The 144,179-nt window shown below is 40.3% G+C and overlaps 1 protein-coding gene across 1 annotated transcript; it reads right to left on the bottom strand.

Annotated features, from left to right (window-relative positions):
- Positions 1 to 41,825: 41,825 nt before the first annotated feature.
- LOC124556476 (leucine-rich repeats and immunoglobulin-like domains protein 3) lies at positions 41,826 to 118,911 on the bottom strand. The gene is made up of 13 exons (XM_047130431.1): positions 118,478 to 118,911; positions 116,174 to 116,245; positions 108,747 to 108,884; positions 104,521 to 104,664; positions 101,851 to 101,994; positions 88,902 to 89,045; positions 80,954 to 81,097; positions 78,427 to 78,821; positions 77,038 to 77,352; positions 61,801 to 62,082; positions 60,042 to 60,317; positions 57,671 to 57,997; positions 41,826 to 42,510 (listed from the first exon to the last, which is right to left on the bottom strand). Exons 1-13 carry the CDS (start codon positions 118,651 to 118,653, stop codon positions 42,233 to 42,235), a joined length of 2,835 nt encoding a protein of 944 aa, XP_046986387.1. The 5' UTR covers positions 118,654 to 118,911; the 3' UTR covers positions 41,826 to 42,232.
- Between the last annotated feature and the right edge of the window lie 25,268 nt (positions 118,912 to 144,179).

Below are 144,179 nucleotides of genomic sequence, written 5' to 3'. Positions count from 1 at the left end.
CTTACGAAAACACGCGTATCACAGCAGCATTTGACCCAGGAATTGCCAGACAAAACCCCACCAGATGAATCATGTTTTTCATGTTAATGTTTTTACTTTTGAAGTAAGCAAATATTTTACACAACGTTGCACTAACACTTTCTTTGTCTCTTTCTTCACTTTTTATGAAGTTCTGTGCACATGAAAATTCATAGAACAGTTGGTCTTCATAAACAGGAAAATGTGGTACAATACTTTTAACAAAAACACAACAGTCCTGAATATCCTTTTTTGTAGCTGCTCCTTTTCAGTATTAACCCAGTCAAATGCCTTAAAAGGTGTGAGAAATGATAAACACCATTCTTTAATATACTCAATGCAAGAGTCATAGAAGATGTCAGCATAAATATAAAATTGTTCTACAGTAATTTCACCCTCTTCTTCCAGCTTTCTTAGAGTCTCATGTACAAAGGGTGTGAGAAATCTTTCAGATTGTCTACATTGTAATTTGCCCAATAATTTGTTTACTCTTGATAAACTTCCACTATTGTGATTTCTTGTTTCGCAATACATTTAATTGTTGTGGAGAAAGGTTTTAGATGGCTAACAAGAAAATGTAGAACAATAGACACAGGGTTATCAAAGAATTGTTTAAGGATAACAGGACACTTATCAAGGGAAATGAAATATGATTTCAAAGCAGGAAATATCCCTACAATTCTTTCCAATGCTGGTAGCAGAGATAGCCACCTTGTCTTGCTGTGCCAAAGTACAGTTTTGTATTCAGTTTCAGTAAACTTAAAGAATGACTTCAGAGATTCAACCCTTACTGTATAAATGTGGAAATGCTGGTAGATTTTGTTTAAATTAATTGGCAGTCGATGGGTAGGCAATCTGAGCCAGTTTGTAAGGAATTGTGCACTACATGTGCTGGACAGCCAACACCTACTATATTAGTCACTGTGTTCTGTGCAAAACATTAACAGTGTGGTGACGAAAGCCAGAGAGCAAGTATCAGTGGTGTAGAGTATCTCTGGACTGAAAGGACGGATTCAGTGGACCGATTTAGAACAGAATCTTCGTTGTTATTCGTAACCTATAGTGCGTTTAAAATTACTTGCGATTATTGACAGTTCGGTACATGTTTGGGGTATGCTGAAAGTCATCACACGCTTCCTAGCGTAAATAATTGCGCAGTTAATAGCAAGTCAAACAACCAGTAGCGTAAAATACTCTAGCCAAGCGGAATCATAAAAAAAACGGGACATTTGAGCGTCCCCAAAAAAGCTTTCGGGACAGCGGGTCATTTGGTAAAAAACGGGACTGTCCCGGAAAAAATGGGACGAATGGACACCCTAGTATACACACAGCTACAGAACATTCCAGTACAATGATTCTTGACATTCGTGGATACTTCTGGAATGTACTCGAACTGAATATAGAAATTAAATGGTACATTTCAGGTGAGTTTTGAACTCACGACCCTCCATTCAACAGTTTAGAATCATAACCACTACATCACGGCACTACTCAGCTTCTGCGACATTGCTCCCTCCTTAAGAGAACAGCGTCTCGGTGTTACGTTCTCCTAGTCTGGGAACGAGTCATCGGTCCTGCGTATTCCGGCTCCTGATGACTGATGCTCACCCTATAAGTGATCTTCTTAGAACTTCTTTTGCCGCTATGCTCTGTCGCCTTTCCGCTTGTTGCCTGTCGCTGGAGCTTCGAATTTGCCCTCGGTGGCAGGATCCTTGTAGGGCTTCATTCGAAGGATGTGGACCAGTCTCTGATCTTTCGTCGTCTTGTGTCAGGGTCGAAATCTTCAACTTCGTAAGTAACATCACACAATTGTCTTACAACCTTACAAGGTCCAAAGTAGCGCCTGAGGAGCTTCTCAGAGAGACCAACCTTCTGAACAGGAGTGAAGATCCAGACGAGGTCACCAGGCTGGTAGGCAACAGGGCGGTGGCTCGCGTCATACCTTTGGCGATCGTGTCATACCTTTGGCGATCGTTTTCTTGAGCCTGCAGCCTGCGGAGTCGAGCTAACTGCCGAGCTTCCTCAGCTCTGGTTAAAACCCGGCCGATGTAGTTGTCGTCCACGTCATCAGGATGTAACGGAAACTCAGTGTCCATCGTCGTCGTCGCCTCACGCCTATGCACCAGGAAAAAATGGCTTAAATACTGTGGTGTCTTGTGTTATGTATGAGGCGGAACTATGGGCCTCATGGAAAGAGGGTGACCCGGCTGAGTCACGCAATTTGACTCTGTCTGATCATGAGGTGTGGCCATTAATTGCACGCATTGATCACGTAGACTGAGGTGAGGATCAGTGAACAATACTTGATGGGATGTATCTGAAACATCTTAGGTGATTAAAAAGTTAGTAGACAGGAATACAATTAAATACTTAGCTTTAATTCAGCATCAGCGGTGAACGTCGATCTTGACTTTGTACAATATTATTTACAAGTGCAGTTATAGACTGAACTGCGAATACTTCTTTACAATTCTGATTGCTTCACACATATAGATCAATTGTCAATTCATAAACTGTATGTGGTGCCTGGCTAGGTTGTAGCTACTGACTTAGCTGAAGCTATGCGAACTAGCGTCTCTGCAAATGAGATCTCTGAAGCTATTAGAGGTGAACCATTTCTATTAAAGTTGGCTGTAGAACTGGCAGTGCGCTAGCTTGTTTCGCAAGACCAGCCGAGTGGCGGCGCTCGGTCTGCTAGCGTCGACAGTGGCGACTCGCGGGTCCGATGTGTACTGACGGACTGCGACCGATTTCAAGCCTACAACCTAGAGAGTGTGGTGCCTTGCGGTGAGCGGTGACACCACATCATGTTCGGCAGTGTTGTAGGCAAATGTCATGAAAGGTAGCACCTCATCCCAGTTGCTCTTCTCAACATTGACGAACGTTGATAGCACGTCGGCCGAGGTCTTATTAAGGCGTTCAGTAAGCCCGTTAGTTTGCGGATGGTAAGCAGTCGACATATGATGAGTAACGTTGCACCGACGGATTATCTCTGTCACAAGATTCGATTGAAAAACTTTCCCTCGATCCGTAATTAACGACCTTGGGGGCACCGTCGTTTAATACAATGTCTTCCACGATGAATTTGGCTACCTCGGATGCTTCGGCTGTTTTCACGGCTTTTGTAATGGCGTAGTATGTCAGATAATCAGTGCAAACAATAATCCATCTATTGCTACTAGCAGACGTTGGAAATCGTCCAAGGAGGTCTATCCCAACACGCTGGAAAGGCGTTTCGGCTGGTGGAATTGGTATGAGTCGGCCAGGTGGATTCTGAGGAATTGCCTTTCTCCTCTGGCATTCTCGACTGTGCGACACACAGTGACGGACACTCCTAAATAAACATGGCCACAAAAATCTTTGCGGATTCTATCGTAGGTCTTAATAAATCCTAAATGTGCGGCCTCAGGTGTGTTATGGAATTTCTGTAGAATATCTAAGCACATGTGTTTAGGAATCATTCGTAGCCACCTCTTTCCAAACGGATCAAAGTTTTTCTTGCAAAGTAACCCATTAACTACCTTAAATTTTCCTTTCACATCCTCTGACCGATTTAAGGCAAACATAAGTTGAGATATCTTGGCGTCGTCGTCCTGCTCAGTAGAGAGATCCTGGAGTTCTGCAAGACAGTCACTATCTTCATCAAAGTGTTGGTCTTGCCCAGGGTTTGTTGAGAGACAGTCGGCATCTTGGTGTTTCCTTCTACTTTTGTACACTATGGTAATGTCATACGCTTGAAGATGTAGTGCCCACCTGGCGAGTCGTCCTGTTGGAGCCTTAAGACCTGTTTGCCAACAAAGTGAATGATGGTCTGTAACAAAGTGAATGATGGTCTGTAACAACTGTAAATGGCCTTCCATACAGATACTGTCGAAATTTGCACATGGCCCAGATCACAGCAAGACATTCTCTGTCTGTAGTTGAGTAGTCTCTCTCGACCTTTGTAAGTGTCCTAGAAGTATAGGCTATAACATCTTTTCCATCCGAAATTTGCACCAGAAGAACACCGATCCCATACCCAATGACGTCTGTGTGCAGTTCTGTAGGTGCTCTCTCATCATACAGACCAAGTACAGGGTCAGTTGTTAGAGCTTTTCGCAACGCATCGAAAGAAACTTGTTGAGCACCACCCCAGATAAATTAAGCATCAGCTTTTCACAACTCTTAGAGTGGCCTGGCTTTGATACAAAAGTCTTTGATAAAACGATGATAATATGAACATAAACCGAGGAAGCTTCTCACATCTCTAATACTCTTAGGAATAGGAAATTCCTTTTCTGGGTCTGGCCGCACACCTTCGTTTGACACAAGGTTTTGATTTCTTTTGCTCCAAAGAGATACTTTCTTGGATCAAGTTTCAGTCCACCTTGTTGGAGACTCTTAAGAACGGCCCTCAGTCTTTCTATATGTTCATCAAATGTCCCTGAGAACACCATAATGTCATCTAAATAACAAAGACACATCGTCCACTACAGGTGACTTAGAAGATTATCCATCATACGTTCAAAAGTTGCTGGTGCATTACACGAACCAAACGGAATTACCTTAAACTCATATAGGCCTTCTACCCCGATTTGCCAGTATCCCGATTACATGCCCATGGTTGAGAAAAACTTAGCTCCCTTCTGACAATCTAGTGTATCTTCAATTCGTGGAAGAGTGTAAACGTCCTTTTTAGTTATTTTATTAAGCTTCCTGTAATCAACACAAAAGCGCCAACTGCCGTCCTTCTTCCTGACGAGGACCACTGATGACCATGGGCTCTGCGAAGACTGAAGGTCATTCTTCATCATTTTCTCTACCTCGTCGCGAATTATTCGACGTTCCGCTCCTGAAACATGGTATGCTGTCTGGCTTATTGGTTGATGGTCTCCAGTGCTTTACCGTCGATTTGTCTAATTTGATCTTTACCTGTGGACTTAAGCATTCAGAGAACTCTTGAAGAATGGCAAGTAGCTTCTTCTGTTGCTCCTTAGTGAAATCTGGCGATAGCCGAGCTAGAAGATCTTGTCTCGTAGTGGTAGCGCTAATTTCGCCCACAGACTCAGCATGGGAGGTTTCTATGACAGCTCAGCTGTTCTTTAATTAACGGATTAACGGCTCAGCGTTTGCTATGCACGTGCATCTTGGAAGAATCTGCAGTTCTCGGTGACAGTTAACTATCCACAATTCACCGAATACGTTCTTAAATGGGACAACAGAGGCTGGAAGGACCAAGTTATTCTCCAGTGGTATGCTTTTCTTACGTTCCACTACAGGATCCATGAGTGTATGCATGGCATGACAATGACAGTTACCTTCCTAGTGTTGACTGCGGGAATGATCACTTCATCCAGCACACATAGTCTCCACACACTCGGATGCACATATTCCTGTCCACAGTACCTCATCTCGTCTAGCATAATCTTTGAGCGACCAAAATCTATAATTGCCTGAGAAGCTTTCAAAAAGTCCCATCTGAGAATGACGTCATGACTACACTCTTGTAAGACGATGAATTCTAAGGACTGTGTGGCCACTTATACCCACACGAATGGTACATCTTCGTGCAGGTTTTACATATTTCCCATTAGCCACCTTCCGCAGAGATGTTTTGTTGTTGACGAATACGATTTTCTGCAACTGGCGACGGTACTTCTCCGAAATGACTGAATATGATGCTCCAGAGTCCACAAGAGCTTGGGCTGGTCTGCCATCCATGAGGATATCGACGTAGTTTCCTATCTTTTTGTAGTGATCGACGGTGGAGGATTTTTCTCTTCAGCGGCCAAACCTCAAAGGAAGGTCGCACACCCTTTGGTTTTCCAGGTTGCGGCGGCTAGGTGATTGGCTGGAGCTTCTAAACGCCGATGGAGACCTTGATCGGCGTGTTGAGGAGCGTCCTCTCCAGTAACGCACCACATGGCCCGGTCGTCCCCAGTGGAAGCAACTGGTTGGTTATCCTGGGTCCTCCAGACATCAGTCTTCCTTGGTGCCCAAATAGGTTCCTCATGCGGCATTGTAGGAACGTATCTCCGCCTGGGTCTCGACTTTTTCACCGTTTTAAAGGGAAATGAAGGACGAGAGATTAGGTTCAATGTGTGTTCCACTTCCTCCGTTATGACCTCTTGAAGCGTCTCGGTTTTTTGCTCGCCGTGCAATCCAAGTGCCTTCTGAACTTCCTCTCTCACTACCTAACGAACACTTGCGAAATCAGTTGCTTCCTCCATCACAGACATGGACACGACGTTTGCAAGCCGTTCAAACTTCTTGCGTGTAATTCTTTTTTGATGCATTGTCTTGATATACTGCCATCCTTTTATGAAGTCGTCTGCTGTCGAAACCTACGTCAGGAGTAGGGCTTCTTGATCCATGTCCTCAGCAACACCCTTCATGAGATGTGCAACCTTATCTTCCTCCTTCATCCTAGGATCCACTATTTTACACAGCTGCAAGACGTCTTGAATGTAGGATGCTGTCGTTTCTCCTGGACGCTGTGCCCTGCATTTTAATTTATCTTCACCCTTGCGCTTCTGTCATTGTGCATCGCCGAAATACTTGCGCAGTTCCGCCTGGAATACTTCCCAGCTTGAGAATTACCCTCCAAGTAGAAAAATACGTCAGCCAAACACACAGTGTCATCCCATTTGTTACATTTGGCTATACGCTCATATACCTTCAGCCACTTGTTTGGATCTTGGCCATCGTCACCAGAGAACCCGGAAGGATATCTCATGTGCTGACGCAGTTGCTGTCATCTTAACGTCCTCCTCTTCTTCCGTCTGCAGTAGATTGCGATCTGTTGAATAGGGCTCGAACTCGGGTTTCTCGCCACGTAAACGGCGGCTCTGTCGTGGCCTGATGGAGCCACTGTGTCGTCGATAATATGCACTATCACAAGTTCAAATACCCAGCGCCTCCACCAGAATGTCACGTAGAGGAAGGTGTAAGTAGACAAATAACGAACACTATCTTCGCTTAACAAAGGTTTATTCAGCACTTGCGCACACACAAGAGCACGGAGCGAACTGCCTCCGGGCAGAACACATACAGTATATATACAGCTATAGAACGTTCCAGTACAATGATTCTTGCCATTTGTGGATACTTCTAGAATGTACTCGAACCGAATATAGAAATTAAAATAGTACAGTCCAGGTGAGTATTGAACCCACGACCTTCCATTCAACAGGTTCTTTTTTCTTTCTCTCTCTCTCTCTCTCTCTGGCCGAACACGCTGAGCTACCGTGCCGGTGGTTTAGAATCATAACCACTATACCATGTTGCTACTCATTTTCTTCTGCGACAAGAAATGGTTCAAATGGCTCTGAGCACTATGGGACTTAACAGCTATGGTCATCAGTCCCCTAGAACTTAGAACTACTTAAACCTAACTAACCTAAGGACATCACACAACACCCAGTCATCACGAGGCAGAGAAAATCCCTGACCCCGCCGGGAATCGAACCCAGGAACCCGGGCGTGGGAAGCGAGAACACTACCGCACGACCCTTCTGCGACATTATGACGTTTAGAGGGATCCTAAAGCACTGTGCTGCATTTTTTAGCCCAGAACTTAGCCACATTAATTTTTCCTTTAGGGATGGTCAGTTTCTTGAATGATTAAAGTCTCTATAGTTAAACCACTTGATACGAAATGGGGTAATGTAAACGATTTTATACTTGCTTCTATGCCACTGGTGCCTCCTAAAGTTATTGGAAAGGATGTACTTTCAAAGGTAGTTGATCATTTCAGTTCACACAATTTCCTGTCAAATGTACTGTTTGGTTTCAGAAGAGGCTTGGTAATTGAAAACGCTGTATTTTATTTCTTGGTGAGGCACTGGACGAATTAAACAAAAAGTTTCAAATGCTAGGTATCTTCAATATAACTAAGGTGTTCGTGTGGAACACAAAATACTACTGCAGAAATATGCTCATTATGGATTAAGAGGAGTGTTTCACAATTGGGTCCTCTCATAACTTAACAACAGGCAGCAAAAGGTCATCCTCCACGAGAATGAGAACGACCATAAGGTAGTGTCTGATTGGGGCATGGTTAAACTGGGGAGGTGCATCAGGGGTCAGTGCTAAGACCATTACTGTTTCCTTCTCCTAACATGACAGGTCATTCTAAAATATTTGTTTGCTGATAACAGGATCTTGGTAGCGAAGGATGTTGATTTCAGCTTAGCAAATTTATCAAATATTGCTGTTAAATTCACTACTGGCCATTAAAATTCCTACACCAAGACGAAATGCAGATGATAAATGGGTATTCATTGGACAAATATATTATACTAGAACTGACATGTCATTACATTTTCACGCAATTTGGGTGCATAGATCCTGAGAAATCAGTACCCAGAAAAACCACCTCTAGCCATAATAACGGCCTTGATACGCATGGGCATTGAGTAAAACATAGCTTGGATGGCGTGTACAGGTACAGATGCCCATGCAGCTTCAACACAATACCACAGTTCATCAAGAGTAGTGACTGGCGTATTGTGACGAGCCAGTTGCTCTGCCACCATTGACCACACGTTTTCAGTTGGTGAGAGATCTGGAGAATGTGCTGGTCAGAGCAGCAGTCGAACATTTTCTGTATCCAGAAAGGCCCGTACAGGGCCTGCAACATGTGGTCGTGCATTATGCTGCTGAAATGTAGGGTTTCCCAGGGATCGAATGAAGGGTAGATCCACGGGTCGTAACACATCTGAAATGTAACGTCCACTGCTCAAAGTGCCGTCAATGCCAACACGAGGTGACAGACATGTAACCAATGGCACCCCATACCATCATGTCGGGTGATATGCCAGTATGGCGATGATGAATACACGCTTCCAATGTGCGTTTACCGCGATGACGCCAAACACGGATGTGACCATTATGATGCTGTAAACAGAACGTGGATTCATCCGAAAAAATGACGTTTTGCCATTCGTGCACCCATGTTCGTCGGTGAGTACACCATCGCAGGCGCTCCTGTCGGTGATGCAGCGTCAAGGGTAACAGCAGCCATGGTCTCAGAGTTGATAGTCCATGCTGCTGCAAACGTCGTCGAACTGTTCGTGCAGATGGTTGTTGTCTTGCAAACGTCCCCATCTGCTGACTCAGGGATATAGACGTGGCTGCACGATCCGTTACAGCCATGCGAATAAGATGCTTGTCATCTCGACTGCTAGTGATACGAGGCCGTTGGGATCCAGCACCGCGTTCCGTATTACCCTCCTGAACCCACCAATTCTATATTCTGCTAACAGTCATTGGATCTCGACCAACGCGAGCACTGAGCAGCAATGTTGCGATACGATAAACCGCAATCGCGATAGGCTACAATCCGACCTTTATCAAAGTCGGAAACGTGATGGTACGCATTTCTCGTCCTTACGCGAGGCATCACAACAACGTTTCACCAGGCAACGCCGGTCATCTGCTGTTTATGAGAAATCGGTTGGAAACTTTGCTCATGTCAGCACGTTGTAGGTGTCGCCATCGGCGCCAACCTTGTGTGAATGCTCTGAAAAAGCTAATCATTTGCATATCACAGCATCTTCTTCCTGTTAGTTAAATTTCGTGTCTGTCGCACGTCATCTTCGTGGTGTAGCAATTTTAATGGCCAGTAGTGTATGTAAGTTCATGGTTTGGAGGAAGCAAATTGATGCTAAATCACAGTTAAGACTCAGTTTTTTCGGTTTCTAATGTACGATTCAACTAAAATTGACCTTTTGATTATCCAGAAGGGTCATATGATTAGCGACTCTGAACAGTTCACATGTTTGTGTTCAGATAGGCAGTGAACTGTTGTGGAAAACACATGTTAAAGATCTTGTTCAAAAACTGAGTAGTGCTATATTTCTATTAAATAGTCTAACACGAAAATTAGTCTACTTAGCTCATTTTTATTTGCTTATGACATATGGCATTATATTCTGGGCTAACTTTTCGCCTTCATAAAGTGTATGTTTGGCTCAGAAGCGTGCAGTTCAAGGAATATGTGGTGTAAGGTCGTGGACCTCTTCTCGATCCCTGTTCAGGAGTCTGGGAATTTTTGCATTGACCTCACAAAATACATTTTCTTTAATGTTATTTCTTACTAACAGTTGAGCTTATTCCCAAGAATTAGCAGCTTTCACTAAATAAATACTAGGCAGAAATCCCATCTTCATTTGGGTCACACATCTTTGACTCTTGCTGGTTGTATTTCATTGGTCCTGTCGGCTACAAAATCAGCTTATTCATAAGACATTGGACAGGTCAGTTTATAAGTATGCAGGTGAAAGTGATTTCTATGTATACTTCTCGTAGATTACGGTACAATAATACACTTAATGCACACAGTATTTATGTAGAAAACTCCATAAATTTAAATATTCTTCATTTGAGTAAAAGCAGCGATGCTGTAAATATGACTTTAAGGATTTTCCAAATTTTTACCTCGGCAATTGCTTTTATGTTTTGGGCCGGCCGTGGTGGCCGAGCGGTTCTAGGCGCTACAATCTGGGACGTGCGACCGCTACGGTCGCAGGTTCGAATCCTGCCTCGGGCACGGATGTGTGTGCTGTCCTTAGGTTAGTTAGGTTAAGTAGTCCTAAGTTCTGGGGGACTGATGACCTCAGAAGTTGAGTCCCATAGTGCTCAGAGCCATTTGAACCATTTTTTTATGTTTTGGGATATTTGTTACGAAGTTTAATTTCCATACGAAAAGCACCATTTTCGCATAGGCATGTGTTGATTTGTGTCATATGTCAGTTTTCGTTTTGTGAAAGTAGGTGGTATATGCATTCATTACTGTTTTCTCACTACAACAGGATTTTAGTGAACAAAGAAGGAAGCATGTCTTCCTAAGAATTTGGTCTCTACTCTGTTACCAACCGGTTCATTTTGAAAGACAAAAGTGGGACTTAGTCTTAGACATAAAAACTGGCTACTGCAGAAACCAAGCCCGTCATTCCCTTAAGGTGCCAATAAAACTGGCGACACCTCACAATTCAAAGTCCAGCCGTCTACACAATTTGGTAATAGAGTATAATGCGGAAGTATCTGGAGAAAGTGCTGTCATCTCGAGTTGTAGTACTGTTTCAGCTCATGGTCTTAGTGACAAATGTCGCGCAATGTAGACAGGAACTCATGAGTTAGTCCACAACTTCCTCTACCTTTTTGGCTGCCTGCTAAAGTTATCAGCCTGCTAGAGACTCAAAGATAACTCACTTCGCTTTCTTACATACTAGTAATAGCAAAATCTTCCAGAAAATCTGAGGACAAAACAGCTTATGACTACATCTGCTACATCTAAGGTTAGCTCGAGTGTCTCCACGCCCTACTCCAGCCACGGGCTACAATCCACACACTGCCAGATATCCTGCGCTGTCAGACCAGGTGTTCGCTGTGCAGAGCTACATCTACATCTACATTTATACTCCGCAAGCCACCCAACGGTGTGTGGCGGAGGGCACTTTACGTGCCACTGTCATTACCTCCCTTTTCTGTTCCAGTTGCGTATGGTTTGCGGGAAGAACGACTGTCCGAAAGCCTCCATGCGCGCTCGAATCTCTCTAATTTTACATTCGTGATCTCCTTGGGAGGTATAAGTAGGGGGAAGCAATATACTCGATACCTCATCCAGAAACGCACCCTCTCGAAACCTGGTGAGCAAGCTACACCGCGATGCAGAGCGCCTCTCTTGCAGAGTCTGCCACTTGAGTTTGCTAAACATCTCCGTAACGCTATCACGGTTACCAAATAACCCTGTGATGAAACGCGCCGCTCTTCTTTGGATCTTCTCTATCTCCTCCGTCAACCCACAGTGATGAGCAATACTCAAGTATAGGTCGAACGAGTGTTTTGTAAGCCACCTCCTTTGTTGATGGACTACATTTTCTAAGGACTCTCCCAATGAATCTCAACCTGGTACCCGCCTTACCAACAATTAATTTTATATGATCATTCCACTTCAAATCGCTCCGCACGCATACTCCCAGATATTTTACAGAAGTAACTGCTACCAGTGTTTGTTCCGCTATCATATAATCATACAATAAAGGATCCTTCTTTCTATGTATTCGCAATACATTACATTTGTCTATATTAAGGGTCAGTTGCCACTCCCTGCACCAAGTGTCTATCCGCTGCAGATCTTCCTGCATTTCGCTACAATTTTCTAATGCTGCAACTTCTCTGTATACTACAGCATCATCCGCGAAAAGCCGCATGGAACTTACGACACTATCTACTAGGTCATTTATATATATTGTGAAAAGCAATGGTCCCATAACACTCCCCTGTGGCACGCCAGAGGTTACTTTAACGTCTGTAGACGTCTCTCCATTGATAACAACATGCTGTGTTCTGTCTGCTAAAAACTCTTCAATCCAGCCACACAGCTGGTCTGATATTCCGTAGGCTCTTACTTTGTTTATCAGGCGACAGTGCGGAACTGTATCGAACGCCTTCCGGAAGTCAAGGAAAATAGCATCTACCTGGGAGCCTGTATCTAATATTTTCTGGGTCTCATGAACAAATACAGCGAGTTGGGTCTCTCACGATCGCTGTTTCCGGAATCCATGTTGATTCCTACAGAGTAGATTCTGGGTTTCCAAAAATGACATGATACTCGAGCAAAAAACATGTTCTAAAATTCTACAACAGATCGACGTCAGAGATAGAAGTCTATAGTTTTGCGCATCTGCTCGACGACCCTTCTTGAAGACTGGGACTACCTGTGCTCTTTTCCAATCATTTGGAACCTTCCGTTCCTCTAGAGACTTGCGGTACACGGCTGTTAGAAGGGGCGCAAGTTCTTTCGCGTACTCTGTGTAGAATCGAACTGGTATCCCGTCAGGTCCAGTGGACTTTCCTCTGTTGAGTGATTTCAGTTGCTTTTATATTCCTTGGACACTTATTTCGATGTCAGCCATTTTTTTGTTCGTGCGAGGATTTAGTGAAGGAACTGCAGTGCGGTCTTCCTCTGTGTAACAGCTTTGGAAAAAAGTGTTTAGTATTTCAACTCTACGTGTATCATCCTCTGTTTCAATGCCATCATCATCCCAGAGTGGCTGGATATGCTGTTTCGAGCCACTTACTGATTTAACGTAAGACCAGAACTTCCTAGGATTTTCTGTCAAGTCGGAACATAGAATTTCACTTTCGAATTCACAGAACGCTTCACGCATAGCCCTCCTTACGCCAACTTCGACATCGTTTAGCTTCTGTTTGTCTGAGAGGTTTTGGCTGCGTTTAAACTTGCAGTGAAGCTCTGTTTGCTTTCGCAGTAGTTTCCTAACTTTGTTGTTAAACCACGGTGGGTTTCTCCCGTCCCTCACAGTTTTACTCGGCACGTACCTGTCTAAAACGCATTTTACGATTGCCTTGAACTTTTTCCATAAACACTCAACATTGTCAGTGTCTGAACAGAAATTTTCGTTTTGATCTGTTAGTTAGTCTGAAATCTGCCCTCTATTACTCTTGCTAAACAGATAAACCTTCCTCCCTTTTTTTATATTCCTATTAACTTCCATATTCAGGGATGCTGCAATGGCGCTATGATCACTGATTCCCTGTTCTGCACTTACAGTGCGAAAAGTTTGGGTCTATTTGTTATCAGTAGGTCCAAGATGTTATCTCCACGAGTCGGTTCTCTGTTTAATTGCTCGAGGTAATTTTCGGATAGTGCACTCAATATAATGTCACTCGACGCTCTGTCCCTACCACCCGTCCTAAACATCTGAGTGTCCCAGTCTATATCTGGTAAACTGAAATCTCCACCTAAGACTATAACATGCTGAGAAAATTTATGTGAAATGTATTCCAAATTTTCTCTCAGTTGTTCTGCCACTAAAGCTGCTGAGTCGGGAGGTCGGTAAAAGGAGCCAATTATTAACCTAGCTCAGTTGTTGAGTGTAACCTCCACCCATAATAATTCACAGGAACTATCCACTTCTACTTCACTACAGGATAAACTACTACTAACAGCGACAAACACGCCACCACCGGTTTCATGCAATCTATCCTTTCTAAACACTGTCTGTGCCTTCGTAAAAATTTCGGCAGAATTTATCTCTGGCTTCAGCCAGCTTTCTGTACCTATAACGATTTCAGCTTCGGTGCTTTCTATCAGCGCCTGCAGTTCCGGTACTTTACCAATGCAGCTTCGACAGTTTACAATTACAATACCGATTGCTGCTTGGTCCCCGCATGTCCTGACTTTGCCCCGCACCCTTTGAGGCTGTTGCCCTTTCTGTACTTCCCGAGGCCATCTAACCTAAAAAACCGCCCAGTCCACGCCACACAACCCCTGCTACCCGTGTAGCCTCTTGCTGCGTGTAGTGGACTCCTGACCTATCCAGCGGAACCCGAAACCCCACCACCCTATGGCGCAAGTCGAGGAATCTGCAGCCCACACGGTCGCAGAACCGTCTCAGCCTCTGATTCAGGCCTTCCACTCGGCTTTGTACCAAAGGTCCGCAGTCAGTCCTGTCGACGATGCTGCAGATGGTGAGCGCTGCTTTCATCCCGCTAGCGAGACTGGCAGTCTTCACCAAATCAGATAGCCGCCGGAAGCCAGAGAGGATTTCCTCCGATCCATAGCGACACACATCATTGGTGCCGACATGAGCCATTACCTGCAGATGGGTGCACCCTGTACCCTTCATGGCATCCGGAAGGACCCTCCCCGGTATGCACACGGAGTGCACATTGGTTTTCTTCCCATCTCTTGCTGCCATATCCCTAAGGGGCCCCACTACGCGCCTGACGTTGGAGCTCCCAACTACCAGTAAGCCCACCCTCTGCGACCGCCCGGATCAACTGTCATTTCCTTATCTGAAGTTATAATATTTATCTCGCAGTTGCATATTGGACCTTGCATATACTTGAAACTTACGAACATTGAAAAAGTCTAACATTTACGACGTTATTGTTCACATTAGGTTTTATAAAAGGGTGAATGCAGCTCGGAACCTTTGTATTGTGTGTGGGGCGACTGCTTTTGCGCAAAAACATGTCAGAAATGTATTTTTATTGTTTGAAAAAAGATTGTTCTGGAATGTGTGTTTTGCTCTTGCAGGAAGTATCGATAACTGACATTTGTGATGAATTGCAAAAATTTAACTGTCTTGTGACGTTTACATTGAAGAAGCAGGGTTCAGAAGTTGGGTGTAGGAGTACTGCATGCTCTCATTCAAAGCAACAAAAAAATCAAAGTGGTACCTATTACTGAATTTTTGCTCAAACATAATGAGTTTACTTACTCTTATTGACCATTTCTATGCAATATTGTTACTTTTTACAAGTTACGATGCCATTAAGTTAACTTTTTTAAAAAGAAACTGACTGAACCCTAACAAGATATATACTCAAGCCAAGGTCAGTGTGAACATAATTCGAATCTGAAGCCTCAAAAAGGGTTTTGTCCCCTACGAACTCCTATTCAGCTCGTACATGTTGCCAGCTACCTGAGACACATCAATTCACAGGAATCAGACACTTCCCTTGATCTATATAGGTCAACCGCAGATGACGATGCCAAAACACCAACGCCTACAGCAAAAACTACGAATATCGGAATCAGACATTTCCCTTGACCAGAGCTGACGATACCAATACCCACATACAAAACTACGAAAATTGGAATCAGTCATTTCCCTTGACCTGTATAGGTCAACCATAACTATTGATACGAAGAAACCACCACCTACAACTACGAAAAACAAAAACAAAACCACAACACCTGACAAACTCAAAAAATTAAAACACATTCAATACACAATAAATACACAAAAAACACAACAAGACGACATCTATAAACACAACCAACTCATAAACTCTGTGTCATAATGACGTCACACACCACAACACCCTTACGTCATGGGTTAAAGCAGATGGGTGGAATCGGACACTTCCATTGACCCCTAATTCCCTACATTTCGGTGCTTATACAGAGTGTTTGGGGAGGAAAGGTCAATATTTTACACAGTGTTAGTATAAGTAATTGTGAACAAAAAATGATAATATGAACATAGGTCCGCAAATGCTTCGTTAGGAAGGTGTGGGTATTGAAAGGAGCTTTAATTCTACAAAATTGATGTGCACAACGTGAACATATACGCAATACAACTAGACCGTAACGTGATCTTCTTGAAAACAATGTTACAGAGAAATACAGTTATGTTATACGCTTTTATATAATTATTTACTTTGCTTTCAGTACATAATGCATTACAACATGCTTGTTACATGGATTCAGTTGAAAAAGACATACTATGTCTTTTACAAACAGCTTTAACATTTATCGTACAGATGTTGTACAGGTCACAGAACAGGTTCGAATATCCCAAAATGTACGTCAATGCGCTTCTGGGCTCTAGCAATAACGTGTTATGTTGCTTGTTCAATTGCTGGTTCCTAATAAATTCAGCAGTGTCCATGATGCAACGAAGCAGTTCATCTCATATATTTGCCTTCACTTTGTGCACCTCTGATTTCATCCAACCCCATAAACAGAAATGGTGATATTGGAGGCAAGTTAATAGCACTGCCAGGGCCGATCCAGTGATTAGGGTAGATGTGGCTGAGATGGTCCCTCACATGTAACATGTGGAGGGGCACCGTCATGTTGAAAGTACATTCCAGTTGACTTGGCTAATGGAATGTCTTCAAATAGTTCCACAAATGGATTTTCCAAAAAATTCAGGTACCTCTCTCCCGTCAATCAATGACTGACAATAAATGGACCTATCAAACGGCTACCAATCATGCCGCACCAAACATTTATGGCAAAATGAACTTGGAAATTGTTATCTACTGAAGCATGTGTATTTTCCCATGACCATCGATGATTTTCGCGTGTGTTGTTTATTCCATGTCATGAAAACTGGGCTTTGTCGGTGAACAGTATGCATGGAAGCAAGTGACTATTCTCGATTACCCAGTGAATTGAAGTCATTGGGCATTGTCGCCAATGTGGAGATTTTGGACACACTGTATTTGAAATGGATACAGGTTTTCCACACGTAATGTTCCCCGTACACATGTCTGTGGGACATTCTTCGTATGCTCGTACTGGGAATTCGCTCAACACTTCAATAATTTCTTCCTGTTCTTGCAAAGTTTGTTGACGTGCATGCTCAGACGAAAAATGTCTACTTGGAAGAGAGCCTGTTGCACGCAAAGTGATAAACACCCTGCGATCAGGTAATCGTGGAGTCGGAAAGCGCCTGTGGTATTCTTCTCTTGCAGCCGTAGCACTACCATCGCAGAGGCCACAAACATACACCATATCTGCGTATTTCTCATTACTGCAAATGTGTGGCATTGTTAGTAGCGTTTGAGCGAACACAGTTAACACCATACACTACACAGCTAACTGATCCGTCGCTGGTACACTACACAATGTGGCTTACACGGCTCAACTGCACAAACAACAGGTGATTGTACTACATACCCTTACATGACCATAATATGTGGTAGGCTGCATAGCGTAAACATGACATTTACCTATGCATCGTTTGCAAGAAAATCACGTTAAAATCCAATTGTATTGCGTATACATCCACCTTGTGCACATCAATTTTGCAGAATTAAAGTTCCTTTCAATACCCATATCTCCCTAACAAAGCATTTGCAGACCTCTGTTCGTATAACATTTTTTGTTCAGAATTACTTATACTATCAGTGTTTGAAATATTGACCTTTCCTCCCCAAACACCCTGTATGCCCACATTGGAGTCATGCTGCACTGCATATAAACTGCAGCAATGTCCTCAAATGTAAACTTTTTGATCGCCCCTGTGCTGTGCAATTCTTTTGTTATTGGATCTCTTATGAGGACTTTACTTTTGAGGAAACTGCTGATGAGGCTGTAAGCAAGTTTCCATAATCAATGCCCTACTATGGAAATGCTTTACAGATCTGAGTGTACCTGATTTTCCCTGTAAACATTTCCATATACAGAGTGGATACATACTGTCACATGACATTTCTTTAGCAATTACAAAAACATTTCGACACAAGTTCTGTTACAGGTGTTTACCATTTGCTCTGCTACCATATATTTTTTTTTTAATTATGGTTTTAGGGCGCCAAACTGCTAGAGTCATTAGTGCCCATTCTGTGCCTTAGTGAAGGGTGGTGGTGGTTGTTGGTATGTTTAAGGGGGACTAAACAGCGAAGGTCATCAGTCCCCCCTTAGTGAAGGGTAAAAAACCGAAAGTTAAAATCAGCAGCAATGGAGTGAAACTCATGGAGGAGGGAAACTAAAAAGGAAGGAAATTTTTAAAAACTACTATTGAAGGAGGGTTGTTTTTTCAAAATAGCTTCAAATGACCGCTGTCATCTCACTAACACTGATAACTCAAGGATGCAATCGGCTGAGCGCGTCATCTGCTAACAGGGACGATATAACAGGCGTGTAGCGGATTAAAATAAGGGCACTGAAGAAAAAGGTGTCTCACTATCCAGGTTTGAGAGCAGTGGTGACAAAGCAGGGGAGGATCACCACTTAAAAGATGTTGATGGCTAAAAAGACACTGCCCAATCTGGAGTCTAGTTAAAATTACTTCCTCCCAACGATGAGGCCAGGAGGAAGAGATCCAAGCACAAGGAAGAGATTTTAGGTCCCATAATTTATTATTGGGAACTACAGACCAATACGTGTGCCGTAAAAGAGCAATATGATGACGTAAAACACTCTGTAGATCGGCAAAGGGAACGATGCAAACAGTGGGCCGGGGAAAAGAGACTGCAGCCTTTGCCACTATATCAGCGGCCTCCTTTCCAGATACCAACATGCCTGGGATCAATAGGAATGCCACAGAGACACCCCCCAAGTGGAGCATGTGGAGGCAGTCCTGAATCTGATGGACCAGAGGGTGGACGGGATAAAGAGCTTGGAGGCTGAGAAGAGATCTAGGCGAATCCGAGCTTATGGCGACAGCTGTATTGGACAGCCTGGAGAACAGCATAAAGCTCTGCAGTAAAAACTGAACACTGGTCGGGAATCCCAAATCTAATAGGGGTGTCGTCAACAATATAGGCACTCCCAGCACCAAAGGTGGTCTTTGAGATGTCAGTGTAAATAAATGTGGCATCCTCCATTTGTGTGCATACAGCAGCAAATGCCCGACAAGCAACTATTGGTGCACTATCCTTGGGAAGCTGACAAAGGTCACGCAGAAGGCAGGTCGGAGGGTGAAGCCAAGATGGCACTGTAACCCCATTTGTCAAGACAGTTTTACGAAAGTGGAAGAAAAGGGGATATAGCAGTTGACAGAAGCGGATTACCAGTGGTAGCAGAGTGGAAGGGTGGCCTGCCTACCCTAAATCCAAGGAGGCGTTGAGAAAAAGGGTATGGGTTGGATGAGCAGGTATGGAAAACAGATGACTAGTGTAATGACTCAGAAGGACAGTGGAGGTCCAGCAATTTCAGCGTAAATGCTCTCCACGGGGCTGGTGTAAAAAGCTCCAGACGCTAAACCCAATCCATGGTGGTGGACAGAGTCTAGACGTCGAAGAGTAGACGATCATGCAGAGGAGTAAACTCTGCTTCCATAGTCCAATTTCGAGTGCACTAAGGCATGATACAGGCGGAGGAGGACCACTCGGTCTGCTCCCCAGGAGGTACCACTCAGGACACGGAAGGTGTTGAGGGATCACAGACAGCAAGCCGAAAGATATGCAACGTGGGAAGACCAGCACAGTTTTCTGTCAAACGTACGTCTCAAGAATTTGGCAAACAGAAGGTCGACAGGGCCTAGATGTAGGGAAGGTGGATAAAACTCCATACGGCGCCAAAAATTTACACAGACCGTCTTACTGGGAGAAAATCGGAAGCCTGTTTTGATGCTCCATGAGTGGAGGTGAACGAGACATCCTTGAAGACGTCATTCAAGAAAGCTGGTCCATTGAGAGCTGTAATAGATAGTAAAATCATCGACAAACAGGGAGCCCGAGAAGGAGGCAATCCATAATTGGGTTTATGGCAATGGCAAACAGTACAACACTTAGCACAGAGTCCTGGGGAACCCTACTTTCTGGGGAGAAAGTGCAGGAGAGAATAGGGTTCACCTGCACCTTAGAGGTGCGCTTAGTCATAAATTGACAGATGAAAAGGGGTGGCCGACCTCGAAAGCCCCAAGAGAACAGTGTGCAGAGGATGCCCGACCTCCAACAAGTATCGTATGCCCTCTCCAAATCAAAAAAATATAGCTGCCGTTTGGCGTTTACTGAGAAAACTGTTCATGATATAAATGAAGAAAGCAACAAGATGGTCAACTGCGGAACGACGCTTTCGGAAACTGCATTGGGCAGGTGTTCGGGGCTCCAGCCACCAGCATAAACGGCAATTTGCCATACGCGCCAAAACCTTTTGTACACTACTCGTGAGAGAGATGGGGTGATAGCTAGAGGAGAGATGTTTGTCCTTTTCAGGTTTCAGAACAGGAATGACGATAGCTTTCCGCCATCTTCTGGGAAAGGTACTGTCAGTCCAAATTCAATTATAAAGGCGAAGGAGGTAACGCAGACTATGGTATGATAAATGCCATCTGGTCCTGGGGCAGAAGAGTGAGAAGAAGAGAGTGTGTGTTGGAGCTCCCGTATAGAAAAAAATTGTATTATAGATTTCGCTATTTTGAGAGGAGAAATCAAGAGGTCACACTTCCGCTGCTTATTTCTTCAGGAGAAAGGCTGGTGGGTAATTTGAAGAGCTCGAAATCTCAGTGAAGTGTTGACCCAATGAATTAGAAATTGTGACTGGGTCCACTAAGGTATCCTGTGCGACAGAGATCAGGGAGAAACTAGACGTACCGGATAACCATCAAATTCAATTCCAAACTACAGATGAGGGAGTGAAGGTTTTAAAGGAGCTGGTAAAGAAGTCCCAGCTTGCCTTCTTGCTATCACGGACTATGTGACGGCATTGTGCTCGTAACTGCTTATAGCGGGTACAGTTGCCCAATGTAGGATGATGGCGAAAAACGTGAAGAGCACGTCTCCACTCATGTATTGCGTCACAGCACGCCTTGTTCCACCAAGGAACTGGGGGGCGCTGAGGCAAAGGGGAGGTATGAGGTATTGAATGTTCCGAAGCTGTAAGAATAAGTTCCGTAAGATGAATGACTTGATCATCAATGCTAGGAAATTGACAGTCATCAAATGTTGGTAGAGAGGAGAAAAGTGTCCAATCGTCTTGGGGAAAACTTCCAGCATATTGGGCGCATAGATGGCAGTTGTGGCTGTAATCGAAGGACACGTGGAAAACGGTCATTCGAGTGTGTATCAGCAAGAGCAAACCATACAATGCGCCGAGCTAGCTGAACAGTACTGACCGAAAGGTCCAAATAAGAGTAGGTTGACGTGGTGGCAGACAAAAGTTGTCCCCCAGTGCTGAGGCAAACAAGATCCACTTGGTGGAAGAGATCAATCAATAGGGAGCCTCTCAGACGAGGAGGCGGAGATCCCCAAAGCGAGTGGTGGGCATTTAATTCCCTAAGCAGGAAATAGGGGGGTGGGAGCTGACCAAGGAGATGAAGGAGATCAGCTCTTGCCACTGGTGTGGACAATGGAATGTATATGGTATAAAGAGAGGTGTATCCAGAAAGGGAAAGACATACAGCAACAGCTTGGAAGGAAATGTTTAAGTGGATCAGGTGATAATGGATAGTATCATGGAGAAGAATCATAAGTCCCCTGAGTGCTGGAGTGCCATCAACGGTGGGGAGATCAAACTGGACTGATTGGAAATGAGGGAAGACAGAGTAATCATGGGGACGTAGCTTTGTTTCCTGAAGACAAAAGACGATCAGGGAGTAGGATTGTAAGAGGATTGACAATTCATCCCGATTGGAGCGAATTCTATGGATATTCCAATGGATAATAGACATAGAGTGGACAGAGTAGGGAAAAATATCACCACAGTTGCCGTCAACTCAACAACTGCTGAGAGGCGGTGGCCGACAGCATGGAACGGCATTTGGCCAAAGGCAGAAGCTCCTGATCCATAGGTTGTTCGGGGGCAGCTCCTGCCGCCAGTGATCAGCCGCCAGCGGTGTGTCTCAGCAACATGGAAAACAGCTGAGGGCGGCTACCGCTGTGTGACTCTGTAGACGAGAAACGCTGTGGCAGAGGAGAGGAACTTTAGTTTCTTATGAGCCTTCTTGGAAGCAGGACATTGAGATGAGGGAGGAGTCGATGGTTATGAGGTCCAGGTATGTAAACAATCTTCAGGAGTAGGCTCTTTTTTGGAAGTCTGGGCGTCCAATTTTTGGGGCCTGTGGTTTGGCAGGAGCCGATGAAGGTTGAGCCTTAGAGTGAGCAGTTGATAGTGCAGAGGTTGGTCAGGCGATCTTTGGGCTGGCCAATCTGACAACTGTGGCACTAAAGGTGAGGTCACAACTCTGCATGGCTATCTCCTTAGTAGGTCGAGGAGAGGTGAGGTCAGTGCTATATTTACCTACTTGGAGCACAGTGGGCTTTCAACTGGTGAATAACTTACGAGCAGCAAAGGTAGAAATATTTTCCTTCACTTGGATTTCCTGAATAATTCGTTCATCTTTAAAAATAGGGCAATCTCTAGAGGAAACAGTGTACACGCCCATACAGTTGATGCAACGAGGGGATGGAGGTGGACAATCACCCTCATGGGCATCCCTGTCACAGGTAACACATTTGGCCATATTGGAACACAGCTGGCTGGTATGATTAAACCACTGACAACAGCAATGCATAGGGTTGAGGATGTAGGGGCGAACTGAAATTATCTCATATCCTGCTTTATTGTTTGATGGAAGTTGAACTCTGTCAAACGTCAAGAAGAGAGTGCGGGTCAGTACCAATTTCTATTCAACCCTTTTCATGACTCGATGTACGGCCGGTACACCCTGATCAGACAGGTAATTTTGAACATCTTCATTGGATAGACCGTCGAGTGATCTTGTATAAACCACCCTGCACGATTAATTTAAAGCACGGTGCACTTCCACCCAGACAGGGAAGGTGGTTAGCAGTGTAGTTCGAAGCAATTTGTGTGTATGGAGGGCACTGTCTGTTTCTAACAACAAGGTGCCATTTCATAACTGGGAACAAGACTTTACAGGCCCTGCAATTGCGTTGACACCTTTCTGAATAGTGAAAGGGTTGACTGTGTAGAAGTCTTGACCTGCATCAGACCTAGAAACAACTAGGAACTTTGGCACTGATGGAAGAATTGTCCGTGGGTGAGTCTCATCTAGCTTTCTCCTTTGGGCAGAAGTTGTAGAAGTAGAAGAAACCATTGCAAAAGTATCCCCCATGATTACCGGCGTCTCCAATGGCATGCTGCTTCCTAGTGGGGTCCTCTCTGAGGGCACTCCTACCTTATGTAATCACTCCTCCCTGTGCCTGACCTTTACCAGGGGGTACATGCATGTCCTAATTGTCTACCAGGGGTGGGGAATTATGCATTACCCTGTCACTGGCTATGCATGGGTCAGCCTTCAGACACACACAGGGAGGAAAGAAAGAAAAAGGGAGGAATAAAGAAAAGGAAAGAAGAGAAGAATTCTCAAATGCTGCAAGGGAGAAGAAGGTAAAGAGAAGAATCAAGGAAAAGAGGACAAAATAAGGACATAGGCTTTCCAGTATAGAGATAAAAGAAAAGAAACCATGTCTTACACTCACAAGCGTCTGTCTCCGGACAAAAGCACAAAACATACTCCCAGAGAGAGGGAGAAAGGGAAGGGAAGGGAAGGGAAGGGGCGGGGGAGGATCAGGGACGGACGGGGGAGTGGGGGGGAGGGATGTGGAAAGGGAAGGTATGCAGCCTGGAATGGAAAGAGAGCTGCACTAGTTCAGGGTCCCGTGCTTGCCACGCACGTATTCACAAAAGAGTTGTGGACCCCCGGGGGACTGCTACCATATGAGGATATAACAGGTATTTGGATGTTTACACGACTGTATTAAGAAAAACTTAAGAAGTTTGAGGAAAAATTTTTGTCTGAACTTTCATTGCCAAATGGACAAATGGGGTATCAAACTGAACAGTGTTAGATGTAGCTTTGGAAAAAAAAAATAATAATAATTTTGACTTCCTTCAAATAAAATACTAAATTTAGGACATCTCAAGAGCACAAGATAATGTAAAAGCAAATAGAGGTGTCAAAAAATTTCTCTCTCTTGCAAGTGTAGCTGCACTTTGTATAAAAAGTTGCAACGGTATCACATTTGATTACTAAAATGGGTTCCTTCAAATCAAGTACTAAATTTAGGACATTTAGAGAACAGTTTTCTAAACAAAACTTGAGAATAAATAAAAAAACTGGAAAAAAAGAAAAATGTCAAATCTTTTGTGAAATAATTTGTCTAAATGTAAGAAATAAAATAGATTAGATAAATTGATGCACCTTTGAATGATGCTTGAAATCTATAGCAAATTAGGTGCCAACTGAGGATGTGCAGCCTCTTTCCCGATATTTCACCATTCTCTATTGAAAAACTATTTGAACTTTTTTATGTCTTTGGGCATTGATGATAGAAATATGTCAAGGCCACACAACAGCATGCTGGACAGTATACATAATCCACCACACAAATATCTTCTAGTACTCTTTAAAATTCTAAGTTAAAAGTTAATCATTGAACTTTAAACTTTCAATCAGCACTTCATTTGCTGTAAATGATTTTGAACTTTATTTTTATTTTTTTATTTATTTTTGCCAGTTACTGATCATTCTGTGATGTACGGGAAAGTGTTGTCAATGAGAGACTGTAGAATACAGATAACTTAAGACAAAATTCCCCCCCCCCCCCCCCCCCATGGACCATGGACCTTGCCGTTGGTGGGGAGGCTTGCGTGCCTCAGCGATACAGATAGCCGTACCGTAGGTGCAGCCACAACGGAGGGGTATCTGTTGAGAGGCCAGACAAACGTGTGGTTCCTGAAGAGGGGCAGCAGCCTTTTCAGTAGTTGCAAGGGCAACAGTCTGGATGATTGACTGATCTGGCCTTGTAACAATAACCAAAATGGCCTTGCTGTGCTGGTACTGCGAACGGCTGAAAGCAAGGGGAAACTACAGCCGTAATTTTTCCCGAGGGCATGCAGCTTTACTGTATGATTACATGATGATGGCGTCCTCTTGGGTAAAATATTTCGGAGGTAAAATAGTCCCCCATTCGGATCTCCGGGCGGGGACTACTCAAGAGGATGTCGTTATCAGGAGAAAGAAAACTGGCGTTCTACGGATCGGAGCGTGGAATGTCAGATCCCTTAATCGGGCAGGTAGGTTAGAAAATTTAAAAAGGGAAATGGATAGGTTGAAGTTAGATATAGTGGGAATTAGTGAAGTTCGGTGGCAGGAGGAACAAGACTTCTGGTCAGGTGACTACAGGGTTATAAACACAAAATCAAATAGGGGTAATGCAGGAGTAGGTTTAATAATGAATAGGAAAATAGGAATGCGGGTAAGCTACTACAAACAGCATAGTGAACGCATTATTGTGGCCAAGATAGATACGAAGCCCACGCCTACTACAGTAGTACAAGTTTATATGCCAACTAGCTCTGCAGATGACGAAGAAATTGAAGAAATGTATGATGAAATAAAAGAAATTAGTCAGATTGTGAAGGGAGACGAAAATTTAATAGTCATGGGTGACTGGAATTCGAGTGTAGGAAATGGGAGAGAAGGAAACATAGTAGGTGAATATGGATTGGGGGACAGAAATGAAAGAGGAAGCCGCCTGGTCGAATTTTGCACAGAGCACAACATAATCATAACTAACACTTGGTTTAAGAATCATGAAAGAAGGTTGTATACATGGAAGAACCCTGGAGATACTAAAAGGTATCAGATAGATTATATAATGGTAAGACAGAGATTTAGGAACCAGGTTTTAAATTGTAAGACATTTCCAGGGGCAGATGTGGACTCTGACCACAATCTATTGGTTATGACCTGTAGATTAAAACTGAAGAAACTGCAAAAAGGTGGGAATTTAAGGAGATGGGACCTGGATAAACTAAAAGAACCAGAGGTTGTACAGAGATTCAGGGAGAGCATAAGGGAGCAATTGACAGGAATGGGGGAAATAAATACAGTAGAAGAAGAATGGGTAGCTTTGAGGGATGAAGTAGTGAAGGCAGCAGAGGATCAAGTAGGTAAAAAGACGAGGGCTAGTAGAAATCCTTGGGTAACAGAAGAAATATTGAATTTAATTGATGAAAGGAGAAAATATAAAAATGCAGTAAGTGAAACAGGCACAAAGGAATACAAACGTCTCAAAAATGAGATCGACAGGAAGTGCAAAATGGCTAAGCAGGGATGGCTAGAGGACAAATGTAAGGATGTAGAGGCCTGTCTCACTAGGGGTAAGATAGGTACCGCCTACAGGAAAATTAAAGAGACCTTTGGAGATAAGAGAACGACTTGTATGAATATCAAGAGCTCAGATGGAAACCCAGTTCTAAGCAAAGAAGGGAAAGCAGAAAGGTGGAAGGAGTATATAGAGGGTCTATACAAGGGCGATGTACTTCAGGACAATATTATGGAAATGGAAGAGCATGTAGATGAAGATGAAATGTGAGATATGATACTGCGTGAAGAGTTTGACAGAGCACTGAAAGACCTGAGTCGAAACAAGGCCCCCGGAGTAGACAATATTCCATTGGAACTACTGACGGCCGTGGGAGAGCCAGTCCTGACAAAACTCTACCATCTGGTGAGCAAGATGTATGAAACAGGCAAAATACCCTCAGACTTCAAGAAGAATATAATAATTCCAATCCCAAAGAAAGCAGGTGTTGACAGATGTGAAAATTACCGAACTATCAGCTTAATAAGTCACAGCTGCAAAATACTAACACGAATTCTTTACAGACGAATGGAAAAACTAGTAGAAGCCAACCTCGGGGAAGATCAGTTTGGATTCCGTAGAAACACTGGAACACGTGAGGCAATACTGACCTTACGACTTATCTTAGAAGAAAGATTAAGGAAAGGCAAACCTACGTTTCTAGCATTTGTAGACTTAGAGAAAGCTTTTGACAATGTTGACTGGAATACTCTCTTTCAAATTCTAAAGGTGGCAGGGGTAAAATACAGGGAGCGAAAGGCTATTTACAATTTGTACAGAAACCAGATGGCAGTTATAAGAGTCGAGGGACATGAAAGGGAAGCAGTGGTTGGGAAGGGAGTAAGACAGGGTTGTAGCCTCTCCCCGATGTTGTTCAATCTGTATATTGAGCAAGCAGTAAAGGAAACAAAAGAAAAATTCGGAGTAGGTATTAAAATTCATGGAGAAGAAATAAAAACTTTGAGGTTCGCCGATGACATTGTAATTCTGTCAGAGACAGCAAAGGACTTGGAAGAGCAGTTGAATGGAATGGACAGTGTCTTGAAAGGAGGATATAAGATGAACATCAACAAAAGCAAAACAAGGATAATGGAATGTAGTCTAATTAAGTCGGGTGATGCTGAGGGAATTAGATTAGGAAATGAGGCACTTAAAGTAGTAAAGGAGTTTTGCTATTTGGGGAGCAAAATAACTGATGATGGTCGAAGTAGAGAGGATATAAAATGTAGGCTGGCAATGGCAAGGAAAGCGTTTCTGAAGAAGAGAAATTTGTTAACATCCAGTATTGATTTAAGTGTCAGGAAGTCATTTCTGAAAGTATTCGTATGGAGTGTAGCCATGTATGGAAGTGAAACATGGACGATAAATAGTTTGGACAAGAAGAGAATAGAAGCTTTCGAAATGTGGTGCTACAGAAGAATGCTGAAGATTAGATGGGTAGATCACATAACTAATGAGGAAGTATTGAATAGGATTGGGGAGAAGAGAAGTTTGTGGCACAACTTGACCAGAAGAAGGGATCGGTTGGTAGGACATGTTCTGAGGCATCAAGGGATCACCAATTTAGTATTGGAGGGCAGCGTGGAGGGTAAAAATCGTAGAGGGAGACCAAGAGATGAATACACTAAGCAGATTCAGAAGGATGTAGGTTGCAGTAGGTACTGGGAGATGAAAAAGCTTGCACAGGATAGAGTAGCATGGAGAGCTGCATCAAACCAGTCTCAGGACTGAAGACCACAACAACAACAACAACAACAAGACAAAATTTTTAGTTGGTGAGACAAGTGTCAGCTCACTCTAAATGTAGAAAAATGTTTGTTAATGCAGATGAGTAGGAAAAACAATTCTGTAATCTTTGAACACAGCTTTAGTAGTGTGCTGCTTGACACAGTTATGTCGATTAAATATTAAGGTGCAATACTGCAAAGTAATATGAAATGGAATGAGCACATAAAGATGGTAGTAAGGAAGGTGAATGGTCAGCTTCAGTTTACCAGGAGAATTCTAGGGAATCATAGCTCACCTATGGAGACTGTACATAGACCATTCGTGCAACTCATTCTCGAGTTCTTCTCGACTGTTTGGGACCCCCTCCAGGTTGAATTAGAGGAAGACATTGACATAACAGAAAGGTGTGCTGCTAGCTTTGTTACTGACAGGTTTGATCAACATGCAAGTATTATGGAGACGCCTCATGAACTCAAACAGGATGCCTGGAGGGAAGACAATGCTCTTTTCAAAAAGTGCTATTGAGAAAATTTAGAGGACTGGCATTTGAAGCTGACTGTAGAATAATTCTGTTGCCACCAATGTATATTTTGTGTAAGGACCATGAAGATAAGAGAAATTGGAAGCGTATCGACTGTTGTTTTTCCTTCGTTCTATTTGTGAGTGGAGCAGGAAAAGATCTGACTAGTAGTATATGAGGTACTCTCTGCTGTGCACCATATGGTGGCTTGCAGAGTATATGTGTAGATGTACAATCCTGCACGTTTTACCTTGGGGTAGAAAATGAGTAAATATAAATAAATGTCATGTGCCTCCCAGCAAAGAGTAAGCTTTTTGATATGATGTCACTTTGGCAACTTGTAAGTCAATTTTACCACTTATTTTATTAAGCAGCTTTCTACCTAACCTCATGATGCTAAGTGGATCCTATTCCAGACATTTCCACCACAGAAAAATCTGAAGAGTGACCAAGAATCAAACCTGAGCCCAATATAGTACCGAGTAAGCCTAACCAATAGATTATGGAGGTGACTACAATATGAACCAATTAAGTATATTTAACTTGTTTAAAATTGCATCTATAAAAATTATATATGGTGTGTTTTTTGCAAAAATCATTTTATTTCTAGTATCATCTCCATTCTCTTAAAATATCTCTCATATTAAACTGATCTGAAAGCACAAAGAAATCCAAAGACCACATGAGAGGTTAAATTACCTTGTAAACAGAAAAACAACTTTAATGTAAAAACTATTAGAAGTAAACATCCTGTTGTAGAGTCACATTGTTAGAACTAATAAATTTATACATTAATTCACAAATTAACAATTCAGGAAAGAGTTAATTCTGAGTAGAATGCATTGAAAGAACAACCGGCTACAAGCAAAGATTATATTACCATTAGGCAGCATGGAAAGTTCATATATAAAAATTCTCAGTCAATTAGTATATTCAATAATAAAATACAACATAGAAAATTCAGTCAAATGACTCAAAAGAAGCAAGGGAGTTTATTGGAAAAACGAATGGGACAAGAAAGTTAATTAACTGAGTTAATTACAGAATGTACGTATAGCCCCCTCGGCTGCATAAAATTGTTGTCGAATTGACCATGGTTTCGACAGCTCTAAGGCTGTCTTTATCAGAATAAAAATTACATAGGGTTACCTAGGAAATATGACGACACCCGCATTCTCATAAGATGGCCTTTTTTCATTCAGCTATTCATAGAGCCACCTCCACACCCCTTTCTTCTGAAAATCTCAATTCTGAAATCAGTTTGATTAAAACTGTGACTGTCAATAATGGCTATGATCCTTCTATAGTAGATAGTATTTTTAGAAGGAAAACCAATAAGAGTGTCACTACCCTAGGCCTTTCTAATAACAAACCTAACGAAAAGAAAAACATTTTTCTCCATACCATATCTGGTTCCAATTTCTTACAGAATACAGCATTTACTTCAAAATAAATATAACTGTGGAGTAGCCTCCTCCACTAATAATTCTTTAAAAAGCAATATCACACATAACTTGAAACCTACACTTTCTCCACTGCATAATTCTGGTGTCTATAAAATTAGTTACAGCAATTGTCCTGCCTATTACATAGGCCAAAAAGGCCACGCTATTGCGACAAGATTCAAAGAACACCTTCTCGGCAAAAAGGCACCAATGTTCACAATTCAACTTTCACTGACCATTCGCTTGATCACAGTGCATAATCCTAAAGGTGTAAAAGACGCCCAGATCTTGCACTCGGAGAAAAAAGGCTTTAGGCTTAACATCTTAGAAGAGTTAGAGATTTTGAAACACCTCTCTCTGAAGGACAGTCTCATTCTGAACGAACAGTTGCAATTACACAATAGAAACTTTTTTTTTAAAGTTATATAGCCGCCAATTAAAAATGGTCTGAATGGCGATACCCTCCTCAATGTAGACTCTTAAACATTGTTTTCCTTTCCAGTTTCACATTTTTATGTACATTTGAACTATATTTCATTTATAAAATAAGACCGTTATGGTATGTTGTAATTTTCATGCACTGATTCCTGTTATTGCCTGTAATGGTAATTGTACATACAGTGCCTCATTTGCTCTTGTCTGTAATTTGATCACTTCTTGCTAGATGGAGTGAATCTGTTTTCGTGTCCAACTCGTGGCTGCCTTGGCCTGTTAGCCGTCTAGTCTGGCAGTAGTGGCAGTTTGGCTTTGTGCAACCTCGTGACTGCCATTGTATTTCAATGGAACATTTTGTTCCAATTGACAAACATGTTACATTTTCCCAGTTTAATTTTTATTCTTGTGATTAATTTGACAAAAATTTTTTTTCTTTGATGTTTTTCAACTATGGTGTGATTACATGTAAGTACATTGCTTGTACAGTATATGGAAGTAATCCTATTAATTTATATTATATTTTTGAGCCATGTCATTATATTTTCTAGGTAATCCTATGTAATTTTTATTCTGATGAAGACAGCCTTAGAGCTGCCGAAACCATGGTCAATTTGACAACAATTTTATGCAGCCAAGGTGGCTATACATACATTCTGTAATTAAGTTAACGCTCGATTGCTGGACTTCAGCCTATAACAATGTTTAAAATTTCAATTAACTGAGTCCCAATCTTAGTTCATCTACATCTACATCTACATCTACATCCATACTCTGCAAGCCACCTGACGGTGTGTGGCGGAGGGTACCCTGAGTACCTCTATCGGTTCTCCCTTCTATTCCAGTCTCATATTGTACGCGGAAAGAAGGACTGTCGGTATGCTTCTGCATGGGCTCTAATCTCTCTGATTTTATCCTCATGGTCTCTTCGCGAGATATACGTAAGAGGGAGCAATATACTGCTTGATTCTTCGATGAAGGTGTGTTCTCGAAACTTTAACAAAAGCCCGTACCGAGCTACTGAGCGTCTCTCCTGCAGAGTCTTCCACTGGAGTTTATCTACCATCTCCATAACGCTTTCGCGATTACTAAATGATCCTGTAACGAAGCGCGCTGCTCTCCATTGGATCTTCTCTATCTGGTACGGATCCCACACTGCTGAGCAGTATTCAAGCAGCGGGCAAACAAGTGTACTGTAACCTACTTCCTTTGTTTTCGGATTGCATTTCCTTAGGGTTCTACCAATGAATCTGTCTGGCATCTGCTTTACCAACAATCAACTTTATATGATCATTCCATTTTAAATCACTCCTAATGCGTACTCCCAGATATTTACGGAATTAACTGCTTCCAGTTGCTGACCTGCTATTTTGTAGCTAAATGATAAGGGATCTATCTTTCTATGTATTCGCTGCACATTACACTTGTCTACATTGAGATTCAATTGCCATTCCCTGCACCATGCGTCAATTCGCTGCATATCCTTCTGCATTTCAGTACAATTGTCCATTGTTACAACCTCTCGATACACCACAGCTTCATCTGCAAAAAGCCTCAGTGAACTTCCGATGTCATCCACCAGGTCATTTATGTATATTGTGAATAGCAACGGTCCTATGACACTCCCCTGCGGCACACCTGAAATCACTCTTACTTCGGAAGACTTCTCTCCATTGAGAATGACATGCTGCGTCCTGTTATCTAGGAACTCCTCAATCCAATCACATAATTGGTCTGATAGTCCATATGCTCTTACTTTGTTCATTAAACGACTGTGGAGACTGTATCGAACGCCTTTCGGAAGTCAAGAAACATGGCATCTACCTGTGAACCCGTGTCTATGGCCCTCTGAGTCTCGTGGACGAATAGCGTGAGCTGGGTTTCACACGACCGTCTCTTTCAAAACCCATGCTGATTCCTACAGAGTAGATTTCTAGTCTCCAGAAAAGTCATTATACTCAAACATAATACGTGTTCCAAAATTCTACAACTGATCGACGTTAGAGATATAGGTCTATAGTTCTGCACATCTGTTCGACGTCCCTTCTTGAAAACGGGGATGACCTGTGACCTTTTCCAATCCTTTGGAACGCTACGCTCTTCTAGAGACCTACGGTACACTGCTGCAAGAAGGGGGGCAAGTTCCTTCGCGTACTCTGTGTAAAATCGAACTGGTATCCCATCAGGTCCAGCGGCCTTTCCTCTTTTGAGCGATTTTAATTGTTTCTCTATCCCTCTGTCGTCTATTTCGATATCTACCATTTTGTCATCTGTGCGACAATCTACAGAAGAAACTACAGTGCAGCCTTCCTCTGTGAAACAGCTTTGGAAAAAGAAATTTAGTATTTCGGCCTTTAGTCTGTCATCCTCTGTTTCAGTACCATTTTTATTACAGTGTGTTTGGACATTTTGTTTTGATCCACCTACCGCTTTGACATAAGACCAAAATTTCTTAGGATTTTCTGCCAAGTCAGTACATAGAACTTTACTTTCGAATTCATTGAACGCCTCTCGCATAGCCCTCCTCACACTACATTTCGCTTCGCGTAATTTTTGTTTGTCTGCAAGGCTTTGGCTATGTTTATGTTTGCTGTGAAGTTCCCTTTGCTTTCGCAGCTGTTTTCTAACTCGGTTGTTGTACCACGGTGGCTCTTTTCCATCTCTTAAGATCTTGCTTGGCACATACACAATTAACGCATATTGTACTATGGTTTTGAACTTTGTCCACTGATCCTCAACACTATCTGTACTCGAGACAAAACTTTTGTGTTGAGCCGTCAGGTACTCTGTAATCTGCTTTTTGTCACTTTTGCTAAACAGAAAAATCTTCCTACCTTTTTAATATTTCTATTTACGGCTGAAATCATCGATGCCGTAACCGCTTTATGATCGCTGATTCCCTGTTCTGCGTTAACTGTTTCAAATAGTTCAGGTCTGTTTGTCACCAGAAGGTCTAATATGTTATCGCCACGAATCGGTTCTCTGTTTAACTGCTCATGGTAGTTTTCAGATAAAGCACTTAAAAAAATTTCACTGGAATCTTTGTCCCTGCCACCCATTATGAACGTTTGAGTCTCCCAGTCTATATCCGGCAAATTAAAATCTCCACCCAGAACTATAACATGGTGGGGAAATCTACTCGAAATATTTTCCAAATTATCCTTCAGGTGCTCAGCCACAACAGCTGCCTATAGAGACATCCTATTACCATGTCTGGGCCTGCTTTAACCGTGACCTTCACCCAAATCATTTCACATTTCGGATCTCCGTCAATTTCCTTCGATACTATTGCACTTCTTATCGCTATAAACACGCCTCCCCCTTCACTGTCCAGCCTGTCTCTGCGGTATACATTCCAATCTGAGTTTAGGATTTCATTACTGTTTACGTCTGGTTTTAGCCAACTTTCTGTCCCTAGTACTATATGGGCGTTGTGACCGTTTATTAATGAGAGCAGTTCTGGGATCTTTCTATAGACGCTCCTGCAGTTTACTATTAGCACATTAATATTGTTATTCCCTGTTGCATTTTGCCTACTCCTACCTTGTCGCATCTCAGGAGGCGTCTTGTCGGGCCTAGGGAGGGAATTCTCTAACCTAAAAAACCCCCATGTGCACTTCTTGTGAAATCCAAGAAGTTATCGGTTCACTAACAAAGTAAAAGCTCATATAGCTTTCACAGACAATGGACTACAGGAACTGTTCTCACGCAACACGTAATAACAAGAATATGTAACACAATCCAGTTTTGAACATTTCTTCAGAGAGATTAAAATGTGCCATGTTTAACTTCTTTACAATAAAGACATGTCTGAAAATAATTCCTTGTTTAATGCTGATATTTACTAAAATTTTTAAGTTGGTAACAGTCATAATACAAATACCCTCGGGTCCTCACTACAGATGGTTCTCTCTTATCCAGGGATCACAGAGATGTTCCCTTCCTGTTTAACTTTCAATATATCACTCTCTGCTCCCCCCATGAAGAAACTAATAGCTAGGACGGCGGTGTTACTTTTACCTTCATGTGTGTATATTGGCAGTACTAATAATTAAACCTCTTGACGGTAAGCGTTGGCTGGCAATTGTGCCTCAATTTACCAAATACAATCCTCTCACTGTTATAAAAAGAAAACCAAAATTCAAAATTTCCTGTAATTAATGCATAAAAACTGATAAAAGAAACAATGCATTCAACCTAACATGATAAAGGTCAACAGATCTGAGTGAATCATATTTGTCATCAAATATTGCTGCACTCAATACACACAGTCTGCAAACCAGTGAGATGATGCCCAGCTATTGGGATCTGGCAGATGAAATAAAAGCCATGTGGAAAATGAAATTTGTGCACATCATCACTGATGTTACCTCCAAGCAGTCTGAAGACCCTACAGTAGCAGGCAGTAGTGCTGAACACACGCAAAATAGTTCACTTAGATCTCAGAGAAGAAAGTTACTGCTTAAACTGCTATTATGAGCAGTTGTCCAAACAAGTGAGGCAATAAATAATATAGTTAATGAATAAGTCTGAATACAGAACTGCTGCTCACTCTGAGGATTACAGAACAAAATAGTTTCAACTCATATTTTGACATATCCAAGACTTTAGAGGTAAATTATAATATTTTGCAAGAAAAGCTGAGTTGTGCGAAATTAATGGTGCAGAAAACAATTGCTCCAAAATGTATATCTGAAAGACTGCACAAAATGAATGGAAGGAAGGAAAATTAGGGTGTAACATCCCTATAATACAAGGTAAGAGATGGAGCGAAAGCTCGGACTGAAAAAGACCGTGGAAGGATATCAGCAGTGTCTTTTCAGTGTTTGACTTAAGTGATATATGGAAACCATAAGAAACCTAAATCTGGATGGCTGGACAGGAATCCGAATAGCCATCCTCTTGTACATGAATCCTGTGTGTTACCACTGTGCATCCTCACTTAATAAATATTGCACAAGGTGAAAGTAATTCAGGTAATGGAGACAGGAAAGGTTTTGAAAGTGAGAAGTAATTTTCTTAGGTTCAAAACTTAGTTATACAACTACCTATAATTTAAAAAAAAACTGTGTAGTACTGCTGTGCCTCAGTGGCTAAGTATCTGACTACACATCCAAAGGTTCCGACGTATATTAAGTCTAGGATGTTTTCAGTTATTTAGTGTTTCTTTCAACTCTGGCAATGATTTGTATACTTAAAAACTACTACGCTGCAACATGGTAAGGAGTCCTTGTCGAACTGTACACTTCCCTACAATGGACAGTGTAAGTCTGTTCAGAAGTCAGAGAAAGAAAAGGTCATATAACTGTCAAGTGCTGTGGTGCTCAAATTGCACAAAGGGCAGATTTAGTCAGTAAACGATCAGTAACTTATCAGAGAGGAAAAATTCTGCAAATTTTTGGGTGTAGATGTGGATGAGGAAATAAACACCAAGAAGCTCTTCTGACATAATGAGCAGTGCGTAATCATATATGAAAATTAAATATATTAAATAGGCCATATCTGATACAGCCCACACTATTATATGTTGTAAATATAATTTATAGATGTGTACAATCACAAAGGAGACAATGAGCAGTGGATAAGCAATAAACTGGAATTTGAACAATATGACACCAATACTTACTTACTTTCTTCTTCAGAAAATGTGCACATGCACATACATAGTAGTACCACATAACTATTTATGGCCATGCTGACTATAAACTGATCTTTTTACAAGATGAACACAATATTTCCATAAATTTCCAAATCTCTCTTGCTGAAATATCTGGTTTTCAAAAACCATGTACACGTAGATACCAAAACAGCTCACAAAATCAACAGGTTTTTCTTCAGTGGTTTGAATAGGAAAGTGAACAACTCGTTGATTTACTGTGATTGGCAATGAAATTTGGGTGCCTACTAAACTCTCAAGATGAAATCATGTAGTGGTCACATTCCTCCTTATTATCAGTGAAAAAATTTAAAATGGTTATTTCGGCACAAAAACTATTGGCCTCTGCCTTTCGGGACCATAAAGGGATTCTCCTCATTGAATTTGTGAAACGGAGGGAAACAATGTTGCAAGGTACTGTGAAACCCTAAGAAACTGTGGATGGTGATACAGAACAAAAGAAGGGGAATGTTGAATGAAAGGAGCATACTTTTTGCACAACAATGAACATCGACACACAGCCAACCCCATAAAGCAAGTTTTGGCTTCATTCGACTGGAACATTATTAACCAACCCACTCACAGGCCTGATTAGGAACCTTCACCTTTCTGAAGCCTTCTGTTGAAGAAGTTTTTCTACAGACAATGAGGTCCACAGTGCTGTCAAACAATGTCCCAAAAAGGTGGCAGGAGACTTTTTGATAAAAGTTATCAGAAAATTCATCCCCCGGCTCACAAAGTCCATTGAGAGCAAATGTGACTACGTCGAAAAACAGTGCTTGGTGTACATCTGCGAATCTGTAAATTTTGATGAAAATATTGTCTTTTTGATCTTTAAACAATTAAAAACTCTTACTATCAGGACACGTCTCGTAAGAATTTCTATTACAGAAAGGCTAAACTGAGACACTTATAAGAAGCTGAATGCATTTCTTATGTCTCCATATGTCGATGCTTGTGCATCTTTGTAATGCTCCCATGACACACAACAAATTTTTCACAAACAGAGCATTTTTCCCCTTCTTTTCTTATGCTTTAATTATTAATGAAAGACTGCAGGTGGATGACCACCCATTGCGGTAAGCGTGCTGCTTCCTCCACAGTTAAGTCACACCCACCCAGAACTCTCGGTATCGTAATCAATCTGGCATCTACTTTTTACCATTACATGATTTTTCACATTTAACCTATGCTGGTGCAAAGCAGTCTTATGATCATTTGTAAAAATAGGAGCCACTCATGTTCCTTTCCTGTCACCTGTGTCAGTAAGCATCCGCTGGCCAAGACAGAGCAATAACAGGGAAGTAATGATTTTGTGACAGTTCACGATATTTTAACCAGAAGCAAATTATGAGTTTCATCTGCGTGTCTTGGTAGTTTACTTTTTCTGTGTGTTAATTTAATATTTAATAAACACAGTTCTAGCATTTTTGTCTGTGTCAGAAAATAAACCAATTTTGTAGTTTAGTTTTTGAATCTCTACATTGCACTTTTTGTCAATGCCTAAAGTAGAGTTTGCCAATGTGTGTCGCTAGTCCTTTGTCTGTCTGTGTGTAGTGTAGTTTTGCAGGGTCTTTAGGATGCGTAGGGACAGTGATTGCTGTGCTCAGATGCAAGCCGAGTTGGTGACACTTCGCTCTCAGCTCCAGGTTGTCAGCTTTGGTTATACACTTGAGGCTACGGTGGATGGGCATCACTGTTGTGGGAATCCAATGGATGTCCAGCACAGTGCACGAGTCAACCTCTCACCAGTGGTTGAGTGGGAAGTCACCTAGGGGCCATGGAAGGTTGCGAAAGAGTTCCCAGGGTTGGAATATTAGGCCTCCGTGGTAGGCCTAGCAAACAGGTTACAGGTACTGTCTGTGCCTGACACTGTCCCTCAGTCAGATGCAGCTGTTTGTCCTATTCCAGAGGAAATTTCTCAGCCTACAAGATCCGGGCAGTCACAGAGGGTGTTATTAGTGGTAGTTGGGAAATCTAATGTTAGGCATGTTATGTGGGGCCCCTTAGGGACATGTGTGTCAAGGGGGGGAAGACCAGTGTGCACTCCATGTGCATACCAGGTGGAGTCATTCCAGATGTGGAATGGGTTCTTCCACATGCCATGAAGAACACAAGGTGCAGCCAACTGCAGGCGGGGACTCACATAAGTACCAATGATGTGTGTTGCTTTGGATCTAAGAGATTCTCTCTGGTTTCGAGCGGCTATCAGAAGTAGTAAAGTTTGCCACTCTTGCTTGTGAGACGAAAGCACAGCTCACCATTTGCAGTATAGTCAAAAGAACAGATTGTGGATCTCAGACTTCTGGTACAGAGCCTAGTGGAGGGTCTGAATCAGAGGCTCAGGCAGCTCTGTAACCATGCAGGCTGCAGATTCTTCGACTTGTGCCATAGGATGGTGGGGATTCAGGTTCTGCTAAATAGGTCAGCAGCCCACTACACACAGAAGGCACTTACACGAGTAGCAGGAGCTGTGTGGCATGGACTGGGTGGTTTTTTAGGTTAGAGTGTCTTGGGGAAAGAGAAGAAAAGGATTTAGTCTCAAAGGATGGCAGTTGAACACAGGAAGGCCGTAGATCTCTGAATCTTTGGTATAACAGTTGTAAATTGTTGTAGGTGTGTTGGGAATGTACCAGAGCTTCAAGTGCTGATAGAAAGCAATGGTGCTCAAATTGTTATTGGCACTGAAAGCTGGAGATAAGTTCAGCTGAAATTTTTGTGAAAGACCTAACAGTGTTCAGAAAGGATAAGCTAAATACAGTTGGCAGTAACATGTTTGTTGCTGTTAGAAGTAGTTTATCTTGTAGCGAAATTGAAGTAAATAGTTCCTGTAAGCTAGTGTGGGTAGAGGCCATTCTTGGAAATCAGAAAAAAATAAACTGGATTCTTTTATTGATCTTCCAATTCAGATGATGTAATTGGTGAAAAGTTCAGAGAAAACTTGAGTCTAATTTCACAGATTTATCTGACTCATACAATTGCCGATAGTGGTGACTTCAATTTACCCTCGATATGTTGGCGAAAATACGTATTAAAATCCGGAGGTACACACAAATGAAATTGTTCTAAATGCATTCCCTGAAAATTATTTCGAGCAAGTTCACGAATCCACCCGAATAGTAAATGGTTGTGAAAACACACTTCATCTCTTAGCAACGAATAATCCTGAGCTACAAACAAGCACCAAAATGGATTGGTGGAAACAGGGTTGTAGCGAGACTGAATATCATAATTCCCAAATGCTCCAAAAATAAATGAAAAATATCTCTACTCAAAAATGCTGATAAAAATTTGCTCAATGCCTTCCTAAGAAATGATATCCACTACTTCTGAATTAACAATGTAGGTGTAGACCAGACGTGGCTTGAATTCAGAAAAATAGTATTGCCACTAATTGAGAGATTTATACCAAATAAATTAACAAATGATGGGGCTCAGCCCCATGATACACAAAACAGGTCAGAACAGTGTAGCAAAAACAATGAAAAAAAGCATGCCAAATTTACACCTACGTACAATCCCAAAGATTGGAAATCTTTCACAGAAGCTTGAAATTTAGCACAGACTTCAATGCGAGATGCTTACAATAGTTTTCACAATGAAACTTTGTCTCGAAACCTGGCAGAAAATCCAAAGAGATTCTTGTCGTAAGTAAAGTTTGCTACCGGCAATGCACAATCAATGCCTTCTCTGCGCAATAGCAATGGAAATGTTATCGGGAAAATGCTGCTAAAGCAGCCTTTCAAAATACCTTCACCAAAGAAGATGAAGTAAATACTACAGAACTCGACTCAAGAACAGCTGCCAACATGAGTAACTTAGAAGTAGATCTCATCAGAGTAGTGAAGCAACTTAAATCACTTAACAAAAGCAAGTCTCCCAGATCAGATTGTATACCAGTTAGGATCCTTTCAGTGTATGCTGATGCAATAGCTCCATACTTGACAATCATACACAACCGCTCGCTTGACAAAAGATCCATTTCTAAAGACTGGAAAGCTGCACAGGTCACATCAATATTCAAGAAAGGCAATAGGAGTAACCCACTAAATTACAGGCCCATATCATCAATATCAATATGCCACAGGATTTTGGAACATATATTGTGTTTGAACATTATGAATTAACTCTAAGAGAATGGTCTATTAACATACAGTCCACACAGATTTAGAAAACATCATTCTTGTGAAACGCAACTAGCTCTTTACTCACACGAAGTGTTCAGTGCTATCGACTGGGGATTTCAATTTGATTCTGTATTTCTAGATTTTCAGAAGGCTTTTGACACTAACTAACAAGCAGCTTGTAATCAAATTGCATGCTTATGGAATATCGTCTCAGATATGTGACCGGATTGGTGATTTCATGTGCATGGAAAGTCATCGAGTCAAACAGAAGTGATTTCCAGTGTTCACAAAGGTAGTATTATAGGTTCTCTGTTGTTCCTTATCTACATATATGATTTACGAGACAATCTGAGCAACCATCTTAGGTTGCTTGCAGATGATGATGTTGTTTATCGTCTAGTAAAATCGTTAGGAGATCAAAACAAATTGCAACATATTTAGAAAAGATAGCTGTATGATGCGAAAATTGGCAACTGACCCTAAATAATGCGACATGCGAGGTCATTCACATGAATGCTAAAAGGAATGCGTTAAACTTTGGATATATGGTAAATCAACCAAATATAAAGGCTGTTCATTCAACTAAATACCTAGAAATTACAAACAACTTAAATTGGAAACAACTTAAACTGGAAAGAACGCAAGAAAACGCTACAAGGAAGGTGAACTGAAGACTGCATTTTATTGGCAGAACATTTAGAAAATGCAACACATTTGTTAGAGAGACTGGCTGTACTACGCTTGTCTGTCCTCTTCTGGAGCACTGCTGCATGGTGTGGTATCCTTACCAGATAGAATTAACAGAGTACATTGTGAAACTTCCTGGCAGATTCTGGATACATTGTGAAAGTTCACAGAAGGGCAGCATGTTTTGTATTATTGAGGAGTAGAGCAGAGAGTGTCATGATACAGGATTTCAGGTGGACATAATTAAAACTAAAGCTTTTCTCATTGCTGTGTGACCTTCTCACCACATTTCAGTCACCTCCTTCAAATGTGAAAATATTTTGTTGATGCCAACCTATGTAGGAAGAAACGATCATCATAATAAAATAAGGGAAATCGGAGCTGGCATGCACTTTTCGAGAATGTAATAATAGAAAATTATTATTATGGTGATTCAATGAACCATTGGCCAGGCACTTAAGTGTGATTTGGAGAGTATCCATGTAGGTTTAGATAACACAGAATTTAAAGGAAAGCTATAAGGTCCAAGAAGTAACAAAATTAGCCACGTTGGCAAGATGAGCCTTAAAAAAACTCCCCAGATCATTAATTTAAACCTTAAAGTAAATATCCTTACAACATTTTAGCAGGTACCTATGACAGGGTAATTCTGCAATATTACAGAAAAGTCAGTGAATCATGTTGCACAAAATTGTTTTGAAAGCACTGAGTTCAACAAAACATACAAAAAATTTTGTTCATGTATAACATGTTCAGAAATATTAGGTGTAACAAAGAATACACTTACACAAAAGAGCACACAAGAGTAATGATTCATCATATCAAAATACAATAAAAATATAATTACCAAATAAACTTAATATGTGAAGTATTTCAGGTGGAGTTACAAAGTTAAGACTGTAACAAAATACATTCTTTTCATTTAATAAACAATTAATACACACAACACAGCTCACGTAATATTTATATTTCTATACATCAAACTTAATTTTTGTAGCATTTATTTAACAAATATTTCACAAGCAATATATTTTATCTGGCATTGTACACTTTATACATAAATTACATTTCAGTGAAATTAGGACATACAGTTACACATTTATCTGCGTATAACTTTGCCTACACAATAGTCTGATTTCAAAACACCAGTCAGTAGAGTTTAAAACAACTCTCTTAAAGAAATAACACAGCATTCACAACAAATGCAATTAACATATTTTGTCATATATCACATTCTTTCATTAAATGAGAAGAACATTCATAACTCACAGTTAAAACAGTTATGTATGCACAGTACAGCAATCACTCACTACTGTTACTGGCTATCACCTCCCACAGTATCCTCGGTATGAGTCTGTATATCGAGGGGTAGGCTACGATAGGAACACGAGTGGGGAACATCGGCAGCAGTAGATTCTCTACCAAAAGGAGCCGACCACCTCTGTGAGGAATTTGCGCTCACTTCCTTTGAATCTTGTGGCCTGTCATGATCAGTACGGTGCAACAAGCTGTGCAGCAGCAATGCACCACTCATTCCTTGTATAGCACAATTTGGCAGCAGAGAATTCGTGACACTTTCGTGCTCACTCACTTCTGGGAATGGAGAAGATATTTTTAAGCAATTAGTAGTCCAGTGTTACAGCAATAATTAATTATCTTACTATAGTATGACTAATAAGATTGAAATCATTGGTTGAAAATTTATTTTATTGAGTTGTATCCACATATGGTTAAAATAAGATTCATTAAATTAGTGGCTAACAATATCACACAAAAATGATTTCTTGCCAGTCAAGCTCAGTCATTGCCTCCATCTGCTATGTTTTAAAAAACATGACTAAAACTGGATCAAGCCTTAATTTTAAGTTACTATGCCAACAACACTCATGAAATCTATCAACAAAATTTAAAACAATACAACATATGGTAAATATGCTGCTGTGCCTATCTTTACATTTATTAACACAATGGTAAAATCTCAAATTTATTTTGAACTACTTTTCTATGTATCAAACAATATGTATTCTCACTTGTCACATTCATTTAGTGTATGTCACTCAATTCTGATGATAGCTAATTGTGCACCATAGCTACTAAACACATTAAATTGGTCTACTTGGCAGTTAAATCTATGACTGTTACAAAATTTTAACATAAAACTAGCCTTTTCCCCATGGCTCCATTCGTATACGCACGCAACGCACATATTGCAATCTTCTTCTGACCCCTGCCCCCCTCCTGGTGTTCGCCTCTTCCTCCTCCTCCTCCTGCTCCTGCTGTCTGTCCACCTCATCCTCCTACCTCGATCTGTTCATCTCCTACTCCCCACTCTCTTTGTCCATCTCCTCCACCCCCTCTCTGGCCATACATTCCTCACCCCTTCCTCTGTCCATCTTCTCCCCCTTCTTCCACTTTCCCCTGCCTCTACACCTTGCACTTGTCTACTGCATCTCTCTCTCCTGCCCCTATCTCTGTCCTCCTCCTCCTCCTCCTCCTCCTCCTCCTCCCCACTACCATCCATCTGCTCACCCCACCCCCTCTGCTCAGCTGTGCCCATATGCCCCCGCAAGGCATGCAGACACTAACAGCACAATATGCCTGTCATGAAGGGCAGCCTACATGTCAGGGAGTAGAAAACCCCATTTTGGCTGCATCTCTACTCCTATGACAGCTAGGACACCCACAGTGCTGATTCTCATACAGCAAGTAGTATGTGCAACAAATTTGGTTGAAACCAATGTAGTGGTTTAGAAGGAAATGCTGGACACTCTCTCTCTCTCTCTCTCTCTCTCTATTTCCTGCAACTTCAATTGTGTATGCATTCGTCACATCTATTGCCCCCTACTTCCTCCACTGTGTGTGTGTGTGTGTGTGTGTGTGTGTGTGTGTGTGTGTGTGTCCATCTCTCCTCCCACCGTTTCTATCCACCCGATTCTGCCACCTCTATCTATCTATCTATCTATCTACTCCTTTCCCTCTCTTTGTCCATCTCTTCTGCCCCTCCCTATGTCCATATCCTCCTCCACACACTCTTATCATCCCCCTTCTCTCTGCTCAGCAGTGCCCATCCTTGTGTGTAGCCCCTACAAGGTGTGCTATTGCTGCATGCACATGCCACTCCTCTTTATCTCTGACCATCACCTCCTACCTGCTTTCTCTGTCCATTGCATTCTCTCCTTTTTTTTCTCTGTCTCTCCTCCCTGTCTGTCTATTTCCTCCTCCCCCTCTACTGTCTACATCATCCTTACCCCCTCTCTCACTCTCCATCACTCCCACCCCCAAGCTCCGCACGTGTAGCTCCTGCAAGGCATGTCGATACAACACTTACAACATGCAGGGCAGCCTACATGACTGTGATTTGTGTACCACCCTGGCCCATGTTGATGGCTACCTCCATGCGGCAGCATTACTCAATCACTGCTGGAGTACTGATTATTCTTTGTATTTTACAGTCCCTGTTATGACATGTTGATAAAATGAATATTGCACTAAACTATTTTGGGACTGCTCTATTGAATAGACATATAACACTCTCCTTTAAAAACTCTTTGTTTGTGATGATAAATAAACTAATGCCTTCTGTTGACACTGTGAGTTGCATGATACACATGACAAGCAGTATTTGTTTGAGCAGTCTCCATCTACACATTGCAAAACTGAAATTGCAAATATCTAAAGGATAACTTTTAGAAGAGACACACTGTACAGAAGGCTGCATATTAGGAGTTTTTAATGCCCTGAATGCAAAATAAACACAACCGTGGGGCCATTTTGGCAATAACAAAATCATGTCAGCTGAGGGAAAAAATACAGGTAGAGGAAAGAGAACAGTCAGAGAATACAATAGGAAACTATTTTGCAAATTTCTGATCTACATATACTACCGCAAAGAGTGCAAAAGCAACTACCAAAGTGTTTTAAGAATTTTAATCACATACTCAAACTTGAGAGCAACATTTCAGCTACTAACTGTAGTCCACAAAATGTACACTATATTCTGAATACAGTATGTACAATGACCAATTTCTGATTAGGGTACTCTATTTGTATTTAGTGTTTTTTTTTATCCTTCCATTTTGCTTAAGTTATGAAGGGAGGAAGATCCAGGGTTTAATGGCCCATTAAAAATTAATCATTGCATTCAGATTGAAAAAGGATGAAGCAAGACACATTGAAGCATTTGCCTGAAGTGATTTAAGGAAATCACAGAAAACCTGAATCTGGACAGAAATACAGATAGATATTTGACCCCTGGTCTCCAGATAGTGAGTTCAGCATCTTAACCACTGGGCTGCTTGTGTTACAACTTTCCATTGACAATTGGTATATGAGAGACAGATCCACACTGAGCGAAGTTACGAAATGTAGTTGGCAAGGATTGATTCGAATGATTTTTGGTGGTATGGGAATTTGCTTGTGGTGAGCAAATTGTTATTAACTGAGAATTATTTATCAACAGTTTATTACAGAATCACTGCATTTATTGTTCCTGATCTTAAAGCCTTAGAAGTAACAAATAAAAGTCAAAGGGCTTTATGAAACCATAATATTGCACTGAGATGTTCTCTGTGATTCTCCACCATTACTGTTGTAGAACACTTGAGAACAGTGACCAGAAAAGAAGTATGATGCCACATTTTGCATTATTTCAAAAGTAACAGTATTTCTACAACTTCATCAGCAATGTACATCTAATGGAGTGGACAATGGAAGAATAATGGAGCAGGGAAAAAATGCTGATTGGAATAGCATGAAATGAAGTGAGCACATTGCTGAACAAGAATGCTGTTTCTGCTATCAATGTCACCGTCATACATTAAAATACAACTCAAGCCAATACAAATGCTACCAAAAAGGTTTTATTTGCCCAGTTGTTCTCTGACAAGGGTGTAGTCAGTCATGAAAATAAAGGTTTCAGAAACCTTAAACATGAAATATGAGACAGTAATTGCTCAATAACTTGGGATCTGATTTTATATTTTTTCCCAGCCAGAAACTTCTTTCACAATACCCTTTTGACCAAACAACATCAATATGTACAACCATCCACGCACTGGAGGTATACGTAAATTTGCATTTTCAGTGCAACGTGTCTTCAATCATGAATGAGACAATGAAGCTTGTATACAAAATCCAGAGTGTCACAACAACATCATTAAAACATTCTAATACTGTGATGAGACACAAAATGTTGAACATTTGTCTGTTAGTGACCAATCACTCAAAACCACCACCAGATTGCTGTCACCTACATATTACGAGTTGTAGTTATCTTGAGGAAAATGCAACAGAACAGCAAACTATTTTCTTAGAGGCAACTGGGAGGTTTATGTCAACCTGGACAGTAAGCAACCATCTCCACATGATCAATTTGACCTCCAGGCATCCATCTCAACCAACAATAAAAAAGCAACACCATGGTGAGGTTGGTTGGTTTAAAAAAGGGGGGGAAGGGATGAAAGGTGCGTGAGGAGGGTGGGCAAATGAACACGTGAAATGGAACCCGAATCAATGACATATGGCATCACTTACAAGTACATGACTGGAGATCATCCGATGATCATTATAGAAGCGTGGAGAGGGAGCAGCTACCGATGGATATCTTAGGCATGCAGTATGCAGCCGCATAGTCTCAGCAGGGAGGTACGTCAGATGCCTCTCAGTGCTATAGAGGCCAATCTGAGGACTGTGCACATTGAGACAGGATCATCTAGCTGATTGTTCAGGCCTACAGTCAGCATTTTGGAGACACGTCTGTCTTTCAAGACAATAATATGCAGGCATGCCATGCTCACCTCCCACTTCACACACACATTCAACAGAAGGTAGGAATCAACCAAATAGAAAAGTTTGTCATATCTGCTGACATAAACCCAACTGAATATCCATCAGGAAAGTTGGGGCTTGCACGCAAAGTTGCAGAAACCCTCCTCAAACTTCAGGAGGGCTACCACCGAAGAGCAGGACAATATGAGGAGCAACTAATTATCGCCTTCTGGACAGCGTGACGAGGAGAATCCAAGCATGTTACAGTGCACAAGGTGGAGCAATACAGTACTGAATGTTATCCAGATGCACAAAGATGTGCAGTTTTGGAGAGAGTACCTTTATGTTAGACATTATTTAGTTCTTATTTCACCAAAGTTATGTTTTTAGTTTAAGAAGTTTTGAATCTAAGCTCACACACTTTGGCAGATATGCAGGTGGTATAAAATTTCTTTTTTACTATAGAAATTCATGTCAAATGTGTTACATTAAATAATGCCACAATGAAAACCAGCTGAAAGCTGACTATACCCCATTCACTGAAACACGAGAGGGCCTGTAAGCACATCAAGGCACATCATCATAGTACTGCCACTGAGGGGTGAACAAGTCATGGTGAGCTTGCTCAGTGTGGCAATGTCCTTTGCAGGTATAAGCTTGTCAGTGTGTGTTGTTATACATCAGTAATTTTAGAATCTGATTGTAAAGTTCATCTTAAAAGACATATCAAAGACCAGTTGTTGATTCTTAGCATATGTACCAGTGTTTGTAATTACACTCAGCATTCACTGTTTCTGTGCCCATTCAATAGCATCACACAGTGTTTCCACTCCCTCCCCCCCCCCCCCCCCCCCCAAATTAGTAGCACATAAAAGTAAACTCATTACGTCATCCTCCACACAGATACAGCAATCGAGATCAACATGTCAGTTTTCAGTCAAACCAAGAAGCTTAAAAAAAAATCATTACATCCTTCAGAGAAACATGTGGTCCTTAATGTGTGTAAAATTGAGCTGTTGTATCCAGAGCAGCCAATGACAGATACTCTTTTGAAAACAACTGCATCTACAAGTATTGGTCACACTCTTTGAAGTCTCCCAAAACCGAAAAATCACGACAAAAGCTTTCCATGTCTTCGACAGAAGTGAGATACAAAGGGAAGAACATGTAATTTTTTTTTTTTTTAATGAATTGCCAATGACTGACAAAATGCTAGCTGCCACAAATGAAGCTCCAGATTTGGGCAATTTTCAGAGAACTAGGCTCTACAGATTATTAAGAGGCATTTACTAGTTGGACGAGACATTGTTGAACACAGGGCATACCCAAAGTAACATTTGGGTAGATAACATCATAAAATCCTCAAAACAAAGTGTTTCCATCCAGAAACAAGGGTCCATCGGGTAAAGTAAACTGACTGATTAGCACACACATTGGGAGCAAAACGGGTATGGTTGAAAGCTGTTTGTCGATTTTTGAATCCAAGAAGAGTGGAGATTTTCATGAGGAGAGGTGTGTCAATACGTTGAAGACGGGGTTTTGAGATGTCCTTCCTCCGCTACAGGAAAACACAGTTATGGTACTAGATGACGCACCATAGCATTCTCATAGAGAAAAAGTTCATAATTTGAATTCTAACACTCAAGATACATAAGAATGGCTAAAATCCTAAAATGTCACTTTTGAAGATAGTGTATAGATGAAAGGACTAATAGGTATCATTAAAGAAACACAACGTTGTGCACAAAAAATACACTGTAGATGAAATGGCTAATAACAGGGAAAACTGTTCTTCAAATTCTTCCCTACCACTGCAATTAAATGCTGCAGAGTTAGTTTGGGCCAGAATCAAACATTAAGGACATAAAAAATGTCAGAGATTAAAGAACTATTATAACAAGCAGTAAGAACACTGACTCCAGAAGAGTGGAACAAGTGTGTCCTTAATGTGATGGAAAAAGCTGGAACTCAAATGTGGAAATTAGTCAGCATTATAGAGGAGAGAGAAGAGCATTTTGTAATAAACTTGAATGACAATATTTCAAGTCTGACCGAATGAACTTAGTGTTTTTCTTCTCTAATATTATTGTAACTGGTACTGTTACCAAAATTGCTTGTATCTGAATCTGCTATGCCACCTGTAGGTGTTTTATGCTTTATTTCATTACATTGCAGCCCAAGTTAATAATACAGGGTATTTCATGAGCGACACATGCTCCGCTGTGACGTCAGCCTGGCGGCCAACTGCACATTGAGCGCGAAGGATTTTTGACCCCACTACACATCATGTGAACACTGAATGCTTTCACTAGAACAGGTAGTGGCTGGTCACACGAAACTGTTTTGGCTTCGTCCCAGCTCTCAATGAACTGACTATAAATGCAGCAGAAATGGAATACCTAAGACAGTATCGAATCCTCTGTCAAGTGACAAATTTATTCAAAGAAAAAAAGAGACAGGTAAATTATCCCTGTGTGTGTGTGTGTGTGTGTGTGTGTGTGTGTGTGTGTGTGTGGTGACTAAAGAAATTATAAATTTAAAACAGTTACAAAAACAGAATAACACATTGACTATAAATTGAAGACATTATCAATACTATTATAGCCCAGAAAGAACCGGAAAGAAAAATTCTGAGAACTGGAAACAGTTATTTAATGGCAACTACCAATATGACCATGGAGCTGCAGCTGTTGAGGAGTAGGGAAATTAGGAAGAAACAAGGACTTGTAGCGACAGGCGGAAAGAGGAAAGTTGGCAGGAGTTGAGATAACAGCAAACATTGTAGAAGACACTTACTTTGTGAACTCTAGAAGAGATATTGAGAGTCTTACGATTGGGGGAAACTATAAAATTACTGTTCAAACATAGGCATTACCTATGGAGGAACTGACTTACTGTTGCATGTTGTTAACTTAATGCTAGACTTGTTTCAAACAACTTACAAGAATAAAGCTGCTCATATTTCAATAGGTAAACACCCAGTCATATTCAAGGCACAAATGCAAAAATAGAGTGCTGTGCAAGGAAATTTAAACCCTCATCAAGCGGGGCCTTGCCGACCAAGAATCATAGTTCAGCGTTAAGTGGAAGTACAATAAACACACCATAAAAAAGACTGGCCTCACCACACAACCAAAGATGACCAATGACAGAAGTTACTGATTGTGAATGTTAATTACCAACAGATGAGCAAGTAGCATTAACTCAGTCGTTTGTAGTTTGGCCAGGGAGAGTGCAGAATTCCTCGCAGAATTTAAGAAAACACCTCCGTTTCTATAAGGCCACTTGCTAATTTAATCTCAACTGATTCATTAACAACACTATCTCAATAGTTTGAAGTGCACACCAGAACCTCTGTGTTGTTATACTACATAGGATGACTGATATCAAGGTAGCGGTCTGTAATAGCAGATTTGCTCTGCCGTTTCAAGTGTGTGAGATGATTATGCTCAGCAAACTGGTCCTCAGCCCTCCTTATGGTCTGACCAAAATATGATATGCCCAAGTTCATAGGATTCAGTAGACACCCACCTCACACAGACCAAGATAATCCTTTACAAAACCTAAAAGGGTCTGGAGGTCAAATAACACACATCACTGTTTTTCTGCAAAATAAGACCAATCCTGTTGGAAATGCTAATTGCATATGGCAAAAAGGCTATAGATTTTAAGTGTCATCTTGCTGTTTTCATCACTTATCCATTTCATGGTTGGTCAATAGCACAATCCGCATCTGATATGTGTTTCGTATAACCATCTGGAGAAAGGTGAATTGGAGTGGGCTAACTCTGCTGCAAAATCTCTGAGTCTGAGATGATGTGGGTCCTGTGAACCAAGGCATGAAGTACCCCTCATGCTGAGCCAGATGGTGGCAACTATCATCCTGAAGGGGGTAGGAGGGGGGGGGGGGAGGAGGAGGAGGAGAAGACAGCGAGAGTGGTCTTCATATAAATATTATGCCCCAAACACCACCAACCTTTCTCCTGATAAACACATAAAGGAAAGGAGGGCCGCCATCCTTTTTCACCTCTATAGGGAGCCAAACAACAAATGTATTGTTCATGTATATTTAAAAAAGCATGGAACTGTTAATGCCACCAACTCCAGAGCATGTTCCTTGATATCTTCTATGAACATATTAGCAATAATAGGTGACAGAGGGCTCCCCATCACAATTGCACCTGCCCTTGGTCACTGAATAAAAAGTAAGAAGAGGTCAACACAATGACAATTACCCATGACAACTCAGGCAGAGGAATGTGAGTGAAGAGAAAGACGACCAAACCAACATAGAAAATTCACCGAGTTCCTAATGTGATGAACACACTGGGCTACTAGTGGTCTCAACAGAGTAGCAATATGCGTTTCACTATGGAGGTGGAAAAGAACTGTTGCTTTCCCTTCCTTGATGTTTTAGTCCCAGGGGAGGTTGCTGATATGTTGGGACATACTTTTTATAGGAATCCAACTCACACTAATTTGTATCTTCAGGTCATTAGTTGTCAGCATCTGGCTCATGTAAAGGGGTACCTCATACTTTGGTACATAGGGCCCATGTCATCCCATACTGACAGTTTGTCAGCTGAGTTAACCCATCTCAAAGTAACTTTTCACCAGAATAGTTGTAGTGAAAGACATTGGATGAGCATTGCACTATCGAGCAACTGTGAACTGGGTGAGTGATGAAAATAGTGAGGTGGCATCTAAATCTATGGTCTCTTTGCCTTATGCAAGTACCATTTCCAACAGAATCTACTCTACATACATACTCTGCAAGTCACCGTATGCTGCGTGGTGGAGGGTACCTTGCACCACAGCTAATCAGTTCCTTTCCTGTTTCACTCAAAAATAGAGCAAGAGAAGAACGACTGTCTATACGCCTCCTTACAAGCTCTAATTTCTCTTATCTTACCTTTTTGGTCCATATGCAAAATGTACGTTGGTAGCAGTAGAACTGTTCTGCAGTCAGTTTCAAATGCCAGTTCTCTCAATTTGCTCAACTGTATTTCTTGAAAAGATCACCTTCCCTCCAGGGATTCCCATTTGAGTTCTCAAAGCACCTCCGCAATCGAACCCATTAGTAACAAATCTAGCAGCACGCCTCTGTATTGCTTTAGGGTCTTCCTTTAATCCGACCTAGTTGGGCTCCCAAACACTCAAACAGTACTCCAGAATGGAGTCACATTAGTGTTCTATATGCCGTCTCCTTTACAAATGACTCACACTTTCCCAAAATTCTCCCAATATATCAAAGTCTGCCACTCGCCTTCCCTACTATAGTGTTTGCACGCTTGTTTCATTTCCTATCACTTTGCAACATTACACCTAGATATTTAATCAATGTGACTGGGTCGAGAAGCACATTACTAATACTGTATTCACACATTACAGGATTGTTTCTCCTACTCATATAGATTAACATATATTTTCCTACATTTAGAGCAAGCTGCCACTCATCACACAAACTAGAAATTTTGTTGTGTCATCATGCATCCTCCTACAGTCACTCAATTATGACATCTTCTGGTACACCACATCATCATCAGCAAACAGCTGCAGACTGCTGCTCACCCTGCCCATCAAATCATTTATGTATATAGAGAATAATAGCATTTATCACATTTCAAAGGGGCAGTCCTGACAATACCCTTGTCTCTGATAAACACTCACTGTCGAGGACAATGTCCTGGGTTCTATTACTTAAAAAGTTTTAAAGCCACTCTCATATCTGGGAATCTATTCCGTATGTTCATACCTTCATTAACAGTCTGCAATGAGGCATCATGTCACATGCTTTTCAGAAACCTAGGAACACGGAATTTGCCAGTTGCCCTATATCCATGGTTCACATGATATCATGTAAGAAAAGGGCAAGCTGAGTTATGCGTGAGTGATGCTTTCTAAATCCGTGATGATTTTTGAACAAAGACTTTTCCACCTCCAGGAAATTTATTATACTTCAACTGAGAATATGTTCAAGAATTCTACAAAACAAATCTATGTTAAGAATATTGGCCTGTAATTTTGTGGGTCCATTCTTTTACCTTTATTATGTACAGGAGTCAGCTGCACTTTTTTTCCCCGTCTCTTGGGACTTTTTGCTGGGTGAGAGATTCATGTTATGCAAGCTAAGTAAGGGGCCAATGCTGTAGAGTACTCTTTGTAAAATTTGATTTGGATTCCATCCTGACCTGGTGACTTATTCGTTATCAGCTCCTTCAGTTGCTTCTCTATGCCAGGGTTTCCATTACAATGTCCTCCATATGGGAATCTGTGCAATGACCAACTGACTAAGTTTCTATGACCCTCCTGTGCGAACGATTTCTTAAATACAAAATTTAAAACTTCATCTTTCCTTATGCTATCTTCTATTACCACACCAGACTGGCCAATGAGTGACTGTATAGAAGCTGTTGGACTGCGAAGTGATTTTAAGTAGGACCAGAACATTCTTGTGTACTCTGCTACATCCTTTACTAAGGTATGACGGTGTAATTGTTGTAGGCTTTGTGCATCCATCTTTTTGAAGATGCATGAATCTCTACTAAGACTTTGGTTGAGACTCTCTACTCGGCTCTAAACCAAAGAACCCCAATCAACTCTGGGAAAAATGCTGTAAATTGTGAGCTCTACTTGCGCCCTGCATGTGAGACCAGCAGTCTTCACTACTTCTGCCAGCTACTCGTATGAACTGAGAATGGCCTCAGTACCCAAGCGACAGGTGTCACTGGTGCTGAAATGAGCCACAACTTGCAGACAACTGCAGATAAGGCCACAGCCACATTTTGCACGAATCCCCCCCCCCCTCCCTCCAATCCCAGCAGACATACTGAGTGTACATTGTCTTTCTTTCTGGCCCTGAACACATGGGGCTCCATTACACACTGAACAATAGAGCTTCTAATAACTAATACTCTTGATACTAATTGGTTATATTCTGCAGAAACATGGTGTTAGGTGCATTTCCTGACTACCACCTAAGATTAGCAATCTTTTAGGGTCTGTAATGGATGATATGAGCCTTGTTTACATAAGGTGGGTGTCTATTGTATTCTGTGTAGGAGTAGCATGTAATACATTGGTCAGACCATCAAGATCATGAAGGACAGTGTATAGAGCATAAACATCACAAACACTAACAACTGCTCAGCAAAACTGATATTACAGAACACTGCCTTGGTATCTGTTATCTATGTGCACATTTTATATGTCTGGAAAAAGAACAAGTTTCATAATGCAAAACAAGCTGACAGTAATACTGAAGAGCTGAGCTAACATAAAAGAGATATATATATATATATATATATATATATATATATATATATATATATATAGAGAGAGAGAGAGAGAGAGAGAGAGAGAGAGAGAGAGAGAGAGAGAGAGAGTGGAGGGGCAGAGAGAGAGAGAGAGAGAGAGAGAGAGAGAGAGAGAGAGAGGGAGAGAGAGAGAGGGAGGGAGAGAGAGAGAGAGAGGGAGGGGGGGAGAGAGAGAGAGAGAGAGAGAGAGAGAGGGAGAGAGAGAGGGAGAGAGAGAGGGAGGGTGGGAGGGAGGGAGGGTGGGAGGGAGGGAAGGAGGGAGGGAGAGTGGGAGGGAGAGAGGGAGGGAGCGAGGGAGGGAGGGTTGGGGAGGGGGGACAGGCAGGGAGGTAGGGGGGGTGGCAGGCAGGCAGGGAGGGAGGGGGGGAGGCAGGCAGGCAGGGAGGGAGGGAGGGAGGGAAGGAAGCAGGCAGGGAGGGAGGGAGGGAGGGAAGGAAGCAGGCAGGGAGGGAGGGAGGGAAGGAAGCAGGCAGGGTGGGAGGGAGGGAGGGAGGTAGCTACGGTATAGAGGTACAAAAGTTGTCTGTGGCCTTCTGAACAAGTCTTAATTTCATTAACTTTGCCACTAATTTCACTAACTTTGCCACTGTGTTATAACAGACCTCAAGATTAAAAAATACACTTCTGAGAGTTGACCAAGTAGCAAAGACTGCTGTTTTACTGCCCCCATGTTTAAGATTGTTGAGAGTGGAATGATACCTTTTGAACCCATAGTAAAACTAACTAAATAGCCCCCAATATTGTAGAACATAGGTTAGATGATAGTGCTAGTACCTTTCACACACAGCAGCTGATGGTAATACTCTAGCTGGTATGGTTCATTCCTTGTCAGAGTAGGTGTGACCAAAACTGCCTCTGTGTACGAACCACAACAATTACCACCCGGGAACATTCTATTAAAAGTATTTCTCACATCTCATTTTTCAGGAGTTGTACTCTGCAAGAAAATGCAGTACCTAGCTCCCACATGAAGAATGGCTAGTTGTTTCCTTTCAGTGTTGGAAATGAAAGTCCCAGAAGCAAAAAGCTAAATCCTTCTATTAAGTGGGAGCAACTGTTTGGATATTTATTATGCAGAGGACAGCTGTGGTGAAGCAGCATAGAACATTCATTCAATGGCCACTCCGCAACTGGCTCTGTTCCTGTCTAAATCATTATTTTAGTGCAGGCTATGTCCTGCGATCATATGAATGTCTTTAAGTTTAAACATTGTCTCCCGCAGACAGAAATGTGGAGATTTATCTTGTGTTATTAGTTTCTGTTTCCCCGTGTGTATTCTAAATCATTTTTGTTGCAGTGCAGTGTAGAACGCACTCTATCATTGAGTTTCAACGCTGTGTGTTTCTCTTTTCACTTCATGCAGACACAGCCTTAGTATCGTTAATGTCAGAGAGAATTAATGTTCTGACACTGAACTACACAGGATCATCATTGTCATTATTATTATCATCATTTTACCACCCCCCTGCTGCCGCCATCATAACCCTTTGTTATCGTTATTCCTTGCAATGGAGCAGCCAGCATAAAGTAAAGACTGGGATACATCAAGCCAGCATAAAATACAGACTGGGAAATGTCGAGCCCTGAATTTACATTTTGTAAAACTGCTATATTTTGTAGATGTATAGTTTTTTAATTGACCAACAAATGGCATTTAGTGCAAAGTTTACGCTAGAACTCATATATGCAGAGTTTTATTCTATCTTTGCAGCTTGCTTTTATGTGGAAATATCTGTCTTTACAACTAGATTTTTCATAAGTGATGCAAATTACTTGGCAAATGTTGGAAGCTATTTTGACTTACTCATTTTCTATGTCTCAAAGTCATGCAATTTCCTATTAACTACATAATCTTTTTCTCTTCTAGAGCCAGTAAAAATTTCTGGCTCTGCACTAGGTGTTTTGTAGGACAATTAATGCATATTTGCTACAAATGAAATGTACGCTGATCATGGCATCTGTGTCGAAATTCTCCTAATTCGTATTTTACAAGTCTTTTTGTATGGTTATACTTAACATTTCCATTGCCTCACAGAATTTCAAGAAAAATGGACATATTTTAGCATGATAAATCAAGATTTTAAAGTATTACCGGACAATCATACAGATGAAGGTTCTTCTTGAAGTAGCTGTTTTCACTAGTTCATCACTGAGCAGCTTCATTATGTCTTGTGCAAACCACTTAATCTCTTACATTTATTGGAGATCTAATATTAAAGAACCATGCACTTGAGAATGATCAGTACAGTCAAAGATTTTCTGTTTGGTTCTTGAATACTAATGTGCATGTCTTAAGTCTAAAGGGTTGAGCCACAGACTATAGGAGGAGCTGTGATGAACTTTCCTATCAAGATACTGCATACTCATTGTGTGCCAGTTTCTATGATCCACAAACACGATATCCAATCTTCACAACTCCACATATCTATCTTCTTTATTCAAACTATCGATTACCATGTATTACCGCAGTATTTGAATGGTCCAATTAGTAAAATATTTGTATATTACCTTTCAGCATTTTGGCCAGTATGCTGTGAACGGGAATATAAGTTGTGTTTGGCCATTAAATGGAATTTACCATTTAAAGGGATAATGTAAATTTTATACTTCAAGTGATAATGGTCTGCTGTTGAACCACTTATTTCTTACATCAAGTGAAGCATTAGTATTACAGGGTGATTCAAAAAGAATACCACAACTTTAGGAATTTAAAACTCTGCAACGACAAAAGGCAGAGCTAAGCACTATCTGTCGGCGAATTAAGGGAGCTATAAAGTTTCATTTAGTTGTACATTTGTTCGCTTGAGGCGCTGTTGACTAGGCGTCAGCGTCAGTTGATGCTAAGATGGCGACCGCTCAAGAGAAAGCTTTTTGTGTTATTGAGTACGGCAGAAGTGAATCGACGACAGTTGTTCAGCGTGCATTTCGAACGAAGTATGGTGTTAAACCTCCTGATAGGTGGTGTATTAAACGTTGGTATAAACAGTTTACAGAGAATGGGTGTTTGCGCAAAGGGAAAAGTTCTGGATGGCCGAGAACGAGTGATGAAAATGTAGCACGCATCCAGCAAGCATTTGTTCGCAGCCCAGGAAAATCGACTCGCAGAGCTAGCAGAGAGCTGCAAATTCCACAATCAACTGTATGGAGAGTCCTACGAAAAAGGTTAGTTATGAAACCTGAACGTCAACTACCCGAGGCGATGGATCGGCCGCCAGGCAGCCCATGACAAGAGCACTTCATCACTGGCCTCCAAGAAGCCCTGATCTTACCCCCTGCGATTTTTTCTTATGGGGGTATGTTAAGGATATGGTGTTTCGGCCACCTCTCCCAGCCACCATTGATGATTTGAAACGAGAAATAACAGCAGCTATCCAAACTGTTACGCCTGATATGCTACAGAGAGTGTGGAACGAGTTGGAGTATCGGGTTGATATTGCTCGTGTGTCTGGAGGGGGCCATATTGAACATCTCTGAACTTGTTTTTGAGTGAAAAAAAACCTTTTTAAATACTCTTTGTGATGATGTATAACAGAAGGTTATATTATGTTTCTTTCATTAAATACACATTTTTAAAGTTGTGGTATTCTTTTTGAATCACCCTGTATATTAAATGTAGTGTAACTGTTAACACCTATATTTATAGTCACGAAATGTACACGTTTACAACTTACCTTCTAGAGCTACAGCGTGCCCATTCTCTAACAGGAAATCATCACTACTGCGCTTTGCAGAATCACCTGTGCCACTATCTTTATCACTTGACTGTTCTGATGTTACATCAATATAGAGATTGGGAACAGAACCTCTGCAGTCCGGATGTGACCGCAAAAGTGTGCTCGGATAAGGACAGGCATCATTTCCGGCTTCCATTAAACCCATTCTTTTACGTGTATGATAGATAATGACAACCCAAATCACCGAAGTCCCAACTGCACAACACACCACAGTTATTATGATGATTCCTGTTATATCACCATCTGTCACACCAACAGCAGATGCTAAAAAGAGATGTATATATCAATTCATTGTACGAAACAATAAAAAATCACATTACCTAAAATTTTCTGGTTCTTGTACCACAAAATACATTATATATCCAAAAAATTACAGCTAATGAGAAACATGTGATGCATTTATTATAAAACACTTTGGCAAAAAACAGTAAAAAAAAGAAGGAAAAGAAGAGGGAGGGCTCTTTCAATTGTTAGTATTTTGGTATCCCACAGGTTCTAGTGGTAAAATTAAATTCTGCAGTATTGTTGTAAAACCCTTCTACCTTTCTGGCCAAAAAAGGTGATTTAAATTATCCGAAGATCAGCTGAGAGATATTTCATTAAACAAATTTAGTAAATATAATTTGAAAGAATAAAACCTTACTATTTATGAATAGCTAATTACATGACCTATTTCAGTAAGAGAAATCAGAAAACAATCAATAGTAATGTGGGTGAGCACTGACAAATGAACAGAACAGAATAAATCAGTAAGGCAAAATATTCTGATTAAACTATTTGAGAACTACTATCATACTTTTACAAAGCACTTACAATACAACAGTTCATTTTTCTAGGCAACATACACTTTTTACTAACATACCACTGGCCATTCAATTCGCAACACTACAAATGCAGCATGCACCAAAAATCAAATTGGCAGGAACTGCATGCTTGGCTACGCAAATGATTAGCATTTAAATGCACAAAGTAGATACAAGTAATGTCATTTACATTCTGTATTTTACATAAGATTACGTGTCAGGTTTCTCACTGAGGAATCACATTAAAATGTTGTTTGTTAGTGAGAAGATCATTTCATGCAATATATCAGAAAGAAATGTCTACTAACATCTGCTGGAATTCAACAATGACAGGATTGTGGCCTATCGAGCCTGTGGTTTATCATTTTGTAATACTGCTATTCACAACAGTCGGGACCCCACAACTATCACGTGAACACGGAATCGAAGAGGTCAGGAGGGACATACTTAATGTCATGGAGGATCAGAATGGCCCCATGCTGATAGCGTCCATGAAGAAAAACAAATAATTTGCTCGGCCATGATGTATCACACAGCTACGTCATATACCTCGAGTCAGAAATGGGCTTCTTTGCAGCAAGATAAATTTCCAGATGAACAGTGCTAAAATGTCTGAAGCACCACAGACTGTCAGTACGGTGACCATTTTCGTGGCTTCTCTCAATGCGGCAGCAGAGAGGTGCCAAAAGGGGTGCACTCAACGACAACAGTAGACAATGGAAGTGTCAGTGTATGGAGGCTATGAGGAGAGCGAACATGGTGATTCTATTCATCATCACGATCATAAAGGCATCTAGTTCTCACCGTCAGTAATCTGGACAATAACCAGTGGCTGCACCCTATTTTGAAGGTCTCCACAATGTTACCTTGCAACAAGAAAATACAAAATCACAAATTGCCCATGCTGTCCCAATCTACCTCGATACAGAGTGTCTTCGACTGGGGCCCTGGCCAACCTGTTTTTGAGATTTCTCAAGTCCCTACAATTGATGAACTCTGGCATAGTGTTGAAGCAGCATGGAATGATGTGCCCATATCTATCATCCAAGCTCTGTTTCACTTGATGCCCAGCCAGTTAGAGCTACTGTTGGTACCAGAGGTGGCAGATCTGTGTACTACAACTCACAAGCTGTGTACCACAAAATCACCTACATGTTTTATTCCTATATACTGTGTATATAATGTAAATAAAATTTCTTTATTTCCTATCCTTCCTTGTGATGTAATTTTAATGACCAGCAGTGAACTTGCAAACACACATGTGAAACTAAAGTGCTGCTGTGATCCATGAATTAACCACACTTAGGATTTCTCCAATTGAAACATAATCATAAACTACAATGGCCAAAATTTGTATTCTGTAACTCTGAACTAACTGGCCATACATAACCTTCATGCAAATGAGCACACGATCTCCATTTAATCTACATCTGATTCAAACCCCACTTGTGTGCACTTTAACATTACTACTTTCATAAGTATTATTGTGAAGTTGCCAAACTTACCTGGAACAACAGTCAGCTTGGAGTAACCCCTTTCGGTTCCCAGAGTATTGGACATCTCGCACTCATAGGTTCCTGCATCAGAAGGTATTGTGTTAACAATCACCAACAGCTGATCTTCAGCAGTAAAAAAATGTCTTTCTGTTGTAATCAAATTTCCTCCATCTTTTTTCCAAACCAGTTTTGGTTTTGGTGAGCCCGATGCCATGCACTCTATAACAATTGGTTCTCCTGCTGTTATTTCCTTGCTCTCCATTGGCTTCACAAATGATGGAGGTTCTAAATTATAAACAAACACAAAAATTAAGTCAAAATCTTACAATAAAATAATATATAATTGTACAATATATTAAAATGTAACATGAATATTGTAAACATGATTTCGAATCATTTGGACTACAGGTACCTGACCACTTAATGTATACGAACAGGTAACAAAACTGGCACCGTAGAGGTTAAATTGTGACTCTCAACAGCGCAGTTTCACCATGCTCGCTCCATTTTTAGGGGATGAATGCGGTTAAAAGGTAAATATTTAAAAAGTTCCTGTGATAAAAGTTCAGTTAAAATCTCACCCACTCTCACTCATTTACACTGATCATCATTTAATCACTCACAATCATCCATAATTTGAAACTACAAACAATGCCTGTCTGTCAAATCTGTTTAAAATGGGTAGAGTAAGTAAGAAATACCTAAAATAGCAGCTCAGGAAAATGTGGCTGGCCAATTACCTACAAAAACACTGGAAGAAACAGCCACAGCTAAAAAAAGACATTTTCCAAAAGCGTAGCTACAAGTTTGATCTTGTTTATGTACCTGTCTACCAATCAAAGCCTCAACTACACTGTTTAAGCTTTTGTGTCTCTGTCTCTTCAGAATCCAGACCTCATTGTATAAATCCTCATCTGAAATGGCACTTTCACCTTACGTAAATGTTCTGCAGAATTATTCCTCGCTTCATTAGCCCATATTTGTACATAATTGAAAGCAAGCTTTTGCAGTGGATTTTTACTGGGCAGTTACAGTTTTTCAGAAAACCACTTAAAGGATTCATCCCATTATATTTATGAGTTCTTCTCAAATGACATCTCACAGCATGAAAAAATGAAGTTCTTCTTTAGGACATTACCATTTATCACATTTTATTTTCTACCAATAAAGCTGTTAGTGAGTTTCCAACCTATTTCAGTACACAGGAAGGAAGGAAGGTAGCTTAGGGTTTAACATCACATTGACAACAAATCATTAGAGACAAAGGACAAGCTTAGATTGGGGATGGCAAGGAGTGAAATCAATTATTTATATTTCAAAGAAACCACTCCACCATTTGCTTTAAGTGGTTTAGGGAAACCATGAAAAATCTAAACCTGGATGGTCAGACAGGGATCTGAACACTGTCATATTGAATGCAAGTTCAGAGTCACTGCATCACCCTGTTCAGTTATTCAGCGTACATCTGATTTTTGCTACCTAAGCAAGTTATTAAGATAATTTTTCCAACTTTCTCCAGTTCTATTTTTTACGACCAATTACACAATTGTCTCTTAGATATTGTTTATCTGTGTGTCGGTCACATGATCAAATGATTTTAAATTGACTGAACAGTTTTCCCTCTCTAGTGCCCCATCCTGTCTGAAAACATGAACCCTTTAGGTAAGAGTAAAATTAATAAATATCTTTTAAGTAATGTAAGTACATTTTTATTATGTGTATTGGAACACCTGTCAAGAATTTGCTAACAAACAAGGTTTGTACTCACCCAAAACACTTAAGGTAGCATTTGCGACAATGAATCCAGCCGTGTTCTTGGCAGTGCAAGTGTATACTCCCATATCAGATGCCTTAACATTAACAATGAAAAAGACATCATCTGTAGGCATTACATGCATGCGGCGTTCTCTTGCTGCTGGAAAGTCATTTCCACCATCTTTCTGCCACACTATTTCTGGAAGAGGCAGGCCAGTGGCTGCACATTCCAAACGGGCTGTACTCCCAGCCTTTGTAGTTACATCAGTGGGAATTTTTGTAAAACTAGGAAAGGCTGTGGAAAAAGAAGAAAGAGTAACTTCTGTCTTTGTGATATAAAGTAACATTGGTGTAAAGTTTCTTCACACACCCCAAAAAGAGAAAATTACCAGTGAATTAATACCAGTATTTCTGGAAAACAATTCAGTTTGTGAACTATGTTATCACAATATTTATTGCAACAAAAAGTCTGGAACAACATCTTCAACTGGTTAGACAAACCACACTGTAAACTCCTTACGCAACAAACCTCATAATTCCCTACACAAATAAAGTCTATCTCTGAGATTAGTTACTGTGTTGGAGAAAAGGTTACTTGCAAATAGTTATGAGAAATGTTAATACAACTCTAATGGAATCCTCAGATCTGATGGAATATACAGGGTGTCCGAGGAGGAATGGTCAATATTCAAAGGTATGACAGGAATAATCATTCAAAGCAAAAAAGCCTAGTCAACATGGATTCTAAAAGGTATACCTTACGAGCTACAAGCTCTTCTTCATCTTTGCTACTTTGAAACATCTCTCCTACTGAACAAGTGCTCATAGCTCTTACGGTATGCAGTTTACCATGTTTACTATACTTTTTTGCTCTGGATGGTAGTTCCTGTCATATCCCTGAATACTGACCCTTCCTCCTGGGACACCCTGTATACAGGAAAGACAGACTGAACTCAAATGATGATGGCAGACTTATTTCCATCAAAACCACTGTCAACTACAAGAAGTTAAACAACAAAAATAAGCATTAAATATATACAAGAAAGTAGCTGATCAATTATATCAAACCAAGTAACAAAACAGCACAACGTAATTGTCAGGACTTTCACTGTCATTTCTCGATGTTTTGTCTATTTTGCAGTCTTGGGCTGATGACTGTTCTATCTATTATCTTTAGTTTTGTCAACAGAAGTGGCTGGTAATCTCAAAGAATCATCCTCCATCAGATGGGGCAAAATGCTTCAAAAATATTTATAGAATACCAAATATACATTTCCTGATCAAGCAAATTGTCAGGAAGCATTTTTTTATTTGTTAACAAATTACAGAGAGATACATGTATTTGTAGAAGTGGCAAAGAAAGAGATCTATGTGACACTGTATTTAAAATGCTTGTTAATTAATTATATAATCCACTAACAAGGACACTGTTCATTTTTTCCTCAAAAACCTTTATCTCACACAACCTAGAATTTGAGGAGTAACAGAAAACTGTTCCCAAGCTTATGCAGTCATTTGTAACCCCTGAAAACAAAATGGCATAAGGTGTTCTGATTGGGGCATTGGAACGTTTTCAGTCATCCCACAGAATGCATAATAACCTCTAAGACTTCATGAATGGGACATCAGTGAAGAGTGTTTCATGGCTTTGGTAGCAGCACTGAACACGTGTCAGAACTCACAGTGTTCACTTGACAATGATTTAACACCACACTAGAGTACTTAGGTCCTTATTCTGAAGTAAAATCATCCAAACAGTACTGACTGGTCTGCTGGTCACACATCTATAAGAGCTGCATAAAGACCTGCTGTTTTCCTCACAACATAAGATGGAGCTACTTGACAGGGAACAACCACTGTAACTCCAGGGAAGAATGTTTGCACTTGGCAGTATAAAGGTTCTGGATGTTATAGCTACAATAATTGAACAAATGCCAAGTTTGCTTCGTACTACAAAATGCGCAGGTGTTTCTAAATAACACTGTGAAGTGTTATTATAAGAATGATTAACTGCAAGAGTTACATTCACAGTCAATGAAATGGGAAAATCCATCTAAATGTCTTGATCTATATCTGTTAAAAATTATGTTGCACTCCACATGACGGCTCACAATTATTGGCAGATCAAGCATACTAGCAAAGTAGTTCTACAGCACTTTCTTCCAATCTGTCATTGCATGTTTACACACAACTCCTGTAAATAGCAGGTGTATAGCTTATGCCAATAATGTCCTATATGAGTTTAGATCGGATGATTTTGATGGCTAGGACCACAGTAGCATGATTTGAGACTTATACCGTCAATTAAATGATGCTTGTGCAAGAAAATGCACTATAATAGTTCACACAGATGTGCGGTCAGTGTGGTGCAGCTTGTAGAGAACTTGTGGACGTTGTAGCAGCACATTCATTCCATAGAGTCAGACAGTATATCCCATGGAAAATTAAGTAAGGTAGTTGCAGCAGATTCATAGTATAGTTTCAAATAGGCTCCCCACTAACTATAGTAGTAGTAGTAGTAGTAGTAGTAGAAGAAGAAGAAGATTCATACCATAGATTTTAAGCTAAGTGTACCACAATGGCCATACACTCATTTGTTAGAGAACAGTATTATTCTTCAACTAATACTGATTTTTGTTGTGGGTACGCCTTGATGTGGTGGAAATTTGATACTGATGTATACGAAATGTTAATCTCCAATCATCCTTGATATAAACTGAAAGTGACCTAACATCCATGCTAGCATCACATTCTTATGCGATTTTTATTTGATTCCTCACATCACTTGTGTTTTATGTTACACAAAAGACTTGTAAAACTTGCAGCAGACTCCTAAATAGCAACAGATGAGGAATCGAATGGTGTGAGCAATACATCCAAGTCTTTACTGATTGGTGGGGCAGTGAGGCTTCTATTTGCAAACTTCCACAGGATTTCTAAATCACTTTCTAAATCACTATCTTTGGCAGTATCAGCGCATCCATTGTCAACATGTATGAAGGTGATATGATGAGATTAATATCTCAAGACTCAAAACAGTGAATATATTTAAAACATCCACGTGTCGTGAACCCGCGCAGCTTATACACTGCAATATGGATCGCCATGGACAGACAAAATCTATAATAATGCATGTTAAACCACTGTTTGATGATTATGTCAAGTACGTGTTGGAACATAGAGTTTAAAAAGAGGCATTAGAAAAGTGTGTAGGTGTGAGTACGTCTGCTAGTATTACTCCTATAAACAGAAATTCTAATCACACTTAAGTCTATTAGTGCTCCAATTGATTTGCATCCAATAGAAGCTAAATTTAAAGGATATAAAAAGAGGAGTTATTTGGATCATGTAGTCTTTGATACATTTATGGAAGTGACTACCATGATGGACAATCTGCTCCCATGGACCAACATCCCATGCAGTTATTCTGTGAAATGACATTTTTTTTTTTTTTTACAAACTGCACTTTCTTCTTATTATTACACAAAGTAAAATGTGCATTTAACAGTTTAAGGCTTCTTATACATGCTCCAAAATCCATGACGGTAACACCACCTGTGGCAGACAGTTGATCCCGTATATACTAGTCTAACATATGCCGTATACCATGTGATAAGATGAATCACAATTGTGTATAACTGGAATTGTATGTATTGAACTGACTGGAATTGAAGTATGTACAGGTGAACTATACAAGATGTATATGGGAGGGAGATTGCTCAGTATCTCACCATATTCGCACTTAGTACAAAATATTCAATGTCCAATCTTCATCCAAAATATTTCAGGGTAGCCTTCACAAAATCCAGCTCCCAACAGCCTAGAACAACTGTAAGTTCAATGATTTTCAGAAATATTTTACTACAGTCACACATATTTCAATGCCCTAAAACCTAGAAGACTTATAGAATTTCTCCAAGTTTGCACTCACATCACATCTACTGACCATTGCTATTATGACCAGCAAAACATCTTCTGCACGAGGTCTCTTGTTGAAGGAATCATACTGACATTCATCAAAAAATGATTTAGAAATCATGTGGAAGTGTGGAAGTTTGCAAACAGAGGTTCCACTATTCAATCAGTGTAATGGTATGAGCAATACATGAAAGGTTTTCATTATCATAATTGTATGATAATGAAAACCTTTCATGTATTGCTCATACCATTAGATTCCTAAACTGTCCCATTTGGAAATCTACTGGAAGCATTACATGCCTTATGTATAACATAAAACACTTACAATTTAAGTGAGGAATCGGTTTAAAATCACTTAAAATTGCAAAGCTGGCCTGGACATTAGACTGCTATTTGTTTAAAGGAAGGAATGGAGTTTACCATTTTGTTTACATCAATAACAAATTTCCATCACAGCAAGGCATAACAACAGTGGAAACCAGTGTTAGTCAAAGAACAATACAGTAGTGTCATCTATTAAAAACCATTTGCTCAATCCAGTAGGGCTGCTGCTGCTGCTGCTGCTACTACTACTACTACTACTGCAGCTAGTGGGCAACCTATTTGAATCACTAGTATAAATCAAATGCTACCATCTCATTGAATTCATCACAGGATCTGCTATTTGAATCTATGGGATGACTGTGCTCCTGCAACAACCACTAGTACTCTTATCAATTGCATCACACTGACCACACACCTGCATGAACTATTGTAGCGAGTTTTCCTGCATAAGCATCCTTTAACTGACTGTAGCATAAGGTGGTTTGAGGAGCACTCTCACAATCATGGCTTAACCATCAGATTCATGTGATATGAATGCTTCATGGATGTTATTGGATGTCAGCTCTACACCAGCAATTTACAGGACTTGTGTGTAAACATGCAATGACAGATTGGAAGCAACCACTGTAAAACTGCATCACTAGCATGCTTGATCTGCCACCACTCTAAGTCATTATCTGGAGTGTGGTGTATGTTGTAACAACAGTAGCTAGAGACAATGAGTTAGATTTTCATTTGAATATATTTTGATTGACTGTGAATGTAACTCTTACAGGTAATCATTCTTACAATGACACTTCACAGTGATATCTAGAAAGAACTGTACATTTTGTAATATGAAGCAAAAACGGCATTGGTTAAAAATTATTGTAGCCATAACATCCAGAACCTTTATACCGCTGTGTGCAAACATTCTTATATGGAGTTACATTGCACTTTCTCTGTCAAGTAGCTCAGTCTATATCATGAGGAAAAGTCACACGTTTATACAGCGTTTAGAGCTGTGTCTCCAGCAGACCAAACAGTACTTCTTGGATGAGTTTACTTTAAAATAAGGACATAAGTACTGTAACATGGTGTCAAAACATTGCCAAGTTAATGTTGTGAGTTCTGGCACTTGTTCAGTGTGACTACCAAAACCATAAAAAACATTTCACTGATGTCCCATTCCTCAAATCTTTGATGATATTATGCATTCTGTTATAATGATTGAGAAGATCACAACTGCCTAATCGGGGCACTTGATGTGTGTTGTTAGCCGAGTTCAAAAATGAATAAATAACTATATTTGGTTTTTGAATGTACAGGCTGAATGGTAGGGGAGCAGGTCTGACACACAAAAATGAGATGATCTTATAAAAATAGTATTAGGAAGAGCTAATGAAAGACATAGACTTCTTGGAGGAAAAAAAAAAAAAATTGCCATGTACCATAATGGAGACGGCACTGAAGATGCCAGTACAATCAAGTGTACAAATTTGTTTGGTATGCTTATGAAGTATGCATGACAACAGAGACCAAACAAAATGAGAGACATTCTTCAAGGATCATAAAAGATACATTCTTCATTGATCATAAAAGATACATGTAATCCAGACGAAACTGTACTGGTAGGGAGCTGGTTAGAAGTACCAATATATTGATTTAGGTAGAAAATTTCATTAATTTTGGTACAGTATTTGTTGACTTTGGAATAAAATTGACACAAAGATTCAATGATTTGCTGTATGGACTATACTGTATATATCCCACCTTTCTAGCAAATAGAAGTATCACTCCCAAGCGATCACTTATGGGCACGACGTTTCACAATTCAGCAGCACTGGACTGAAACTTGAGTCCCTCCAGGCCAATAGGGGATGCACAATTCTATAAATGGGCAGGTGACTGCAGCAGCATTGTGAAGCGGTGATTGGAGCACCTGCGTCATACCTATGGAATGTGTTTATGAATGATGGTGCTCTTTCCTGGACAGCATGTAGTATTCAGCATCCATCAGACAGGTGGCACTGGAGTCTTGCCCATATCACTATTGGTACTTTTATAATTGGTGCATCCGGACACGGAAGAAGAAAATTGGTACTTTTTAATGTTGAGATGCAGAGTGCACAAGAACAACTGACTGCCACTGTTGTAAAATGATGGTCTTTTCCTGTCACATGGATTTGCCACACTTTTGACAGTTGCAAATGAAGTTGTAAACACATATAAATGTGTGGGAAAAAGTACCACCACAGCTGTATATTTAGAAAGACTTTATTGTCTCACACGACTAGCTTCGGCGGCACATTACCACCATCATCAGGCCCCACCACTGCCAAATGATTATTAGATTTTCTTGGTGCATTTATTGTGGCTCAATACAAGTACACATGTGCTAGCTTTCCTCAGGAGTCTCTACTCACAACTGTGTTGTCTCCAATGCTACAGAGACAACACAGTGTTGAGTAGAGACTCCTGAGGAAAGCTAGCCCATGTATAGTGGTAGTAATGAGGAATCCACAATAAATGCACCATGGAAATCTAATACTCTTTTGGCAGTGGTGAGGCCTGAGGATGGTGGTAATGTGCCACCAAAAATAGTCATGAGAGACAATAATGTCATCCTCAAGATAGAGCGTAAGTCCCTCATTGATGCAATAAGACAGACATCCATAAATTATATTTGGCTTTAAAATGTCCCTAAGACACAGCAGGTGTAAGTAAGTTTGAGGTGTTTCGAGAGAGTCTGGGCATGTCTATGAACAAGGCATGTTACTGCCTGTTTTAGTAGTTGCCATCCACCACACACATGAATGTTTTGTGGTGAATTTTACAAACACAGTACCTGATTTTTTTTTTTTTTTTTTTTTTTTTTTTTTGCTCCTGAGCCACTGTACAAGTTCTCACCACACAACAAATATGCTTGATTTTTTTTAAATTTCCCTGCAGAAGGTCTGTGTGGGCTATCAATCATTTTAAACTTAGAACATGTTGGTTCTAAGCTACCAGGACCAGTTGAGTGGCGGGTGAGATGCTGCCAGCACACAGCTCCACTCCTCCGATACCAGTACAGTACAGTGACTTGGCTTGGTGAGGTAGGTGATGGAATGGCGGCCTTATCGTACTCGGTTGGTATGGAAGCCCAGCACGGTGGTGGTAGCACGGTGTTTGTGAACTTTGGAATGTGCATGGAAGGGACTCTTCCTGTATTTTTTGTTTAAAGAGAGACACAATTGTTCCTATCCTATTCCTACTACACAGCACAAGCGAGCAGAAAACTGGGATGGGAGAAACTGTTTACACATAGCAAAAGCAGAATTAAACTTTGATACAGTTTACCATAATATAACACTTAAGATAGGATTTTACACTTAGAAGACATAATATCTGACAACCATGCAGCTTGCACCCGTGTTCCCAGGTCCTCCATCTTGGATTCTAATGTCATAGGGCTGCACAAATATTGCCAAGTCAACCATCTTGGAATTTTTTAATTTCACACAAACAGGATAATGTTCCATCATAGATTTTTTTTTTTTTAAATTTACCACCATTTTACACTTAGGACAATTACCCTACTTCCACATCTACATCAATACTCCACAAGCTGCCTGACAGTGAGTTGTGGAGGGTACTTCTGGTATCACTAACTGATCCCCCCTTCCCTTTTCCATTCGTGAATGGGATATGGGAAGAATGATTATTGGTACACCTCTGTATCAGCTCTAATTTATTGAATTTAAAGTCATTTCACAAGACGTATCTCAGAGGAGGTAATATGCTGTCTGACTCTTCTCGAAAAGCACTCTTTCGAAATTTCAATAGCAAACCTCTCCGTAACACCTCTTTTGCAGTGTATGACAATGGAGTTTATTGAGTGTCTCAGTGCAGCTCTAGCACACCAAGTAAATGATCTTGTGTCAACACACACCATCCTTCATTGGATCTACTCTCTCTCTCTGCTATCAGTCCCACCTGGTATGGGTCCCAAATTGATGAACAATGCTCAATAATCAGTCACACAAACACACTCCAAGCCACTCCTTTCATGGATGAGTTACATTTCCTGAACATTCCTCCTATGAATCTTGGTTTGGCATCTGGTTTTCTCACTATTTGTTTTATGTGGCATTCCACGTAGGTACTCCTACATATTTTTTGGTATGTACTGTTTCCAGCAATTTGGAGGAGGAGGAGGAGGAGGAGGAGGAGGAGGAGGAGGGGATTAGTGTTTAACGTCCCGTCAACAATGAGGTCATTAGAGATGGAGCACAAGCTCGGGTTAGGGAAGGATGAGGAAGGAAATCGGCCGTGCCCTTTTGAAGGAACCATCCCTGCATTTGCCTGAAAGGCTTTAGGGAAATCACGGAAAACCTAAATCAGAATGGTCGGAGATGGGATTGAACTGTCGTCCTCCCAAATGCGAGTCCAGTGTGCTGACCACTGCGCCACTTCACTCGGTCAACAATTTGGCATCAGTAGTGTGGTTGCACAGTAGTGTATTTCTTTTCCTGTGTATGCACAATATATTACATTTAATCTCTATTAATGTTCAGTGTCAATTGAAAGACATCATTCATCAATTCTCTGTAGATCATTTTGTAAATCGATTCTGTCTTCTGGCATTGCTACTTTTTTACATTAGTCTTAAAGAGCTTCTAACACTTTCTACTGTATCATATATATATATATATATATATATATATACACACACACACACACACACACACACACACACACACACACACACACACACACACACTGTAAACAATAACCGTCCAATTACACTTCCGCAGGGTACATCTACATATATATCTACGTGATTACTCTGCTGTTCACAATTAAGTGCCTGGTAGAGGGTTCAATGAACCATCTTCAAGCAGTCTCTACCGTTCCACTCTCTAACAGCGCGCGGGACAAATGAGCACTTAAAACTTTTCTGTGTGAGCCCTGATTTCTCTTATTTTATTGTGATGATCATTTCTCCCTATGTAGATGGGTGCCAGCAGAATGTTTTCGCAATTGGAGGAGAAATCTGGTGATGGAAATTTCATGAGAAGATCCCATCGCAACAAAAAATGCCTTTGTTTTAATGATTGCCACTCCAATTCAAGTATGATGTCTGTGGCACTATCTCCCCTATTTCGCGATAATACAAAATGAGGCGCCCTTCTTTGAACTTTTTCAATATCACCTGTCAGTCCCACCTGATATGGATCCTACATCGCACAGCAATACTCCAGAATAGGGCGGACAAGCATGGTGTAAGCAGTCTCTTTAGTAGATCTGTTGCACCTTCTAAGTGTTCTGCAATGAATCACAATCTTTGGTTTGCTCTACCCACAACATCACCTATGCGAGCGTTCCAATTTAGGGTATTTGTAATTGTAATCCCTAAGTATTTAGTTGAATTTACAGCTTTCAGATTTGTGGGACTTATCGCGTAATCGAAATTCAGCAAATTTCTTTTAGTACTCATGTGAATAACTTCACACTTTTCTTTATTCAGGGTCAATTGCCACTTGCTGCACCACACACATATCTTATCTAATCATTTTGCAATTCATTTTGGTCATCTGATGACTCTACAAGATGGTAAATGACAGCATCATCAGCAAATAATCTAAGAGTGCTACTCAGATTGTCTCCTACGTTGTTAACATAGATCAGGAACAATAGAGGGCCTATAACACTTCCTTGAGGAATGCTGGATATTACTTCTGTTCTACTCGATGACTTTCCGTCTATTACTATGCACTGTAACCTTTCTGACAGGAAATCATGAATCCAGTCGCACAACTGAGGCGATATTCCATAGGCACACAGATTGGTTAGAAGACGCTTGTGAGGAACGGTGTAGAAAGCCTTCTAAAAATACGGAGTCAATTTGACATCCCCTGCCGATAGCACTCATTACTTCGTAAGTATAAAGAGCTAGTTGTGTTCCGCAAGAACACTATTTTCTGAATCCGTGCTGACTATGTGACAGTAAATCATTTTCTTCGAGGCACTTTATAATGTTCGAATACAGTATATGTTCCAAAACCTTACAGGAAATCGACATTAGTTATATGGGCCTTCTCCTATTTCCCTTTTGGGGTATTGGTGTGACTTGAGCAACTTTCCAGTCTTTAGGTACTGAAATTTCTGTGAGCGAGTGGTTGTACATAATTGCCAAATATGGAGCTATTGCATCTGCATACTCTGAAAGGAACCTGACTGGTATACAATCTGTACCAGAAGCCTTGCCTTTATTAAGTGATTTAAGCTGCTTTGCTACACCGAGGATATCTACTTCTATGTTTCTCATCTTCGCAGTTGCTCTTGATTGGAATTCAGGAATATTTATTTCGACTTCTTTGGTGGAGGAGTTTTGGAAAACAGTGTCTAATAACTCTGCTTTGGTGGCACTGTCATCAGTGACTTCACTGTTGCTATCGTGCAGTGAAGGTATTGATTGTGTCTTGCCACTGGTGTGCTTTATATATGACCACAATTTCTTTGGGTTTTCTGCCAGATTCCGAGACAGAGTTTCGTTGTGGAAATTATTAGCATCTCGCGTTGAAGCACGCGCTATATTTCAAACTTCTACAAAACTTTGACAATCTTCGGGATTTTGTGTTCTTTTAACTTTGGCATGCTTTTCTCGTTGCTTCTGCAACAGCGATCTGGCCCATTTTGTATACCATGGGGGATCAATATCATCACTTATTAATTTATGTGGTATATATCTCTCAATTGCCGTTGATACTACCTTTTTGAAATCATTCCACATCTTTTCTATGCTTACGTGATCAGATCAGGAGGAGTGGAGACTGTCTCTTAAAAAGGCATTAAGAGCATTTTTATCAGCTTTTTTAAATATATGTACTTTGCGTTTCTTTTTGATGGTTGTGGGTGTTAAGGTATTCAGCTTAGCAGCAACTGCCTTGTGGTCATCAATCCCTGTATACTCCCTATTTGTCCAGGATTATTTGTTGCCAAGAGGTTACGTATGCTTTTGCAACCATTTACGCTTCGAGTAGGCTCATGAACTAATTGTTCAAAGTAATTTTCTAAGAAAGCATTCAGTACGATTTCGGATGACGTTTTATGCCTGCCACTAGCTTTAAACATATAATTTTTCAGCATATCAAGGGTAGATTGAAGTCGCCACCAACTATAATTGTGTGAGTGGGGTACCTATTTGAAATGAAACTCAAGTTTTCTTTGAACTGTTCAGCAACTATATCTTCTGAGTCTTGGGGGGTGGGGTGGGGGGGGGGGGGGGGGGGGGTTGTCAGTAAAACGATCTAATTAATAGTTTAGTCCAATTGTCAAGTATAACCTCTACCCATACTATTTCGCAGGAACTATCTACTTCAATTTCACTACAAGGCAAGTTACTTCTGACAGCAATAAATACTCCACCACCAACTGTATTTAATTTATCCTTTCTGAACACTGTTAGATCATTTGAAAAAATTTTGGCTGAACTTATTTCCGGCTTTAGCCAGCTTTCTGTACCTATAACCATTTGAGCTTCAGTGATTTATATTAGGGCTTGAAGCTCTGGTTCTTTCCCAACACAGCTACAACAATTTACAACTACAATACCGAACGTTTCTACAACTACCTTACTGTGTTTTACCTGCCCCCTTTTAGACGGACACCCTTTCTGTGGTTTCCTGAGACCCTCTAACCTAAAAAAACTGCCCAGTCCCTTCCACACCCCCCCACACCCCCTACCCGTGTAGCTGCTTCCTGTGTGTAGTGGACTCCTGACCTATTCAGCAGAACCCAGAAACCCACCACCCGATGGCCCAAGTCAAGGAATCTGCAGCCTACACGGTCACAGAACCGTCTGAGCCTCTGATTCACACACTCCACTCGACTCTACATCAAAGGACCACAATCTGTCCTGTCGACAATGCTGCAGATGGTGAGCTCCGCTTTAATCTCGGAAATTACCTTTACAGTTGTTGATTTTGTTCTGTTAAGAGCGACATGTTGATTTCTATCTGCAAGGATGTCGCAAATCAGGTCCGATACTCAGTAAGCTCATATTTTTTTCATTAAATGGTAGTATGAGACGGTGTCAAATGCCTACCTGAAGTCAACAAACATGAGTTGAGCTTTTCAAGATCTTTGTTTGCAGAATCCATGTTCATTTTTATGAAGGAGATTTAATTTCTCCAAAAAAAGTCATAATTCTTGATCATTACATGTGTTCCATAATTCTACAACACACTGATATTAATGATACAGACTTATAATTATGTGCATCTATCCTATGGCCCTTCTCAAAAACCGGGAATGGCCTACGCTTTTTTTCCAGCCACTAGGTACTCTTGATTGCTTCAGCGAACTACGATAACCAGCTGCTAGAAGAGGAGCACATTCTTTCACATAATCTTCGTAGAATCTTATGTGTATCTCATCATGTCCGGATGCCTTTCCACTACTAAGCAGCTGTAATTGCTTTTCTATTCCATAATTGGTTATCCCAATATCTGCTATTTCAACGTTTGTATGATGATTGAAAGGAGGGACAATATTACAATCTTCTGTGGTGAAACAATTTTGAAAGGCCAAATTCAGTATTTAGACTGTCTCTCTGTTACCTTCTGTTTCAGTGCCTGTATATTAAATGACTGACTGAATAGATAATTTTGAACTGCTTACTGGTTTTACGTATGAACAAAATGTCTTAGGGTTTCTAGTCAGATCAGCTGACAAAATTTTACTTTCAAAGTCACTGAATGCTTCTCTCATTGGTTTCCTTATGGTTATTTTTTTTTTTGCCTTGTTCAGTTTTTGTCTGTTTGCTAGGTTTTGACTTCTCTTGAAACTGTGATGAAACTCTTTGTTTATGTATCAGTTTTCTAACATACCTATTAACCCACACTGGGTCCTTCCCATTGCTCAAGACCTTCCTCAAAACATACTTGTCTAAGGCATATTGAACGACACTTTTGAAATTTTTCCATTTGTTCTCCACATGTTCATCCTCAGCATGGAGTATTTGATGTTGACTACTCAGATATTTGGCAATTTTTATTCTCTCAGCCTTGCTAATTTTCCTACTTTTATTAACATTCCTTGTAATAAATGTAGTCATAGTTACTATCACAGCCTTATGATACCTTCTTACAGAGTAACTGATTGGGCAAGTACAGATCTTTTCATTGCTAGGCTTAGAAGTTTCCTTCTCGAGTTGATTCGCTAATTATCTGCCTGAAGTAATTTTCAGACAAAGCATACAGAATAATGTCACACGAATCTGTTTCTGGCATCAATTTTGACAGCATGACTCTCTCAATCTATGCCTGGAAAGTTGGAGTCATCCCCTATTACAACAGCATGATCAGGAAAGTTATTAATTATATTTTGCAAGTTTTCTCTGAAGTGCTCTAATACTACAACCCATGACTCATGCAGTCTATAAAAGCATCTGATTATCGATTTTGGCTGACCTTTGATGCTTAACTTCACCCAGATTAATTCGCTTTCAGAATCCGTGATGACCGCATTAGATATTATTGAATTCTTTAGTGCAATAAATATGCCGCCACTATTGATGACTAACTTATTCTTAACATAAATATTCCAATTTGAAATTAGGATGTTGTTGCTATTCCCTTCCACTTTCAACCAACTTTCGGGGCATTATAATCTCCAATTAGCAGCACCAATTCTAGGACCTTTCCTTGGATACTTCTGCAGTTTACTAATATCATATTAATCTTCCACCACCAAATCAGCTATCCACTGAAAGTAGCCTCCATGTCTCAGACAAGCCCCCTCCCCTCCCCCTGCCAACATACCAAGTGCACACCGGCACCCCCCCTTTCAGAGGAACCATCCCGGCATTTGCCTGGACTGATTTAGAGAAATACGGAAAACCTAAATCAGGATGGAGGAAAATAGGCTGCTGGGCCAGCAGGAGTGGCATCCTGCATTGATTTAGAAGTATTATCAACACTGGGTAGCACTTCCGTGTCTGTTGCTAAGGTGTAAGGAAGCAGCCATGTGGTCTGTTTCCTCTTTTGCCTTCCACTTTGACTTACACAGCAACATCATATGAGTGGACAAAAACCCTGCAACATAATTGGGTTACTTTTGAATTCCCTGCCTTTTATAAGTTTCTGCCATTTTTATACAAAGGGCAATTGGCCAACAGTATTATAGGAGTGGGAGGAGGAGAAATCTGGTAACAATGCATGATGTCTTAATGATGTCATGAGGGGGGGGGGGGGGGGAGGATGAGAGGGAGGGGATCTGGCAGCAATGCAGATTGCACTCTTAACCAGTGTAGCCCTACTACTACTGCCTAAACTCAACATTTTGTGTAGTCCATGGCATGTCTATCTGCAGCTGTTACTCAGGCACATGGTGGAGTTACATAATGTTAAAAGTGGACTATTTATGTGTCAGGTGAACTGAATTATATGTGTACACCAACATAGAATTAAAATCTGGTAACAATGCATGATGTCTTAATGATGTCATGAGGGGGGGGGGGGGGGGGGGGGGAGGATGAGAGGGAGGGGATCTGGCAGCAATGCAGATTGCACTCTTAACCAGTGTAGCCCTACTACTGCTGCCTAAACTCAACATTTTGTGTAGTCCATGGCATGTCTATCTGCAGCTGTTACTCAGGCACATGGTGGAGTTACATAATGTTAAAAGTGGACTATTTCTGTGTCAGGTGAACTTAACTATATGTGTACACCAACATAGAATTAAAATTTTACTGTAAGGGTTAGCAAGATTGTTTGACAGATGGAACAATAGCCTGTGACTTTACAACAATGCACATAGAAAAATTTTGAATTTAATCTGTATCACGTTTTATGCCACCACTTATTACCAAAACTCCGGTAATTAAAATTTATTATACTATTATGAATTGAGGCAGTTACCTCTGGGTTACTATTACCCACACCACTGTTACTTATTAATCTTGACAAATGATGCAATGTACAACAGGAGTCAACAGGAGTCATGCCATTAAACTAAAATAACAAGAAAATTATATAAATACCTAAAACAGTTATCCTGGACTTGTTCGAGTATGTAGATCCAAAATTGTTTGAAACCACACACTGGTATCGGCCAGTTTCACGCAGACTTATATTGAATATCACTAGCTCTGAAGTCTGTTCACAACCTTTATTTCCTAAACTTTTTGCTGTCTGCTTTGTACTTGCGGCATTAAGATTAACATTGTCCTTCTTCCAGTGAAAAGCCATTGGATGTAGAGAAGAAGAAGATGCCTTGCAGTGCAATGTAATGTTATCTCCCTTCAATGCTACAAGGCTCTGTGGACTTTCAATTATATTGGGTTTAGGAAATTCATCTGAAACAAACCGAACATTGAGGTCATGTTTAAATATCTTATTCCAGGTCATAAAATCACTGTGTGTCACAGTTGGAGTACATTCACACAATTAATCATTATGGAACACTTAAAAATATAGAATTAGCACAGTCTATGATTTTACACTAACCAAATAGGACGTTACAGGTGCACTGATGGTCACTTTAGGTCATAACAAACTTGAGTTTATATATATAAAATGTGTGACACACAACAAAGTAAAATTTTGAAAACAAACTGAAAAAGTTTCTCCTTGACAACTCCTTCTATTCCATAAAGGAATTTCTATTATTGTAATGTGTAAGAGGTGGTGGGTAAGAATTACCAACTCACATATGTATTTTTATAAAGATGAAAAGCAAAAAAACCTTATAAATGATCAGCATGTAAAATGCCTTGTTCCACATCATTACAATTTCTGTGTTAACTGATTCATGGAACATGAAACTAACTAACTACTTTCAGAAAATATATATGTACTATCTGCCTTGTCAAGAACTACATATACAGGTCAAATAATTTGCTATTAGACAAATCAATGCAAGCTATTAAACACTTTTTTTGTGCTAACTAATGCCATGTACATCCAAATTTGAGACAGATTTGCCTTGTGCAAAGCCTCTTATTTGAAACTGTTGGGTATTATGACTGCACATAATGAAGTTAAAAGCAATCAGTTAATTGTTAACAGTAGATAATACAATATTCAAACCCCTCAACCCTCCTCAACAAGTAACATTTCGTGTACAAGCAAAACTTCAAGTTTCAAAGTTTATATGTTGAAGATCCACCTCCTCTTATTCCAAATCAGTGATGTTATTTCATAACAACAGTTCGAGATGAGCCAACTGCATATTACCTTTACCAATAACATGTTCTGTAGAGAGACACAGAAATTATTTTCGCATAATAACCAACACTTCATGATGAGTATGTATACTTAGTACTGCCAGTGTATGCTGGCACAGTGCGTAATAATACTTTAAACTTGGTAACCCTGATTTTTGATATCACATAATACAAAATTTGAATGCTGTAATAACTTGTACTTACCACAAGTAAAATCATTTATAGAAACTTGCAAAACTGGTACACCTCTCAGCCTTTCAGGAAATGCACAAACAGCCATCACTGACTTGTTAACGCTAAACTGTTTCAGCCAAATAGCAAACCATTTCATTTTGCAATCACATAACATATCACTCGTATTCATGCGAACTTCTTTCAGATGTTGAAGAGCACTGAAGCTATTTTCTTGAATGGATACAATACTATTGTTTCTGAGATCCAGTCGAGTGATTCGGTCAAGACCTATGAATGCTTTCTTGTTGATAGTCTTTATTTCATTAGAACATAAGCTCAATTCTGTTAACTGTCGTAAGCTACTGTATACACCATCGATATAATCATCTTCAACTGTCCATGCAATTCTGTTACTACTTAGTTCTCTGAAATCAAAAAGAAAATTTTCCAGTTAAAAAAGGATAAGAAGATTTCATTTTTATTTCTTTAGTTAGCAATCAAAATCTGTACACCCATTACGACACGCCACACATTTGAAATAATAAATGTGTCATCTGATCCAATGTGAGAAGCAAGGGAAAAGAAAACTCAAAATAACAATAACAGTGGTGATGACACTATTTGTAAATAACCTCAGTCACTGAGGAAACAAGAATATTGTCCTGACATTTCTATTAAATTTACTAAGCAAAGCAATGTTTGCTGCAGACTACTCTTCCACTACTGATTGTCATCTATGTTACTCATCATAGTGAACACTATCACATCTTGATGAACATTTACACATCCTCATATGAATTACTGACTCTCTCCCTGTCTTGTTCCCATACACAGAACAGCTTTAACAGTGGTTATAACGCTTCACACATCCAAAAACTGAATCTCAGGGGGAGTTGTTGCTATTCTGTTCCCCCATTACACATACCACCACCATGGTATATATTCATGAGTTTACATTCACATTGGAAGTAACACAGCAGATAAGGAGAAAATTACAGAAACTTGTGAAAGAAGTATAAGTACTATGAATGTGTAACAACGAATACATAAGTTTCAATGTGTGTTTCTGTAGTAATTTAAAACCAAGATCTAGATCATAATGTATGCGGCCTATCTAATGCAAATACAAACATTGCACTGTGCTGTTAACAGAAGCACTATGATGACATAAATCCTACGAACATAACGAAAGTTAAAACAATTTTTAATTTCCACACGTAGTTAAGTCATGATTTACAAGTTTTTGGGTTTGCAGATGAGTTAACTGTTATTTTCCTTTCACAACATTTCATCAACTTCCCTACCTGTCTTCAGCAAGTGTCTAGCGAAGAACTGAATACTGTAGTGGCCCAGGGTTGAGGGGCCACTACGGTGTAGAGGTCGAGCTGCGGTGGGAAGCTAGAGATGGCGGTGCTGGCCAGCCATAGCAGTCAGAGACATTGGTCATGCGTTTATGGGCTGTGCTTGTGTGAATTTGTGTATATTTTCTACTTTGGAAGAAGGCCTTTTGATCAAAAGCTTAAATGTGTAATAGTGTTTTTGTTGTGCCTGTCTGCAGCTCAACATCTCCTCTATTTAGTGAGTAGCAATCTATCCTTTTCATAACCTTGTCGTTATTACATTCTAGACTCTTCATTGTTTGATCTGGTCATAGGCTGGTGAGAGATTGGCATGCCTCCACCCACCGACCACTAAGATCAATGGGATAGCAGCATGGAGTTACATGCCCGAATCAATCATCCAAGTTCAGTTTGACTCATTGCCCAGCCATGTTAGAGTCAACACTGCTGCCAGAGACAGCTGTGCTGCATACTAAATTTCACAGCCTGTATCCCCCCAAATCACCTTCCTACTATACTGTGTTCACACGATAAGTAAAATTTCGTTATTTTCCATCGTTCCTGGTGCTGCAGCTTTAATGGCTAGCAGTGGACTTTATTTTCAATGATTCATAATCATTTTTTACAATTTTATTTTTACTACTGGTGTCACAGCAGGAATGATTTCAAGTAAACTGCAATAACAATTTTTGTATACTACAAATTTATATACTGTTTTTGGTATGCTAACTACTTGTCATTACATGTATCTTCATACAATGAAATTATTTTCTCTGCTGTTATACAGTTGCCTGATGATGATCAGATAGACTGAAACAAATAGTAAATAAAAGGTTTGTTTATTAGCAGCTCACGATGTTATATAAAAATGACCTGCTTCAAATGCCTACAAGGTACTTTTTCTGAAAACTTTGGGTAAGGATGCTGAGGGAAAGAGCTCTACAGTCTATGGTTTGATTTTTATCAAAAAGGTCTTTACTCTGATGCTGCAAGGTTTTAACTAGGCAAAACTTCACAGTATCAATGACCACAGACAGACACACAAATAATGAGAAAACCTACAATGAAAATATGTGGTATAAGATGTCTAAGAGAACACAAAACCAAATAAATTAAAGTTTATCACAAAAGGTACAGAAACACAATTTTTTAGTTTCTTCTGGGAATCTTAAGAAATCCATGAAACAAAAATGTTTAAATGTTAATCATATACTTACAGAACTTCGAGTGATATCAGGCCATCAAAAGCGCCATCAGCAATATATTCAATTATATTGCCATTCAAGCGAAGAACTTGTAATCTTGTTAACTGTTCGAACATTCCCTTTGTAACAGCTTGAAGGCGGTTCTGAGAAAGATCCCTTGAAGATGAAAGAGAAAATAATAACAATTAAAACTAATGTCATACAATCCCATAAATATAAAATACTTCACAGTCTTACAAATTAAAATCTTATTTATTACACTCACTGTAATGATAAAGTAGTTGACTCAGAATGAGAACTGACACTGAGTTACCAAAACAATGCAAAATAACAAGAGAGTAAAAAACTTCAGTATGTACATTAACTATGATATGTATATATAAGAAATTTATTATTGCAGATGAAAGAATGAGAACATGTATCTAACACTAACCAGAAGTTGACTTCATTATCAACTTGCGCAGAATTTTATCCACAGACTGCATTGTCTGTTATGAGGACTATTACAGATTTACCTTACATTGGAGTCCATACATATATCACAAATTTAATTTAAATATACTATGGCAAATACTAATCTCTAATAGCTGGTATGACATTACTGACATACATTCTTTGGATATACAACATTTCTTCTACTGGCAGTAACACATACAATTTATTTAATATTTTTATCAGATATTATGAATTCATTATATATTTACTATTTTGATATGAGAGTAATGATTGTTTTTAGTTACAATGGTCTTTGTACAAGCAAAAAAGTTTCTTAACCTATTAAAAATCAGGTGCGAATGCAAGTTTTTCTAAATATTTGTGGATCACTGTGATTGTCTGTCCCCTCGCCCCCCCCCTTCCCTCCCCCCCAGCACGCACACGCACACACAACACATTCTGTCTAATCAAAATCACAAGTTAAGTTACTCATCCAAATACACTTTAACAAAAATGATGCACCACGAAGAAATTATACAAATGGGTTGAAAATCAGTAGATGTGGTGTACATGTACAGACAAACAAATTATTGCAATTTCAGAAAAATTGGATGATTGATTCAAGAGCTGAACCTTCACAAACTGAGAAAGTCAATAGCATGCTCTTCTATTTCTGGCCTTTATGCATGTAATTATTCGGTTTGGCATTGATTGACAGAGTTGGTGGATGTCCTCCTCTGAGATTTTGTGTCAAATTCTGTCCAAATTGTACCTTAGATTGTCAAAATCCAGGTTGGATGGCCATAACCATAATGCTCCAAACATTCTCAACTTGGGAGAGATCCGGCGATCTTGCTAGCCATGGTAGGGTTTCGCAATCACAAAGACATGTGGTGGGTACTCTCGACACATGTGGGTGAGTATTATGTTGGTGAAGTATAAGCCCAGTATGGCTTCTCATGAAAGGCAACAAATCAGGGCGGGGAATATCGTTGATACACTGCTGTGCTATAAGGGTGCCATGGATGACAACCAAAGGAATCCTTGCTGTGAAATGAAATGGCACTCCTTGTTGTTGGGCTGTATGGCAAGCAACAATCAGGCTGGTATCACAGTGCTCCAGGACGCCTCCTGGCATGTCTTCACTGGTCATTGGGGCTCAGTTTAAAGTGGGAGTCATCACTGATGACAATTCTACTACAGCCAATGAGATTCCAAGGCAAATGTGCCTGGCACCACAGCAAACAGGCTTGTTGGAGTACAGAAATCAATTGCAGTCGGCACTAGGGGCACTGTGAGCTCAATCCCATTTCTGTGAGCCACCTATTAATCGTCCATGTGGTCACTGAAACACAGAAGCACCAGTGTTGGATCGATGATAATGATGAATCTGTGGCTCCAAGAATCCCTCTGATTGTTGCTCGGTCCTCTCATTCTGGTGATGGTTGTTGGGATGTTTAAGGGGGACTAAACAGCGAAGGTCATCAGTCCCGGTCCTCTCATTCTGTCTTACCTCTATGTCGAATGCTTCGTTCTTGACGCTGTGCTTGGCCATGGTTCACCCATTCCTACCAACATTGTCGAACAATGGCATCATTCCTATACAAATGATGAGTGATAAACTGATTACTCCAACCAGATTCTTTGAGCCCAACTATGCATCCTCTCTCAAATGCTGACATCTTCATATACTGTTCACACGCCTGCCTATGGGGTATAATTATTGTCCAACTGAGTATACGGAATGAAATTCGCATAGATTTTATGCCCTGCTATTGACACATCCCCTTGTTGACTGTCACTGCCAGCTGCACAGTGAAACTGCGCTGCAGCATCACACACTCATCCACTGGCTGCTAAAGTTTACAGAGCTGCATTTTAGGTCGATACCTGTACGAATATAAATTTGTGAAGAATTTGGACAACTCTCTCATGGTGTGTCTTTTGTTTTACAGTGTACCTTAAGATCCACAAACAAGTTAAAACTATTTATTGTAAACTAATGTCAATTACTCGTACCTAAATTACCTACTACGAGAACATGTATTTTGATGTGGCATCTAATGTTACAGCTGTACTGAAGAGCAATAAAAGTGCCCTTGTCAGAAGGTTCATGTTATTCCATTAGGCAGATTAGACAATGCTGAAATTTAACTAAAATTTCATAGCAAATCATTGGAAGTGGCTGACATAGCTTTGTTCTCTCTCTTTTTTTTCCACATACTGTATATCCGCTGCTCTAGTTCAATTTCATGTATAGAACAGGCATTCACAGAGGTATTCACTATCTGATGCACCAACTAGCATCCACTTCTGCGGCACCAAGTTCCCACATTTTCATCTTGTCATACAGTCATTAATGGTTCCAATTAATTAATAATGATTTACTTTAAAGTTAGTACTGCAGTATCTGCACAGATAAATTGTAAACTGTAAAGTTGTAGGCAGAGTATTTTGACAGAGTAACACACATGATTTACATTCATTACTGACTTTTACAATTTTCCTCACTCCACCAATTAGGGACCTTGTTACGATGGGCTGGCTTGCATGTTACAATGATACAGATAATATTACCATCAAGATTTTGTGGAGAAGCCACACCAGCATATCGTTCCTGAAGAGGGACAATAGCCTTTCCAGTACACACATGGGCAACTGTCTGGGTGACTCATTTTCCTTGTAAGATTAGCTATGATGATTGTCTTTTGTTGGTACTGTGGATGGCTGAAAGCACATAGAAACTACAGCTGTAATGTTTCTACAGGACATGACGTTCTACGGCATGGTTTAATGACAATGGCATCTCCTTGGGCAAAATACTCCAGAGGTAAAAGAGTTCCCCACTCGGATCTCCAGGCGGGGCCTACTGATGGTGACATTGTCATCTATGGGAGGAGGGGAAAAAACCTTAGCTTTTTATGGGCTGAAGCATGGACTGTTAGACCCCTTAATCAGGTAGGTAAATTAAAGAATTTAAAATGAGGAATGGATATATTGAAGTTAGTTATACAGTGGGATTTATTGAAATGCAGTGCCAGGAAGAATAGGATTTTTGGTGTTGTGAGTACAGATGTAGCAACACAAAATCTAATAGGTGTAATGCAGCAGTATGACTAATAATGAATAAGAAGATCAGAGTGCATGTCAATTACTGCGAACGGCATATGGAACCCATTAGCATAGCCATGATACACACAAAGCCAAGGCCTCCCACAGTACATTTACAGGGTGACAATTATTGAATTATATGAAATAAATTTGTCTTAACTTCTGAACGGTTTGTGTTACGACATTCAAACTGCACAGTTGGCTGCGGGGCATCATGGGGATTAGCATGCGTATGCACCTTGTTGTTGTCGGCCATTTGCACATGAAAAATGTCACGGTTCAGTGTGCCTGAGCACATAGCGCTAGTGAAGGCTTACTATGCGAGCAATAACAGCCCAACTGCGGCTCGAAGGAAGTTTGTGACTTAGTTCAAGCTGAAGGCAATTCATCAAAGTATGCTAACAATCAAGAATTTGATTCACAAGTTTGAGAGAACAGATAGCGTTCGTGATGACAGTGTTGGCAATGTTGGTCATCCTAAAAGAGTGAAAACACCAAAAACATCGAGAAGATACGTGCTGTGTTTCAAACCAGCCCCAGGAAATCAATCAGAGGAGCTGCACAACAGGTGGGAATCTACTGGGAGACACTGTGACAAATTGTTGTTGAAGACCTGCACCTATTCCCATACAAAATTCAAACCTATCAGCCGTTAAACCTAAGGGTCACGGGACAACGGTTGTGTGTCGCCAACACTATTGTTCACAGAATTGACGAACAGGACTTTGACGTGAACTGGGTTCGGTTTAGTGACGAATGCCACTTTCATATCGATGGGTTCGTCAATAAGCAAAATTGGCACATTTGGAGGACTCACAATCCGCATTTCGCGATTGAGAAGTCTCTTCGCCCTCAACGAGTGATCGTGTGGTATGCAATGTCCAGTCATGGAATAATTGGTGCGATATTCCTTGATGGCAAAGTGACAACTGAATGGTATGTAAAGGTTTTGGAAGATGATTTCATCCCCATTATCCAAAGTGATCCAGCTTTCGACAAGATGTGGTTCATGCAAGACGGAGCTTGACCCCATCTTAGCAGGAGAGTGTTTGATGTTCTGGAGGAGCACTTTGGGGACAGCATTCCGGCTCTGAGGTACCCCGCGAACACTGTCATGGGTCTCAATTGGCTGCCATATTCTCCGGATCTGAACACATGTGATCCCTTTTTGTGGGGCCATATTAAATTCAAGGTGTACAGCAACAATGCCAAAACCATTGCTGAGCTGAAAACAGCCATTCATGAGGACACTGACAGCATCAATGTTCCGAGAACTTCAGCGGGTCATGCAGAATTTCGCTATATGTCCGTGCCACATCATAGCCAATGTTGACAGGCATATGAAACATGTCATAACCTAAATCCAAATATCTGTAGTAACATTACGTGTTGAATAAAGAGTGTGCACACCATAGTTTGTAACTAATTTATGTTTTTTTCATATAGTTCAACAATTGCCACCCTATACATTTACATCTACATCAATGCTCCACAAGCCTCTGTACAGTGCACAACAGATTATATTCGTGGTCCTTACACGAAACGAACATCAGTGGCAGTAGAATCATTCTACAGTTACCCTCAAATGTAGGTTCCTTAAATTTCCTCAACAGTGTCTTTCCTCCAGGAAGAGTAGTACAAGTGTAAAAGAATACTAGTTCCACAGACAATGAAGAGATTGAAAAAGTAAGATGAGATAAAAGAAATTATTCAGAATTAAGGGAGGTGAAAATTTAATTATGATGGGCAACTGTAATTCAATAGTAGGAGAAGGAAGAAAATGAAAAACAGAATGGGGACAAATGAATGAATGAAAAGTCATATGATAAAATTTTGCACAGAGCATAATTTACTCACTGCTAATACTTGGTTCCAAGAATCACAAAAGAAAGTTGCATACACGGAAAGACAGTTGTACACATACCGTAAGGTTCAGAAAGAATATATAATGGTAAGGAAGAGATTCTGAAACCAAATTTTCAACTGCAAAACATTTCCAGCCACAGAAGTAGACACTGACCATAATTCATTGGTTACGAACTGTATAAATTGCACAAATGCAAGAAATAAAGGAGATGGGACCTCGATAAGTTTAAGAGCCTAGATGCTGTTGGGAGTTTCAAAGGGAGCATTAGGATACTATTGACTGAGAAAGGGAGAAAGGAATACAATAGAAAACAAACAGGTAGCACTGGGATATGAAGTATTGAAGGCAGCAGAGGATCTAGTGGGCCCAGTCAAAATCCTTGGATACACATGAGATACCGAATGTAATTAATGAAAGAACAAAATACAACAATACAGAAATGAAACAGGCAAAACAGAATACAGACAATTAGAAAAGGATATTCACAGAAACCACAAAACAGCAAAGCGGGAGTGACTAGACGAGAAATGGAGAGCTGTACAAGTATGCTCGAGTATGAGAAAGATAGATGCTGCATGTAAGACATTTATAGAAATTTTTGGAGAAAAGTGAATCCTGTGTATGAATACGAAGTGCTCATATGGCAAGCCAGTACTAAGCAAGGGAGAGAAGACTGAAAGGTGCTAGGAATATACAGAAGGATTACACACAGAGCAGAAACTTGAATACAATATTATGGGAAGAGATGAAGATAAAATGGCAGAAGTATGGTATGAGAAGAGTTTGACAGAGCACTGATGGACCTAGATCAAAACAAAGCACCCAGAGTAGACAACATTTCCTCAAAATTGTTAGTGTGATCCTTGGGAGAGCCAGTCACAACAGAACTATTTTACAAGATACAAGTGACAGATGAAATACCACCCGATTTCAAGATGACTGTACAAATCATAATTCCAAAGAAGAAAGGTACTGACAGGTGTGAACGTCAACAAACCATCAGTTTAACAAGTCATTGTTGCAAAACACAGAAACAATTTGTTTACAGAAGAACAGAAAATGTAGAAGCAGAACACGGGGAAGGCCTGTTTGGATTCTGGATAAATGCAGGAACACGTAAGGCAATACTGACCCTGTGACTTACCTCAGAAGATAGGTTAAGGGAAAGCAAACCTACATTTATAACATTTGTAGATTTAGGGAAAGCTTTTGGCAATGTTGATTGGAATACACTCTTTGAAGGTAGCAGTGTTAAAATACAGGAACTGAAATGTTACTCACAACTTGTACTGGAACCAGGCTGCAGTTGTTAGAGTTGAAGGATATGAACAGGAGACAGTATTTGAAGAGTGAGTGAGACAGGATTGTAGCCTAACCATCATATTATTCACTACGTACATTGAGGGCAATATTATAGTAAGGAAAGATGAAGTTGTGTACATCACCACTTGACTACTCTCGTATTATTTGTACCATTACTTCCTATGACAATTCCTGAATTTTTGCCACAGTGAAGCTTTTCTTATTTGTTGTCACATATTAGCTGAACTTTGCAAAAATCATTTCGATGATGTTAATGCATCAGTGATATGGTAGAAACCAAACAACCCAACGACGGTGTTCTTTTGCAACCATGTCAATGAGACACTGTTGAAACTGTGACTTACTTTGTTTCATAAATTTCAAGAGCTCTAACTTAATACAAATCATTCAGAACTTGCAGAGTGCGATGGTTTCGTCATTCAATTGAGTCAGCTTTTTTTGTTAGCATCACTGGAGCTCTATCTTTGATAACTGAATGATATATAACATTATCCATTATACTGACACACAGCCGACAAAGTTTTCTAGCGGCTGCCCCTGAACCATTTATGAAAAAACTTTTTAATTCATTTCCTCATGGTGGTCACTCATTTTCCTCAATTTGTAACACAGGAGACAGTTCAATATGAAACCAGAGGAAGTTCCTGCATACAAGACAGTAATTACTGTCAGCACGGGAACAGCAATGCTTCAATATATGCTGTCACATATCCATTCTTTCCTGACACAATGACCAGCTTTTACTAAAGTTTCATCCCATCATACAATGTCTTAACAATGCCAACTGACAGCTTTGACAACTGTCGACAAAGTAGGTCTTTTTACTGTCGTGTGCTCTTTGCTCTTGCAAGAACAACATAATGACAACAAACATTTTGTTGTAGGTTTTTGATCTAATAAGAGTGAACATAATTGGTAATAGAAGTTAATTATTTCCGTAGTTATAGTGATATGGAACACAAAACGAAAGGTGTGTTGCAAAGCAGATTTATGACAGCACAAACAGTGGATCAATAAATCATTGGAACATACTTATTCACTTATTTATTCAATTTAATATAAAAAAAATTTCCACTAGGCAGATCAGTCTTTAGGCTGAACTGAGAAAACAATATCTTCCTAGTCAATAGCTAGCACAAAATGGATGACTTTTTCCAACACAATGACCTTGGTACACTTAACTAGCATCCCAATTAGAAATTTCTTAATTAAATCTGTACTTACATAACTGTCAACTGTTGACAGAACTGCCATCCATCAGCTTCAATGGCTGAAATTTGATTGTTACTTAGGTTCAAATGATTTAGTAACACCAGGCCATATAACCATCCTTTTCTAATGGCACTTATATTGTTGAAATCAAGATACCTACAAAAAAAGATGACATTCATAGTAAATACATTATTTGTTTGTTAATTTCATGTTCCATACAGATGTATGATTTCTATCACAAAATGTAGAATAAGTCAGTATACATGTTACATGAAAATTACTAAATAGCACAATTACTTACATTTAACACAAATTTGTATATTAATCTTCGATCCGACATGTCATAATATATACACCTTGTGTTCTACACTACATATTATGTTTTTTAATACAGATGTGAGTAATCCCTACCCACGCTCTGTTACAAATTGCAGAAACTGAAATTCTTCTACAGAATAAGAGGAACTGTGAAGGAGAAACTGTTTTAGTGTCTTTTCAAATTTACTTTTGCTGACTGCCAGACATTTTCTATCACTGTGCAAGTGATCAAAAATTTTTGTTGTAGTACTGCGTGTCTCATTATATACTAAACACAATCTTAATGTGGACTAACGAAAATCATTTTCTCTTGTCGTATTTTAATTAAGTACATCACATTGTTCCTTTTGAGCTGCAGTGGATTCTTTATAATAAACTTTATGAAAGAATAAATATATTATGAGGCAGTAGTCATAATGCCTGACTACTTAAACAGATGTCTTCAAATGGCTCTGAGCACTATGGGACTTAACATCTGAGGTCATCAGTCCCCTAGAACTTAGAACTACTTAAACCTAACTAACCGAAGGACATCACACACATCCATGCCCAAGGCAGGATTCGAACCTGCGACCGTAGCGGTCACGCAGTTCCAGACTGAAGCGCCTAGAACCGCTCGGCCACACCAGCCGGCAAACAGATGTCTACAAGATGATCAGTATGAGCATCACATATTACTGTTACAGCAGATTTTTGAGCAATTGTAACATAATGCATATGGTAGTGAGTTATCACTCAGATGGAAAATTTAAGAGTTGGCTCGGCTGAAGGAGCCGGGGCAAAGAACAATGGCTAAGGCTTTCACAGCAGGCTGTGCAGTCACTGGCAAAGCTAGTGCTCAGATACGTCTAATCTGTGGGTTTTCCGAAGAAGCAGGAAGTGGCTGTACGATAGCAAGGCTGGTCTGCTGTGAGTGGTTTTTACAATAGCAACCACATGATGGAAGATAGCTACCTTCAAACATTTTATAATTCAGCAGTAAAGTGATACCCCACTTTCACACTTTTCAAGGGACTTCAAAAACATGATGTAAAATGCAGGAAAATATAAAATGTGGGAAATAGCGTTTTAAGCTGTAAAAGTTACATATAGGATACCCCCCTTGCATTTTCGCACTTTATGTATGATATATGTACATAACAGGCATCAAAAGACTTGTCAGGGACTTTTTACTACCTAATAAAGGTTTATTATCTAATAAAGGTTTATTATCTTATAAAAACCGCTGATGTAACTGGAATTGATAACTGTCTGGGAAGTAGAAACTTTTGACTTAATTTCAAACGTCATAGTCGATGTCTTTCGAAAGCCTGCAGCTGTCACTCATTATTTAAATAATGAAATACTGCACTAGGTACGTATTTTTCATGCTTAGTGATGTGTTTCGAGAATTTTTTCTTGTCGTCAGGTGCAAATATGTACAAGTATTTTGTGTGGTGTTTGAATACATGTTATTCTGCATCTCAAGCACTGCAGTCATCTTTTTGAGGTTATCAGGTTTTGTGTCTCCTCAGTTATGTAGAAAACCACATACACTCAGACTATCACTCACACTGTTTGTGTAACAGCACAAAAAAATGAAACAAAAATACTGCATCTGACAACAAGAATAAATTCTTGAAACACACTTTGCTCAGCATGAAAAAATTTCACAACTGGCACTGTGCTTAAACTAAGAAAATTTGAGCAACGCAAAGTGAATGATGGTTTCAACTAGCGCTACATGGGGGCCAATGACGAAACACGCTAAATATGGTTCGACAAAGGTGTCACAATGATCACAACAATCACGAAACTGCATTTGCACGGTAGAGAGTTTGGAAATGGTTGTGAATGGTCATGATATCTTTATTCGAACGAACCTAGTTACGCCCATCAGCCATCATGCCAAGTAGTGCTTGGCAGTGGCGGGAGGTACAGCATGAACTGTTCCAACTTTTACACATTTACCGGTTCAAATCCGCTGAGCACGCTGGTGTCAAGAAACTTAACTACATAATATTTGTAAACACTACTGGACACCCAACATCATTCCAGCGTCATTTTTTTCTCGACAAATCTTTTTTCATAATGCGTAAATCGCATGAAAATTATAAATATGTTGATGCAAAATCGGGTCCAAATTAACATTATGGTCATAGGAAAACTGACGAGAATGACAAAAAAAATGTCGTAAACGACAGGAAAATGTTAATGCTGGGAACGTAAAAGTGGGGTTATACTGTAGTTTAATGTCTAATTGTAGCGCTAATCCAGTCATATCAACTTATCCACAGCACTGATTTATTAAGACTTAAGTGACTACAGTAATTGAACACATTTACAATAATCACTGAAAACTATTAAGTATAGAACAATTAATACAACTGTGCTAAACAAGATGTTAGATGATAGCTTATCAATGCAGCTATCATTGCAGAAAGCCACAAATTTGTACGTACTTTATTTACTGCAACTTTATGTAGTTTAAAAATATTTAATTATGCAAATGTGTCACATCATATTCTCCACAGACATGCAACACATGAACGCAGTAGAGCATTTCTCATCTCTTTCCACACATAACCGCATTACATTTGTCTAGATTACTAATTTTTTCTGATTTATTTAATTAACAGTTAATTCAGCCACTATTAAAATTGGTAAAATGTTCATAAGATCTGATAGCATCACTAAATTTAGCATGAAAAGACGCATCAATTGAGGAGGCCAAGTTTATTATGTCATACCTTTTAACACACATACTTTGTTACGGATCATAAGCACATATGCACTACATCTACGATTAATTATTTATATATTAACTTTTATATATAGACTATTGTCTTTGGTCTCAATATAACTGAATGAGAAAGAACCATTATTTCAGTAATAAGTCAATTTGTAATATTATTATTCAAATAGTGATTCATTTTATGTATTTTAAGCAAGTTGTGGAATTTCGGTGGAGAAACGCAAGTTCTCACAGACATGACCAAAGAGACGCTCGGGCATTCTGTGTCATGGAAAAAATCTTGGGACCAAGGAAGGATTCAGGAGGGAGTTGAGTTTGGCACAGTGTGTCAAGTCAGCAGAGGATTAGCTAGTCAAGTTTGATGCAGGGCAGACTTTAGGTAATGCATTAAGAATCTAGCAGTGGGTTAAAGTGTTAGTTTTTGGATGGCAGACAGCCATGTGAATACCTTAAAATTCACTCTCACTTAGATAAAATGCCAAATGGGACTTTGATTCCAGGAGTTATAGGGAATCATCATCATACAATGTCCATTATACACTGAAGCACCAAAGAAACTGGGACAGGCATGCATATTCAAATACAGAGGTATGTAAACGCAGAATACAGCGCTGAGGTCGTCAACGCCCATACAAAATAACAAGTGTCTGGCGCAATTGTTAGATCAGTTACTGCTGATACAATGGCAGGTTATCAAGGTTTAAATGAGTTTGAACATGGTGTTATAGTCGGCACACGAGCAATGGGACACAGCATCTCCGAGGTAGTGATGAAGTGGGGATTTTCCCATATGACCATTTCATGAGTGTACCGTGAATATCAGAAATCCAGTAAAACATCCAATCTCTGAAATCGCTGCAGCCAGAAAAAGATCCTGCACGAATGGGACTAACAACGACTGAAGAGGCTCATTCAACGTGACAGAACTGCAACCCTTCCACAAATTGCTGCAGATTTCAACGCTGGGACATCAACATCTTTGGTGTGACGTCATAAGCGAGTGACTGCGTTTGAGATCGCTCTCCAAGTTTTCATATTTTTAGGTTGCAGATACATATTTTAACGGTTTTTGTGATAATATTTACTATATAAGTGACGTATTAGAGGTTTCTTCATTCACCTCTGCCTTTCTTGTGTTGCGACCTGATATTTGTGAGTGTTTTGTATCGAGCAACTTAACCTCTTGCCTGTGTTTACATTCCGCGCTGACCAGTTGCAGCTGTAGCGGTGCATTGAAAGCTAAGTACTAATTAATTGTTTGTGTATAGTGGTTTATTTAGAAACTTTAGTTGTCTTCAACCGGTGTTCTTGGTGTTTTCTGGTGAAATAATTTCAGAAGAACCTTTTGGGAACTGTTTTCAGCTTCGTTACTGTGTCATTAGACATTTGATTCTCTTTCTGTATTAGTCTTTTGTTATATTCACATTTGTTGTTTATTAATACTGTTAATAATAGTAGTTACTTCCCTTGTAGAGTAAGTTTGTGATAATTGTAGTCAGGTTTTTAACATCTTCTTATTGTAGTAGCGGAACTTAGAAAAAGTAAAATTTTACCATGAGTGAGAAGTGTGGGCTTTGCTGTAGGTTCGTGAGTAGTGGATTGCGGTGTGAGACTTGCTCGAAGTATTTTCACTGGGGGGAATGCAGTGGGAAAGCCAGTGGGCATTCTGGTGAGATCCTCTCTTGGAACTGCAGGTTATGTAGCAAGAGTAAGTTGATAGAGGAGCAGGAGCGTAAGATCTGTGCCCTTCAGGTGCAGTTGAAAAACGCACAGGGACAGCTAGATAGGATGAGGAGGGAGAAGGGGGTTGGGGAATGGGAGCTGGCTGTTGGCAAGAGATCTGCTAGGAGAAGAAGATTTTCAGATAGTTTTACTATTGGTGTTTACAATAGATATAACCAAATGTCAGAGTCTAGTGGAGAGGAATCTCTAGTAGCTGTAGATGTAGGAAGTATGCAGCAGACCTCAGTAGTTACTGTGCCTAGAACAGTTGCAAAGTCAAAGAGGAAGAAGAAGGTTCTGCTGTTAGGTAGTTCTCATGGCAGAGGTGTAGGCCAGCAGTTGCAGGAAGTGCTGGGGAGTGAGTACCAGGTCACCAGCATTGTGAAGCCTAATGCAGGGTTGGCTCAGGTGACTGTTAACATAGGGGGGTTATGTAGGGATTTTACTAAAGAGGATCAGGTAGTGATGGTGGGTGGGGCTGGTAATAGTATTGATAGGGATGGGGAGTATAACATAGATGGTGACCTGGAAAAGATAGCCACTCAGACAGGCAACATGATTGTGCATTTCGTGGAACTGTTTCAGCGTCACGATCGGCCTCATCTTAATACAGCCGTCAGGCGTAAAAACATGAGACTTGGGGGTGCGCTGATGACAGAAAGCATGGGTCACATTTCAGTGATGTCGGTGGAGTCTATCAGCGGAACGGGTTTCACTAGACATGGCCTGCACCTCAACAGGTATGGGAAGGGGAGATTGGCAAAGCTTATAGGTGACAGCATAGGTGGGGTTGGTGGGATCACTCATGGGAAAATTCCTGCAGTAGTGGGTGTTAGAGCTGCACCTTTTTTAGATTGAAGTCAGCTGATAGGTATTCCTGCTTAATGGAAATCTCTATAACAAGGGAATCACTTTTGACAAAGCTTAGGTATCCGAGTAATGAGGGAATTAGTATATTTCATCAAAATATACAAGGTATTAGAGATAAAGTTAGTGAACTGCTTATAGATGTTGACTGAAATTATTGGTATATCTGAACACTTCTTAAATAAGGAGATAATTCAGAGGCTTCCTTTACCAGGATACAGGTTGGCTGGCAGCTTTTTGAGGAGCTCTTTGCGGTGTGGGGGAGTAGCCATGTATGTGAAAAACGGCATCCCATTTGAGTCAATTGATGTTTAAAAGTACTCCACTGAAAAGGTGTTTGAATGTTGTGCAGGTGTGGTTAAATTTAACAGAGCTAAACTTCTAACTGTTGTTATTTATAGATCCCCAGACTCCGATTTCACAACATTTTTGCTAAAGCTAGAGGAGGTTCTTGGTTCACTTTATAGGAAATACAAAAAGTTAGTTATTTGTGGTGACTTCAATATTAATTGTATAAGTGATTGTGCAAGGAAGAGGATGCTGGTAGACCTCTTTAATTCATATAATCTTATGCAAACCGTATTCTTTCCAACGAGAGTGCAAGGTAACAGTAGAACAACCATAGGCAACATTTTTGTTCATTCCTCATTACTAGAAGGGCATTCTGTTAGCAAAAAGGTGAATGGCCTTTCAGATCATGATGCACAAATTTTAACTCTACAAGATTTTTGTGTTGCAACACGTGTTATATATAGTCATCAGCTCTTCAGGAAAGCTGATCCAGTTGCTGTAGAGACCTTTGTAAACCTTATAAAGGAACAAGAGTGGCAAGATGTTTATAGCACTGATACAGTAGACGATAAATATAATGCTTTTCTCAAGACTTTTCTCACGCTCTTTGAAAGTTGCTTTCCGTCAGAACGTTTAAAACAGGGTACTAGCAGAAACAGGCAGCCTGGGTGACTGACTATAGGGATAAGAATATCTTGTAGAACAAAGTGGCAATTATATCAAAATGTTAGAAACAGTCAAAATCTAAATGCAGCAGCCCATTACAAACAGTATTGTAAGGTGCTTAAAAATGTAATTAGGAAGGCAAAAAGTATGTGGTATGCAGATAGAATAGCTAAGTCTCAGGATAAAATTAAAACCATATGGTCAGTCGTAAAGGAAGTTGCTGGTCTGCAGAGACAGGTCGAGGATATAGAATCAGTGCGTAGTGGGAATGTCCGTGTTACTGATAAGTTGCATATATGTACAGTATTTAATAATCACTTTCTGAATATAGCAGGTGAACTAAATAGAAACCTAGTCCCAACAGGGAATCATATAGCGCTCTTAGAAAAAAGTGTTCCGAGACTGTTACCTGAAATGCTCCTCCATGATACTGACAAGAGGGAGATTGAGTTAATAATTAAATCACTAAAGACCAAGAACTCTCATGGATATGATGGGGTATCTAGCAGAATACTGAAGTATTGTTCTATGTATGTTAGCCCAGTTCTCAGCCATATCTGTAACTTTTCCTTTAGGAGTGGTCGGTTTCCTGACCGATTAAAGTACTCAGTAGTGAAGCCACTTTATAAAAAGGGAGACATTGATAATGTTGACAATTTTAGACCTATTTCTATGCCATCGGTGTTTGCTAAAGTTATCGAGAAGGTTGTATATACAAGGTTACTGGAGCATTTAAATTCACATAATTTGCTGTCAAATGTTCAGTTTGGTTTTAGAAATGGTTTAACAACTGAAAATGCTATATTCTCTTTTCTCTGTGACGTTTTGGACGGATTAAATAAAAGGTTGCGAACGCTAGGTGTTTTCTTTGATTTAACGAAGGCTTTTGACTGTGTTGACCACAAAATATTACTGCAGAAGTTGGACCATTATGGAGTAAGGAGAGTAGCTTACAATTGGTTCGCCTCTTACTTTAAGAACAGAAAGCAGAGGGTGATTCTCCACAATATTGAGAGTGGTAGTGATGTTCAGTCCCAATGGGGCACTGTTAAGTGGGGCGTTCCCCAAGGGTCGGTGCTGGGGCCACTGCTGTTTCTTATTTATATAAATGATATGCCTTCTATTATTACAGTTGATTTAAAAATATTTCTGTTTGCTGATGACACCAGCTTGATAGTGAAGGATCTTGTGTGTAGTATTGAAACAGTAACAAATAATGTAGTTCATGAAATAAGTTCGTGGCTTGTGGAAAATAATTTGATGCTAAATCACGGTAAGACTCAGTTTTTACAGTTTCTAACTCACAATTCAACAAGAACCAATATTTTGATCAGACAGAATAAGCATATTATAAGCGAGACGGGGCAGTTCAAGTTCCTAGGCGTTCAGATAGATAGTAAGCTGTTGTGGAAAGCCCATGTCCAGGATCTTGTTCAGAAGCTAAATGTTGCTTTATTTACCATTAGAACAGTATCTGAAATAAGTGACACTTCAATACGAAAAGTAGTCTACTTCACATATTTTCATACACTTATTTCGTATGGTATTATTTTTTAGGGTAATTCTTCTGATTCAAAAAGGGTATTTTTGGCTCAAAAACGGGCTGTTCGAGCTATATGTGGTGTAAGTTCGAGAACCTCTTGTCGACCCCTATTCAAAAATCTGGGAATTCTGACATTGCCCTCACAGTATATATTTTCTTTAATGTCATTTGTTGTTAGCAATATTAGCCTATTCCCAAGAGTTAGCAGCTTTCACTCAGTTAATACTAGGCAGAAATCAAATCTGCATGTAGACTGCACTTCCTTGACTCTTAAGCAGAAAAGAGTGCAGTATTCTGCTGCATCCATTTTCAATAAGCTACCACAAGAACTCAAAAATCTTAGCAGTAGCCCAAACTCTTAAGTCTAAACTGAAGAGTTTCCTCATGGCTCACTCCTTCTATTCTGTCGAGGAGCTCCTGGAAGAGCTAAAAAATTAAGCAAATTCCAGTGTTATGTTGTTGATTTTCTTCATTTAAACTTACGACTTGTCACCTGAATATGTTTTTTTATATTTCATTTTATCTGTTTCTAATATCGTGTTATAATTTCATGTATCGACTCGTTCCATGACCATGGAGACTTCTCCTTAATTTGGTCCCACGGAACAATAAATAAATAAATAAACAAGTGTCAGCATGCGAACCAATCAACAACAGATCGATACAGGCTTCAGGCCCACTCGTGTAACCTTGACGACTGCACTTCACAAAGCTTTACGCCTCGCCTCAGTCCATGAACACCGACATTGGACTGTTGATGACTGGAAACATGTTGCCTGGTTGGATGAGTCTCATTTCAAATTGTATAGAGCAGATGGACATGTATGGGTATGGAGACAACCTCATGAATCCACGGACGCTGCATGTCGGCAGGGGACTGTTAAAGCTGGTGGAGGCTCTGCAATGATGTAGGGCATGTGCAGTTAAGAGTGATATGGGACCCCTGATACATCTAGATACGACTCTGACAGGTGACACATACATAAGCATCTTGTCTGATCACCTGCATCCATTCATGCCCATCGTGCATTCTGATGGGCCTGGGAAATTCCAGCAGGACAATGCGACACCCCACAGGTCCAGAATTGATACAGAGTGGCTCCAGGAACACACTTCTGAGTTTAAACACTTTCATGGGCCACCAAACTCCCCACACATGAACATTATTGAGCATATCTGGGCTGCCTCGCAACATGCTGTTCGGAAGAGATCTTCACCTCCTTGTACTCATATGGGTTTATAGACAGCCTACAGGGTTCATGGTGCCAATTCCCTCCAGCACTACTTCAGACATTAGTCGACTCCATGCCACGTCGTGTTGCGACACTTCTGCGTACTCGCAGGGACTTTACACGATATTAATCAGGTGCACCAGTTTCTTTGGCTCTTCAGTGTAGAATTTAATGTAATTTACTTTCTGTTCAAATGGAAGTGAATTTACTTATAATTTCACAAAAATTAATACTGTGATTGATAAAGGTTACTATATACATTGATAAGTTTGGTGATTATGTGTGCCTAGTTAAATATGGGACTATTCTTTTTGGGAACCAGCAAGTTTAACCGTAAATTAATATTGTATTAATTTATTTCTAGCTAACTGGATTGTTGTAAGACCACCATGTCTGCATTTTCTTTCTAATGATTACATGAATAAACTATCAATTTGTCCAACACAAATTTTGTGGTGTTATCTAGCAATTATAAGTTGATAGTTATCCTCTTTTTGTTTATTTTATTATTATTACATATCATTGTAATTTAATCTTTAAATTTTGAACTTGCCAATGATTAGACTATTTGACTGAACAATCAGAAACTATGTAGCTACTTCTTCAGCTATCTTACCTAATGGGCATGAAAGCACACTTGTAACGCTTGACCCTATGACTACATCGAGCAAAAGTTTCAAATAGAGCCATATAGCAATCAACCACGTTTATTGCTAATTCTCATCTCAGGGATTTATTTTATAAGAAAACAATAAATACTGGCAACTTACACAATGAAGACTTTTATCAAAGGTTGAGTTACTTCAGAACATTATTCCATAAGACAATGTTGAATGAAAATATGTCAACTTACTGGTTTGTCTAATCTCACGATTTGCACTGAACTAAGTTGTTTCAGGAGTCCCAAAATATTGTTTTTTTCCCCCAGTTTAATTTGTCATTGATATGACACTTAAAATTTTTGAGTTTCCACCTTAGTATTTTCTTACCATGTGTTTGACATATCACCTTTTGATGTGCAGAACTGAATATAGTGTTCCTATTTAAATTGAGAGTGAGACTATTTGCTGAAAACCACTCAATAATACTTTTAAGAACATTATTTACTGTTTCTTCTGTGGCTTTATGTAGGTATGGATACATTTCAATACTAGTGTTACCTGCAAAAAGAACTAATTCTGCTTGCTGTATACTAAACAGAAGATCATTTACATATAAATGAGAATCAATAGTGGACCTAAGACAGGGCCTTGTGTAACCCCTTCAGTGATTTCTCGGTCAGAAGAAACTCCCCTGCTTAATGTAGTGCCACCACATTGTGAGCCAGGGGCCAGCACTTGCAGTATTGACAACATAGCAGAAAGGTGACAGCAGGCCACTAAGGAAAGGCAAACCTACGTTTCTAGCATTTGTAGACTTAGAGAAAGCTTTTGACAATGTTGACTGGAATACTCTCTTTCAAATTCTAAAGGTGTCAGAGGTAAAATACAGGGAGCGAAAGGCTATTTACAATTTGTACAGAAACCAGATGGCAGTTATAAGAGTCGAGGGACATGAAAGGGAAGCAGTGGTTGGGAAGGGAGTAAGACAGGGTTGTAGCCTCTCCCCGATGTTGTTCAATCTGTATATTGAGCAAGCAGTAAAGGAAACAAAAGAAAAATTCGGAGTAGGTATTAAAATTCATGGAGAAGAAATAAAAACTTTGAGGTTCGCCGATGACATTGTAATTCTGTCAGAGACAGCAAAGGACTTGGAAGAGCAGTTGAATGGAATGGACAGTGTCTTGAAGGGAGGATATAAGATGAACATCAACAAAAGCAAAACAAGGATAATGGAATGTAGTCTAATTAAGTCGGGTGATGCTGAGGGAATTAGATTAGGAAATGAGGCACTTAAAGTAGTAAAGGAGTTTTCCTATTTGGGGAGCAAAATAACTGATGATGGTCGAAGTAGAGAGGATATAAAATGTAGGCTGGCAATGGCAAGGAAAGCGTTTCTGAAGAAGAGAAATTTGTTAACATCCAGTATAGATTTAAGTGTCAGGAAGTCATTTCTGAAAGTATTCGTATGGAGTGTAGCCATGTATGGAAGTAAAACATGGACGATAAATAGTTTGGACAAGAAGAGAATAGAAGCTTTCGAAATGTGGTGCTACAGAAGAATGCTGAAGATTAGATGGGTAGATCACATAACTAATGAGGAAGTATTGAATAGGATTGGGGAGAAGAGAAGTTTGTGGCACAACTTGACCAGAAGAAGGGATCGGTTGGTAGGACATGTTCTGAGGCATCAAGGGATCACCAATTTAGTATTGGAGGGCAGCGTGGAGGGTAAAAATCGTAGAGGGAGACCAAGAGATGAATACACTAAGCAGATTCAGAAGGATGTAGGTTGCAGTAGGTACTGGGAGATGAAAAAGCTTGCACAGGATAGAGTAGCATGGAGAGCTGCATCAAACCAGTCTCAGGACTAAAGACCACAACAACAACAACAACAACAACAACAACATGGCTGCCACCTCCATTTGGTGAATGTGATTGGAAGCGTTGCATCAGCAAAACAAGTGGGCACTGGACCTGTACAAATACTGATCGTTTTCAGCCACAGGCCTGGCAGTATGAACTCTGTGGGGAGGTGGATTTCAGCATCTGCAATGGCACCCTGCCCTGATCTGCAGATTCATGACGGGACAGTGCACGTGCCACTTACTGTGCCTCGAATTAGCATTTTGGACGACCTGCCAGTGGGCCGGCTACTGGCTGCCCATTGCCTCAGCAACTTCAGCTCTATGCTGTCAGCACACACCGAAGGGGCATTGCTACTATGGGACAACACTACAAGTGCTATGCACTGTAGGGAGGCTTGTATAGTACCTATGTAGATGCAGATATAGTTTAAGTGCATTTTGACAACCTCATAGATCATGTGACCTAAAAGTAATTGTGCTAATACCAGTCCTAAACAATTCTGTGCACATATTCAGAAGATTCCCTATATCACAGGCCCAGCAAGTAGTTGTAGTATTCTACAACACAACGTTTCAGTGAATCTCAATCAAATGATGAGAAGTCTTCATGGCACAAAAGTTGGTTAACTGGATGGTACACTATTTCAAAACATTATTATATGGCTGTTCTGATACATCTGAAACACACTGGCCACACATTTATCTAATTTCACTGATGTGGGTGTTTTCTCCTTTTCTTTGGACCCACAGTCTTTGTGAAGATGTCATGACTGTGATGTCATTTGATGTTCAGATGATTTTGGAACTGGCCAACAGTCCTCCCTTCTCCGCTCCCATTTTTACATATATTTTGTGCTATTATCAATAGAACTTGCTTTGAGTTCTTGTAGGTATGATCCTTGAACAAACATAAAATAATTTTTTGCATTGACGCTGAGGCTATAATACTTTGAAAGTGATCTGTAAACTAAACATATCTAGCAGCTACATGGTGGAAGTTCTTTTCTCTATACATTGGGTACTGAAGCTATGGCCTTTCTATTAAATATTAGCTATGGCAGTTCTCAGTGGAGTTGTTAAAAGTGAATATTTCAGATCATAACCACATTTTAAATACTTACAGTGTATGCAAATTTTCCAATTTGAAAAACGCGCCATCCCCCAGCATGCTGATGAAATTTCGTCTGAGTTTTAGCACACTTAATTTATTTGATCCTTCAAACGAAAGTCCTTCAATTTCAGTTATGTTGTTTCTGTTTAATTCCCTGAAATAAAAACAAGAAATCAGAATGTATTTGGTATTGTATGGTATTTGAACTGAAAGTGTCTTTATTGTAGCGCGTTGTTTTATTGAAATTCTTATCATTGACAATGACAATCTACATGTCAGTAAAACAGATTTGTCTAGAGCTATAAGTGAATTTTTAGTTCGTTAACTGCAATAAGAGAATGTTTACAAATCCAAAGTCACAATTATGAGGATGCCAATTTCCCAAAGACACAATATGACAAGAAGCCATATACATAAATTTGAATTTGCAAGTAACAAAAACAGAAGTAGTAGTTTTGGAAGTTTGTCCAAATAAAAGAATTGACACTCAGTTTATTATATCTCTCAGTGAAAAATACTGCATATGTCAAAAATGAACTAGTTCTTGAGTGTGTGTGTGTGTGTGTGTGTGTGTGTGTGTCGAGAGAGAGAGAGAGAGAGAGAGAGAGAGAGAGTATATGCCGGTGGTGGTGGTGGTTGCTATTGAGACTACAACACATTTACTCACACAAAAGCTAGCCTTTGGCTCTGATACTAAAATTTTACGAGAGAGTTGTAGTAAAAGTGATAAAACATTAAAAGACTAATCTTACTGGGGAAAGAGAACCTATAGTTTATAATGAGGAATATGGACCATGTGCCATTCCTGGCTGCTTCAACTGACTGTAGTGGTTCCTTGGCTTACAATTACATTTCATGCAGCATACGTGCACAAAGGTAAAAGCAAACAGGGACTGCACCTGTATGGGTGCTGCAGAAATTAATCATTGACTGTAAACAGTTGGGGTTTCAATGGCCCTGGTCAGAAGACTTCAGGATGCTGCCCTGGGCATGATGGTATTGGGAGCACCTGCAGCTGACTCTAGCATCATCTGAGACCGTGTTATCACTGAGCCTCCTAAAGTGTCAGTTCAAACTCACCTTGGGGCGAATAATAAAGGACTATGGGATCACGAATGCCTCGGCAGAAAGTGGAAGCGGGTACTGGCCACATATATGCCCCCTTATGCCTTCAAAACCGATTTGAGGTTTTGTCCATTGTTACCATAGTTAAGAGAAGATCAAAGTCAGCACAGGATGCTACATCTGCTGGGAGATGTGCTTAATCTCCCTGAACAGTCTAGCCAAGCATAATAGAAGGTGGCTTTGCTGGTTATTGGGAGCTCCTAAATTAGATGGGTGATAAACCTCTCAGGGAAATAGTAAGCAGGAAAACAGGTCAGAAGGTAGAAGGCAAGCGTCTACTTAGTATGTCTGCAAGGGGGTTGGGGAGGGGGGTCTCATTCTACATGTGGAGGGGACTCTGCTGGCACCTACTGAGCATACCGGGTAAAGCCAGATCAAATCATGGCTCATGTCAGCCTGAATGACATCTGCTACCTGGAGCTGTGTCATTTTCAGGTCCTGATGAAGCATGTGGAGTGAAAAGCATCACTCAATGAGTGCTCACTGCCCCCTGGCTTGGAGCCAAGCAGAAGGTCTAATACAGACTCTAAAGCAATTCTGTGTGGTTTCAGTTGCCTGCAACTACATGCGTGCGTGTGAGTTGCGTTTACACGTGCACGCGCGGTCTGTTGTTGATGGAGGCCTTAATGGCCAAAAGCTTTATTTGTGACAGTCTTTTTGTTGTGCCTATGTGCACCTCCGCTATATGGTGAGTAGCAACATTCCTTTTCATAATATTGTTACATTCCATCCTGGATGTTTCAGTGTTTGAATTTTGTGACAATCTTGGATGCAAATTTCTTGGCCACTGCTATCTAGTGGAAAACCACGGGGAGACAACCATCAAAATGTGAGGAAATAAAGTATGCCGTCATATTCACCTTTTAAATTACTCAAATATCATCTGAGCTCTCAATGATTCATGCTATACCCTAGAATCTGAGACATTCCACTACAGTTTTCAATTCTTTAGCTGAATTCCACTCTTTGGCATACAGTGCCACTTAATAAAAAATACTGAAATAGGTGTTCACAAATGTACTATTAAGACTAAATATGTACTCACGTTGAGTTGCATCAATAGGGTTAGAACAGTCTATGAGAAACATAAAGCTTTCCCCAAGATGATGATCCAACCTTTCATTTTCTCTCCTTGCAAACATTTTCTAAAAAAAGTTATTTACTTCTTTCTGTGAATAATGATGAAAGGTGGAATTTTTAGATTCTGAAAGAAACTTGTGTGTATTACTAGGGGGAAAAAAGAAAGAATATCTATAGGAATGTTTGCGAGACACATCTCTCATATTGAAATTATACGAATCAGTATGCTGCCTTGAAAGAAATGTCTAATTGTTAGAATTATCCGAACAAAGTGTTCTACAGCACACATCTATTAATCAGGTTGTTGAAGAAATGATTAACTTAGTCTTAATAAAAGTTAATAGGTTTAGATGATTCACTCTGTACAGCAACAATAAATCAAATTATCCGTAGTTTTCAGTTTGCAGATGAGCAAAAAAACATATAATTTCTACCTCATAATAAACAAATGAAATTTTAATTAAGGTACACTTACAATACTTTTAAGTTGACCAAGTTTTTGAATAGCTCCTTAACTGATCCTGTCAAATGGTTCCTGTTGATCTTCAATTCGTGCAAGGCTGAGAGCTTCTCAAATGTCCCTTCCTCAATATCAGATATTTTGTTGCTACTAAGATTTCTGAAAAGTGAAACATTATCATTGTCTCCTTATGCTCTGGTGTACACACACACACACACACACACACACACACACAAAACCAGAGAAAACTACCAAAAGCATTTTGTTATCCAGGTATTTCACTCACAAGCAATGTTTAGTGAAGTTTGTGCAAAACAGGAAAATAAAAATTTAAGTTAGAAGCAACAAATTATTTTGCAGAGTACAAGAGAGAGATAAGACAGAACAAAAGGAGGAATGTAGGTTCAAAAGTTTTCACTGACTTTTTTTTCTTATTTTTCTATGACAGAAAAATCTTAGTTAAATTAAATATTACATTAATTATTTTCAAAATGAAAATTAACACCTTTCCTCATTAAAGTCCTGATACTCTTGAATACAAATTATGGGTCAACTCAAGCATCTGATACCACTCACCTGCTTCGACCCATGACATAACTGTGTTCTGCTGTGTGATGTCATGGTGGTGCAACATATTTGAAATGTAACAGGTCTGCAAAGGGCATATCGGAGTGTGTGATGGTGCACTCTAGTGGGGATGTCTATATTTCTAAATTGTTTGTGAAATTTGATTTCTTGAGTGCTGTCTGTGATAATATTATTGGAAGTATTTCTGACAGTTTGTTAGTGAGTTATTTTGATATTGGCAGCTATGGGCAATAGATTCGATTTTGGGTTTGGAATTAATAGTGTGGTGTGTTGCTTATACTTGTGGATTTAATAGTATGTTTCATCTTTTGTTAGTTGTGGGTGTGACAATGAAGTTCAGGGGTAGGTTGCTGCATATCACAATGAGGGACAACATGTTGAATATGATAAAATTCTTACTGTTATTTGGTTTAATTACTAATTATGTGAAGTGTTATGTTTCTAGAGGAGGTATGACAATGACCAAAGTTGCTGCACCTCCGACCAGGAACCAGTATATGTATGTTTGAAATTGGTATTAATGCATGTTCCTTTTTAATTTTTTGGGTTGTTTGATAGTTGTTGGTAATTATGTTGGATTGAGTGATCCTCACAGACGAATTGCTCTGAAAGTAACTTGAGCACGATTTATTATATTTGCGATACACTTCTAGCCAACATAGGTGTGGAATGCAATTTTTTTATTGGTATTGGTCTCTCAACGTGAGCTACAGGGGCAGAACTTAGGGTGTCGATACCCCTTTCTGTTAGTTTTCACGATTTTTTTGCTATTTATTGTTTCTGTTGTTGTGATGTTTTGTGCACTGTACTACTAATGTGATTTTGCAGTTGTTTTCCCTCGGTTGTCCCAATAGTTTCAATATTTGTTATTAAAAATTTGGATAATTCTATACTTTGCGATTAAATTGTGGTGCCATGGAAACTTTTAGGAGTATCGGTCACGATTTTGAAATCATATATGTGTTGCAGGTTGGGGCCTGCATGACGGGTGGTATTGTATGCACTGGTTTACCCCAAATTACTTACCAGTTTTCCCATGAATAATATTTAACGTCATTAATTTTTCTGACAGCTAGCTAGATATAAAAAGTCTCATTTGTATTGTAGATGCAACATTTGTACACGAAGTGTAAACCGTTTGGAACGAATCAGGAGTCAAAGTGACACAGTAAAGAGCAACAATGGGGTTGGTACTGTTATACAGGTCTTAATCTATTGTCAAGTTGAGTAAAACTAAGTACTTTAAGCTACTGTGAAGACAGGACATACTGCTGTTGCTTCTTGCAAAGGACAAACCATGAGAATGAATAGAAACATTGAGAAAATGATCAATTCACACCCATCAATTCACACCCACAGACTGTAGTAACAAAAAATTTTCTGAAAACGAAAATCCAATGCAACATCTTATAGCCAATTTTAGTACAGGTATAATATTTTTACTTCCATACAGATGCTTCAAAAGTGTGATCTAAAGGCAAATTCAATTTTTTACTGATGTCTAAAAATCTAATATGTACTTTCAATTTCCCATCTATAAATACTGTTGTCAACACAATAACACCTAGAAGCTACAAAATTTACAAATAAATTTGATGCAGAATGTGTTGTTACTGGCTGGTTGATAAGCAATAACACCATTTGGTAATTAATCAGCTATATGCTTTGCTCAGAAATCTGTCTTAGTATTTGGAGAAATTTCGCTCATCATCACATACTTATTTTTCATAACACTGCAAAGATGAAGGGAAGACAATTTGCTGCAGTGAGATGCCTCTACAAAATAAATAAGAGCAAACATTCCTGAGAAGGCTAAAACATTATGTCTTTCAGGCGTTTGCTGTGAATTAACGACTAAAACTATCTAGTCTGTCATCCAGTCAACAATGTGAGTGACAGTTATCCTACTGCACATATTTATTTCTCCCTTCCATCCTCACAGACGAATTGCTCTGAAAGTAACTTGAGCACGATTTATTATATTTGCGATACACTTCTAGCCAACATAATACAACTGAAATTCTTACAATAAATTAACTTGCCTCTCTAAAAAGTATAATACGCTAAATTCTGTTCTAGCACTAGTTACAAATTTATGTCTTCTTAGTCGTGAGCAGCACTATCTCACTTAAGTATAATTTTTGCATACAGTCTCACTACATTTGACCTGTATCATGAACAGTTATAACACTAATGACTATATCTATTCTCTTACTCAGTGGACAATTTTTTTAGAGTATTTCTGAATATGAAAGCAACAAAATCACACCCTGTGCCCTTTATTTTAAATACAGAGTGTGTGGGAAAGCTTCTCCACTTTTATAAGATGCACGATACACTTGTGTGCTTTAATTTTGGCAAAATAATAAATCCAAGCAAGGACCTCAATAATTTTCCTGAAGGATTTTGCCTCATTTCAAAATTAAATAAATAAATCCAAAAGTGAACATGTGATGTGTCTCAGTTATTTCACCAGATTTATCGGGCTGGTATTCCTGTTAAATACACTGATAGGTACACTATTTCCATTCTAAGGAAAGTATTTTTTCTTCTTCTAAATAATAAGTTTGGGGTTAATACTTTGATGAATCATAACAAAGTAGATGAGGAAATCAGCCACAGCCAGGAAAGGAAAAATTTCACAGTTTACAATCAGTAATGCAGATAAGGATTGTCGGATGTAGATTTGGCTACTGCTCCTGCTACCCACAGCAAATCACAAATAAATTCAACTTGCAACTATTTTCCATAATCTGACTGTTGCCGTAAGATTATTCTAAACACAGATTTGGAAGTGTGTACAAATCTAAATACGCTAATCAAACCTTTTTTACATAATGAATGACAACACACAATTATACAAATATAGTGTAAATAAAATTATTTTAAACAAATAAACTGCATTCTGTGAATGTCACTTGCTCAAATTCGCAGATGAGGTACCATTTGGATATTTTCACTCAGCTGATGATAAAAAATTTCATCATTATCAAAGTATATCCTTTTTGATTTTTTGACAGGTGGAAGAGCCCTACAGAGCAACTTCTTGCCTCTGACTTGAATTCTTCCAACTGGAGCTCTCAAACATTACATGTAAACTGTTCAACATTCACTTTTAGTTTAGTGTGGTTTATCCATTTAATTCATTATCAGGTACTGCTGACAGTCCATTTAATTGCCTCTTGCTGCAGTAAATAAAAAAGCACTTTACCTGTGTTGATGACCCTCTCCCTATTGTCAAAGCCTTAAACAAGACCCACCTGATGTGATAACGCTGTAGCATCACATGATAATCATAAAAAAACAAGTAGTTTTAATCAAGTGGAATGTCTGATGAAGTTAAACTAAGAAAATAATCTCACATAATTTATTCTTGAGACATAACAACGGGGGCAGAGGGGGAGGGGGTAGGGCGGTAACCAGTTCTGCAGTCATACCAATAAAAGAAGATGATATGGTGGTCTGGGTGCATGACAACAAGGCCTTCAGCACCTGTACGAGTGTTGATAAAATACAATTCATTGAATTATAAAACTTCAGCTACAACTAACAATAATGAAAACTCTCGCGCATGCGCCCCCCCCACCCCACACGCACACACATGAGAGATTCTAGAATTTTGACTAAATACAAGCATATATTTCAATACTTACATAATTTCAATTGATGAGTTGTCCGGAAAGCTTTCCAATGTAACTTCTCTTATATTATTATAACTTACATCCAATGACTTAAGGGTAGGAAGATTGTGAAGTGCATTTGCATCAATTTTTCTAATTTGATTGTGAGCCCTGTGAACAGTCACAAATCTGGGTTAAGTACATAACAGCGTAAGGAGCAATTTGCAAGCCACATAACCCTCAATCAAACACTGCATTTGTTGAACAGATAGATGAAAATATACCCCTCAATGTCCGTATGTTAATGACTAATGAAGTTTTTTAACACTCTTGCCTCTGAATAGCAAGAGATCCATCTAAAAACATATATGGCAGCAGAACACACACATAAAAGAAATTTGTAATTGGCAAGCTTTCGGAGCCAATGCCGGCTCCTTCAAGCAGAAGGGTTGAAGGGAGAGGGGTGAAGGAAAAGGGGCAGATTTTTGGGAAAGTCACCCTATGGTAGCTTAAAGGTAACACATACACTTGATAAATCGCAATGAAAATTCACAAGACAGAATTGATGACCAGTTTTTACCTTCATGAGGTGACATTCTGGTACTGCCACTAGACAAATGTAAAAGCACATACACTATCATTGCTTTTAAAACTAGTAGTTCATTCCTCAAGGAAGAAAGAGGGACAGGTCAGGGAAGATTGAAAAGGAAGGGCAGGTCACTTGGACCCCAACTTCATAGGGCTCACAACATATGATGCCTAGCATGGATTAGGAAATGTACTGTCAGCCTTTCCCTCTCCCTTTGCCAAAGAATGAACTATTAGTTGAGAAACCTAGGATATTGTATGTTCATTTATATGTGTCAACTGAAAGTAAATATTGGCCATAAATCCTGTCTCATAGTTTTAAAAACAAAAATCAGAAAGACACTGTAACAAAACAGAGAGAATACTAGTAACTCTTAATGTTACGCTAGTATTACACATCTCTACTGACATTTTTTCCTACTATTTTGAATTTGTTGCCTCTTTTTTTTCAGTACATGTTTCATCTCCAATTGTTTCACTGCACTTTCCCAGCCGGTTATAAGTAGTCCTATAGTTTACTGCACTTTCCCAGCCGGTTATAAGTAGTCCTATAGTTTAATGTTGACTCTTAATCACAGTGCAATTTGGTAGTTTTTTCACACATACAAATTGTTGTAAAATGTGAAAGGAGCAACTGCTTTTAACATTAGTAATTTATTTGCCTAAGTATCATTTTATAATGATGTAGGATTTAGCAACTTAATACAAGGAAAACATAAGTAATATACACAGACATATAAATATACACACGTGTTTAACGGGGTCAGGGCAAAACAGGTGACAAAAAAATCTTAGGACCAACTTAAACCACAAACAGATATGTCCTATGCCTGAAAATTCACGACTCATACATAGTAACAGACAGCAACATGTAGCAGGCCTTACTCCTGAAGCAAAAGTTTTGACCATCTTGCAACATTCATACTTACAGTTTTGTTTTAGTATGAGGGATGATGCTATATTTTCAATTCTTTTATGATACTAACAATGACTAGCCAAGACTCATTATGAACCTATGACATGTTCTGTAACAGTTTACCTAATTCCACAACATGTTTCAGAGGTTTAAGCTATCACAATTACTGTGTCAAATGTGAAGGTGTATGTGATATAACACGAGAGAAAAAGAAGGAGCAAATAATCATTGGAGACAGTGTCAAGGGTTCCCCAAAGGCATGACATGGCACATATATGTCATATCAGTCTACACAACTCCACCTGATGATAGAGGTTTAAAATTATGAAACGTAACATACAAATAAATTGTGACTACTAGTAGTAAACTTGTTGTATCATTTGATATCAATTATAGTCACAGTAAAGCTGAACCAATAATGTTTGTATTATAAGTTCTTTAACATATTTTATCTGTTACTATTCATGAAAACATACCTAAACAGTTTCGGGGTACAGCACACGCTGGCTTTGACAGTAGTGATGGAGTTTACTAGTGGTAAGATAACATAGACTACAGACTTTTAAGGTTTAACATTCAGTCAGCACTGAATGAATTGGATAAATATGTCCACTTGTATTCGACAATCTTTCAGAGTATATTAGGCATAGTCCATATCTATTCAGGCAGGCTACGAAAAAATCTTACCTTCATAGTCTCGGATGTTAAAATGAAGGACTAAGTAAAGGAACATGTATTTTTTTGTTTCATTCAAAAAAAATTCTGCTCCGAGATACAGCCCTCCAAAGATGACACTGCACATACCATTTTCAAGATGCGAATTTTGGAAAAAATTTTCAAATGTTGTATCTTTGGACCAGTTCTAGATATTTTGTTATTTTTTTTTATTTGAAAAATAATTGCTTCATGATTACAAAGAAATCGTCCATTTGGACTTATCTGTCAAAGTCCTTTTACAAGGTGTACAACTTAGTTTCCACCGTTTTTCCCTCCAACATTTGAGGCTTTAATGAAACAAACTGGTTACCCATGTATCATTCAAAGTATTTTCTATCGCTGGCCACTACTTCCTCCCATCTTTTGGGCAGTGTACGAATCCTGCGTCGAAAAAACTGTTCATCTTTTGAAGCGATCCATGAATCGATCCAATTTGTGACTTCTTCACGAGATCTGAAGTGTTGGTCAGCCAGGCCATGGGCCACTGATCTCAACAGGTGATAGTCAGAGGGAGGAATGTCTGGAGAACACGACGGGTGGGCTAGGACTTCCCATTTTAACGTTTCCAAGAACGTTTTGACCTCTTTTGAAACGTGGGGTCAAGGGTTGTCATGCTGCAAAATCACTTTATCGTGCCTCTCGCTGTATTGCAGCCGTTTGTGTTTTAATTCTCTGCGCAAACGCATAAATTGCATTCAATAACAAGCACCTGTGATTGTTTCACTTGGTTTTAACACCTCATAGCACACGATGCTGAGCTGGTCCCACCAAATGCAGAGCATGATCTTGGAGTCGTGAATATTCGGTTTGGCCGTCGACTTGGAAGCATGGCCAAGATATCCCTGATTTTTTGCGTTTAGGGTTATCGAAATGAACCCATTTTTCGTCCCTGGTCACATTGCCATGCAGAAATCCCTTCCACTTTTGCCACAAACACACAAATGCTGTTCAACGTCTCTTGGTTTCAGCCCACACGGAACCCAAGTTCCTTCTTTCTGAATCATGCCCATTGCCTTGGGATGTTTTGAAATGGCTTGCTGTGTCACTCTCACTAATCCTGCCAATTCTTCTTGAATTTGATGCGAGCATTCACTCAGCAATGTCTCCTATTCTGCATCTTCAAAAACATTCTCTCTCCCACCTCTATGAGGCTCGTAAACTGACATTTTCAATCAAGAACAAATTTATGAGGCAGACACAAATCTACTAATGTTTGAATGAGGTTATGTTGACCGAGGTCCAAGCTAGCTGCCTGACATCTGCGATCTGTTTCTTTTGATCGCTACTTACTGCTTTTGCCACCTATGAGCAAATGGCGGAAGCAAAGTTGTACACCTTGTACTATAGTGTTCTGAACTTAATTTTACAATTTAAGAATTTTTTTTTTCAAAAATGCCAATCCATAAAATTTTGATTTTTTTTCTGATGATTAATACCATAGAGTTCTACATTCCCTAAAAAAGAGAGCTTCCACTTTTAGGTTGAACAGGTTTTATAAACAATTGAAATTTTTGCCACATGTAAAAGCTCTTTCATTACCACTTGTCACATAACAGGCTCATAAAAATAAAAACCTAGCCTTATTTAACATAATTTTAGTTTTGAAAGAAAGATTTTTCAAGCATTTTAAATGGGTCCAAAACGTATGTGAAAGCTGCAAAGACTTTCAATTTATACAACTTCTGTGCACTCTGTTTTGTACTGAAATTAGCCAGTCAGTGAACTATAAACGTGTTCCACTGCTTCAGTATCTTCCTTTGATATACTGATGCCTTCCTGCTGTACCAATAGGAACTGGAGCACTTACAATCTTCAAAACATTATGAACAGGAAGTGAGCATTGATGGTGATGTTGCTGTCCTTCATCCAGCAGCTGATCCATGCGGTAGCATAAAGTTCACTACAATTCTGTTTAAATCATAACTGGTGTCTATAATCTCTGCAATCCACCAGACACAGTCATATACACACACCACAAATATCCCCCTTCTCAGGTTGTGAATCTGAATATTATTCTGCTGTTTCTGAGGCGTTGGCCGAACGAATGAAATTTCTTCTTTCTTGCCCTTTAAAGTGAGTGCAATATGAGTTTGCCCATCACTTGAGTCCAAAAATGTGTCTTCTGAATTTCTTTCACAGGAGTAGTTTGTTTGGACCATTCTCCTTTTTTCTGCACACAGAATTCTTCGATTTCCTCTTTGGACAAAAGAATGAGGGCTCTGGATGTGTAAGATTTCACGACTCTTGTAAAAGCCTCAGCATTCTTAATCACAGCTTTATTTGATCTGGATCGATTACATTTTGTAGCATGGTGCTTCAGCAGGCCTCCTACACCATCACAAGGCCCCTTCTCGTAACCAGTAGCACTGTATACCCAAACAGTTGGCAAAAGTGACTCACTCAATTGAAACAGCTGGTAACGATTTTTAAAATGACTAGGAGCATGATCAGAAATAATAATAATCTTCTCTGCCCCTGTTTGCATTTGAATTTTGTGCATTGGTAGCACAGTATGTGCTGAGTTATGTCCCGTGTGATCACTTATAACTGCAACACTTGTGATCTTGGTTTGAAAATATGTCACTCCTGTAAAAATTGAAACCTGGTCAATACTCCAATGATACCCTTGCACTTCTTGTGGGAGAATTACAGACCAGTTTTCAGCAAAATCACAGTGAAGCACTAAATGTAGTTCTTCGGCCTGTACAAACCCTTTCACCTCTGCAATGTGTTGTTGTTGCAATTTCTTCATATGCTGGTGTGTTACTGCTTTCACTGACCATTCACCAAGTTCATCAATGGAACTGTCAAAAGCAACAGTTTTCTTAATTAGTTTATTTTCTTCCCATGTCATATATAAAATTTCTGCAGAGTTATCTGCTACGTCTTCCAGGCCAAGTGTCTGTAAAGACAGTCCTCCCTTTCCAGGGCAGTTACCACATTCTTGACACAAACAAGTCTCTTGCTTTACGACACAGACTACTAATGACTTCACACGCTCAACCACGTTGTCCTATGTCACCCAGTAAGTTCTTCAAAGTTACCACACAAAGTTCAAAATTCGCGCAGTACACACATAAACAGCCATCTCTAGGTGGATGTGGAACCACCCACTTACGTCGTAGTGCATAAAATTTTGATCTTCCAATTTGTGACGTTGTATAGTTGCTCTCATAAACTGCAAAAGTTTCTTTAACACTGCGAGTAATGTACCTCTTCACTTTGACAACTTTTCGACCTTCAACTGTTACAGTTATAGTGTCTCTTTTGTTAGCACTCTGCGAGAACAATCTCAATTATCTTCCAAATAAAATAACTGCACTATTTGAACTCAAGCTGCTTCTACAGGATGACCATAATAGGGATCTGGTCTTCCAAAGACTCCTTTTACAGACGTCACATTTCTTGATTTGTCTACCATGTACTTTGATACTGATGGGACGTGGCATAATAGTTAAAACTTGCACCTTTTCACTGTCGGATGCACAATATTCAATAGCTGAATTGATATTTGTGAAAAATTCCTGGCAAGAGGTCCAAGAGTGCTCTGGTACATTTTCTTCTGAAGACTGAATTCCTACTTTGAAGAGTGTGGTCAGTTTTGCTGTAGTGTAATCAACTATAGCTTTAGTAATTTTTCTGTGCTTTCTTGATGCACAGAGCTTATGATTCAACTTCACTGACCACAGTTTTTTAACACGACTAACACCTACCTCTGTAGTTGACTGATTCAGGGTATTTTATTCTTACTCTATTGATGCAAAATCTACATCATCCGTACCGCAGGAGGCTTCACCTTGCTTAGATACTATCATTGTTGTTATTCTGCCAAAACATTTAGAACATAAAAAGTCATCACTGGAAACATATTCACTTTGAAACACAGTCTTCAAATGAGAACACTTATTACCAACTTAAACAACATCTATTTTTGTTTGTCTTCTATATCACTCTTTTATGAATATGCAAATACCTCACGAAAACACAGAACTCACTGGATGGTCTCAGATTTCTTAGAAGCCTCTTCAGTAAACAAATTAGCACTGAACAACTACAATACAGAAACCTACAATGAACAACCATGACAAAGAAACTGACAAGAAACTACAACAAAGTGTAAGAAATATCTGCACCAATGAAACTGAAAAGAAATAACTGCAACAAAGAAAGTGATAAGAAATAAAAAAATAAAAAGATATTTTCTAAAATAAAACCTGTCCAACTTAAAAGTGGAAACTCTCCTTTACAGAGAATATAGAACTACATGGTACTAAGCAACAGGAAAAACCTAACTTTTCTGGATTGGCATTTTTGAAGAAAAAAAAAATCTGTAAATTACAAAAAAAAATTCAAAACTCAGCAGTAAAAGAACTTTAACAGATTTTTCCAAATGGAGGACACCATTGTAATCACAAAGCAGTTATCTTTCAAATAAAGAAAACTCTAACAAAATATCTAGAACTGTTACAGAGATACAGCATTTTAACATTTTTTTCCAAAATTCACATCTTCAAAATGGTGTACACAGTGTCATCTTTGGAGGCTTTTATCTTGGGGCAGGATTTTTTTTTTTTTTTTTTTTTTTTTTTGAGAGGAAAAAAAATGTGTTTCTTACTTACTCCTGAATTTTAACATATGCTAAATTCATTAACATCTGAGACTGTGAAGGTACCCCCCAGCCTGAAGTGATACGGATTATGCCATTAAATGTACTGTGGACAGTGTGGCATAGTTTAATATGTTCATCCAGCCAAAAAGATCACAATTACTGTACTGTACTAACGGTTTCAGTTGTCATGACAACTGAAAAGAGTAATGTAGTGCAATAACTGTCATTCCGTCAGTTAAATATAGGTAAACCATGTCTAAAAGACTTTCAGTTCAGTAACTCGTATTCTCAATGAGCATCTCTTCAGAAACACTTAAAAACTGCTTGTAATGTAAATAAATATTGGAATTTTTTTCACAATACAAGCTCTCTAAATGTTATTTCATGCTGGACTCAAGGATAAAATGTACACTCTCAATATATTTCCGCATCCCGAAAGCACCCTGGGAATAGTTTATGTGATGTAATGTAATATTCACAACACTTGCTTTTTAGTAAGTTTTGTCACAACGATTTATTCAGCACACTGTTACATTTCACTAAATGCATTATGAGCAACTTGTATCTACCTACTCTTGAGAAAAGCAAAGCTACTTCAAACAATGCACTTGCTAAAATAATTGTACTTACAGGCTCAGAGTTGTGAGATTCAACTGAGCATCCACAGCTGGTATTTCAGTTAAGTAGTTTTTATTCAAATTCCTGCAAAAAATTGATTTTTATTAAAAGCAGCACATACAAAGTTGTTGTTATAAACAGATTCACCACTGGTGCCACTAGTGGCACATTGCTGTCAAAATACTGGTGTTTTATGAGATGATTCCACATTATCGTCCTCCCACTATCCCTGGAGCTGAGTATTGTTAGATATGGTAGCCTACCTTATAAGATCCACTTTGGATTTCAATAATATTGTCATCTCCCCCTTCCTTTAATATTGCTTGTACCAAGCATAACAAACCTGCCAAAGATTTGTGCTTAGTCTTGCAGCTAGTACCCCGTGGGAGGAAGTTTGGCTGAAGTGGTACTTTGTATAGCCTATATGTTTTTCAAGTTGTCATGAATTTGGCCAAGTGTCAGTATTGGTATTATAATTAGGGAGAGCAGGCACCACATCTAGTGTGGTGGTTACACTGAGATTGTTGAATTATCAACATCAATGTGACAGTACTGAAGTTACAATTGTATGATGTGACTTTGTCAGAACCTTGTTGCCAGATCATCACTCATCTGGTTCGCAACATTTACGTAAGCTGCTGACTATAAGACGTAGATGACAGCTGTCAAGCAAATGTAAAGGTTTCAATTAAGTACAGCCATTACCAGCACACACAAAAAAATCTAAGTGCCTGTAAGAAAACAGAAGGACTCATTACAGCAGTAGCAGCTGGTTCAGCAAGTGGCAGATCATATTCTTAGAGACAATATACTACCAGAATGTTATAGCTTTGGTCATGTTCTGATCTGCATTTATCAAATCCCCAACATTAATGAGAAAAGTTACATTGTGACAAATTCTTTTAAATCATTAACCTACAATGGCATACTTGTATTTTTTGTTTGTATCTGGTACCTTGGATTTAGCAATACAATTGTCTCTCCCTTCAACATGTTAACATTCTATTCAAAATTACAAACAGATTCACTGAATCCATATACTTAGGCTATGAAATATGTCACTACTAAAAATTGAACTTCAGAGGCCAGAACTGCCAAAAGGCAAAATAAATCAAAAGGATGCAAAATTAAGTGGTACACAGCTACAACACTAAAAGAAGGGATGATGATCACTATTCTGGGTTAAATCTGACTTTGGTACAGAAAGGGGTGAATTATGCTGCCAGAGATATATTTGGAAATCTGCAAAATATCATTAAAAGTCTGACAGATATTAAAAGAATTTCTGAATGACAACTCCTTCTACTCAATAGATGAATTTTTAGATACGAAGTAGAAAATGTAAAACATAAATAAATAAATAAGTAAAAATTATACTGTGACCTCATGATCATAACCATAATAATGTTACATGGCACATAGTCTATGTGTATCAGATTTTGATAAGTATTTCATGTCCATCATTTTACTGTTATCGGTCAAAGGAAATGGATGGTATCAGTAGGTTCAATACTTACATGGATTTTGTTCAAATCTCACTTTGAGGAACTTTGTGAATACTAACCTACATTCTTGAATAGGTCCCACTGTGCTTGCTGACAATAACACACAGCCTTCACTGATATTTATTATGTTTTACAGGAATGTTCCCCAAATTTCTTGTTCCCAATGCAGACAGATCAGTTGTACAGAAATTTTAATTCACTTATTATGATAACAATGTTACAATTTAAGCATAATGAATAGGAAGTTTTATGCTAATAGGTGTTGTGGCAGAAAAATGTCATCTGATACGTCATACATATAAACATTTTAGTTGAGATGTTCTCACTGCATCCAGTCAAACGTGAAGTTTATAAATTTTAAACTGTTTTTTCCTTTACAAAAATGGGTGTGGTGCAACATAAGCTCAAACAAAAATATTTGGTATTGTAAAGATGCATATAACTGACAATCATTATGTCACTTAAAGGCAAAGGTGTGTAACCTTCCTGACCCCAGAATGATTTAATTATCCACATGAAAGACTGAAATTCGCCACGGAAATATACATGGCTCCAGCCAGATAAGTGAAACATTTACAACTTGAGAACTTCACCCCAATTTTAACATACATCATATTTAAGCATACCGATCATATGCAAGAACGTGACCTCTTCACCACAAAAGAACTAAAAATTTAATTTTTTTCGCATATACAACTTTCCACTTCAACAAGTGACCTGCCATTTGATGGAGTAACTTAGGTACTCTGGATTCATTACAGTTACTCAACATCTATCAGTTAGTGTCATAAGATATTAATATATTACTCACAGTTCTTCTGTCCAGGTTGGCAAATCGGTTGGTATGTGTTGCAACTTTTTCCTACTACAGTCAATAAACCGACCCAAGCAGGAACATGAAGATGAACAAGGATCATTATTAGAAGCTTCCAAGTGTATCACAGTGAACATAATATGGCAAGTAAACAATAGTATTAAGTTTGCCATATTTTACAATACTCATTCCACTGAGGGAACACAATAACAACTCAGGTGTTCGCCACCATTTTCACTCAATTCCTACATTGCAAATATACAATCGCCGAACGAAAAACAATACCACAAAAACAGGTACTTTATCTATGAGTATGTCCATTACGAATCAATACTTTATAGCATAAAGTGAAAGTTAAAGTAAAACCTCCAGATCACGGTATATACATAATCAAACATAACACCACCACATACATCAAGTACCATCACCAATGATATACATCCAATCACAGATGTTATGCATTACAATGAAATGTAAAGCCAGAGAAGTTACAACATAATACTTACTGGACTACAAACGCTGACTCAATTAAGCCTGGTTTCCACATGCAACAAAAGTGACGCCACTTGGCCTTCATTCTCTGAGCTCACCGAACCTGCGTGAGGAAACACCCAAAATCCTGTGGCGGCACTGGAGTAATGCCACTTTTAGCCATGTCACAAAAGTTAAAGTCACTCTAACTCTATGACGACACTTTCCCTCCCCCACCAACGATTATCGTCACAAGAAAAAAAAAAAGCAGCCACCATTTTGATAGCAAGGCTTCCGAAGCTATTGTATCTGGCATTTTTCTGGTATTTATGCCTGCATTTTACGAAATTTTGCAGTTTCAATCACACACAGCGTTAAAGATCTCTATCTAGCTAACTCTCCAAAATGCGTAGTTTTAACTAGGCTTTGTTGTGGTACAGTGGCAGGAAGTGCGACTTTAGTATGTACGTACAATCTTCATGAGCCCATCATGATTAATTTACATATTTTAACACATAATGTTCGGAAAACCTTTATGTAAGTAAGCTAGTATTATATATTTATTAGTGGAAGTTTGCTTGTTGTTGCATAGTCGCTTACTTATTTCTTCAAGTGGTGCGAGTTAATGCAGTGGTTCCAGTATATTCACATTCTGTTATATTAACACTTGCCCAGTGGATCTGAGAAAGGAAATAACAAGGTTTCAGATTGAATGCAAGTTTAATAAAGGAAATAAATTATATTACGGCGTCTTTTAGCGCACTTGTACGAAACGGAACTCCAAAATTCAGTATATTATTAGTATTTCGTCCTTTTTAAGTGATGAGTGGAGCAAGAGTGAAAATATAAGCTTTCAAATGAATCTTCATGGCATTGTAAATAGCGTCCAACACATCGCACAAGAAAACTGAAATTGTAATTTTGAGGACGTGGTATAAATATTACAGAGGTGATGGGTAATCACCAGATGTCAAATGTCAAAATCTCATTTATAGTGTTACTGCAGCAAGTACTGACTCCGAAATGAGAGCACCCGATTTTGTAATAGAGCTCTATACGGAGATCAAAAGTTACTCGAAATTTACTTTTCTTATCTGAAAGTTGCACAAGAATGGATTTTCGTGTATGAACGCTACTTTGTTTATAAGTAGATCTGAGGCCTCTGTGTTACTGCCGCACAAAATCCACTTCCAAATCCAACAGTTATGCTCTCTCTCCTTCTTATTGGATTCTAGGCTCAACTCTAATGTAATTACCTAAATGACAACAAAAATGTCTGTTCAAATAATCTCAGATGATGCCACTTTGAATGTCGTGCAATTAGAATTTCGACAGGAGTGTGTGGAAACAGCAATACATGGCGTCACTGCCATATCAGCTGTTGTGTAACTTGCTGCGGTACCATCTTAGTTGCATGTGGAAACCTGGATTAAGGAGATGGTGGTTCTATTGGAGATGGTACAGGTAGTGGACAGAAATATGAAAACACCAAAAACACAGCACATCATGCCTCATATGATATAGGAATCCGGTTGTCACTGAAAGTAGCTTCCAGTCGTCTTGGATTGAATAAAATGTAAGATAGCAAGAACTATGCCCCTTACATGAAGTCATTAAAGATCACCTAACTCACGTGGAGCGAACAGTAGGGCTGAACAAAAATGACTGACAAGGCACAATGCATCTTGTAGAGGGTATAGTATGGACGTATTGGAATAATTAATGTCAGGTGATGGATTTAAAGTAATTCACACGACATGAAAACTTTGTGGAAACGCGTCGATTTACTGGGGGCTAGTTTACCCCAGGGAAGTACTCAGAATTGACCATGGCCACCAGGGGAGCAGCTAAGGGAAGCGACAATAGGCAACTTAGGGCGGCTCAAGCTCTGAGAAAGCGGTAACGGGGCGCGGCCTCAAGCCACATTAAGATGAGTGACAGTGAGTGGGTGGTTGACCCCGACTCCATGCTGGTGTACTGGGAAACAGACGGAGAACTTGTACGCCTGTTGATAAATGTCCGTCATCCCGTTTTCTGTGAAACATGCGAGAAAGCCGCGCAAAGCTACGGTGGAGCAGTCAACAGAGGTCAAAATATAGGTGTTCGTGACTATAGCAACTTCATGCTGAATTTACGGTCAACAGAGTCTGAAGTAAATCAGGTGAAGAGCGACAGAATGAAATACGGGAACGTAGGACTGAGGAATTTGAAGTACTCTCCTGGGAGTCAGAATTCCGGAAAAATTGGTGTTTGTGCAGACGCTAATCTTGATGGGTGGCCTGGGAGGAGCTAAATAGAAGAAGTTGAGAGGAAGGGAAATTTTGTGGGAATTTGTTCACTTCCCAGAGCAGGCATTGGTCGGCGCTGGGAAGCAACGCGTAATTAACGCGACTTGCGCTGCAATTGGCGTAAGTGATTTTGCTGGAGGGGAAACCGAGGCAAAGAGTGGACTGGGAGAAGTCCCTGTAAAGGTCTTCCATTCCCAGCTTGCCTAGAGTGCAGACGTGGCGTTCTTGACTCAGCTTGCCTGAGAAACAGTGCGCAACTCTGCAGTTTAGGACTTAGCAAAGGGAATGATTGAGCTTGGAGATAGGAAGTTTTGGTTCAGCTATGTACTGAGCAAGATAGCTAGGAGTGGATAGATGAGCGCAGCCTTGCAGCAACATGAGGTCGGCCGACGTCCACACAACGACGACGCGCCTCCACGCTGTATTTGCTGATATTGCGCCCGCTCTGGCCACTGATTAATTTGTTGGATCATGTCAGCAAAGTTTCCATGAGGGTTTCATGGGCCGTGTATTGTAGAATTGTTCTCGCACTTCGCATTACACCTGGGTCAGTCGATAGGAATTACTTTTGAGTATCGCACTTTACTCCATGCAAACGCAATTTATTACCACTGTCTGATAGGAGAGTCTTGTAATGTTATGATTGAAGGTCTTGAGTTAAAATAAATTTGTGCTAATCGACTGCATCTGTTTTCAATCAAGTAGTTGTAATCCCTTGTCACTTTCTTAATAAATTTTATGTTCAACATCTGCATCTGGTGTTCAATAGTGGAATATAACATCAATGTGCACCCCTTTTTAATTAAAAGGGATCAATTCTGAATAAATTAATGTCAACACTGCCACCGCAGTTCAATCAGGAGTCACAGGGCCATATTACTCTTTTGCGTTATCCGATATTGCGGCAGTTTTGCACTCTCTGTTGATCTGTTAGTCAATTAGTTGGGGTGAACACACGCCAAAACCAGCTAAGTGACGGGTGGGGTGTTACATATGGCTGACCCATGCCAGGATATGATACTTCGGGATTTGCTAGGAAGTAGTCTTGAAATAGGAAATTTTTCCACGTGATCCATTGCTTAGCCATTTTAATTGAAAACGGGTAGCATTAGTTACAATAAGTTACATTGTCTTCTTCATGTGTTGTCCTTTCAAATTGACATTTATAGGTGGTTGTTACTTGTATTTGTGATTTGTTGGAGTACTTATGAAGTGCAGTGCCGTAATCAGCTGATGCTGAGCACACAGAACACAATCAGTGATACAAGCCTTTTTTGGGGGAATGCTTCATGAACTGTTTGTCAGGTCACTGTTCACGCCCAGTGTATCAATTTGTGTCCTGATATATGTCTTGCGTTATCTAATTATTGAGAGTTAGGGGTACCTGGGATTTCAGTTTTCGTGTAACATAAAAGTGCAAATGATAACGAGGGGAAAAGCCAAGACAGCGGCAGAATTTAATCAGACTGTTACTCGGGAGAACATGGGTGATAGTAGGGAAAGCTCTAGCGATGAGCGTGATGAACACGAGTTGCAACTTCCTGAAGCTGCATCTCACGACTGGTTTAGTCCGCTGAATAGCAAGGACGTTGATTCAGGCAGTGATACTGAGAGCTCGGGGGACGCAGGGAGTACAGGATTAATCCATAAGTATGGAAGAGCCAGCCTAAGAAGCCAGAGTGTGTTGGAACAAAACGGTGTCCCGCCATTATCAAACGATTCATTCACAAGTGATCCGACGGGGGCGCAGAGACGGTACTTGCCTAGATATTGAAGGGTTCCTCAGAACAGAGGAGCAGAGTCGCATTTTCAACCACAAAAGGACGATGATCAAAATGAGGCTACTCTCAAAAACATTACGGACCTGTTGCAACAGATGCAAACGGTGAACTTAGAGCAGAGCGCCAACCTTAATGCCGAAATTAAAAAGGCGAATTCGGAGCTGAACTATAGGCTCACAGAAGTTCATAGGGAAGTAAAAGAGGAGGTAAAGAATCTTGGCGTCAAAATAGAGAAAGAGATTGCCATCATCAAACGAATGGCAATTGAAGCCAAATTAATTGCGAAAGGCGCAAGGAAAATAGCGAGGGGAACTCAGGACTCCACGCAAAGCACGGCAAAAGTAGGAAAGGTCATATTATCAAGGCTACAAAGCCGGATAAAACGTGTCGAAGAAAAGCAAGAAGAGCAACCGGACATAGGGCCTAACGAGATGTTGAAAGAGGAGGTGGCGATATTAAAAGAAATTTAGAGGACGAGGTAAAACGTCTCATTACAGAGACATCAGGAAAGGAGAAGGGTGTAATTACTGCGTTGACTGAACTGTCACTTGCCGGAACACAGATAACCGCTTCACGGTGTGACAAAGTTGACACTATAGGCAACGGGAGCCACGCTTTGATTCACAGCTCTGAGGCAACGACCGAGGTAAACACGGACAGCGCGCAGCAGTCCAGTGAGCACAATTGCTGTCAGCTGCTTAGATGTACCGAACAAAAAAAAAATGGTTCAAATGGCTCTGAGCACTATGGGACTTAACATCTGTGGTCATCAGTCCCCTAGAACTTAGAACTACTTAAACCTAACTAACCTAAGGACAACACACACATCCATGCCCGAGGCAGGATTCGAACCTGCGACCGTAGCAGTCCCGCGGTTCTGGACTGAGCGCCTTAGTCGCTAGACCACCGCGGCCGGCTGTACCGAACAACTGTGGAACATACAGAGGGGGAGAGATGACGATAGCGTGTCGGAACGAATTAGTCCACGTCCCGAAGTTCATACGAATCGTAAGAACGGGCGAAATGATAACTGGAATGATGACCGGTTTGACTACAAGCATTTTGTATCAGTCCGAAAGTTCCATCACTACAAGGACGAAGGTAGCTGCTTGCATCCAAAAACTTTTATGGGACGATTCGAGTTATCTTTGCCCCCATACTGGCCATTGATGTACCAGCTGGATTTTGTGTGCTCCCATATGGAGGGCGCGACCGCTGAGTACATGAGAAAAGTAGCGAAGACGAGCGTCTCGTTCGAAGAATTCAAGAATGCCTTCTTGGGCAAGTATTGGTCTAAAGAAACCCAAGAAAGGATCAAACAAGAAATTATGATGTCCAGAGATATGGAAGGAGCAGGGTACTGGAGTCCGTTCAAATTTTTTGAAAATATGACAGAAAGGAACCACTACCTAGGCAACCCATGTAGCGGTGCGGAAATCATCAGATTATGCTACATGAAACTTCCCATCTCGTATCAACAATCACTTGCGGTCGTTGTGGTAGCGGTACTGAAGTATTTAAGGGCATTTTGCGCGAACTGGAATTCGCATTTCAAGAGGAACAGGCGCGGGAGAAATGCCGACAGCATGAACAAAATAACAACCGTCGCAATAATGGACCCTAGTGGGATAGTAGGCCAGTACCGAACTACAACGGCCACAATCAAGATAAGAGTAATGACAACTCGAAAAGAAGGTACAAGGAAGAAGAGCGACACTCTCTGGTGCAACATAATAAAATACAAAGGACTTGGGGCGGTAACCAGCAATCTGGAAGGAACAGGAATAATGGTTACCAAAAATAACAACCAGGAAGAGGTCGAAGTCGGCCCTCTGAAGCCTGGTCCATCCCACCGTAATGGGCAGGATTACGAATGACTAGACCAGAGCGCGGACGTAGTAAATATAGGCTTAGAATAAGGATTTTGTTAAAGTGTCTTGTTTGTTTGTGTATATACTGATCTTAGTGGTAGAATGTCTCGTTTATATGTGCCTATATTTTGTGTTTTATTATTAATAATGATATCTCGCTTCTCGATATTGTGAAAGTGAAGCACTAGATTATTTTGTAAAAACACATGACTAAACAATGGAATACAAGTATTTCTGGGCATACCCCTAGAAAAAGATAGCTTAGGAACTCTGTAAATTACAGAAAAGTTCCCGTAATTGTATCTCCGTCATTGGAGAACATATTTAAGGTGGCCAGTCCCGTAGGTCGTTACGAGGATGCACCGACGCATCTCGTATGCCCCTGAATACGTAAGAGGTGGACAGCTATGCGCAGTTGCGTGAATTAGCACACCCAGTGTATGTTAAAATGAACCATATGTAATCATCTACAGAGCGAACAGCAGCATTGATACGCCAGAAATACTTGTTGATACCAAGATAGTGTAACAACTGCGAGTGTGAGCAGTGAGCTATATTTGTGTTGTGCCATTATGACATTGCTAATCCGAAACATGTTCATAGGCCTTATAAAACCATTCGTGACAAAAGGAGAAAACGGGAAGAAAATAGAGGAGAGAAGAAGTGTCGCAATAGAACACGATAAAGGACGCTATCCAAACTTCCAACAAAAATCTTGGTAAGACTGACACATGTCTAAGTTTGTTGTGTTTTATACATGTTCGCAGGCACAATAAGAGGGACATCTGCCACACAGGGAACTCAGAAGAAAAAACAAGATTAGAGATAAAAAGTAGTAAATAGTAAATATGTAGTCGGGTTGGCCAACACTGTGTTAGTCATAGGAATTGGTAGTTAGAAATGGTGATGGGATCCTGTAAAGATAATCTTGATTCCCTATCCCTTGATTGTGTGTGTGTGAATGACTGTGAAGCAAGTTGTCTTGTACATTTTTTATGTTTATGTATAAAAGAAGCTCTGTTACATTTCAATTTTAATTGATCCTGAAGTTGATTTACAAACAAGAAAATCGTTCCTTTTGTAATGAGACAATGTCATTGTCTTAAAAAAATGTATGGTACTGATGGTTAAACATCAGCACTTTCCATGTGCTAAAATTAGTTGTCTTAGTTTGTTAAGGTGGCGTAACTGAGCGAGAGGAAGTTGAAGAAACGACGCCTGGCACACCACACACGAGCTGACAAGGAACGAGGACGACAGCAATGAGGGGAGCACACAGCTGACGATGATGATGGCATGCAGACCATGCCCTGAATCGATGAGGCTGGTGGTCAACTCAGCAGCCAAGGAGAGGTGAGATCCAGCATCTGTGTGTACAACAAAGAGGTCAGTCCTGGTCTCTGTACACAGTGCGGATCGGGGGCAGCAATGAAGAGGTCTAAGAAGGTTTCTGTATTTGTTGCTCGCCACGACAGGTGGAGCGACAGCCCAGCTGACCTTTTGTACCTAATGACACCAACTTTGAGGGCCTGAGCAAAAAATAGGCTCTCGTCTGATCACGATCCCTCCCTCGCCCTAAAGTGTCTATAGAAGGAGCAATGACCTGTGCCAGAGCTGCGAGAGGTCACTGATCATAGATGCACCGATGGGATCTTGGGCCTGTCGGACAAGATGTCAACAATGAGCTCTTAGGTGTGAGCCATCCTGCCTCAAGAAAATGCGGGTGCCTGTGGCGCCATCTCCATAATAGACGTTGCTCTCTTCTCAGCCGTTAGCCATCCCTCAACTTGCTAGTCAGAACTAATGTCACTACCGTTCCTGCAAGAAACTTGTGCCGTGTGTGTGAGTGTGGATTCAAATGAATAACATGCACCTCAATGAACGTACTCATTTGTTCTGTTTATGAATATGTTATAAGAAGGTTATGATTTTATAAATGTGCCTTTTGTTAAAACGTCATACGAGGGTTATTCCAAAAGTAAGGTCCGATTCGCCGTAACTATTGAAATTTGGCGCCAATGACAAAACACGCATGCGCGCCGACTCCCGGCAAGCCTTGCGCGTCAAACGCCGCCATTCGCTTTGTTACTGTTGCTGAGTGTAGTTCACAGTGTCACTTTACAATGTTTAAGACAATTGATCAGCCCGCCGATTGTGAAGTAAGGGCAGTGATACGGTTTTTGTCTGCAAGAAACAATTCAGCGGCGGAAATCCATCGGCAGATTACTGAAGTGTACGGTCCTAACATAATGAGCGACAGTAAAGTGCGCAAGTGGGTGCGAGCTTTTAATGAAGGACGGGATAATGTGCACGATGAACCACGGTGTGGCCGACCATCAGTGATTTCAGACGATTTGGTCAATGCGGTTGACAAAAAAATTCGTGAAGTTCGCCGATTCACTATTACAGACGTAGACATGCATTTTCCGAATGTGAGTAGAACAACTTTGTACAGAATTGTGTCTGAACATTTGAAGTTTCACAAATTGTGTGCCCGTTGGGTTCCCAGGCTGCTTACTGAGCCCCAACGAATGAAAAGAATGGCTTTTGCTCTTGATTTTTTGGAGCGATATCATAAGGAAGGTGACAGTCTTTTAGACAATGTTGTCACAGGGGATGAGACATGGGTTTCTCACATCACTCCAGAGTCTAAACGTCAGTCAATGCAATGGCGTCACACGTCATCGCCAGCCAAGGTCAAGGCAAAGCAGACAATCTCAACACGTAAGGTTATGGCGACTGTGTTCTGGGATAGACGTGGAGTATTGTTAGTCGACTTTATGGAGAGAGGAACAACGATTAATAAAGCCGCCTACTGCGCTACCCTGACTAAACTTCGACGTGCAATCCAGAATAAGCGACGTGGTCTTTTGTCGTCTGGAATCTTGTTGTTGCATGACAATGCCAGACCCCACACTGCAAATGAAACGCAAGCTCTGATCAAGAAATTTGGATGGGAACAGATGGACCATCCTCCTTACAGTCCGGACCTGGCGCCAAGTGATTTCCACCTGTTCCGTTATTTAAAGGAGTTTCTCGGCGGCAAGCGCTTCGACACAGATGATGAAGTGAAAGAAGCAGTTAAGGACTGGTTACCGTCACAGGCGGCCGATTTCTATAACATGGGCATTCAAAAGCTTGTTGAACGATGTGACAAATGTTTAAATAAGTATGGAAGTTATGTAGAAAAATAGATAAAGATGTAAGGAATGTAAATAAAACAATTGTTTTGAAAAAACATTTTAGTTTTGATTTTTTTATTATAACCGGACCTTACTTTTGGAATAACCCTCGTATATTTGTCATGCCAAGTCTCTTTGTGTTAGAATAAGATTTCATACTTATACCTTGCTACAAATACACAAGAGTTGTCGCTCAATACGCAATATTCTTGCCATTTTGGTTGTGTTATATATATATATATATATATATACACTCCTGGAAATGGAAAAAAGAACACATTGACACTGGTGTGTCAGACCCACCATACTTGCTCCGGACACTGCGAGAGGGCTGTACAAGCAATGATCACAAGCACGGCACAGCGGACACACCAGGAACCGCGGTGTTGGCCGTCGAATGGCGCTAGCTGCGCAGCATTTGTGCACCGCCGCCGTCAGTGTCAGCCAGTTTGCCGTGGCATACGGAGCTCCATCCCAGTCTTTAACACTGGTAGCATGCCGCGACAGCGTGGACGTGAACCGTATGTGCAGTTGACGGACTTTGAGCGAGGGCGTATAGTGGGCATGCAGGAGGCCGGGTGGACGTACCGCCGAATTGCTCAACACGTGGGGCGTGAGGTCTCCACAGTACATCGATGTTGTCGCCAGTGGTCGGCGGAAGGTGCATGTGCCCGTCGACCTGGGACCGGACCGCAGCGACGCACGGATGCACGCCAAGACCGTTGGATCCTACGCAGTGCCGTAGGGGACCGCACCGCCACTTCCCAGCAAATTAGGGACACTGTTGCTCCTGGGGTATCGGCGAGGACCATTCGCAACCGTCTCCATGAAGCTGGGCTACGGTCCCGCACACCGTTAGGCCGTCTTCCGCTCACGCCCCAACATCGTGCAGCCCGCCTCCAGTGGTGTCGCGACAGGCGTGAATGGAGGGACAAATGGAGACGTGTCTTCTTCAGCGATGAGAGTCGCTTCTGCCTTGGTGCCAATGATGGTCGTATGCGTGTTTGGCGCCATGCAGGTGAGCGCCACAATCAGGACTGCATACGACCGAGGCACACGGGGCCAACACCCGGCATCATGGTGTGGGGAGCGATCTCCTACACTGGCCGTACACCACTGGTGATCGTCGAGGGGACACTGAATAGTGCACGGTACATCCAAACCGTCATCGAACCCATCGTTCTACCATTCCTAGACCAGCAAGGGAACTTGTTGTTCCAACAGGACAATGCACGTCCGCATGTATCCCGTGCCACCCAACGTGCTCTAGAAGGTGTAAGTCAACTACCCTGGCCAGCAAGATCTCCGGATCTGTCCCCCATTGAGCATGTTTGGGACTGGATGAAGCGTCGTCTCACGCGGTCTGCACGTCCAGCACGAACGCTGGTCCAACTGAGGCGCCAGGTGGAAATGGCATGGCAAGCCGTTCCACAGGACTACATCCAGGATCTCTACGATCGTCTCCATGGGAGAATAGCAGCCTGCATTGCTACGAAAGGTGGATATACACTGTACTAGTGCCGACATTGTGCATGCTCTGTTGCCTGTGTCTATGTGCCTGTGGTTCTGTCAGTGTGATCATGTGATGTATCTGACCCCAGGATTGTGTCAATAAAGTTTCCCCTTCCTGGGACAATGAATTCACGGTGTTCTTATTTCAATTTCCAGGAGTGTATATAAAAGGTACATGTGTGTACACAATCCAGACACTGGAGTGGGCCAGACCTTGTTGAACTGTCAACTAAAGATGACACTTACACCATGCATAATATAAACGTCCAGAGACAGTGAGGCACAAAAAAAACAAACCTTTATTTAGAAAATGTCAAACGGGTTTTCACATATAATTGAATGAGAGCAACCACTATCAACTTCACAAAATGTTACACGAATATTGTTCATGTATGATTTTAGTAATTTAATTCGAGTAGGGATGGATAACTGAGAGTGAATGGACCTTAGCTATAATTGTGGGTCTTGCCATTCAAATGACAAGCACAGAGGTGCTTAAACATGTGTATTTGTCCTTTGCGACGTGTGCCCTTGTAATATAATAGTAGTTTTCTTTTGGGTACTCTGACCAATAATTGTCTCAGGAATTGGCAGAGATTAAAGTAAAATTAGACTAAATAATGAGCACATCTTTAGCAGTAAATCCAGTCATTGAAGGCAGGTACCCTAGGAATGAGTGGGATTGTGCATCAGAGAGGAGGCAGTGGTAATCAATCGCCCGTAACTAACCACGCAAACAGATTATAATAACAGGTATGGGTTGGGTTGTTTTGGGGGAGGAGGTGGTAACACCATAGGAGTCATCACCTGTACTACAAAACTGATTTTAAGAGAGGGGCTATGTAAGATGGCAAGAACTATGCCCCTTACATGAAGTCATTAAAGATCACCTAACTCACGTTGAGCGAACAGTAGGGCTGAACAAAAATGAATGACAAGGCACAATGCATCTTGCAGAGGGTATAGTATGGACGTATTGGAATAATTAATGTCGGGTGGTGGATTGAAAGTAATTCACACGACATGAAAACTTTGTGGAAAAGCGATAATATACTGGAGGCTAGTTTACCCCAGGGAAGTACTCAGAATTGACCATGGCCGCTGGGGGAACGGCTAAGGGAAGCAACAATAGGCAACTTAGGGCGGCTCAAGCTCTGAGAAAGCAGTAATGGGGCGCGGCCTCCAGCCGCCTTAAGATGAGTTACAGTGAATGGGTGGTTGACGCCAACTCCATGCTGGTGTACTGGGAAACAGACGGAGAACTTGTACGCCTGTTGATAAATGTCCGTCATCCCGTTTTCTGTGAAACATGCGAGAAAGCCGCGCAAAGCTACGGTGGAGCAGTCAACAGAGGTCAAAATATAGGTGTTCGTGACTATAGCAACTTCATGCTGAATTCACGGTCAACAGAGTCTGAAGTAAATCAGGTGAAGATCGACAGAATGAAATACGGGAACGTAGGACCGAGGAATTTGAAGTACTCTCCTGGGAGTCAGAATTCCGGAAAAATTGGTGTTTGTGCAGACGCTAACCTTGATGGGTGGCCTGGGAGGAGCTAAATAGAGGAAGTTGAGAGGAAGGGAAATTTTGTGGGAATTTGTTCACTTCCCAGAGCAGGCATTGGTCGGCGCTGGGAAGCAACGCATAATTAACGCGACTTGCGCTGCAATTGGCGTAAGTGAGATTGCTGGAGGGGAAACCGAGGCGAAGAGCGGACTGGGAGAAGTACCCATAGAGGTATTCTGTTCCCAGCTTGCCTAGAGTGTGGACGTGGCGTTCTTGACTCAGCTTGCCTGAAAAAGAGTGAGCATCTCTGCAGTTTAGGACTTAGCAAAGGGAACGATTGAGCTTGGAGATAGGAAGTTTTGGTTCAGCTATGTACTGAGCAAGATAGCTAGGAGTGAATAGATGAGCGCAGCCTTGTAGTACCACGAGGTCGGCCGTTGCCCACACAATGACGACGCTCCTCCACGCTGTATTCACTGACATTGCGCCCGCTCTGGCCACTGATTAATTTGTTGGATCACGTCAGCAAAGTTTCCACTAGGGTTTCATGGGCCATGTATTGTAGAATTCTTCTCGCACGTCGCATTACACCTGGGTCAGTCGATTGGAATTACTTTTGAGTATCGTGCTTTACTCCATGCAAACGCAATTTATTACCACTGCCTGATAGGAGAGTCTTGTAATGTCATAATTGAAGGTATTGAGTTAAAGTAAATTTGTGCTAATCGACTGCATCTGTTTTCAATCAAGTAGTTGTAATCCCTTGTCACTTTCTTAATAAATTTTATGTTCAACATTTGCATCTGGTGTTCAATAGCGGAATATAACATCAATGTGCACCCCTTTTTAATTAAAAGGGATCAATTCTGAATAAATTAATGTCAACACTGCCACCGCAGTTCAATCAGGAGTCACAGGGCCATATTACTCTTTTGCGTTATCCGATATTGCGGCAGTTTTGCACTCTCTGTTGATCTGTTAGTCAATTAGTTGGGGTGAACACACGCCAAAACCAGCTAAGTGATGGATGGGGTGTTACAAAATACAGGGCCTATATGCCTTTCAAAAGAATCTTATGCCATTCTTCCTGCAAAACAATGGCAATGTCAGGTAATGACGACACAGGATGATAAGGACCACGCACAGTTCTCTCAAAAGTAGAACACAAAGGCTCAATAATACTGAGATCTAGTGACCAAGTTGACTACAGTGATGGAACAATTCAACCCTGCGCTCACAACATTGTGCCATGGGATGGACCTGATCAGATAAAATCGCCACACAATCCTTGGCAGTAATGCAAACTTGTAGAGTAACCATGATGCACATGGAATGCCACAATATGGCTGCCAAAATCATCACTGAACCCTCACCATGTTTCACCCTTGGGATTTAGGCTTGGCCAGGATTTGGAAACAGTGTGAAACAAGACTCATCTGACCAAGTGACATTCTTCCAATGCACCATAGTTTAGTGAGCCATGAGGAAACTCTTCAGTTTCGATTTGAAAGCGCGTGGATTACTGCTAAGATTTTTGAATTCCAGTGGTAGCTCATTGAAAATGGATGCAGCAGTATGTTGCACACCTTTTTGCTCAAGAGTTAAGGAAGTCCTATCCAAATGCAGGTTTGATTTCTGCCGAGTATTAACCGAGTGAAAGCTGCTCATTCTTGGGAATAAGCTAATATTGTTGAAAAAAATGACAGTAAGGAATATATATATTGAGGGGCCAATGTCAAAATACCCAGACTCGTGAAAAGGGGTCGACAAGAGGTTCATGAACTTACACCTCATATGCCCAAACTGCCCATTTCTGAGCCAAGAATATCTTTTTAGAATGGGAAGAGTTACCCCAAAATATAATACCATATGATATAAGCGAATGAAAATAAGCAAAGTAGACTAACTTTCATGTCAAACGGTCACTCACTATTGATACCATTAGAATAGTAAAAATGGCACTATTAAGTCTTTGAAAAAGATCCTGAATGTGGGCTTTCCACGACAGCTTAGTATCTATCTGAACACCTAGAAATTTGAACTGTTCAGTTTTACTAATCATATGCCCGTTATGTGAAATTAATATGGCAGGTTTTGTTGAATTGTGTGTTAGAAACTGTAAAGACTGAGTCTTACTGTGATTTAGCGTTAGTTTATTTTCTACAAGCCATGAACTTAGGTCATGTACTGCACTATTTGAAACCAAGCCAATGTTGCATACAACATCCTTTACTACCAAGCTAGTGTCATCAGCAAACAGAAACATTTTAGAGTTACCCGTAATACTAGAGGGCATATCATTTATATAAATAAGGGACAGGAGTGGCCCCAGCACTGATCCCTGGGGCACCCCCCCCCCCCCCTCCGCCCCCCACTTGACACTACCCCACTCATACCTCACATCACAACCGTTATCAACATTGTGAATAATGACTTTTGCTGTCTGTTGCTAAAGTAAAAGGTGAACCAATTGTGAGCTACTCCCCATATTCTGTAATGGTCCAACTTCTGGAGCAATGTTTTGTAATCAACACAATCGAATACCTTAGTTAATTCAAAAAATATGCCAAGCGTTCGAAACCTTTTGTTTAGCCCATCCAGTACCTCACAGAGAAAAGATAATATAGCATTTTCAGTTGTTAAACGACTTCTAAAGCCGAACTGTACATTTGATAGCAAGTCGTGTGATATAAAATGATCAATTATCCTTAAATAAACAGCCTTATCAATAACTTTTGCAAATACTGATGGCATAGCAATAAGTCTAAAATTATCTACATTATTACTTTCTCCCTTTTATAAAGCGGCTTTCCTACTGGGTACTTTAATTCCTCAGCAAACTGACCATTCCTAAAGGAAAAATTACAAATATGGCTAAATACAGGGCTTACATGGGGAAGCACATTACTTTAATATTCTGCTAGACACTCCATCATAACCATAATTATTGACTCAATCTCCCTCTTGTCTGTATCACAGAGGAGAATTTCAGACATCAGTCTCGGAAAGGCATTTGCCAAGAAAGTTATATGATTTCCTGTACAAACTATATTTTTATTTAATTCACCAGCAATGCTCAGAAAATGATTGTTAAGTACTGTACATATATATCATTTATTAGTAACAGAAATATTTTTACTGCGAACTGACTTTATATCGTGATCCTTGTGCTGCTGACCAGAGACTTCCTTCACAACTGACCAAATGGTTTTAATTTTATCCTGTGAATTAGCTATTATATTTGCATACCACATACTGTTTGCCTTCCTAATAACATTTTTAAGCACCTTAAAATACTGTTTGTAATGGGCTACTGTAGCTTTATTGTGACTGCTCCTAATATTTTGGTATAATTCCCACTTTGTTCTACATGATATCCTTATCCCACTAGTCAGCCACCCGGGCTGCCTATTACTGCTAGTACCCCGTTTAGAACGTTCTAATGGAAAGCAACTCTCAAAGAGCATGAGAAATGAGTTAAAGAAAGCATTGTATTTATCATCTATGTTATTGGCACTATAAACATCCTGCCACTCTTGTTCCTTGACAAGGTTTAAAAAACTCTCTATTGCTGTTGGATTAACTTTCCTACATAGTTTGTAATTAAATATGGCATTTGTTTGAGTACAAAAGCATTTTAGTGTCAAAATTTGTACATCATGGTCTGTGAAATTTGATTAATGATAGGATGTTTCTATCAACCATATTTAGACATAATAGTCGAATAGTCATTCAAAGACAGACTAAACTCTATGGGATGGAAGCACACCATCAGCATCCTGTAATACTAGGTGGAGATTTTAAATTGACTGGTATCGCTCAGAAAGCTATGCGTATGTTATGAGTAGTAAGGACAAATGGACATGTCAGATAAATGACTCAAGCAGCTTGTCCAACAGTAACCGTGTGAAACAAACACTTAACATCTCCTGGCTGCAATCAAAACTGATCTTTTCGAGGATGTTACCAATGGGAGATGCATTAGCAACTATGAGGGTGAGTCAAAAGAAAACCTTAAATTTCTTTAAAATATTATTTATTGTGCAGAAGTGGTACAAAACTGTATCACTTTTCAACACAATCTCCCCCACGCTCAATGCAATTCCTCCAGCGGTTACAAAGTGCATAAATTCCTTTAGAAAAAAGTTCTTTTGGTACTCAGCACCACCACTCATGCACTGTGTGGCGTACCTCTTCATCAGAACGGAACTTCTTTCCTCCAATTGCGTCTTTGAGTGGTCCAAACATATGGAAATCACTTGGGGAAAGGTCTGGTGAGTATGATGGATAAGGAAGACCTCAAAATGCAGGTCTGCGATTGTTGCAACTGTTGTACGCTCAATGTGGGGTCTTGCATTATCATGTTGAAAAGGACACCTGCTGACAGCAATCCATGTCACTTTGATTTGACTGCAGGCTGCAGATAATTTTTTTAAGAGATCTGTGTATGATGCACTGGTGACAGTGGTCCCTCTAGGCATGTAATGCTCCCAAAAGAGAGTCAGCATAACATTCCCTGCTGATGGTTCTGTTTGAAACTTCTTTGGTTTTGGTGATGAGGAATGGCGCCATTCCTTGCTCGCTCTCTTCATTTCCGATTGGTGGAAGTGAACCCAGGTTTCGTCCCCAGTAACGATTCTTGAAAGGAAGCCATCACCTTCTCATTCAAAGTGCCGAAGAAGTTATTCAGAAGCATCAACAAGTCGTTCTCTCATTTCAAGAGGTAGCTGCCGTGGCACCCATCTTGCAGATACTTTGTGAAATTGGAGCACATCATGCACAATGTGGTGTGCTGACCCATGACTAATCTGTAAACATGCTGCAATGTCATTCAGTGTCACTTGGCGGTTTTACTTCACTATGGCTTCAACTGCTGCAATGTTCTGTGGAGTCACAACTCGTTGTGCCTGACCTGGTCAAGGAGCATCTTCCACTGAAGTCACACTACTTGCGAACTTCCTACTCAATTCGTAGACTTACTGCTGTGACAAACATGCATCACCGTACTGAACCTTCATTCGTCTATGAATTTTAATATATTTCACACCTTCACTACGCAAAAACCGAATAATAGAACGCTGTTCTTCCCTGGTCCAAGTCGCAAGTAGGGCGGCCATCTTTATACTGATACTGCGACAGTATGTGTGTATCCGCACTATGCTGCCACCTACAGGTCATTATGCACGCTATTTGTAGCACGCTTAGTAACTTATGGGATAACGGCGTGAAATTTCGATTTGTTATTGCAAATTTAAGGTTTTCATTTGACTCACCCTCGTATGTTGCTATTACAGGATGAATGGTTACCAAAGTCATCAAGAAAACTAGGAGGATTATTTTGTTTGATCAATCTTGTATAATAGTAACTAACAATAAATTAGTAGACAAACTGACAACATTTAGTTTAAATCCGAGAAACACTAAACAGTTGTGATTAATTTCAAAGGCATTATAAAGGATAGTCTCGGAAAGTAACGAACAGATAAAGCAAGAAAAGATGGCAAAGACCCACCTTGGTTGAATGGTACCAACTGTAGAAAGTTGAGAAAACCTGGTCGATTGTACTCTCACTACAAACGAGACTGTAGGACAAAACTTAATAGCAACTCATTCACCCATAACAAGGGATATGTCCAAAATGTGCATTATTTTCCTCAAACAGATCTCAGTGAAAGATTTATCTCATGAGACAGTGTTGCGGAAATGCCAAAATACCTAAACTGACAGCATTAACTGTCCTCTGAAGACCTTCTTACAAAGTTATTCAGAACCAGTGTTAATGGAGGTATCTGAAAATATACTACAAACGGCAATGACCTATCCTACAAAAGCCTACTTACAGAGTTTCAAGAACTAGTACTGAGAGAGAAATCTAGGAATATACACTCCTGGAAATGGAAAAAAGAACACATTGACACCGGTGTGTCAGACCCACCATACTTGCTCCGGACACTGCGAGAGGGCTGTACAAGCAATGATCACACGCACGGCACAGCGGACACACCAGGAACCACGGTGTTGGCCGTCGAATGGCGCTAGCTGCGCAGCATTTGTGCACCGCCGCCGTCAGTGTCAGCCAGTTTGCCGTGGCATACGGAGCTCCATCGCAGTCTTTAACACTGGTAGCATGCCGCGACAGCGTGGACGTGAACCGTATGTGCAGTTGACGGACTTTGAGCGAGGGCGTATAGTGGGCATGCGGGAGGCCGGGTGGACGTACCGCCGAATTGCTCAACACGTGGGGCGTGAGGTCTCCACAGTACATCGATGTTGTCGCCAGTGGTCGGCGGAAGGTGCACGTGCCCGTCGACCTGGGACCGGACCGCAGTGACGCACGGATGCACGCCAAGACCGTAGGATCCTACGCAGTGCCGTAGGGGACCGCACCGCCACTTCCCAGCAAATTAGGGACACTGTTGCTCCTGGGGTATCGGCGAGGACCATTCGCAACCATCTCCATGAAGCTGGGCTACGGTCCCACACACCGTTAGGCCGTCTTCCGCTCACGCCCCAACATCGTGCAGCCCGCCTCCAGTGGTGTCGCGACAGGCGTGAATGGAGGGACGAATGGAGACGTGTCGTCTTCAGCGATGAGAGTCGCTTCTGCCTTGGTGCCAATGATGGTCGTATGCGTGTTTGGCGCCGTGCAGGTGAGCGCCACAATCAGGACTGCATACGACCGAGGCACACAGGGCCAACACCCGGCATCATGGTGTGGGGAGCGATCTCCTACACTGACCGTACACCACTGGTGATCGTCGAGGGGACACTGAATAGTGCACGGTACATCCAAACCGTCACCGAACCCATCGTTCTACCATTCCTAGACCGGCAAGGGAACTTGCTGTTCCAACAGGACAGTGCACGTCCGCATGTATCCCGTGCCACCCAACGTGCTCTAGAAGGTGTAAGTCAACTAGCCTGGCCAGCAAGATCTCCGGATCTGTCCCCCATTGAGCATGTTTGGGACTGGATGAAGCGTCGTCTCGCACGGTCTGCACGTCCAGCACGAACGCTGGTCCAACTGAGGCGCCAGGTGGAAATGGCATGGCAAGCCGTTCCACAGGACTACATCCAGCATCTCTACGATCGTCTCCATGGGAGAATAGCAGCCTGCATTGCTGCGAAAGGTGGATATACACTGTACTAGTGGCGACATTGTGCATGCTCTGTTGCCTGTGTCTATGTGCCTGTGGTTCTGTCAGTGTGATCATGTGATGTATCTGACCCCAGGAATGTGTCAATAAAGTTTCCCCTTCCTGGGACAATGAATTCACGGTGTTCTTATTTCAATTTCCAGGAGTGTACTACAGTCCCCAACATATTATTCCCGTAAGGACTGTGATGAGCAGATTACACTACTTACAGTACACACACCCAGAGGTATTTAAGCAATCATTCCTCCCATGCTCGGTATGTGGATAGAATGGAAAGAAATCCTAATAAGTGGCACAGTTGTGAGAACCATATTCTATGCACTTGACAGTGATTTGAAGAGTAAGAGTGGTGGGTTACTGGGCACTCTGGCAGCATTAGTTATAGCAGCATCCATCAGCACTTTATTATCGGCTTCAGCTCTTTCTTATCATCAAGGCCACCCCCAGTGCCCACACACCTGCCCTCTACCGCCCTGTGCTCCTGTCCCTGCATCCCAATACCTAATGTCCCCGGTCATCATCATGCTTCCAAATGGCATGCACGATCAATGAAGCAATTTTGCATACTGTCGGCCAGCTGCACACAATCTCCCCACTCTTGAAGCAAATTTAATTTGACTTCATGTGAGCTGGAGGAACTGCCGCCAGCAGCAGCAGCACCAGCGCTCGGGTGGGAAAAATAAGACTATGAGTATGTATTTTGTCTGTCAGTATCTAATTATTATTATTATTATGTGTGTATATCATTGAACTTATGGCTTTGTTATTATTGTTACAGATAAGGACATGCAGACATTGCCCATGTCACAGCAGTAGCCACAGTCTGCAGGATGTCTTCCTGACCTAGTGTTGTTCAACTATGCAGTAGCAACAGCAACTAGCCCCTGATACAATGCTGAACGAGGACTTGCAGATGTGACTGAACCACAACAGTAGCAGCAGTCACTACCTACAGCATGTCTTCCCAACCTTTCAGACCTGGTAACACTAGACTATCGTGTAGCACAGCCACAGCAGGCAAGTCCTGCACGATTAATATTATTTGATAGCACATACAATCTGACTGCTAGTGGTTCTAAACACTTGAATATAGCTCTAGCACACTCCAAAGACTTTGAAGTACTAGGAGCATTCAATAAGAATGCAACACATTTCTTTCTCGGTCAGTTTCGCTTGAAAAAACGTGGAATTTCTTGTGGGTCGTCGTGTAATATCTCCGCTTCAGCCCCTATAGTTTCGTGACGTTATGATTGCTGCAGCGCTATACATAGCCTTCAGAATGGCGTCTGTAACAGAGATGCGTTCCAAGCAAGGAGCGATCATTGAGTGTCTTTTGTCAGAAAACCAGAACACCACAGCTATTCATAGGTGCTTGCTGAATATCAGTGGAGACTTGGCAGTGAACAAAAACAACGTTTCACCCAGTGAAGGATGCTCTCCATGGGAAGCAATTCATGGACACTGGGGAGGTTATCGACACATCAAGCCACTGGCACTGGGGTCGACCCGTAGAGTAGTACCATGCAAGCCCACAGGCGCTCCTAGTAAGGTGGAGGAGTAAGGCTCTTGCATTGAATGGAGATTATGTTGAAAAATAGGGCTTTATAACCAAAAGAGTTGGGAATAATATGGTGTATTGGAATCTTGAATAAAAAAGACCTGCTTTCAGAAATAAATGTGTTGCATTACTTATTGAACACGCATCGCCGTTATGGAGGTAGAAAATGCATGATGTGTGTTTTCTGGGGAGCAGTATTCATGGTATGAGAGTAACAATTTGTCCAGCATGATGGAATATATAGACAGGAAGATAATGGGTGAGCATGAAGAATCTCATACCCCTATAACATTCATATATTTGGTCTTTAAGTGTTTGTAGTAGGTATGTATTGTTGCTTGCCAACTTTGTACAAGGCAGCAAACGGTTAAAATTTTCTAAGTACCAGAGTGCAACGACCATACTTCCATTATGGCGGTACTGACACAAGGTGGGCATGAAGAATAACATTTCACCATTGAGAGCAGGTCAGGGAAAAACATAACATCGATGTTTCTACCGAGCTAGATGGCTGACCTTAGCACAAATGCAGTAGGCAGTGGAACTAGACACAATCACATCACCTTCATTATGTGATGAAAGAAACGGTACTGCTAATGCAACAACGCATGACAAGAGCTTTTACGCACCCTACATAACGTTCGCTCTCGGTTCCCTGATTACAATAAAGTGACGTCTGAATCAAATCTGTCGTAGATATCCTGTATGCTACTGAGCAACAATAGCCACTACTGTGAGAGGTGGTTACTTCGCCATGATCACCAGCCTCAGAGGTCACTGTAGTGTCACAGTCTAGTGTTGTTGTAGATGGGTGGACTTGGGGGTCTTCCCTAAGACCCCAGATCAGGACATCAGTGTTCCTGATATTTCAGCGGACACGCCAGGGCCTATCTGAATGGCAGGCCAGGATCACCTTATTCCACGGCTACACAGTAACCATCATTACGTTTCGACAAATGAAGAAGGGTGCCAGTGAGCGAGAGGGGACAGAGCACCTCTCCAAGCTAGTGTAAGTCCAACATAGCCGCTGCCTTCACTCCTGATGCAGCATTGTGGTATGGGCAGTGACAGCCATATCAGCAGCCAGCTAGGAATGGTGCTTGCAGTGTCAGCTACTCTGAGCAGACCGAAGGTCGTTTACAACATGATTCCACAATGGGCATCAACAGTCGACATCAACAGCGAGTCAAGACATGGATTGTAATGTGTGGAAATAGATAGCTCATTCTGATTTTCTTTCACGGTCCATACCGGCGGCAACAGGTCACTGCCATCCTTCTGAGGAAAACTGGAAAAGAGTGAACAGGGAGACTGCTACCTGACACAGAACCAATTCTACTTCCACCCTCACAAAAGTCACTGCTTGCAAATTTTGTGTCAGGAATTGGTTGTGCTTCTCATTCTTGCAGCATCAGAAATCAGAGTGAGTCTCTGAAAAGCTTTGTTACTCACATGGTTATGTTTTTGTTGTGACTGGGTACAGAGTAAGATGCAGCGAGTTAAAAGTTACTTCCGTCAAGCATAGTGGACCTACAGATATATCTGAATTTAAGGGAAATTATGGAGCTGTACCAGTATATTGTAAAATTTAGAATTTGTCTGGTCACAGCCCATCTTGTGATAAATTTGTCGCTGTGATAGGTTCCTCTTGTGGGAAGTATGGACATGCAAAAGAGGACTGCATTAAGTGTCGGTGGAAGCCGATAAGACGAAGAAATATGTGATATTTGGTATTCATGACAGTGTGTATTGTGTGTAGGGCAGAAAGCTGACTGGGATGGAAAAGGAAATTGCACAAATATGGCACACATGGGAGCAAGTAATGCAGAAGACATGGTATCAGCTCTGATAGTGCAGGTTAAATTGTTGAAGGAACACAGTGGGCAAATGGCTCAGCAATTGCATAGTTGAACAGGAGATCCTTGATAGTCAGGTGCCAGTGAAATTAAGTTAATACTGACAGTTCCTGACCATCCGTGTATCTTGTAGCCACTAGTATTATTTCCCTGTTTGCTGGCAGAACATCAGAGGATGTCACTGTTTTTTTTTTTTTTCAGGGTGTGTTATCCATAGCCAGCTTGTGCAACTGGTCTCAACAAACATCATTGCAGACGGCCAAATTTCGGTACCATGAGAGTTTGAGTAAGGTACCGCATTAGCAGAATTGGCAAATGGTTTAAAGCTCCGGTACAGAAAATAATGCTCGTTTCTTTCGAGAAAATTCAAAAATGGTTCAAATGGCTCTGAGCACTATGGGACTTAACTTCTAAGGACATCAGTCCCCTAGAACTTAGAACTACTTAAACCTATCTAACCTAAGGACATCACAAACATCCATGCCCGAGGCAGGATTCGAACCTGCGTCCGTAGCGGTCGCGCGGTTCCAGACTGTAGCGCCTTTAACAGCTTGGCCACCACGGCCGGCGAGAAAATTCTAAGTAATTTGAGACAAATACCAAGTGAGACTGTAGAAGCATTTTCGGACAGGATACGCAAGTTGAACGTCCAAACTTAGTTGTTGAGTATCGAACTGGACGCAGTCTTGCTGAGAGAGGCTGAGGATAAGGCATTAGATGTTTTCCTAAGGGGGATATCTCCAGAATTTTCTCGCTGAGTGAGAATGGAAAATCCATAATACATATCAACAGCACTGTCTGTAGTCACTTATATGCAAGAGAAAGAGAGTGCATCTACGTCCCAGAATAATGAGAAAACGTTTGTGTTAAGCAAAGAATGTTACTGTTGTGGAGGAAAGGGTCATTTAAAAGCACAGTTTTACCAATCACAATGTTTTAATTGTCAGTGGATTGGCCATAAGGCACAGCAGTGTAGAGCAAAGAAACAAGGTAACTATAATGGGAAAAATAAGTCGTCAAACGACAGCAGGAATGTTATTTCCATCGAGAAGTGCTTCCATTAAATAGAAATGCATTAAAAGTGAATGTAGAGAGGGACTGTTCATTAGTGGCTTGGTCAAAAAAAGGGTTTTTGGTAGATACAGGGACATGTGTATTCGTTGCCACTCTGGATCTCGTGGATAAGAGCAGATTACAAGAACCAAGGTACAGGTTGCACACAATAGGTGGCAACACAGATGAGTAAATCGGGACAACGTGGCTCCAGCTTAAGACAGGAAACACAATGTTTCATGAACCAATGGAAGTGTTGCCAGCTGTGGGTCAAGGGCTTGCTGTGATATTTTCTGTTTAGGCATGATGCTAGTTTCAACATTTAACAAGAGACAGCTGAATTCGATAGTAAATTATTTCTATGGGTACAACAGTTGAAAATATTTCTATATCAAAACATGTACCCATTGCAAAAATGGCGTCCATTAGAACGTTTTGCATGAGAGATTACCAGCAGGTACAGAAAAACTAATGAGGGTATCAGCAGATGTTAACGTTCTATGGGATATGGCGCATTTGGTACAACCTCTAACAAGTAATGACATGTTGGACGAACACCTTTGTTTTGTACGTATGTGAGTGTCTAATGCATACAAGGGATGTAAAGGGTCAAGTTATGGTACCAATAAGCCTTGATAATTTTAGGAAAGATGAAGTCAGTCTTCCAAAGGGATTACTGATACCCACATAAGTAGGTATTTAATAGTAAGATATTCTAGGGTACAAGGCAGAACAGAATGAACCCTTGTCATATCTGTGTTGTGAGAAAAAGTGAAGCATGGAAGCATATTAAGGGTGATGATAGCCCATTAATAGAGTGAGTGTTAATATGATATAAAGATTTGTTCATTCCACAAGGAGTGTTACTTGCTACACCAATCATACAGCATAGAATACCAAAAGGTAAGCAGCTGCCAGTATTTAGAAAACAGTATAGGTTACTTAAGCATTTACTGCCTTTAGTAGAGCAATTCGTGGATCAGCAGTTACCAGATGGAATTGTAGAAAATAGTAATAGCCCATGGTCAATGAGCATAGTAATTGTACCAATAAAGTCACTGGCTAGAACAAAGAAATATAGGTTTTGTTGTGAGTACAGATTCTGAGTAGAAGAAAATGGTAACAGATCGGTATCCCGTCCCTAACATTACTGACACATTACACAATTTAAGTCAGTGCAAGTTCTTTTAAACTCTAAATTTCAGAAGTGGATATCATCAAATTGAGGTACACCCTGAGGATAGACCTAAAACGGCATTTACCACATCTTCAGTTCACTATAAATTTTGTAGGATGTCTTTTGGGATGGAAAACTCGCCAGCTACGTTTCACTATTTATTAAATAGTGTCCTCATAGGTTTAAAACCAAACAAATGCATGGTCTATTTAGATTATATAACTGAATTCGTCAAAAGTCCAGAAGAGTGTGTTCAGCATTGGGAGACAGTTATTGACAGGTTGGAA

Source organism: Schistocerca americana, chromosome X, assembly GCF_021461395.2.
Source record: "Schistocerca americana isolate TAMUIC-IGC-003095 chromosome X, iqSchAmer2.1, whole genome shotgun sequence".
In the NCBI taxonomy this organism is placed as follows: Eukaryota; Metazoa; Arthropoda; class Insecta; order Orthoptera; family Acrididae; genus Schistocerca; species Schistocerca americana.
Note: the sequence above shows the minus strand (reverse complement) of the source record. Positions and strands in the feature narration are given on the sequence as shown.

Coding starts and splice junctions, on each gene's coding strand:
- LOC124556476 (XM_047130431.1), bottom strand. CDS start 118,653: ATGGCAAACTTAATACTATTGTTTACTTGCCATATTATGTTCACTGTG. Junction 89,046..101,850: donor TTGGAAAATTTGCATACACT/GTAAGTATTTAA, acceptor CTTTTTTTGTAG/GTATCTTGATTTCAACAATA. Junction 78,822..80,953: donor CTGATATCACTCGAAGTTCT/GTAAGTATATGA, acceptor TTTTGATTTCAG/AGAACTAAGTAGTAACAGAA.